The sequence below is a fragment of the Lynx rufus genome, unplaced genomic scaffold (genome assembly GCF_022079265.1).
Source record: "Lynx rufus isolate CCGP_SWC_20201006 ecotype Redwood Valley unplaced genomic scaffold, mLynRuf1.p SCAF_3, whole genome shotgun sequence".
NCBI lineage: Eukaryota > Metazoa > Chordata > Mammalia > Carnivora > Felidae > Lynx > Lynx rufus.
This window is the reverse complement of record NW_025814845.1, coordinates 126,435,245-126,579,423: the sequence shown is the minus strand read 5'-3', so window position 1 is coordinate 126,579,423 and position 144,179 is coordinate 126,435,245. Positions and strand designations below refer to the sequence as shown.

The window sequence follows — 144,179 nt, the reverse complement described above, 5'->3', positions numbered from 1 at the left end:
AGGGAGACACAGAATCTCAAACAGGCTCCAGGCTCTGAGCTGTCAGCACAGAGCCTTACGCGGGGCTCGAACTCACGGACCGTGAGATCATGACCTGAGCTGAAGTCGGACGCTTAACCGACTGAGCCACCCAGGTGCCCCTGTTGTTTTTTTTATGAAATTTATTGTCAAACTGGTTTCCACACAACACCAGAGCACTAGCACTATATGTAAGTGATGAATCACTGATTTCTGCTCCTGAAAACAATATTACACTATATGTTAATTAACTAGAATTCAAATAAAAATTTGAAGAAGAAAAAAAAAAGAATAAAGAGGATGGTTCCACCTTGTGGAACCCGCCCTCTCTCCCATCTTGAGAGTGTACTTTTGCTTTAACAAATTGCTCTTGCAAAACAAACAAACTTGCAAAAACAAACAAACAAACAAACAAAGAATAAAGGTAGAATACATATAAATTCTCAAAAACCTTAGCTTCCATGCATGCTTTCTCAAGAAGTTAAGGGAGGGAGGACATGTTAAATCAAAAAAAGAAAGTGTAAACAAAGAAAGAAGAAGGTATGGATTATAGGAAAAGAATATCCACGTAAGGAAATAGGTAAAGTGAGACTTCAAGATGGGGGTGTATTAGCTTATATACCAGATATAGAGAACAACAAATTGGAGCATTATAACTCAAGAGAGAAGAAGCCTTGAGAGAGGTTATCATTAAGATGTCAACTGCCATTGTACTACTTTTTAAAATCTGAGAATGGAATGCCTAAATGAGCCTGATCCAGGTTGTTATTTGCATTTTCTTTGCCTTATCCATGTTTTGATGGAATTTCTGTTCTCCTGCCCACCTATCCCTCTACCCCACCATGACCTACCACCCAGATAAGCTGAGGAACCCATTAAACCCCACAGAAGTTTTCTGCTTTGACCTACTCCAGAACTGGGATGACCTTTGGTGAACTTAGAGGCAAAAAATAAAGAGCAACCCCCTGCCCCATCCCCAACCCCCACCATAGTCTTGCCAGATGTCCTGTACCTAGCCACCTACCAGTAGTCCCAATTTTTATTAAGTTCTATGTTTCCCAGGTCTTGCTCATGACTTTGCCCACTGATTTCTCCAGAAATGCCCTTTATACATTTTATTCAGTTTTATTCAGTTTTCAGTTTTTATTTACTTAAGTAATCTCTACACGCAGAGTGGAGTTTGAACTCACAACCCCAAAATCAAGAGTCACATGCTCCTCCAACTTAGCCAGCCCCTTGCTCAGTTTTTATATTAACCACTTACAGTGGTTGATAAAATATCTGAGAAAAAAAAAGAATGATAGTAGTATTCCTTAAATATTTCAATTACTTCCTCTCCTGGGATTTTGGAGATGATATTCTGAAGATCAAGCCAATGAGTAGTAGATCGAAGTGGAAAGGGTCTGTGTCATAGAAAAGCAGCCTAAATGGGCCATGAGCCGCCTGATAAAATATCCATCTCCTTTGCTTTTTTTTTTTTTAATCTTTATTTTTGAGAGGGAAACAGAGTGTGAGCAGGGGTGGAGCAGAAAGGGAAAGAGACACAGAATCCGAAGCAGGCTCCAGGCTCCGATCTGTCAGCAGCACAGAGCCCCATGTGAGGCTCGAACTCACAGACCGTGAGATCATGACCTGAGCTGAAGGTGGATGCTCAACCAACTCAGCCACCCAGGCGCCCCTCCATCTTCTTTGCTTTCCTTTCATGCCCCACATCATCTCCATTTGGCTGCCAAAATCTTCACTTTCAAATCTTCACCTGCTGTCAGCACCTAGACCCTTTCCAGAAAAACAAACCGCCTATGTGGTAGGAGCAGTGCTGCACAGGGACTAAGGACATGATAAGAAGAGGGAGCCGAGTCCAAAAGACTGGCCCTTCTCAATCTTCCTCCTGGCTACCAGGTCTCTCTGATGCTTAAAATCTTTCTAGGGATCCCTATTGCCCCAGCAATGGATCCCTCAGCATGGCATATAAAGGCTCTTTTTAATTTCACCTCTCCCTACCTTGTCATGTTCACCTGTGGCTCCTACAGCCTTTTGTCTCTTACCCACAGTAATATTCAACTACGTATAATTCCCTGAATACTGTGTTTACACCTCTCTCTTTTGATCATGCCTGGAAGTTTCTTCTTACACTTTCCCCTCTTCCTTATCTGGTTAATATCTGCTTATTTTCAAGGCTCAGTTCGGGGGTAACTTCCTGCAGTAAGACTTCCCTGCCCTAGCCACCTCTCCTCTGGACTGGGTGAGATGTGCTTCCTCTGTGCATATCTATGCATGTCACCTTGTATTGAAAAGTATCTCTTTGTCTCTCTGTGCCTTTCATTAGATTTAAATCCCTTGAAGACAGGGACAAGGTCTTCCCTGTAAATAACTCCAGCGCCCAGCACTGTGCCTAGTACAAAGTAAGCATTCAATAACTATCGGTTGAATGTAATTCTTTTTTTTTTTTTTTAAGTTTATGTATTTATTTTGGGAGAGAGAGGGAGAACAGAGGAGGGGCAGAGAGAGGGGGAGAGAGAAACTCCCAAGCAGGTTCCGTGCTGCCAGCTCAAAGACCAATGTGAGGCTCCATCTCACAAACCATGAAATCATGACCTGAGCCCAAATCAAGAGTCAGATGCTTAACTGACTCTCCAAGTGCCCTGGCTGAATGTAATTCTTAAAAAGCCTATCATATATTGAAATATCATTATGTTCACATTATTATTTTATTTTTTATTTAAAAAATAATTAATAGACTTAATTATTTTAGAGAACTTTAGGTTTACAGGAAAATCAGACAGGAAGTACAAAGTTCCCATATACCCCCTCATTCCCCAACCTAGTTTTTCGTATAATTAACATCTTGCATTAATGTGGTACTTTTGTTAAAAGTGATGAACCAAAATTGATAGATTATTATTAGATAAATTCCACAGTACACTAGGGTTCACATTTTGTGTTATACACCCCGTAGGTTTTGACAATGGATTACATTTGTATCATATGTAATAAATTCACTGTCTTAAAAATCCACTATTCTCCATCCAATTATCTTCCCTCCCTGCCTCTCTGGAACCCCTCTCTGGAAGTGATCTTTTTACTGTATCCACAATTTTGTCCTTTCTAGAATGTCATACAGTTGGAATCATAGAGTATACAGCCTTCTCAGATTGGCTACTTTTGCTTAGCCATATGCACTTAAGTTTCCTTCGTGTCTTTTTGTGGCACATTATCATTTTTACTCTTCAAAATAATCCTGCAAGGTATGATTTTTAGTAGATGAACACCTGAGACTTGGAGAGTAAAGGTGACAGTGCAAAAATAGCTGGGATGTCAACAATGCCATACTATCAACCCATGAAGTAGACATTCACCAGGCTCCTGCTTTGTATCAGACACAATGTTTGCTTGATTCCAAGAGCAATAAGAAGATAATGTCCTAGTCCTTGAGGAACTAATGGCTTAGTGTATAAGACAGGTACATTTAAAAAACTCATCATGTCACAATACAGAAAGAACTACTGAAAGGATAGGTTTCCTACTGATATAAAAATCAGGGGCGCCTGGGTGGCGCAGTCGGTTAAGCGTCCGACTTCAGCCAGGTCACGATCTCGCGGTCCCAGAGTTCGAGCCCCGCGTCGGGCTCTGGGCTGATGGCTCAGAGCCTGGAGCCTGTTTCCCATTCTGTGTCTCCGTCTCTCTCTGCCCCTCCCCTGTTCATGCTGTCTCTCTCTGTCCCCAAAAATAAATAAAAAACGTTGAAAAAAAAATTTAAAAATTAATTCAAGGGGCTCAGTCAGTTAAGCATCTGACTCTTGATTTCAGCTCAGGTCATGATCTCATTGTTCATGGGTTTAAGCCCAGTGTCAGGCTCCATGTTGACATTCTCTCTCCCTCTCTCTCTCTCTGCCCCTCCGCTGCTCATGCACATGTGCATGCTCTCTCTCTCTCTTTCAAAATAAATATACATTTTTAAAAAATTAATTCAAATAATATAGGCACTTGGCACAATAATGCCACATAAGGTGTTCATTAACTGTTAATTAATATTACTGTTATTTCACTTAGTTCTTATAACAGCCTTAACCCCTCTATATTGTTATTTCTTATTTTTCTGATCAATAAATAGTTCAGAGTAGTTAATGAACTTGCTCAAAATCACAGAATGAAAAAATGAATCAAGGTTTGCCCAAAGCCCATGTTCTTTCTACCCTTTTGCTTTCTAAGTAGTCTGGGCAGAAGTAACAGCATGTCTCCTGAGGTAGAAACATAAACAAGAAGGGTATGTTGGGGACAGTGACAAACTGAGAGTGACTGGAAGTGCAGAGGGTGGGATGGGGTCAGTGGGCAGTAAACACTAGTCACAGTTAGGTATGTAGGGTTTCCAAGTACTGAATTTCATAAAATATGTCAGTCCCACTAATTTGCTTATGATATTTAGCTCTAAGAACTGCTGAAGTGGAACATTCCCTTTGGAGGGAACAAAATAAGACAAGCTCTGTGTAAGACATTTTTGGTCTTGCTGAGGTCAACGTGGTGGGTGAGGAAGAGTTCTGACAATTGCTATGGAGATGCAACATAAGCAAAGAAAAGCAAAAATGTTTGTCTTCCAAAAGCAGAATTAGAGGGAAGCACAGTAACTCAAGATTCCACACATAACATGTTTGCAAATAAACACCAATTTGAAGAGAAACTTTAGGAATGAAATTGACTGAGTCCAAGACTTTACAGAAGACCCATCTGCTTTCTTCTCTAGATGGTTGGAATGCTTACATGTAGTGGCATTACTTTTTTTTGTTGTTGTGTGGCTTCTTTACTTGAGAAGTAGAAATTTAAAAATTTACCTTTGATTTCTATTGTATTATTGAAATCATCACATACGTTAAACTGAATGCTGAATGCTGAATGCTGAGGGCTGAATGCTATTTGTACTTTTCTGGGGGGAGAAAAGCACAAAATACTATTTGTACTTTTCAGCTATCCCATATCAGACACTTGTCGAACTATTAAAAAAGAAAATTAACTTCTACCTAATTATTTTAATAATATATATTTAGCATTGATTTTAATATAGCAGAAGAAATAGCATTGAATTCAATTCAGAACAATTCAAGAACATTACCAATATCTACTAATCTGATATATTTTTATATTTATATTTTTATTTATTTTAGAGAGAGAGAGAGAGAGCAGGGGAGAGGGTCAGAGGGAGAGAGAGAGAGAGAGAGAGAGAGAGTCTTAAGCAGGTTCCAAGCTCAACGTGGACCCTGACTTAGTGCTCAATCCCACAACCCTGGGATCATAACTTGAGCCAAAATCAAGAGTCAGATGCTTAACCAACTGAGCCTCCCAGGTACCCCAAGTCTGATATTTTAAAAAAGGTTTTTTTTTTTAAGCTTATTTATTTTGAGAGAAAGAGAAAGAGCATGGAGTAGGGGAGGGGCAGAGGGAGAGGGAGGGAGAGAATCCCAAGCAGTCTCCACATCATCAGTGCAGAGCTGGACATAGGGCTTGATCTCACGAACCATGAGATCATGACCTGAGCTGAAATCAAGAGTCGGATACTTAACTGACTGAGCCACCCAGGCACCCAATGATATATTTTTAAAATGTAACTTAGATGAAAGAAAGCAGAGGTCATTTTAATACCATATTTTCTTGTTCCCATAAAAAAATTCTATTTTTGGCCAATATTTATTTACTTATTGAACCAAAGTGGTTATCAAAAATGTACTATGTCCCAACTTGGTATCAGGCACTCAGAATGTAGTCATAGGCAAAGCAGACACAGTCTCTGCTCAGGGGGAGTTTGCAGTATAATACCAGAAAACTACAACCAGTTGCATCAAAGGGTTAAAGTTAGCCATTTTTATTACTGTATTGCAAAAAGATTGGGCTTGGGAGTGCATAGAATAGTGCTTTTCAAACTTTGTGTGTGAATCACCTGGGGATCTTATTAAAAAATGGATTCTGATTCAGTAGTCTAGAATGCAACTGATATTCTATATTTAAACATGGTGTCATACAATACTGATGCCACTAGTCCATGGACCACACTTTTTAGCAAGGGCATAGGCTATTAAGATGTAAGATTGTTCAGATGTAATGTTAAGATGTAGGGCATAAAATAATATTAAAACATTTTCTTTTCTTGGGGCACCTGGGTGGCTCAGTCAGTTAAGTATCCAACCCTTGATATCAGCTCAGGTCATGATCTCATCGTTGTGAGATTGAGCCCTGAGCCCCACCATGCTCAGCGCAGAATCTGTTCTCTCTCTCTCTCTCTGATTCTCTCAGTCTGATTCTCTCTTTCCCTCTCTCTCTGTCCCTTCCCCACTTGCACACTTGGGAGCTCTCTGTCTCTCTCAAAATAAATAAATAATCATTAAAAAAAAACATTTCCTTTCTTGGTGTGAAATGTACATTCTTTGGAATCAAATAGTCTGAGTTTCAATCCTGGCTTCACTATTTGCAGGCTGTGATCTTAGGAGGGCTACTTCACCTCTCTGTCTCAGTTTTCTTATCAGCAAAATGAGGATAATGGCAGGGATTATCTCATAAGGTTGCTGTGCTCTGAAGGTTAATGATATAATAATTTATATAATTCATTTAGAATAGTCTAACTGATAAGTACTCAATAAATGTTAGTTATTATTTTTTGTATTAGCATTGCTTTAGAGATCTACTTGGGATTTGATGTACTTCATTAATCTGAAGACTCTTGCTTTTTATTAATTCTGGATAATATTCAGTCCTTATCCTTTCAAAAGTTGCCTTTTGTCAATTGTTTTCTCTTTCCTCTTTTAGAATTCTAGTTGGACATCCATGTACCTTGTGAGGTGGGTTTAGAGCCATTGGCCAAAAAAGAATTATTGAAACATCTTCGATGCAAAAGGTGATTTTATTAAAGAATGGGAACAGTACCTATGGGCAGAAAGAGCTGTCCTGAGGTTGTGACAGGTGACTGATTATGAACTTTCAAGTTGGGAGGGGGTTAGGGATAGTGTAATCCTCTAAGGAATTTTGGAAGCAAGGTTTCCAGGACTTTGAGGAGGCTAGCTGTTAGTAGGAAAAGGTCATTTATTACTGTCTAATAAAACCTTAGTCATGAGGTTCTTCAGATTATATCAGTGGGCCATACACTTGGAGGATGATTACTAACATATATTTGGGGGGGAAGGGTAGAGATGAAGGAAATTTCCAAAGGAAATTTTATATGTTAAGGAAGACTTACAAGATCCTGGAGATTGGGTTAATATAAAGATAAGGTTGCCTTCTAAATGGTCTCACACAAACACAGTAATTACAATAACAATGTAGGATAATGGGGCACCTGGGTGGCTCAGTCAGTTAAGCAGCTGACTTTGGCCCAGGTCACGATCTCACAGTTCCTGAGTTGGAGCCCTGGCATTGGGGTCTGTGCTGAAGCCCAGAGTCTGGAGCCTGCTTCAGATTCTGTGTCACCCTCTCTTTCTGCCCCTCCCTTGCTCATGGTCTCTCTCTCTCTCTCTCTCTCTCTCTCACTCTCTCTCTCTCTCAAAAATAAACATTAAAAAAATGTAGAATGAAAGTAATTATAAAGCTCAAAAAAAAAAAGTAAACAGAATTTCAGATACCTGTGGGACTATTATGAAAGATCTAACATTCAGACCATCACAGAAGCAGAAGAGAAAGAGAATGGGGCTGAAAAAGCATTTAAAGTAATAATGGCTGAAAATTCCCCCAAACTGGCAAAAGATATAAACCTACAGATTCAAGAAATTAAATGATCCCAAATATGATAAATTCAAAGGAATCCACACCAAGATACAGCACAGTCAAATCCCTGAAAATTGAAGCCAAAGAAAATCTTGAAAGGACAGAAAGATCAATAAATTGGTTACCTAGAGAGGGAAACAAGTCTAATGACGGTGGATTTCTCATCAGAAAGCATACATGTCAGAAGGAAGTGGCATAATATTTTTCAGGTGCTAAATGAAAGTAACTACCAACCCAAATTCTATATCCAGCAGAAATATACTTCATGAATGAAGGGAAAACACATGCTTTTTCACAGATGAAGGAAAAGTAATAGAATATGTCACCAACGGACTTACCTTTAGAATGGCTAAAGGAAGTTCTTTAAGCAGAAAGGAGATGAGTTTTGTGGGGTTTTTTTGGAAACATTAAAAAAAAACAGGACTCTTAGATCATCATCAGAAAGAAAGAACAGGAAGAGCAATAATAGAGGTAAATGCAATAGACTTTACTTCGCCTCTTGAGTTTTCCAAATCATGTTTGATGGTTAAATCAGAAGTTTTAACACTAGGGGCACCCAGGCCAACTGCCCAATGACCAGTTGGGCATTTGACTAAGGCTCAGGTCATGATCTCACTGTTCGTGAGTTCGAGCCCCGCATCAGGCCCTGTGCTGACAGCTCAGAGCCAGGAGCCTGCTTCGGATTCTGTGTCTCCCTCTTTCTCTGTTTGCTCCTGCTTGTGCTCTGTCTCTCAGTCTCTCAAAAATAAATAAGATTTAAAAAAAAAGTTTTAACACTATTGTGTTTCTCATGTACCTGGAGAAAATATCTGCAGTGATTACATTATAAGCAGGGAGGGTAAGGGGAGATAAAATATCTACAATTTGAACTGGTAATTAATCAATTAGTAAATGTAATTAGTAAATTAATTAGTAAAATGTAACACCAGTAGACTGACAAATTATGTATATATTATAATGTAATAGTGGGAGCAACCAATGAAATAGCTATACAAAGAGATACACTCACAAACACTAGAGATAAATAAAAATAGAGTTTTAAAAATATGTTCCAGCAAACCACAGAAAAGTGAAAAAAAAAGTCATTTATATAACATTCTTAAAATGATAAAATCATAGAGGAAAAAAAAGATAAGGTTGCTGTCTGCGCTTAGCAAACTATTAACATCAAGGCAGTTGAACTCGTAGAGGAAGGTTGCTCTGCCTGTCTCAAGGACTTGTCAGTGGGCTGTAAGTTGTAAGGAAATTTAATTTTTTTCTTTTGCCTTTGTTTCCCACATCACCATGTATCATGTACCTTATGTCTTCTATAACCTTCATGTGACTTAGCTGCCTTATCTATAAAATGAGGATAAAGGGGCACCTGGTGGCTCAGTTGGTTAAGCATCTGACTTCAGCTCAGGTCATGATCTCACAGTTCATGGGTTCAAGCCCTGCATCAGGCTCTGTACTGACAGCTCAGAGCCTGGAGCCTGCTTTGGATTCTATGTCTCCCTCTCTATCTGCCCCTCTCCCCCCATTCTCTCTCTCTCAAAAATAAACATTAAAAAATTTAAAGATCATATTGACTTTATTCAATGATCCGTGAATCAGGTAGCATCCCATCTAACAAATAAAAAGGAGCTCCAAGGAGCAGTACAAAACAGAAAGCTTTTATAGGCAGAAGGAGAAAGAGAATGGATTATTTCAAGTAAGGTCAACTTCCTTTAGGGGCCAAAAAAGGTCTATCAGGTGGATTACCTCACTAGTACTGACCAGGAAATTCCAGACTGGCTGGTTAAGATTACAGTCTTGGGAGAGGCTCATCAGGTTAGGTATTAAGTCTTGGTTTGCTGACACAGGGTTTAGCACAGTGACTCAATTTGGGGATTGCTGGTCCTTTTTAACAATTACCCCCTTTTTTTTTTAATTTTTTTTTTTCAACGTTTATCCATTTTTGGGACAGAGAGAGACAGAGCATGAACGGGGGAGGGGCAGAGAGAGAGGGAGACACAGAATCGGAAACAGGCTCCAGGCTCTGAGCCATCAGCCCAGAGCCTGACGCGGGGCTCGAACTCCCGGACCACGAGATCGTGACCTGGCTGAAGTCGGACGCTCAACCGACTGCGCCACCCAGGCGCCCCAACAATTACCCCCTTTTGATCAAACTCTCAGCTTAACTGAGAGATGTGATCAAAATTTAAGGGATTAGCACGACTCCTAGCTATCACTCAAAAGTTTTCAGTCTTTGTTGATCCTCTGTGTGGTATTCACAGGTTGCAATGTTTTTGCTGAATCGTTGTGATATTCATAAGCAATGCCTTCTGGTTCACAATTTTTAAAAAAATTTTTTTAATTTAATTTTTTTTTAACGTTTTATTTATTTTTGAGACAGGGAGAGACAGAGCATGAACGGGGGAGGGTCAGAGAGAGAGGGAGACACAGAATCGGAAACAAGCTCCAGACTCTGAGCTGTCAGCACAGAGCCCGACGGGGGGCTCGAACTCACGGACCGCGAGATCATGACCTGAGCCGAAGTCAGCCGCTTAACCGATTGAGCCACCCAGGCGCCACCCCAAAAAAATTTTTTTACATGTATTTATTTTTGAGAGACAGAGAGAGACAGAGAGAGACAGAGCACAAGTGGGGGAGTGCCCGGGCAGAGAGAGAATGAGACACAGAATCCGAAGCAGGTTCCACGTTCCCAGCTATCATCACAGAGCCTGACACGGGGCTCAAACTCACAAACCATGAGATCATGACCTGAGCCGAAGTCGGACGCTCAACCGACTGAGCCACCCAGGTGCCTCTCTGCTTCACAATTTTTAAGTTGGTCATTCTCTTTGTTCCTTTTCTGATGTTCCAGTCTTAGGGAGATCATTTGGTTGGTGGTTAGTGGCTGCAAACAAATTTAGAGCTCTCAAGAGAAAACAATGCATTAGGGAGATTTCTGTGATTATTATAAGCAGGATAATTCCCAATGTCTGGAGTACACTTCAAAGCCACGACCCCAAAAAATCAAAGAAGTCAAAGAAAGAATTCATTGAAGGAAACACTTATTTAAGCCAAGTGGTTTGCTCAGTGACCTTATGTAATTGAGTTTCAACATCCTCAGAAGTGTTAATCCAGGTGTTGGCAGGTGATGTTGGCTATAGCACAGATACTTCTTTGCTCAACCTAAAGATAATTAAGGCTTATCCTATTATCAAGAATAGCTTTGGCCAGAGAGTCAAAGGATTTTTTGCTGGGCAACTACTGTTCTAGCAGCAGATTCTGCAATATTTTTGAGAGTTAAGGAGAAATTCCTGATCATAGCCTCATTTGTACTCACTACTAACCAGAGAAGTGGGCCCTGACAAAGGAAGCAAATCTTGAATCGTGAATGCCTCCTTTGAGTCAGGCCTGGAAAGGTGACAGTCATGGAGGCCAATAAAATTTTAAGGGTCTATAGACCACACAGGCAGTTTTATTCTGGTTGCTATGTGTCCCTTTCTTTGCCTAGAACCTGGACACAAGTTTCCCTGGGTTTAGGGTTCTTAACCAGAGACAAGGAAATGTATGAGGGAATCACTAGCATCATGGACAGATTGGAATTCTTGATGACAAATCCAATAGTCTGAAAGATGTGGCCTGGGGGAATCAGATGATGGTGTTATCTTTCCAGGCCAGTGCCAGAGTAAAAGAAAGAAAGGGAAGAAGAAAGGGTTTCATGTTTAGTTAAAATATGAAGTCTTAATCGAGTTTCTTGGGCAGAATGAACACCAATGATAGCTACTTCTTTTCTTCTAAAAAATTTTTTTTAATGTTTATTTATTTTTGAGAGAAAGAGAGAGAGAGACAGAGTGAGAGTTGGGGAGGGGCAGACAGAGAGGAAGACATAGAATCCAAAGCAGGTTGCAAGTTCTGAGCTGTCAGCACAGAGCCCAACTAGGGGCTCGAACTCATGAACTGTGAGATCATGACCTGAGCCAAAGTCAGACACTTAACTGACTGAGCCACCCAGGCACTGCCTACACAAATTCTTCATAGTTGACTTGTCCATCTCCATCAATATCTTCTTCCCTGATCATTTCACCTGCTTCTTCATCTGTTAGTTTTTCTCCTAAGTTTGTCATGACATGACATAGTTCTGCCGCACTGATGTGACCATTGATATCCTTGTCAAAGACTCAGAATGCCTTCCGAATTTCTTCTTTACTATCTGATTCTTTCATTTTTCTAGCTGTCATAGTCAAAAACTCTGGGAACTCAATGGTGCCAACATTGTCCACATCTACCTTGTTGATCATATCCTGCAATTCGTCTTCTGTTGGGTTCTGACCCAGTGACCTCACGACAGTTCCAAATTTCCTTGTTGTGACAGCGCCACCACCATCTTTGTCAAATAGGGAGAAAGCTTCCTTGAGCTCAGCAATCTGTTCTTCTGTCAGCTGATCAACCATGGTGCAGGTGAAGGGAGGAAGAACAGAGGTAATGAGGGTGACTGCACCAGCGCAGGGGCTGTGATGGTGGGGGTGGCTCTACTGCTGCTGATGCTGCTGCTTCTGCCAAGGCACAGTGTGCTTAGGGCTGTGCGGCCACCAGACTGCAAGTGTCGTCCCCACACCTGCCGAGCTCCCAGCACCACGGCCTCATAGAAGCACTTTTTACCTTTTTATTATTTTTAAAGTTAATTTATTTCTTTATTTATTTGGTGTGTGTGTGTGTGAGAGAGAGAGAGAGAGAAAGAGAGAGAGAGAAACCCAAGCAGGCTCCACACTGCCAAGGCAGAACCCTACTCAGGGCTTGAACCCATGAACTGTGAGATCATGACCTTAGCTGAAGCCAAGTTAGAGGCTTAACTGACTGAGCCACCCAGGTGCCCCTATGAGCACTTTTTAAGTCTGCTTTGTTGGAACTTTGTAAGCAGGGCACCGGGTCTATTTTTCCAAGGGGTTTTATTGGCTCTGTAAAGTCAGCTTTAGTTCCTTAAATCTGTCTGGCCACATCTGAATCTATGCACATCTATCTCAAATATGACATTCCAATTAAAGCTTAGGAAATATAGCTAATATTTCCAATTGTGTTCCTTTATAAGGACAATAAATTCTTATCAAATTTATGTAAATAAATAATAATTTTGCCACAAAAATAATACTGAAGAGTTTCTGAATTCAGGAGGGATCAGATATAGAGAAAAAAATAAATGTTTCATCTTTGTTTACAATAGTACACTTTACCAAATTGCTGTCAGGGATAACTTAAAGTTTCCTCAAATCTGGAAAAACAAAACATTTAAAGAAACAGAGCTCTTTCAAACAATAAGTCATAAAAACTATAGTCATACTCCTCAGTTCACTCAATTCCACATTATTTATTCTTGTTCTGCTTGAATCCAGTGTTTTGTTTTGTTTTGTTATTAGTTCTGGAAATTCTTATTCAGTTCAGCTTTATGATGGTAAAGTTATCAGAAATCTGTGTTTGCCAGAGTCCTTTCCATGAATCTTCTTGAAGACAAAGCACTTGGTACTTTTGCAAAATATCAGAGTAAAACAATAATTCTCTGTAAAAGACAAAAGACTTTAAAATATCCATTATTGAATATCTGATGAGAGTTCATTATAACGGAGTTGACAAGGAAATTTGCTTATTTTTGTAACACATAATATTTTATAATAATAACTGGAACTATGATCAATAACATATTACTAGGACATATCAGATTTCCAGGAGTTTCATGCAATTTTTGGAACACTTACACCTGTTCTAAATAATAGTAATTCACAATAGACGTACTTCTGGTTTCATGGTGGAAGACTTTATTAATTATAAGGGAAAGAGAACATATGGAATTAAACAATTATAGTAAACATAAAGAGGGAGAGAAGTAGAGAGAAGAACAAAGAGGGCTTAATACATCAAATTAGGTTCTTACAACATGCAACCTTCTGGCTGTGGAAACCCCACGGTGAACAGCCTGGTTGGAGTCCCGATTGAGGGTCCTTGTGGAGTGTCCTCCCCTCAGGTGAGACTTCCAGCTAGCTATTCTTCTGAGGGCAATATATATACTACCTGGGTGTGATTTATGGTGAGTCATTGAGTCATTAAGTTTGTGCAGTTCCAAGAAAGTTGTTTTTTCCGTTTCTCTTACCGTATCTCACAATCTTAGGAGCCTGGGTATCTGTATATTCCTCTTCCCTCCCTGGTCCATTCCAGGGGGCCAGCCTGATCTGGATAAAGTCCGTGAAGCACATTAATCCCTCTTGGCATCAGGAATAAAAGGGCCAGTTCTATCCTGAGACCAGAAACAGACTACAAGCCAACTAAGGCCCCCATGATTGTATACGTGCAACTCTGGGCAGAAATGCATGACAAGTCACACAAACAATTTCTATACAGAACAGTACTATAGACCTATATAAATACAACAAAAAGAATGCTTAGTATTACTTCTTTTTTTTTTTTTTCAACGTTTATTTATTTTGGGGACAGAGAGAGACAGAGCATGAACAGGGGAGGGTCAGAGAGAGAGGGAGACACAGAATGGGAAACAGGCTCCAGGCTCTGAGCCATCAGCCCAGAGCCCGATGCGGGGCTCGAACTCTGAGACCGCGAGATCATGACCTGGCTGAAGTCGGACGCTTAACCGACTGCGCCACCCAGGCGCCCCTGCTTAGTAGTACTTCTTATTTGACAATGGTTCCCACATAAGTTAACATGTGAAATATGTCTAAATAGTTTAACATCTTCCTTTTTATAAGGGGAGAGAGCAAATCATTTTAGATGTTCCAGGTATCCACTAAAAAACTCCAAAGTTAGTTCAAAGTCAAAATGATTTCATTTAGAACTTGATGTTGGGAAGATTGTCAAAAATATCAAAAAGTTCAAATAGGATCATAGGTCAGTGTTAAACAATATTTATTACCCATTTAACCATTTTGACAATTAAAGACTTCATTGGCAAATACAGAAGGTCAAATAGTTGCGTAATTTCTTATTAAGAGCAGACAAATAATCTAAGAAAACTTGTTCTTTTAGCAGATGAAAGAATATGAAGATTTAGTTTTATGGAAGTACACTATTGCTATTATAACTTATTTTTAAAATCCTTGTAACAAACTATGCAATCTTTTCCAGCTTGGCCACACATGAAATTCTGTTCTCAAAATTCTTTTTTCCATGAACTTTGTAAAATTTTGTCCTATGTTTTCTTCTTTCCCATTCTGAAATAACCAGCCTCTCTTTAGGACAAAATTATTTTCTTTTCTCTCAACAAAAATGCATTTCCATACCTTATACTTTCTTTTACTGAAACACACATCCTACTTTCCTTGCATACAGAGAGATTTCCCTTATTTCTAGTGGTTTTAGTCACCCATATTAGAATTATTAATCCTTAAAAACCTTAATTTCTAGGGGCACCTGGGTGGCTCAGTCGGTTAAGCGGCTGACTTCAGTTCAGGTCATGATCTCGTGGTCCCTGAGTTCGAGCCCCACGTCGGGCTCTGTGCTGACAGCTCAGAGCCTGGAGCCTGTTTCAGATTCTGTGTCTCCCTCTCTCTCTGACCCTCCCCCGTTCACGCTCTGTCTCTCCCTGTCTCCAAAATAAATAAACGTTAAAAAAAAATTAAAAGAAAAAAAACACCTTAATTTCTAGTGAAAATAAAGAAGTAAACAATTGTGAATTTTCTTTCATGTTAACATTCTGTGGCTTTGCAAATCTGTTATTTATTTATTTATGTATTTATTTATTTTTGGCCTTAATTTATAAACACCTTTTATAATTTCTAGGAACATATAGTTTTTCATAGTAAATTTTTTGGTGGAGCACAATACATGTTTACTAATAGACACAAATATCTTCAGTTCTTCTGTGAAAGGAAGCAAAAAATAGATAAACTGATGTTCACTAATAAATGCTTTAGTATTTTATCATATTTGGAAATACATACAATGATCTAGATATTCATAAATTTAACTTAATTCATCATTTAACTTAACTTAGCAAAACTTAAGGTTTCAAGTTACCAAAAAAATTTGGGAAAACTATTTTAAAAGTTCACTTAAAAACTCTTTATCCTACTAAAAACTTAATGAGACATTAGACAATATCATTTACCATCCCAAGCTGTTTTTCTTATTGACAAATTTTATAGGAGATAACCTGAACTCATTTGACCTTTAGCAAGCATAGGTAGAATAAAAGTTGTATGTCTGCATTATTTTTAATGTTGATAACTCTGAAGACATGTCTGTTTTAATGAAATCAATAAACTTTAAGTTAGCTTTAATATTGAATATTTCCCCAGATCACATGAACTTGAAATTCACTTGGGTTAGTTTCTATTCTATTCTATTCTATTCTATTCTATTCTATTCTATTCTATTCTAAATTCTGAGAATTTAATCTATATAAGCACTTACCTTTAAGCCAACTAAATAGAGCTCTTTTATAAATTAATTTTGGTAATACCATCCAGAGGTAGAAAATTACCATACATCTACAGTATATATGTATAGATAGATAGATAGATAGATAGATACATGTATATATAGATAGATACATATAGATAGATAGATAGATAGATAGATAGATAGATAGACACACACACATATAGTTTCTGATTATGAGCTTCTGACTACAGAGCTACATCATTCAAGTTATGTTGAAGAATTTGTGTAAGACTCTTTGAGACTTTTCCCCCAGTGTCCCAGTTGATTGCAAATGAAGCACTGACCCTTAGGCCATCATTTTGATGGTAGACCCTTAGATGTGTGCAATGAGGGGGACCCAAGTGTTTTTAGGTGGATGGTTTTGGGTCTGTTCTATCTGTAAGGCCAATAGCTTAGTGGACTTTGGCCTACAGTCTTGTTCCAAAGTCCTTTCAAAGTGCTCAGCTGTGTCATGAGTTCACTCAAACTGGTAGCCTCCCATCCTATTTTCTGCTTTTTTATCAATCCACTAATCTCAGGAGATAATCCATTTACACACAGAACAGCTAGAGCAGATTGGGTGACCTCATTTATTGCATGGAACCTGCAATGCCACAGGAGGAGAGCTTCCAGATGGGTTTTAAAGTCTGCCACAGATTCATCTTCTTTTGTTTGCATGTTTAAATAATAGACAGATCAATGTGGGCAGGGAAGACTCTAGGAATGACTTTTAAAGATTGGTTCTTATTTTACGAGCTTCTTCGAGCTTCTTCTGGTCCGTTAGGAGACTGTCTTGAAGGTCAAGGATCTCAGATATCATCCTTGGGTTTACACCATCCTGCTTCCCACATCCATTTCTTGGCTCCCCCAGGTCCTACTAGCATATACAGAAGCTAATAAAGATCAGGAAGCCCAGTTTCATAGGCCCTAATAATGACTCTAAATTCCTCAGAAAACATTTGGAGATCCTCCCCGGGCTTAGGAAATTTTTTAACTATGGCCCTTAGTTTGGTATTTGACCAAGGAATAAAAGATATCTGAGGAGGATCTCCTATAACCTTGAGTAGTTTTATTATTAAAGGTAGCTGTTTAATAGTCTCTTCAGAGTGGAAAGTCAATTCAGACAAAGAGTTAATAAAGCATGAGTACTCAGGTAAAGAAGGATAAAGGAATGCAGTAGGAATCACGTAGGTCTTATTATTGTTTTAGGTACCTCTCGTGTTTTTAATTTTTCATTAGCCTTTTGTAACAAATCTTTTAATGAAGCTATTTTGGAATTCTGAAGCCTTTTAGAAGCTTCTGTATACTGATTAAAATTGGTATTCCATTCTCTTTGTTTAATTTGGGAACACATGCTTTCAACTGAACTTCCTTTTTTTTTTTTAATGTTGATTTTGAGAGAGAGAGAAAGAGAGAGAGCATGTGCATGCACAGGCATGAGTGGGGAAGGGCAGAAAGAGAGAGAGAAAGAGAGAATCCCAAGTAGCCTCCACACTTCAGTGCAGAGTCGATACAGAGCTCAATTTCACAAACTATGAGATCAACTGAGCAACCCAGGCACCCTCAACTGCATTTCTTAAATGAATGATCTTGTCTAACTAGAACATCCCCCATAATGGGCATTGCAATCTGTACTGTTTTTAATAAGATTTTGCCATTTTTGTAGATATTTATAGCTTTTGGGACTATATAGTTCTTAGACAAAATAAGCAGGTATGCTGGAAGGTGGTATACTTGATTCTTTGGACTTTAAGGATCTATCTATCTATCTATCTATGCCTTTGGCTCTCTTGGATATAACACCTAATAAGGTTAAGGCACTGGGCTAGAAACTGTGTGATGTTTTACAATGTACCTCATTGTATGTAAATTTTCTTGAGGCTAGTGGATAATCCAGTGTCAACCTAAGGCATTCCGTGACCAATTTAGAGTCTTCCAGTTAGGTGGCAAGTACTCTCACAGCTTTTAAGTACTTGATCTGTGCCTGCCAATATTGTGACTGCTTCCAAGATTCCCACTAGCAATAGCCTTTATCTACACAAAACAAGACAAACATGTGCACCTTAATATGTTGGTAATAACCAAGAGATGTTAATGCATTCTTGCTGACAGAAGGACCTTCCCACCTTGGAAGTTAAAACAGAGGAAGGATTGAACGAGCATACCTCAACAAATGGGCGCTGTGGATGGGGGGCTCCACATAAATGGGTAACCATGAACTCCTACCAGCAGTTCCCACCTGGATCTTAGGAGAGAATCAAGGGCTGAGGGTTTCCATCAATTACATGATAATTGCACCCTGAACTACCAGCAGCTCCCAATGTGGAACTGACCAGAAAGCCAATTAGATCAGTATCTTGATGCAAAAACAATAGAGCTCAGAACTGAGAGGAACTTACTCATGGCCATCAGAAATGGAGAGAAAGACAGAACTCAGAAGGATCTGTAGTACCATTCCTGTGTTTCTCATAGTCTCTGCTCTGAATCACTTTGGATTTCATCTCTACCACCAAATCTGTTTTAAAAAAATTCAATTGTATGAATTTAAAGATTTGACTGACCTATTTCAATGATTCATTGATTCATGAATTGGGCAACATTCCATGTAGCAAATAGAAAGGAGCTCCAAGGAGCTTTACAAAATGGGAGGCTTTTATACACAGAAGGAGAAAAAGAGTAGATTATTTCAGGCAAGGTCACATGATATTTCATTGTAGTTTTGATTTGTATTTCCCTGATGATGAGTGGTGTTGAGATCTTTTTATGTATCTGTTAGTCATCTGGATATCATCTTTGGAAAAATGCCTATTCATGTCTTCTGCCCATTTCTTAACTGGATTATTTGTTTTTTGGGTGTTGAGTTTGCTAAATTCTTTATAGATTTTTGGATACTAACCCTTTATCAGATATGAAATATGACCTTTTTTTGTGCAGAACACTTTCTTTCCCCCATACCTCCTCTCATGACTGTTTAAGACAAAGGTTAATATCTGTAATGTATTGAATTATATTAACTGTGTGCCAGAAAATCCAAAATAATCTTAGCATTAAAAAGTAGAAGTTGGGGCACCTGGATGGCTCAGTTGGTTGAGTATCCAACTTTAGCTCAGGTCATGATCTCAGGGTTCACGAATTCAAGTCCCACATTGGGCTCTCTGCAGTCAGTGTGGAGCCTGCGTCAGATCCTCTGTCTCCCTCTACCTCTGCCCCTTCCCTGTTCATGAGCTCTCTCTCTCTCTCTCTCAAAAAATAAACATTTTTTTAAGTAGAAGGTTATTTCTCACATAAATGAATTCTAGATATTTGAGGTCTAATAGGTATGCCTTCTCTGTAATTACCAGGGGTTCAGGCTCCCAGTTTGTTAATATTTGGCGTCCATCTTGTGGTTAAAGATGGCTGCTCCAGTTTCAGCCATTATACTCAAATTCTAACCCACAGAAGAAAGAGGTGAAGAATGGTGTGCCTCTTTTCTTTAAAACATTTCTCTGACTTGGCACACACCATTTCCCATTGGCCAGAATTTAGTCACATGGCCATGCCTGGTGTCATGGAACACTGGACAACATAGTCTTTATTGTTCATGACCAAACACTAAGGAGATAACAGATATTGGAGGAAACAAGCAGTTCCTGCCACTGTGCTTCTCCTCTGTTCTCTCTTATATCATATATCCTCCTATCTTGCCCACTTCCAGGGTAAATGACTTGGCCTGATTTGCCCTGGACTTTGCTAATATTTGCACTGAAAGTTCTAGGTCCCAGGAACCACCTATCACTCCCCAGTCCACAGCCATGTATAAACAAACTGGGATGATAGTCACCCTATGTCATCTCTGCCTTGGATCTTAGTAAATCACAAGCTCCTTGAGGAATAGACCAGTGTCTGCTTTACTGTCACATTCTCAGTACCCAGCACAGTGCTCCACACATAGTATGCACTCAATAAATAGCAAATATTTACATTGTGCCTTTTATGTTCCAGAACTGTTCTAAGTTCTTTACATGTGTATCATGAGTTGAATTGTGTCACTCACCTCCACCTAATTCCTGTGTTAAAGTCCCACTACCTCCAGAATGTGACCTTATTTGCTCACAGAGTAGCTACAGATATAATTATTTAAGATGAGGTCATACTGGTATAGGGTGAGCCTCTAATCCAATAAGACTGGTGTCCTTATAAAAAGGTGAAGTTCAGGGGCGCCTGGGTGGCTCAGTCGGTTAAGCATCTGACTTCAGCTCAGGTCATGACCTTGCGGTTTGTGAGTTCAAGCCCTGCGTCAGGCTCTGTGCTGACAAGTTGGAGCCTGGAGCCTGCTTCGGATTCTATGTCTCCCTTTTTCTCTCTGCCCCTCCCTTGCTCATGCTCTGTCTCTCTCTCTCTCTGTGTCTCTCTCTCCCTCAAAAATAAATAAATAAACTTAAAAAAAAAGGTGAAAATTGGACACAGAGATATGTGTCCAATGTACACAGGGAGATCACCATGTAAAGACTGGAGTCACACAGCCACAAGCCAAGGAACTACATGAAGCATGGGGAGATGCCTGAAATAGATAGTTCCCTAGAACCTTCAGACAGGGTTCAGCCCTCCCGACACATTCATCTTGGACTTCTAGACTCCAGAACAGTGAGACAATAAATTTCTGTTGTCTAAGCCACTCAGTTTATGGTAGTTTATTATGGCAGCCTCAGCAAACTAATATATTAACTCACTTTAATCCTCACAAGTCTCTTGTGAGATAGCCATTATTATTGTCCCTATTTTACAGAGGAGGAAACTGAGGCACACAACAATTAAGAAAACCAAAGAAATTGCCAAGGAAAAATAAAGTGAAAGATATGGACAAACTGAAAGAAAGGAGGGAGGAAGGAAAGAAGAAATTTTTGAGAAGTTAAAATGTAGACAGGAATAAAGACAATGAAGTGGTGAAGGGAAAGGATTACAATTTCACTTGGCCGAAGGCTGTTAGAAGCTCTAGGTCACTGTATATAAACCACTAACATTTCTCTTTTTCAGATGTGTCAAGGATTTGAATAAAAATGTCCTTCTGTCAGGAAATGAACTCTCATTTTTGACACTTTCATGTATTTTATTATGTTTTGAACCTGAAGCTACAGCTCCTGAGAGCCCTGGTCTTGATTTTGCAATATAGGCTTCATTTTTATTTGAAGAGAGGGACTAATAATAATCGCTTGTTCCATGAATGTGACTTTGAGAGATTTGGATTTTATGCCCACATGCTTTATGGATTTGTTTTTGATGGATGCAATAGTACTTTTTTTAAAAAGCTATTATATATTACACTTCTTACTCTAGTTTCATACATACTTACACACACACATATGTATATGTATGTGTGTATATATACATGTATGCATGTGTGTATATATGTATATATATGTATGCATGTGTGTATGTACGTATAGAGGTATATGTACATGTATTCCCGTGAAGAAAGCCATAGCTGAAGTGCAAAGTTGGAGGCTGTACCCTATGAAGAGGGGGATTAACCCATAAAAATGCAGTATACACATTATATCAGAGATCTTTCTTTTGGTGGTGCTATGTCTCCAATCAGAAGAATATGTGGGTCTGGAAATGAGGGGGTGGGAACAGGAGCGGCCTCACTTACCATCACTCCCAATAATCTACTGAGTTATGCTTCTTGGGCTCTATAGGATTAGAGGTACTTGTTGTCATTAGAGGCATGCTTTCACCAGAGGCTACTACAAGGGTCCAATTGAATTAAAAACTATGACTATCATCTGGGCACTTTGAGCCCCTTGTGGCCAGAGGCCAGCAGGTGAGAATAGTGCCCACTGTGGCAGGGAGAATTAACTCCGATCAACAGCAGGAGGTAAGGCTGAATTTACATAATGGGAACAGAGAGGCTTATGTTCGGAACTCAGATGACCCACTTGGTCATCTTCTTGGTTCTCCTTTGGTCAACTGTAATTGTGAACAGACAAGTGAAACAACCGCAGACTGAGAAGGATATGATTCCTAGGGGCTAAGACAACCTGATCATGAAAGGTTGGTAAGTCACCAAGACCAGCAGAGGTGGTAGCCGAGGGAAAGAGGGATCTAGAATGGATAGTGGAGAAGAGAGGCTAGGACAGCTAGTGCAGGCCCTAAGACCAAGGGCAGTGACGGTGGTTAACCTGAGCTACTCCTGCATGTGGATGGAGAAGTAGATTTGCATGGGACAAGGATTGAACCATGGCAGACACAGAGAGGTGCTGCTCCCTTCCAGAAAGCTCTTGCTGCCCACGTATGAAGAAGTGGTAAGCTGACAGCCTCTGGTTGGTAGCTTCTTCAGTGTCTGCCTCAGCTTCCAAGCAGCCTTAGCTAGTGACTGAGCAAGGGCCTATTCATTTACATGCCTGGACCAGCAGAGGCTTTGTCAGGTCTGTGTAGTGGTTCCCCTTGTTCAGTATTTCTGTCTCCCTTCTCCTTTTCACAGATGTTCCTCTCAAATAAATTTCTTGCACCTCTAATTCTATTTCAGTGACTGATTGCAGAGGATCCCAAACCAGCACATGCTGCATGACAAACCACCACCAAACCTCAGCAACGTGAAACATTAAGCATGTCTTACTGCTTATGAGGTTACAGGCCAGCCGGGCAAGTTTTGGTCTGAGGTCACTTATGTGTCTGCAGTCAGCTGGTGCACAGATAGGCAGCTCTGCCAGTTGCAACTGGCTTCTGTCTCAGCTTTGGGGGTTGTTGGCTATGGGCTGGTCGAGGTGGCTTCCACTGGGACAACTGGTCTTTCCCTCACATAGCATCTCGTTCCCTGGTCCTCTCACCTCGGCTTGCTCACATGGTGGTAAAAGGCTCTCGAGAGAGCAAGCTGAAGCAAGCAGGGCCTCTTGAGGACGTGGAAGTCACACACTGTCATTTTTGCCATATTCTTTTGGCCAGAGCATATCTGAAAGCCGGCCCAACTTCATTGGGTAGGAAACCACATCTTGCTGAAGGGGATACAAAGTCACATTGTAAAGTATAGGAAGAGGGACACATAAAGAAATGGGGCCATTTCCACAAGCTATCTATCACTAGGAGAATGCACTAGAAAACAGAAACTATAGCTACCGCAGTTTACTACACTTTGCTTTTTGCTTTTTAATTCTTTTAATATAATGAAAAGCAGACAGAAAATGTGGAGAATACGGTTAACGCTCACTAAAATTTTTCTTTTTTAACGTTTATTTATTTTTGAGACAGAGACAGACAGAGCATGAATGGGGAGGGTCAGAGAGAGGGAGACACAGAATCTGAAACAGGCTCCAGGCTCTGAGCTGTCAGCACAGAGCCCGACATGGGGCTTGAACTCAGGGACCGTGAGATCATGAGTCGTTTGCTCAACCGACTGAGCCACCCAGGTGCCCCTGGTTAACACTCATTAAATCACCATCCTACTTTAATGAATCTTAAAATTCTGTCATAGTTGGTTCGGATATTTTAAGAAACAAACTTTGAAGATACTATATACCTCTGTCCATCCTTGCTTTTTCTTTTTTGAGGTCTTCCGCTATAAATTTTAAATTCCAAATACTTTTTATTTAAGTTAAAGGCCTTGAGACTCATGCCTTCTGGTGATTCAGCAGGAGAAATGAATTATGAAAAGGAATTCTATTCATTCAGTCATTAAACAAATATTTATTATGTCTTCTATTGGCCAAGCACTGTGCTACATATGTATTGATATAGTATATTCTTACTTTTTGGTAGCATTCTATTCAATACACTGTTTTGTTACAGGCTATATATCTAAAGTGAGAAGGAAAGAACATTTCCTTTATAATCAGGGCTCTTTTTCAATACCTTTTACCAAAAAAAAAAAAAATTTAATACCTTGAAGCTTTGATGGTGAATCGTGTTCTCTTAAGTCTGTAAATTTGCATTCCAAGTTTCTTAACATTTTCCCTCTATGGGTTTGGCTCTTGTGTCACTTGGGTGAGTAGAATGTTTCGGCATGTTTATTTAGTTGCTAGCTGGCCACACCTTTGGTTTTCTTTTATATGATTAAATTGTTATTACTTGTAACTCCCATCTGGTTTCTCTACTTTAAAATGATGACTTCAGAGTGCAGTGCTCTCACTGGTCCTTATTTTCTGTGCTTTTATGGTGATATATATATATTTATATTTATACATAGACATTTAAATAACAGCCTTATTGACATAAAATTTACATATCATAAAATTTATCCCTTAGTACATTCACAGAGTTGTGCAACCATTGCCACTATCTGATTTTATGGTATTATCCTGACCTCAAAAAGAAATCCTGTACCTATTAGCTGCAACTCCCCTTTCTCCTCTGCCCTTGCAGCTCTGATCTACTTTCTGTCTCTATGGCTTAACCTACTGTGGACATTTCATGTAAACAGAATAATACATCACAGCAGTCTTTTGTCTCTGTCTTCTTTAACCTAGCACAATGTTTTCGAGGTTCATCCATGTTGTAGCATGTAGCAGTACTTCATTCATTTTTATGGCTAAATAATATTGCATTGTATGGGTATTCCACAGTTTCTTTGTCCATTCACTAATTGATGAACATTTATTTGTATTCACTTTTGGGCTATTATGAAGAACGCCACTATGAGCATTCATGAACAATATTTTGTATGGATGTGTTTTCATTTCTTTGGGGCATATACCTACAAGTAGAATTGCTGCATTAAGTGGTAGCCCTAGGGGCACCTGGGCGGCTCAGTCGGTTAAGCATCTGATTTAGGCTCAGGTCATAATCTCGTGGTTTGTGAGTTCAAGCTCCACATTGGGCTGTCTGCTGTGGGCACAGAGCCTCTGTCTCCCTTTCTCTGCTCCTCCCTCACATGCACGAGCGCACACACATTTTCTCTCTCTCTCTCTCTCAAAGGTAAATAAACATTTAAAAAAAAGGTAACTCTATGTTTAACTTTTTGAGGAACTGCCAATTCGTTTTTGAAAGTGACTGCACCATTTTACATTCCTGCCACCTATGTATGAGGGTTGTAATATCTCCACATTCTTATCAACACTTATTATTATCTATATTTTTATCTTAGCCATCCTAGGAGGTGTGAAGTAATGTTTCATCAAGATTTTGACTTACAATTCCCTAATTACTATTGACGTTGAACATCTTTCATGTTCTTATTGGCCATTTGTGTATCTTCTTTGGAGTATATCCATCTTTAAATTGAGCTAATTTTTAAAAAATGTTTGAGTTGTAAGTTCTTTATATATTCTTTTTTTTTAAATGTTTATTTATTTTTGAGAGAGAGAGAGAGAGGGAGGGAGGTGTGAATGGGGGAGGGGCAGAGAGAGGGAGACACAGAATCGAAGCAGGCTCCAGGCTCTGAGCTGTCAGCACAGAGCCTGATGCAGGGCTTGAACCCATGAACCCCAAGATCATGACCTGAGCTGAAGTCAGTTGCTTAACTGACTGAGCTACCTAGGTACCCCTAGTTCTTTATATATTCTGAATATAAGAATATATTTCCTTTCCGTTGTAATATAATTCTTTTGTGTTGAATTACCTTGGCACCCTTATCTCAGGTCATATCTTTACTATAGAATTTACCAAATTTTGCCTTGTTTTGTAGTCAACTAGATGAATCTTTATCTGTCATTGGGGAATAGGGAATATGTTTTGTTCATTTAAAATGAGAAAACCGGGGTGCTTGGCTGGCTCAGTTGGTGGAGCATGTGATTTCTCCATCTCAGGGTCATGAGTTTGGCCCCATGTTGAGCATGGAGCCTATTCTAAAAAAAATGGTTAAGGGGTACCTGGGTGGCTCAGTCGGTTGGGTGGCCGACTTCCGGCTCAGGTCATGATCTCGCAGCTTGTGAGTTCTAGCCCCGCATGGGGCTCTGTGCTGATGGCTCAGCGCCTGGAGCCTGCTTCAGATTCTGTGTCTCCCTCTCTCTCTGCCCCTCCCCCATGCACACTCTGTCTCTCTCAAAAATAAATAAACATTAAAAAAAATGGTTAAGAGAGTAAATTTTATGTTAAAAAATAAAAATAAATAAAATGACAACACCTGTATGAAAAAAACTTACCATAGGGCCTGAAAGTAAATATTTCTTTCCCTCTTTTGAGTCTCCCCAGAGCACTTAGTGTGGTATTTGGCACACGCTGGCTCTCACAAATGTTTGCTGGATGTCAAGTGCACTCTGAAAGAAGGATGTGGGTTCCTGAGGCTCTGATTGGATGGGAGATCCAGAACACATTCAGGCCTTTTCAAACTAAGAATCTGAGTCACATCAGAGACTGACTCCCAACAGCTTAGTGAAGCTGTATTGTTGTCAGAGTAGGGGCCTCCAAGTGATTCTTAATCCTTGAAGGTAAGTGAGAAGCAGGCTTTCACTCAAAGTGAACCCAAACACTGACAACAACCCGACAGGCCCAGAAATTTTTTTTTCCTAGTTTAATTTCAAATTCTCAAGGTGTCTACTTATTTAACTGCTTATGCAATAATAAAATTTTTACTTGTGGATTTGACCTCAATTCCACGAAATCGATTGTGGTTCTTATCAGCCTAAAAGCAGAAAGATTTTCTCAGGCAGCAACAACTACTATTGAAAAGGCAAAGAGACAGTGCACAGCTATGGCAAGCAATTCTATTTTCAGTGACCCTTTTCTCCCTTTCTTTTCTCTCTCACATGCTGAACATCACAAACTCTCACAATCTCTCAGAAATAGAGCAAGAGGCTGGAGATAAAGCCCTGTTTATTCCACCAGGGAGTTTCCTACCAGTTCATGTCGAGGCAACGTACCTGCTTGTCGCTTGGGTTTCTTTTTCTGAGATTCCAGGATCTGCCCCTCTCTTTGAAAATGTGTGTACGTGCAAGTCCTGAACCTAAGATGTGTACTATACAGAGATACACACAACACGTTTCTTACACAGTTCTTTTCATCTTTGAAAAACGTTCACAGGGGTAGGTCTGGCAGCTAAGTGCTTCAAATTAGTTTCTGACTCCAGCACCAGTGCTCCTGACACCTCACCAAATCACCTCCCAACAAATAATCAGGTACATGGCTCTTAAAGCCATTTTCTTCCAGGGATTGTGGTCACTTCCCAACTCTAAGATAACTAGAATCCAGTGAGGCTGGGATTAAAAAAAAAAAATCTCTTTTTAAATTAGGCTCTATATTTTAGAGCAGTTTTCGGTTTACAGCAAAATTGAGCTGAAGACTGAGATTTCACTCCCCTAGGCACAGCCTCCCTCATCATCAACATCCCCAGAGAGAGATCCATTTGTTACAATTGAGGAACCTATACTGACACATCATAATCACCCAAAGCCCACGGTTTACATCGGGATTCACTGGGTGTTGCACACGTATGAGTTTGGACAAATATATTGATATGTATTCACCATTACAATATCATACAGAATCATTTCACTGCCCTAAAAATCCTCTGTGTTCTGGAGAGGCTCCATTTAAAAAGGTGAAAAGAGAGGAAAAGAAAAAAGCGTGCAGCTCATAGGCTTGAGCAAACTCTCAAGTTTGTTCCCAAGTTCAGGGCTCCCAGCAGACCGGTCTCTCCACGTCCAGCCCCGGGAAGGTTGTTCTTCCTTTCTTCTTCTTCTTCTTCTTCTTCTTCTTCTTCTTCTTCTTCTTCTTCTTCTTCTTCTTCTTCTTCTTCCTCCTCCTCCTCCTCCTCCTCCTCCTCCTCCTCCTCCCCCTCCTTCTTCCCCTCCCCCTCCCCCTCCCCTCCTCCTCCCCCTCCTCCTCCTCCTCCTTTATTTAAGTGTCTAGCAAATGCGTTTCCTGTTGACACCGGGTTGTTGTGAAAGGGCAGGAAGAGGCCACGCCACCTCCTCTTTTCCCCTTCCTATCCCATTTATGTATTTTGTACACGTTTGTTTTGGTCGAGCAGGCGGTTCCAGCGTGTGGCTATGGGGCGGTCCCAGAGGCGGTAACCCCTCCCCGAGGAGGCGAGGCCCGGCCACAACCCGCCCCATCCCGGCTCCAACTCTGCGGGGCGGGGAAGGGAAGGAGGAAGGGGGAAGAGAGTGGGAGAGAGAAAGCTGGGAGAAGGAGGCCGCCGGTGCGCCGCGAGGAGGCGGGGAAACCGGTCCGAGCTCGGCCGCTCCCCCGCGGGCTGCAGGTGGAGTCCGCAGAGGTGGTAGCCGCCGCCGCCGCCTCCCCCGGGGCCCGCGGGCGCTGGCGTGCAGCGGCGGGTGCTCGCGGACCCAGCACCAAGGCCCACGGCTCGCTCGCCGTTCCGGGGCTGCGTCTCCGCGCCTCGTCCATGGCTGAGGGCCGGCGGCGGGAGGACGAGGAGGAAGAGCTGCGCGAGCGCCGCGAGCTCGGGGGCCCGCGCCGCGCCCGGGGCCGTGCGCTGTCCGGCCACTCGGCCGCAGGTGAGGGGCGCGGGGAGCGTGAGGGGGCGCGGAGTAGGGGGGGACGGGCGCCCCGGGGCCGCGCGGGTCCTGCCCGGGACTGCGGCGGCTCCCTCACCCGCCCGGTTGGGGCGGGCTCCTTTAACTGCGCGGCGAGACGCAGGGAGAGTAGAGTGGCTTTTCCATCCTCATCCTCACTTGCGGGCCGAGCCCGAGGAAATTCCAACTGGTCTCTACCTGCTAGTGGTCCCGGAGCCGAAACTACAGGTGTTTCGTACGCAGTAAATCCAGGAGCTCCTGATTTGGGCCCGGGTGATTACTTATCTCTAGATGAGTCAGAAGCCGGCGAAGAATTCTCTGGGTCTGGCAGTCTCGGGGGACGACACCCCTCCCGTCGGGTTTGCCTGCGCTGCGGCTACCTGGTCGAACCACGTGCTGATAGTCAGGGCTGGTTTCCTGTCTCCTGAACTTCGGACCTTTGATTATTCCCTACCCCCCACCGCCCGAGCTCACTATTATCTCTATAGCACTTGCTTTGCGCTCACCATTATCTCTATAGCACTTGCTTTTGAGTTTTTAGGTGAACCCCCAACCAGTCCAGGAGGTAGCCTGCCAAAAGGCAGTTCATTTGGACTGAGACTCATTGCTGAGTCTGTAGTTACTTTTGTGGGTTTTTAAAATGTTTTTTTTGGGTGCACGAAGGCGGCTCGGATCAATAGTTTGGAACTTAAGAGGAGGAGTGAATAAGTGTGGATCCACACCCCTTCCCTCTTCCTGGGGCAGTTTTTCAGTCAAACATAGTGGAGAGGAAGTTCTTTGGCCTTTGGTTTCAACTGGATAAGCCCTGTATCTACAAACTAGAGTGACAACAATCCTAGGGAGCTGACAACAAGAGGGAGATAGAGAAGTGAGAAGGATTCAGATGAGAACGATTCATTAAAGCCTCTTTGGAAATTGGAACATAGTAAACATTCCACCAAGTCATGGGGAAGCTTTTCTGTGTGGCTCCCTTAGCCTGAAAGTTGGAGAATTAGAAGACAACAGGTCTGTGAGGAAACAATGAGGGATAGAAGGGGTGAAAGAGAATTTGATGGAACATAAATTGTCAATTTCATGCTCTTGGTAGGAGCTTGGAACCTTAAAAATAATTCTTTATGCCCATCACTAGGATTTTCCATCAAAATAAGGCATTTGATTTTATGCATGAATACCAGTTGTTTTGAAAATAATTGATAGTTTTGTTTAGTATAATCCAGACTAATGAAATAATGGGTAATTGCTGGATATGAATTAATATTTCTTGCGAGAATACAATGAAAAAACTTTACAAAGATGTACCTCTGTTGAATTGCTGATTTAAACAGCATAGGCTGCCTTCGATTCCTACTACTTCCTTCACCAAAACGCTTCACTTTGTCTCAAAATGGACTGTATTGTGAAGAGCTGTAAAGGATGTTGGAGGTCAGACTAGATATGCTCCAGATATGTCTTCATCATTTAGTTGCAATATGCGTATTTATTCCAAGGCTGGCAGAAGCTTTTCTAGATTCTGTGGTAATACTTTGCTACGCTTTCACTCAGAAATTGGTGTTTGCAGTTTCTAACCATGTAATATGCCTTGACTCCATTAAGGGGTGAAGGACAGATTATAGAGTGGGCAGAGGGTTAAACTTGCAACATTTGGTCTTCTTTTTTCCGGATACAGTATTTAGTAGTTCACATTTCTTTAGAGGCTGTCCTCCTCTTTCCCCTCATTAGTTAACTGTGTTTTTCAGACACCATCGCATTCCTTACCAAGCTTGGGCATTTGTTAGTTACAGTTGTGCTAGATGTTGTTCTCTATCCAAGTGAGAGTGTGAACTGACCCAGAAGTTTAATGTTTCTTCTGCTTAACGTCTGTCTTTCTAATCTTTCACCTCTCCAGTTCTCAGACTTCCTCCCTCCCCCACCATTTTACAATCTAGATTTTTTCTTTGATCTCACATAACTTGACACCATACATTTGGGGTTTATGGACTTAAGGGAGTCTGTGAACTCCTTCTTTCCCTGCTAAACTTAGGTGTGGTTGTGAAGGTGTGTTTATTTACTTTTGCAATGTACATTCAGAAGAGCATATAAAACCTGTAAATTATAAAGTGAAACTCCTGTAACCTGTGCCCAAGTCAAGAAATAGAATATTGTCAGTTCCTTAGAAGCAGATCTGATCCCTCCTGGTTCTGGTCCCTTCCTTCCCCTTGAGGGAATGAACTTAAATTTTGACTTTTGCGATTATTGTTTCCTTGCTTTTCTGTATGGTCTTACCTGTATGCATATACATACACATATGTGTTTCTATACAATGTTGGTTTACTTATTTTAAAACTTCATATGACTAATGGGGCGCCTGGGTGGCTCCGACTTCCGCTCAGGTCATGATTTCCTGGGTTTGTGAGTTCAAGCCCCAGGTCAGGCTCTGTGCTGACAGCTCAGAGCCTGGAGCCTGCTTTGGATTCTGTGTCTCCCTCTTTCTCTGCCCCTTCCCCGCTTGTGCTCTGTCTCTCTCAAAAAATAAACAAACATTGAAAAAAAAAAACCTGCATATGAGTGGAACCATCTGATATGTATTCTTTAGTGTTACACTCTTTTCACTCAATACTGTTTGTGAGATTTATTCATATTGTTATGTGCACTTGTAGTTTGTTTTCACTGCATAAATATATCCTGGTTTTTGTCTGTCATTTTTATTGATTTGTTGGAGTTCTGACTCAGGAATCTCAACTTTTGTTTGTTGCATGTGTTGCAAATGTCTTCTTCCACTCTGCAGCTAATTTGTAAAGTTTTCATTATACTTTCTTTTGATGTGGAAATTCTTAATTTTAATGCAGATGTATTTATGAATCTTTCTCTTAACTGTTAGTGGCCTTCTTCCCTTTCTGTCACCCTTGGTTAAGAATGCTTTCTCTACCCCAAGGTCATGAAGATATTCTCCTAATCTCCTGTATTTCCTAAAAGTCTTAAAGCTTTCTTCAGACTCTCAAATGGGTCTGAGACCCTCCGGCTGACCTCCAGCATTTTTATATTGTTTCTCAAAAGGGCAGAGAATGCAAAATTTGTTGACCTCCCCTAATCACCAGGAAGAGTGGTAGGAATTTAGTAGGGTTTAATAAATACTAAATATATTTATTCTTTCCGTATGTTGATGTCTTTATGGTAAACTCTGGCAGGATTGGGGCATCTGGGTGACTCAGTTAAGCCTCCCGCTTTGGCTTAGGTCATGATCCCAAAGTTCGTGAGTTCAAGCCCCAAGTCGGGCTTGCTACTGTCAGCACAGAGCCCACTTGGGATCCTCTGTCTCCTTCTCTCTCTGCCTCTCCCTCACTCACTCTTGCTGTCTCTCTCAAAAAAAAAAAAATAAATAAAAAACCTTAAAAAAAAAAAAAAAAGGAAACTGGGGCACCTCAGTGGCTCAGTTGGTTAAGCCTCTGACTTCAGGTCAGGTCATGATCTCGAAGTTCGTGAGTTCGAGCCCTGGGTTGGGCTCTGTGCTGACAGCTGGGAGCATGGAGCCTGCTTCAGATTCTGTGTCTCCCCCCATCTCTCTACCCTGCTCCTGCTCTCTCTCTCTCTCAAGAATAAATATTAAAAAAGAAAATTAAAAAAATTTATTTTAAGTCCCACGGAAACGGGCTACATTTACATGTTGTTTAAAAATTCTGCATTCACGGGGTGCCTGGGTGGCTCAGTCTGTTGAGCATAGGACTCTTGATTTTGGCTCAGGTCTTGATCCCAGGGTTGTGGGATCAAGCCCCGCATTGGGCTCCACACTGAACGTGCACCCTGCTTTAGATTCTTTCAAAAAAAAAAAAAAGATTCTTTCTGTTTCCCTCTGCCCCTCTCCCCGGCTCACGTGCATGCTTTCTCTCTCTCTCTCTCTCTCTCTCAAAAAATTAAACAAAAAAAAATCCTGTATTCACCAAGTTCTTTGAGAAGACCTGTGTAGTTATCACCATCAGTATAATATGTGCAAAACGGTGTAGAAAATACATGGAATACAAACATATTTATAAAATAGGCTCCCTGCTTTAAAAGGACATGTCATAGAATTGGGGAAGGTAAAGCTGATACTTTATTTTTTGAAAATTTCAGCATAATTAATGTAGTGTTATATTAGTTTCAGGGGTACAATATAGTGATTCAGCAATTCTATACATTACTCCATGCTCATCAAGATAAGTGTACTCTTAATCCCCTTCGCCTGTTTCACCACCCTCCACCCATCTCCCCTGTGGTAACCACCAATTTGTTCTCTTTATTTTGTTCTCTATATTTAAGAGTCTGTTTTGTTTGTCTCTTCTTTGTTCCTGTGTTTTGTTTCTTAAATTCCACACATGAGTGAAATCATAGGTATATGTCTTTCTTTGACTTATATCCCTTAGCATTATAGCCTCTAGATCTACCCATCTTGTTGCAAATGGCAAGATTTCTTTCTTTTTTTATGACACAAAATTCTATTGTGTTTATATACCACATCTTCTTATCCATTCGTCTATCAATGGGCACTTGATGGTTGCTTCCATAATTTGGCTTTTGTAACTAATGCTGTAATAAACATAGGGGTGCATTTATCTTTCAAATTAGTGTTTTGATATTCTTTGGGTAAATACCCTGTAGTGGAATTACTGAATATTATGGTTGTTCAATTTTTAATTTTTTAAGGAACTTCCAGACTGTTTTCCACAGTGACTCCGCCAGTTTGCATTCCCACCAACAGTGCAAGAGGGTTCCTTTTTCTTCACATCCTCACCAACACAACAATCTTGTGCTGTTGATTTTAGTCATTCTGACAGGTGTGAGGTGATCGCTCATTGTGGTTTAGATTTGCATTTCCCTGGTATTTAGTGATGTTGAGCATCTTTTCAAATGTCTGTTGGTATGTCTTCTTTGGAGAATGTCTGGTTCATGTCTTCTGCCCATTTTTAATTGGGTTATTTGTGTTTTTGGTGTTGAGTTGTATAAATTCTTTATATATTTTGAATCCTAACCCTTTGTCAGATGTGTCATTTGCAAATATCTTCTTCCATTCAGTGGGTTGCCTTTTAATTTTGTTGTTTCTTCTGCTGTGCAGAAACTTTTTATTTTGTTGTAGTTCCAGTAGTTTTGGGGTTTGTTTTTTTGTGTTTTATTTTTTTTGCTTTTCTTTCCCTTATTTAGGAGGCATATCTAAAAAAATGATGCTGTAGCCAATGTTGGAGAAATTACTGCCTGTGCTCTCTTCTAGGATTTTTATGATTTCAGATCTCACATTTAGGTCTTTAATACATTTTGAGTTAATTTTTGTGTATTGGAAAGTGGTCTAGTTTCACTCTTTTGCATATAGCTGTGCAGTTTTCCCAAGACCATTTGTTGAACAGACTGCATATTCTTCCCTCTTTTGTTGTAGATTAATTGACCATATAATCATGGATTTATACTTGAGCTCTCTATTCTGTTCCATTGAGCCATGTGTCTTTTTTTGTGCCAGTACCATACTGTTTTGATTACTATAGCTTTGGTGTGTATCTTGAAATCTGGGATTGTGGTACCTCCAGTTTTGTTTTCCTTTTCTTTTTCTTTTCCTTTTTAAGTTTATGTATTTATTTTGAGAGAGAAAGAGTACAAGTGGGGAAGGGACAGAGAGAGAAGAAGAGAAAATCCTAAGCGGGCTCGATGTGGGGCTCGATCTCATGAAGTGTGAGATCATGACCTGAACCGATACCAAAAGTCAGACCCTTAACTGACTGAGACACCCAGGTGCACCTCATTTTTCTTTTTCCAGATTACTTTGGTTATTTGGGTTTTTGGTGCATCCATACAAATTTTAGGATTATTTGTTTTAGTTCTGTGAAAAATGCTCTTGGTATTTTGACAGGGATTGCATTAAAATTCTGTAGATTGCTTTGGGTGCTATGGAAATTTTAACAATGTTTGTTCTTCCAGTCTGTGAGCATGGAATAACTTTCCATTTGTTTGTGTCATCTTCAATTTCTTTCATCAGTGTTTTATAGTTTTTAGAGTACAGGTTCTTCACCTCTTTCGTTTAAGTTTACTCCTATTTTATTATTTTTGGTGTAATTGTTAATAGGAATGTTTTCTTAATTTCTCTTTCTTCTGTTTCATTATTAGTGTGCAGAAATGCAACAGATTCCTGTATATTGATTTTTTTTTTAACGTTCATTTTTTGAGAGAGAGCTTGCATGTGCACATGAGTGATGGAGGGGCAGAGAGAGAGGGAAACACACAATTGAAGCAGGCTCCAGGCTGTGAGCTATCAGGACAGAGCCGGATGCGGGGCTCAAGCTCAGGAATCGAACCAGGAGATCATGACCTGAGCCGAAGTCGGACACTTAACAGACTGAGCACCACCAGGTGCCCTTTCTGTATATTGATTTTGTAACTTGCAACCTTACTGAATTCATTTATCAGTTCTAGTTGTTTTTGGGTGGAGTCTTTAGGGTTTTCTATATGTATAGCATTATGTCATTTGCAAATAGTTTTACTTCTTCCTTACCAATTTGGAAGCCTTATTTCTTCTTGTCTGATTGCTGTGGCTTGGACTTCTAGCACTATGTTGAATAAAAGTGGAGAGTGGACATCCTTATCTTGTTCCCGATACTAAGGAAAAAGCTCTGTTTTTCCCCATTGAGTATGATGTTAGCTGCGGATTTTTCATAATATGGGCTTTATTTTTTTTTTTTTAATTTTTTTTTTTTCAACGTTTATTTATTTTTGGGACAGAGAGAGACAGAGCATGAACGGGGGAGGGGCAGAGAGAGAGGGAGACACAGAATCGGAAACAGGCTCCAGGCTCTGAGCCATCAGCCCAGAGCCTGACGCGGGGCTCGAACTCACGGACCGCGAGATCGTGACCTGGCTGAAGTCGGACGCTTAACCGACTGCGCCACCCAGGCGCCCCAATATGGGCTTTATTATGTTGAGGTATATTCCCTCTATCCCTACTTGGTTGAGGGTTTTTATCAAGGATGGATGTTGTACTTTGTCAAATGTTTTTTCTGCATCTATTGAAATAATATGATTAAAAAAATTTTTTTTAATGTTTTATTTATTTTTGAGACAGAAAGAGACAGAGCATGAACGGGGGAGGGTCAGAGAGAGGGAGACACAGAATCTGGAACAGGCTCCAGGCTCTGAGCTGTCAGCACAGAGCCCGACGCGGGGCTGGAACTCATGGACCGCGAGATCATGCCCTGAGCCGAAGTCAGCCGCTTAACCGACTGAGCCACCCAGGCACGCCAATGATTATGTGATTTTTATCTTTTCTCTTGTTGATGTATCATATTGATTGATTTGTGAATATTGAACCACCCTTGCATCCCAGGAATAAATCCCACCTGATCATGGTGAATGATATTTTTTAATTTATTGTTAGATTTGGTTTGCTGATATTTTGTTGAGGATTTTTATATCTATGTTCATTAGAGATATTGGCTTGTAGTTCTTTTTCTTCTTTTTTTTTTTTTTTTGTAGTGTCTTTGTCTGATTTTGGTATCAGGGTAATGCTGGTCTCACAGAATGAATCTGGAGGTTTTCCTTCTTCTTCTGTTTTTTGGGATAGTTTGAGAAGAATAGGTGTTAACTCCTCTTTAAATGTTTGGTAGAATTCTCTTGGGAAGCCATCTGGTCCTGGACTTTTGTTTGTTGGGAGTTTTTTGATTACTGATTTAATTTCATTGCTAGTAATCAGTCTATTCAAATTTTCTGTTTGAATTTCTATTTCTTCCTTCAGTTTTGGGAAGTTTTAGGTTTCTAGGAATTTATCCATGTCTTCTAGGCTAATACACTTTAATGAAGATAAATAAGAACATAAAGTAGTGCATGGTGACTACCAAGTGAAGTTTAGCAAAAGAACTAAACTGTTATGGTTAATTTTTTAGTTTACCTCTCACTGTGACCTTGGACAAGTTACCTAACCTCTCTGTGCTTTCATTCTTTATTTGTAAATTGGGAATATTAATAAAACCTATTGCATAGGGTTTGAGGATTAAATGAGTTACCATAGATAATACCCTTAAAACGTGGGTACACACATAGTAAATACCTATAAAGTTATTAGCGTTATTTATGTATACTTTTGTTATTACTGGTAAAATACTGACACATAGCTGTGTCCGCATTTTTCTTTATTTGGGAGAAGTTACGGGGTTTCGGGCTGGTGGAGAAAAGGGAGGTAAATCTGCATCTTCACCATTTCATAACCTAATGATTATGTTGCTTTGCTTTGGGGTTCATTCATCTTTTAGAAATATACCAATTTTACAAGATTGAGCCTAGTTCCTCATTTGGCTTTCCTTGCCCCATACAGACTTATTTTAACATGGCTTGTAGTGACTTTTACACAGTGATTTCAGCAAATCAGAGGTAAGTTGGTGATCTTATATGCTTTTTTTTCTTCTTCATTTTTTTTTTAATGTTTATTTTTCAGAGAGAGAGAGAGAGAGAGAGACAGCACAAGCAGGGGAGGGGCAGAGAGAGAGAGGGAGGGAGAGATACAGGCAGAGAGACACAGAATCTGAAATAGGTCCAGATTGTGAGCTATGAGCAAAGAGCCTGATTCGGGGTTCCAACTCACTAACCGTGAGATCATGACCTGAGCCGAAGTTAGACGCTTAACCGGTTGAGCCGCCCAGGCGCCCTATCCTATTTTTAATCAGGGTGCATCTCTTTATTTATTTATTTTTTCAGTTTTGACACTATTCATCCAGTGCTTCTAATTTCATTGGCACATTATATTTTGGGGGCAACATACTGTTTTCCCTTAGATCATTTCTGCTTTGCATTCAATGGTACTTTGAAACTAATCCTCTGAATACTTGGGTTTTAATCAAGTCTCTCTCGATTAGCTTTAGCCTCTAGCAGTTTATAGCGTCTCTCTGGGCCTTGGTTTTTGCTTTATTAATTGAAAGGATGAGGTTCCCACTTTTAACATTTTATGATTTTAGGAGATGAGAAGAAAAAATAGCTTCTGACTTGGTGTATAGAAGTTTGCCGATGTGCAAGATAAGATCTTGTGGAGGTTTCTCTGGGTTCCTTGTGAACTGCTCTTTTGATGAGGGAGGAGCCAAAAATGCAAAGCTCAAAACATTGCCTCACTTGGGGAGAGCAGTTATAGTAGTTTAAATTGTCCTGCCGGCTCAAGATAGGAGCTCCACTGTTAAAATGATGATGTTCTACTTCATCAGTGGAAGGGAAGACATGAGATATGTTCTAGGGAATTTATAGTACTGAACATAGGTATGATGGGAATGTTATCAATTAAGTACCAGATGAAAATACATGTTTAGTAGTTTCAGAGCATAGAGAGGAATTAAGGTTGGAGAGGAAGTGGAGATAGCCTGATACAAGTCAGGAAGGAGGCCTGTCTTCTTGTTTACAAGGAGGTGGAAACCAGTTCCTATCCCTCATTAACTGTAGACCTCATCTTTAGGAGCTTTAAGCTTGCCTTTGGGGTGGGAATGGGTATATGGAGGAGACTGGGGAAGGGTACAGGCTGTAGACCATCTTATCTTTTTTTTCATATATTTTGTGTTTTAGAATAGTTTTAGATTTATTGAAAAATTGTGAAGATAGTACAGAGTTCCCATACACCCACATCCAGTTTCCCCTATTAACATCTCACTTCTTAACCAATGTTGATACATTATTAACTAGGATCCATATTTTATTCAGATTCCCTTAGTGTTTACCTAATTCCTTCTTGTTTTACAGGATCCCATCTAAAATGCCATATTACATGTGGTTGTTGTAACTCTTCAGGCTCCCTCGGGCTCTGATAGTTTCAAAGATTTTCTTTGTTTTTGATGGCCTTGACAGTGTTCAGGAGTACTGGTCACATATTTTGGAGGATATCCCTCTTACAATTTGTCTGATGTTTTCCTCATGTTTAGACTGGAGTTACGGATGTTTGGGAGGTATGAGTGTTTGCCACATTTTTATCACATATTAAGTGTACATAATATTAGCATCATTTATCACTGTTGATGTTGACCTTGATCATTTAGCTGAGTTTGTATTTGCCAGGTTTCTCTACTTCAGGGTTACTCAACCCACCCCCACCCTTTCCATACTGTAAGAAGTGAAGGAAATGACTATGCACAGCCCGCACATAGGAGGAAGGAGTTATGCTCCACCTTCTAGAGAGCAGAATACTACATAATTTTTTTGGAATTCCTCTGCGTGGGAGATACCATTCCTGTTGTAATGTCTCCTTCGTTTCTTGAGGCTCTGTAAATATCTGCATTGGGATTGTCTTTAGACCCTGCCTTTGGGGGGAATATAAGCTCAATTCCTATTCCCTAATTCTGTCCAGAATATCTGGTGTATGCTGATGTCAAGCACGTAATTTCATTTCATAATAAGAAAGGAAAGGCAAATGGGGCCCCTGGGTGACTCAGTCGGTTGAGTGTCCGACTCTTGATTTTGGCTCAGGTTATGATCCCATGGTTGTGGGATTGAGCCCGTTTTGGGCTCCGTGCTGAGCATGGAGCCTGCTTGAAGTTCATATTCTCTCTCTCTCTCTCTCTCTCTCTCTCTCTCTCTCTCTGTATTCCCCTCTGCCCCCTCCCCCTCCCTGGTGCTCTTTCTTTCTCTCAAAAAATTAAATAAAATAAAAAAATTTTTAAAAACACATGTCTAGGGGAGCTTGGGTGGCTCAGTCGGTTGAGTGTCTGACTTTGGCTCAAGTCATGATCTCACCATTTGTGAGTTCGAGCCGTATGTCAGGCTCTGTGCTGACAGTGCAGAACCTGCTTCAGATTCTGTCTTTCTGCCCCTCCTCCTGCTTGTGCTCTGTCTCTCTCAAAAATAAATAAACATTAAAAAAAAAAAAAGACCTATATCTAGGGTACCTGCTGGCTCAGTCAGCTAAGCATCTAACTTTGGCTGAGGTCATGATCTCGCAGTTCATGAATTTGAGCCCCGCATCAGGCTCTGTGCTGACAGCTCAGAGCCTGGAGCCTGCTTCAGATTCTGTGTCTCCCTCTCTCTCTGCCCCTCCCCCACTCACACTCTGTCTCTCTCTCTCAAAAATGAATAAACTTAAAAAAAATTTTTTTAAATACGTATGTCTGATTGAGGTGTCCTATAAAACTCATTTATACTAGAGTATCAGCAGGCACATAGGACTAATAGGAATTGTGTTCCAATTTTGGAAATTGAGAGGAAGTTAGAGTAGGAGAGGAATTTGGAAAAGCACTGGACTAGGATAATTAGATAATAGTTAATATTTATTGTGCAGCGGGTACCAGGTAGTATTGTAATTGTTCTACATTTAGTCCTTGTGTCAGTCCTATGAGGTAGGTGTGACGATTTCCATCATTTTTAAACATGAGGAACATGAGACCTAGAAGGGGTAAATAATCTACTCAAGGTCACACAGCTAGGAAATGGCGGAGACTCCTAGTTGCCTACCCAGTATTCATCCCTTTCTTCCTTAGTCATTGGAACCCTGTATTGCCAAATGTGGCAATGTGCCCACCTAGGAAACTTCTCCCAGCCTACTAATGAAATGCAAGTAAAAGTCTATTGGGGTTTCTAGGAAAGTGCTTTCAAGGGGACTTGGCTGTACAGAATATCCTTTTTTGCCCTTCCTTCCCTCTCCTACCAGGAATAAGGAGGTGTAGCTCACAGCAGCCATCCCAGGCCATGAGGTTACCTTGAGGATGGAAGTCATGCACTGAGAATGGTGGAGCAGAAAAATCAATGGAATCTTAGTTCTTGGTGATAACAGAGTCATCATATGTGCTTTTTGATCGCCTGCCTCCTCCTTTATTTGAGAAAACATAAATTGTCTGGTTAAAGCCACTATTATCTTAGGCCTGTACAACTAGTAGCTGAATGCAATTCCTGACCGATGAAAATTCTAACTTGATTTTATTTTCTCTTCTTACCACGAGGCTTAATGCATTTTAATAATAGGAAGTTACCTTAGGGTACCTAGATTCTTGTTGCTGTTTTGTTCTTTATTATAATGTGACCTTGGCTAGATCACTTAGAGCCACCCCCCTCCTTTTGCATCTTTTGAATGGGAATTATTCATTCTCTATAAGTTTATTATAGGGAACGTGTTTGTGAACTTCCAAGTTGTCTGGTGTGATGTATAGTTCTTAAAGAGGGTCATGGTCTTCCTAGGACATTCTATAGGAAACCTATAGAATCTGAAAGCAATTTTCTAATGTTATCATTTTGCTTATTGCCAGGTTTGAATATTTCTCAGGGAATAAATAAATGGAAGCTGTGAAGGGAGGTGATTTTGTCCCTACTCTGATACCTATGAGTAGCTTAACAATTGCATTACTGATGAGCCCTATATTTTGTGCCAGGGCTGCCGCTTAGGATGCAGAGTTCATTTGTGTTTGATATGGCTGCTTTTATTGTACTGGAGCATTGTTTCCTGAAGATGCATTAATCAAGGAATCAGTATACTGGAAGGTAACTAAATGCTTTTGCTCTGAGAGCTAGCCAAGAACAAGGGGCACAGAAGGAAATGTTTGCATAACATGGGGAGAATTTTTCTAGCAATAAAAATCATCATTTCCAGATAGTTCTTTGAAACTATTACAGGGGTGTTCACAAAAAACTGGAAGGCCTCCAGCATGGGGCCACCCATGTAAACGATCCCTTTTTTTGTCACTACACCCCTTGTTTCTTTATTTCCCCACAAGAACTCCCCGCACCCCACAGAGTGGAGATAACTGGAGCTATCTGGGATTGTAAAGTACATTTGTGTTACTCAGTTGAAGTATAACTATTGCCAGTGGAGGGTGTGGTTTGGAAGTAGAATTCATTTGGAATAAGAATTGCATTTGAATATTACTCTTAATTAGATGCTTAATAACGTGAAATGCCTAGTATCAGAAACATTTCACCTCCTGTACTGTTCTATTCCTGTTTCTTCTTAGAAAATTTCTTGAGATATTCAACTTTGTAACATGGTATGGAGTATTTTTCACATTTCGGTAGCAATGGTGCTTCTCAAACTTTAATATACCATATGCCTACAAGTCACCTGGAGATCTTAACAAATGTGATGCCTAATTTAATAGGTTTGGGATGGAGCCTGAGATTTCTGCATTTCTAACAAGCTCCAGGTGATGCTGCTGCTGCTATTGGTCCCTGGACCACATTTTGAGTAACAATGCCCACAGTTACCTCTGCACCTCAGTGCTGGGGCTCTTAACACTGTCTGGGCATCAGAATCAGGTGGAGAGCTTTAAAAAAGACATATGCACCTGACCCCATTGTCAGATTTCCTGATTAATTCCTTCTGGAATAGTTGGGAGTTTTGAAGGTGAGACTCACTGGCTTAGTGTCCTATTAAAGAATGTGATGTTGAGTGGTTTCAGTGTGATTTCTTGTAACTTGAATTGTTACATGTTTTCCTCATACGTAATTCATGTTGTGATGACTTGTAGTCAAACAGAATCCACCATGCATTTTATATAGGGATTTTATTTAATCCTGTGTTATCTTGTAGAATAACGAGGCTGTACATAAAGAATGTTGTAAGACACTATCGTTGAAGTAACGGGAAAGCAATATATGTGATAGTTATGTTTCTTAGAGTGCAAGAAATAGAGGTCTGTTTGGCTAAACACAGCTGATGACGGCTTATTATAAGGATACATAGGTAAGTTAGTTGGAAGACCAAGGAAATAGCTTCAGCAGTCCTTTGTGAATTAAGAGTAGCTCTGGGAAACGGATAGTAAACAGCTACTCCAGAGAACATTTCTTTGTGAGTTGGGATAACTGTTACTCGTATGTCAGTGACACCACCATTTTTGTGACATAGTTTACTTCTGTCTACTTCCATGGTTTCTGAAGTTACTGAATAACTGGCTCTCTCTTGTTTTTCTTACAGTCAGCCTCTCCAAGAAAGAGGCTTTAAGTAAGTTGGCCAGCCACTGTCCTGCACCCTTGTGGGCAGGGTTCTCAGGCCACATTACTTCAGAGGCGCAGGGCAAACTATAGATAGCTACCTTTTTGGACCCATCCCCGATCCCTTATCCTAGGAACTTGAGGGGTATATACGGTAGGGCCTGGAGTACCTGCAGAGGAGAGTTGAGAATCACCTGCAGCTGCTTCTATCAGGCCTTTGGATCTGGGGGATGTTAAGAGGTTTATTAGAATGAAGAGGGTAAAATTGGCAGACTCCATGTATGACCTGAATGCTCTGACTTCTAGTAATGAGTTCCACGAGGGGAGAGACTTAACGTTTTTTCATTGTTATGGCCTCATAACTCAGAACAGTGACTGGCACATATATTCAATACGTAGCTGCAAAATAGAATAGAATTGAACTCTTAGGAAATGATTTAATGCATTTATTATTTAATTACATTTCATTTTGAGCAAATCCTTTTATACACAATGATGGAAAGTAGATTCCTACTCTGTCCATGGCCTACCCTATTGAGAAGAGACCGTAGGCCCTGACGCTAAAGATCTTCACGTTTTCCTGTTTCCTTTCTGGTTTAAGAGCTTTGGTATCATCAGTAAGGCTGGTACCAGGCTTTGGGCTGAAAAGGAAGCAAATGGATGTCAAGTCCAGAGCTGGGAGTCCTTCCGAATGGCCTCCCTTCTGGGTCTCCTAGGCCTCCGAGGGGTCTTGAACCCTCGGGCACGGTGGGTGGGCGTGGCAGGGCCTCCGCAGGGGGTTGTGGGTTCTCTGGCCAAGCGGCTGCTTCCGGCAGACGGCGCCGCCATCTTGGGTCCCGATTGAACGCGCTGTTAAAGTTCAAACATAGATTTGGGTACTTGACCAAGAAAAGGAGGCTAATTTTCAGGTAAGGAGGGCAACACTGGGAAGATCGGGGTCGCTGTTACTTGCAGCAGCTGCCGCTTCTTAAGTTCCAAACCCCGTGTACGTAGGGAATGCTGTGGAGGATGGATGTGGAGGATGTTAAAGATCTTTGAGGAAGGATTGACCGACCAGGCAACAGACAAATGGGATGTAGGGCATCAAAGCAAGCGTCAAGTCCAGCGTTGCGAACGTTCCCCAACTTGTGAAAAGGAGGTAGCGATTTGACAACCTCTCTAGGAGAGGGGCAGTGATAATGAACCTTTAGTACTAAGCCTTCATGAGAGCATTTTGCTGTTAGTGTTAAATAGAATGATGAGTACTTAACGTAGTGCTTGGAACAAACTTTTCCGTAGCTCCTTGAGCACAAGGGTTCTGTAAACTTCGGTTCACCAACAAGAGAGGAAGCGCTGAAATAAAACAAAAGAGTTTATTTGGGGTTTAAGAATTGCAGTTCAGGGAGCACAGGTTCCGATAGCAACCCAAAGTAAGAGGAGTGAAAGCCAGGGGTCTTTATTACCAATTTGTGGAAATGTTGGGAAACTTAACACAAATTGTTTTCCAAAAATTATTATTGGAAGGTATAATTACATTTTACAATTAGTTTTCTGGGCACATAGCAGTTAATTAATATTCTGAGTACAGTTATTAGGAAAATATTTTCTGCAGTGCCTTTTTTTTTTTTTTTTTTTATCAAGAGTATAGGGGCGCCTGGGTGGCGCAGTCGGTTAAGCGTCCGACTTCAGCCAGGTCACGATCTCGCGGTCCCAGAGTTCGAGCCCCGCGTCGGGCTCTGGGCTGATGGCTCAGAGCCTGGAGCCTGTTTCCGATTCTGTGTCTCCCTCTCTCTCTGCCCCTCCCCCGTTCATGCTCTGTCTCTCTCTGTCCCCAAAATAAATAAACGTTGAAAAAAAAAAATTTAAGAGTTCTTCATATATTTTGTATTCATATCTTTTGTTGGATATGAAATTTGAAAATATTTCTCCTAGTCTGCAGCTTTTCTTTTTCCATTCTATTAACAGTGTCTTTAGCTCTGTGAATGTATTGAAAATAGCTGATTTGAAGTGTTGGTCTAGGAAGTTCAGTGTCTGTGCTTCTACAAGAACCATTTATATTGATTGCTTTTTTCCCCAGTGTGTGGGCCATGCTTTCTTGTTTCTTTGCATCCCTTGTAATTTTTTGTTGAAAATTGGACATTTTTATTTATTTAAAAAATTTTTTTAAAGCATTTATTCGCTTTTGAAAGAGAGAGAGAGACAGAGTGCAAGCTGGAGAGGGACAGAAAGGGAGACACAGAATCTGAAGCAGGCTCCAGCCTCTGAGCTGTCAGCACAGAGCCCAACGTGGAGCTCAAACCCACGGACAGCAAGATCCTGACCTGAGCCGAAGTCGGACACACAACCCACTGAGCCAACCAGGCGCCCTGAAAATTGGACATTTTGAATATTGCAGTGTAGCAACTCTGGAAATCAGATTCTTTTCCCACCCCAGTGTTTATTATTGATGCTTATTTCGGATGTTGTTTGTTTACTGACTTTTCTGAACTAATTTTGTGAAGTATATATTCTTTGTGATGTGTGGCACTGAAGTCTCAGTTTCATTACCTTATTGGTCACTGATTAGATAGTTTCGTTAAATGTCTAGATCCCTCCTCTCCCCCACATCTCCCAGTCCTTTCCATGGGCTCTTTGTGTGTATGACAGCACATTTTCAACACTCAGCCATGCAGTTAGTGTACAACTTTGTTTAGCTTTCACTTCCTGCATGTGCAGAGCTGGGGATCAGCCAGAGAGAAGAGTTTAGGGCCTTCTCACATCTTTTCTGAGCATGCGCCCACCCTGGGAATGCACATGGCCTTCTAGGTCCCCAGGAGTACGCAGGATCTTTTCAAAGCCCTCATTCCCCAAAGCATTTAATTCTCTGGGCTTTCCTCCCAACATCTTTGGTTAGTATGTTGTTTCCCCAACTGTTATCAGTAGTCTCATGCAGCCGCAACTAATGTATGTATTTACCTGTAAATATTTAAAACAAATTCCTCCAGCTAGCCACTTTTTAGCACTTTGAAGAGAGTTCTGAGTTAAGCAAGGTAAAGGCAAGTCTTTTGTGCAAGTCTTCAAAGGCAGTCACCCAACATGTCAAAACAAATTGCAGTTGACCCTTGAGCAACACAGGTGTGGTTCTACTTGTACACAGATTTTTTTCTGATCAGTATAGTACTATAAAAGTATTTTCTCTATTTTCTTAATAACATTTTCTTTAGCTTACTTCATTATAAGAATACAGTATAGAGGCACCTGGGTGGCTCAGTCAGTTAAAAGTCTGACTTGATTTCTGTTCAGGTCATGGTCTCCCAGTTAGTGAGTTTGAGCCTCATGTCTGGCTCTGCGCAGACAGGGTGGAGCTGCTTGGGATTCTGTCTTCCTCTTCTCTGCCCCTCTCCCACTTGCTCTCTCTCAAAAATAAACATAAAAAAAAAAAAAGAATACAGTATATAATACAATATATGTTAATAGACTGTTTATGTCATAAGGCTTCTGGTCAACAGTAGGCTTTTAGTAGTTAAGTTTCAGGGGAGTCAAAAGTTCTTTGTGGATTTTTTTTTTTTAATGTGTATTTATTTTTGAGAGGCAGGGAGGGTCTGAAAGAGAGAGGCACACAGAATCTGTAGCAGGATCCAGGCTCAACTGTCAGTGCAGAGCCTGATGTGCGGCTCAAAATCACGGACTGAGATCATGACCTGACCTGAAGTCAGATGCTTTGCTGAGCTCCCCAGGCGCCCCCATGTAGATTTTTGACTGCGTGGGGGTCGGCATCCTTAGCCCCCACATTGTTGAAGGGTCAACTGTATTACATCTCTTTGCTGAATGAAGTCTGTTCTACTCCTTTTTTTTTTCCTCCCCTGGTACTAGGAAGGCAAGCTATTATTTTCAAGGCTACCACTAAGCTGGAGAATGGGGGTAGGGTGACAGTAGATTAAAATGCTACAAAGCTTATTACTGTAACTAAAATTCAGCTAGTTTTTAAGTGTTTCATTGGACTTAAGTGCAATAAGAGGTTACTGCAAGCTTTTGGTTGGTTTCCAGAAGGGTTGGTTCTGCTAGTTTCTGCCAGTTTTTTATTGATTTTACAGAGGACAGACTTTTGGAGGGAGGTCTTGACTCTGCCATTTTCATTGATGTTACTCAAATTTGGATTTAAACAAAATCTGAGATTGTCAGTGTTTTTATGAGCAAGTTAGCCCAAGTTTTCCCACTAAATACCAAATTAGAAGGTACGGATATTCTTACTCATTTTGAAGTGTCTATATATCCTACTGTAGCATTATCAAAGTATTTCAGGAGCCTCATTTATTTGGTTACAGTAATGGGGGGTCACAACCCTCTATTTAATTTTTTTAAATGTTTATTTATTTTGAGAGAGAAAGAGCAGGGCAGGGGAATCCCAAGCAGGCTCCTGTGCTGTTCGCATAGCACCTGATGCCAAGCTTGACCCCACAAACCATGAGATCATGACCTGAACTGAAATCAAGAGTCAGATGCTTAACTGACTGAGCCATGCTGGTGGCCCCAAGATCCTCCATTTTAAACCTTGCATAGGTAGCATGCTTTTCCAGGCCATAGACAACCTTTAATCTCTCTGTTGCTTTTTAAACCATGATTTCTAAAGGATATTTGGCCAGGGGAACTCCATATTCTCTTTGTTGTTAAAAGGGAAAGTAGTTGGGGCGCCTGGGTGGCTCAGTCGGTTACGCATCCAACTTCAGCTCAGGTCACGATCTCCCAGTTTGTGAGTTCGAGCCCCACATCGGGCTCTGTGCTGTGCTCAGAGCCTGGAGCCTGCTTTGGATTCTGTGTCTCCTTCTCTCTCTGCCCATCCCATGCTCATGCTGTCTCTCTCTGTCTCTCAATAATAAATAAATGTTAAAAAATTTTCTTAAAAAAATGGGAAAGTAGCTTTATTGCAGTGTCATGATTGCTATAAATCAGTCATGTGTTAATATTCTGGGGAGTGGAATTGAGGAGGGCATAGAGTGTGTCACTTTATATATTTCTGTATTGTTTGAGTTTCTTCCAGTGAGTATTACTTTAAGAAATTAAATTTAAAATACGACGTGAAATCATTGTCTGCCAGTCTAGTGTATTTGTTGTTCCTATTACACTTAGAAAAATAGCCTTAAAATGAGTTACTGCAATAATCATATAGCAAATGCTGTCCTGTTGATGAAATGATTGATAAAGTGAGAACATGATAGCAGGAAGGAGGTACATAATTGTGTTTCCTGTGAAGATAATTTTTCAAACACTGGCTAATTCATCATTTGTTCACCTATTCAATCTTAGAATTTTCATTTTTTTTTTTATGAAAGCCATAATCACTTGAAAAGCAAATCCTTATTTATAACCAAACTGTTGAAAGCTATTTGATATAATCAAAACCTACCCTAAGCTGACTTATATTTTCCTGTGTGTCTCATCTCCATCTTGTGACCCAAAAGAACCTTTTCTAGAGGACTAGACTCGTGAGATCTACATTCTGATGCTCAACTTGCCACTAACCAGTTGTACGACCTTGATTTAATTTTCTGGGTCTCAAATTTCTCATTGATAATAGGAAGGAATTAGTCCAGTGATCTTGAAACTATGCTCCTGTGAAGCAAATCTGACTCACTGTTTTTGTAAATAAAGTTTTATTGTAACACAGCCATGCTCATTCATTTACATATTGTCTGTGCCTGCTTTTGTTCTGTATCTATGGAATTGAATAGTTGTAACAGTCAGTGTGGCCCTTGAGCCTAAAATATTTGCTGTCTAGTCCTTTATGGAAAAAGTTTGCTGCAACAGACTATCACATTTCCTTCCCGTTTAAAAGATTTTTTTTGTTTTTTTGTTTTTTTAGCCATCAGATTGCTTCTTAGCAGATCACCAGAAAACTTCAACTGGAAAAGGGAAAACAAACAGATCATACATTGTTATTTGTTAGACACCTATATCTGTCATAAATCTGTCATGTTTTGTTTTTAATTTTGGGGTTACAAACAACCTCTAGAGCTCAATATCTTATATAAGTTATATTCAGCTGGTGAGCTGTAGCCCAGCCTTACTTGTCTTCTTCATTCTGGGATTCTGGCTGAAGGAGCAATCTCTTAACTGGGAAAAAGAACAATGGACAAATCATGTGCCACCTTTTAAAACTTCTATTCAGAAGTAGCTTATATTACTTCTACTCACATTTCTTTGGCCAACAGTGTTAGTGGGCAGGGAAGTGAAGTCTTTCTGCAGGAGGCCCTGCAAGTCACCTGGTACCTTGAGTGGGTGGATAATCCCTCAGGGAGAGCAGTGAGTCATTGGCAACATCGTCTACCACAGCCTTCTTAAAAGGTTCGCTAGTGTGAACAAATTGGAACTATGGCAAAAACTTGGTTTTAAGATTCTTTGTGTGTTATTTTTCATGAACTTTTGTAACTAGAAATTGGCGCATTGAGCTTTTGGAATATATTGTAATTCAATTTGCTTATTAAATAAATGCTCACTGTAAGAATGTAATGTGTCTGGTTTTTTTCTTTCTTCTTCTTTTTTTTTTTTTTTTGCAGACTCTTGAGGTCTTTAACCTATATTTCTTCCCCTGAAACCTGAATAAAGTTCTCAACCTCCTCCCTTACTGTGATTACTTATATGTAATTAGTTACCAAATTTTATTAAATATGTTTTCTATGTAGCACTTGATCCTGTTCCCCATCCTCATTGCCACCATCCTAGTCCAGATGTCTCTTACCATTCACAACAGCCTTGCATGTAGCCTTTCTACCTCCAGATTTGCTTTTCTGTAATGCGTTCTCTGCACATCTTTCAAAGTGATTTTTCTAAAATGCAAACTGATCATGTTATTCTCCTGCGTTTAAATCTCTCAATGTCATGTGCATTGTATCCTTCCCTTAAAGCTCAAATTTCTTAATGTGGCCTTGTACTTTTTTTTCCTGGGAATTCCCAGACCTATCCTGTTATGCTTAGCTTATTGTCGTGGCTGGAAAAATACAGTCTTTCTTCTGGAGAGATTTTTCTAGAGCCTATTTTATGAATACACACAGTTTTTGGTAGATGTTTTTCCACTTGTAGAGATACAAACACTTAAAAAATATTGTGCAAAGCTGACTATGTCCAGTTTTGAGCATGATCCAACAGCAGGGTGCTCCTATCCTGATGCTTAATGGGTTGTTCCTTCTTGGAGGAGCTTGGTTAGGCCTGATGAGCTTCAAAGAAAGGTAGGCTGACATTGGTTTTATATTGCTTTTTCTGTAACCTGCTTTTAGAAGTTTAAAATGTGCCCATTTGGAACTAGTCACTTATTGGACCTCGTTTAGTGAGCTAACATATTTTTCCTTGTGATACCAACTCAGCAGCTTCTGGACAAAAAGAATGTGAAAAAAAAGGCAGTTTTAAAAATACTTTCTACTTGAGGTCTTTCATGTTAGGTCTGTGTTTCAGAAATAAAAATAGCTTCATTGAACTCATAAGGGAATAGGAGATTTCTCCTAACATCCAGATACTCGCCTTTGAAGATGATCCACTCATTTTAGTTTTTAAGGCCAAATGTTTTCATTATTTAAAAAATTCATTGACACAAAATTTCTTTGATCAACCATTACCCTTCTTTTTACCTAGCCTAGTTATATGGAATTATTAATAAAATAAATCAATGTCTCTCAACTCTGACACTTTGCAGATGTAACCATAGCTTTCTCTTATAAGCTAATTTTAAAAAGCAGGCTTGATTTTTTTTTTTTTAAAGGCAAGGTTAAAGAAAACACAACTGTACATCTGTATAAACAGTTAAAAAGGAGTCAGAGGCATCTTGACCACATCCTTAAGCATGAGGAGCGTAGAAGCTGGTAGTGATGAACACAGTAGTTACATAGGGGTTTGAACTTTCTATGTTAGATATTTCTGTAACATTTTTACTTTTTTTAATAAGTGGAACTGGGAAAAATTTTTAAGATTTTTAAAATAAAAACGTTTACTTATATTTGAGAGGGAGAAAGTGAGCATGAGCAGGGGAGGGACAGAGAGAGATGGAGACACAGAATATAAAGCAGACTACAGGCTCTGAGCTGTCAGCCTAGAGCCCAACATGAGGCTTGAGCTCACGAGCCATGAGATCATGACCTGACCTGAAGTTGGATGTTCAACTGACTGAGCCACCCAGGTGCCCCTAATATATTTTTTTTAAATGAAGTTACTTGGGGCGCCTGGGTGGCTCAGTCGGATAAGCGGCCGACTTTGGCTCAGGTCATGATCTCGTGGTCCGTGAGTTCGAGCTCTGCGTTGGGCTCTGTGCTGACAGCTCAGAGCCTGGAGCCTGTTTCGGATTCTGTGTCTCCCTCTCTCTGACCCTCCCCTGTTCATGCTCTGTCTCTCCCTGTCTCAAAAATAAATAAAACGTTAAAAAAATTTTTTTTAATTAAAAATAAAAAAAAATAAATGAAGTTACTTGATTTCCTCCTCCTTAGCGGGGGAACAGTCTTATCAGGGTTAGGATATGCTGCCTTGTGGTTACTTACAATATTCAGTAGGTTCTATGAATGAATATAGGGATCCATGAATGTCTTGAAATTATATGAAAAAATATGTGTGTGCATGGGCGCTTTCTTTGGGGTGCAGGATTAGAGTGCTGTGGGCAAGAAAGAGGTCCATAATACTTCAAACAGATTCTTGTGAATTTATTTCTCTAGACTTGCCCTCTCTGAGCTCCAGACTGCCTGCTCAGCATCTTTACTTACTTGGGTATCTAATAGGCATCTCAAATCTAATGTGAATGTGTTCTGCTGTAACAAATTTGTATGACTTCAGTGGCTTCAAACAACAGCAATCTATTGTCCCACAGTTCTGGAGGTCAGAAGTCTGAAATCCGTTTCAGTGGGCTCAAATCAAGGTGTCAGTAGGGCTGCGTTCTATCTGCAGGCTCAAGGGGAGAATTGTATCTTTGCCTTTTTTAACTTGTAGAGGCTGACTGTATTCCTTGGCTCGTAGTCCTTTGCTCAATCCTCAAATCCAGCAGCCAGCATCTCTGCTCCTCTCTCTCTTCTGGTTCAGCCCTTGTGTCTTCTGCATAGTCAGTAAGTACCTCAGACTCTGACTTTCCTGCATTCCTTTACAGTAAGATTTGTGATTATATTGGTCTCACCCAGATAATCTAGGATAATCTCTCCATCACAAGATGTTTAACTTAATTATGTAGGCAGAGTGTCTTTTACCAGATAAGGTAACAGTAGTCACAGGTTCTGGGGATTACAACATTGACATCCTTGGAGGAGTTCAGTCTACCACTGGATTAGATAGCTCTGAAATCTGTTCTTCCTCCAGCCATCCTCGTTTCTTTTAATAGTATGACTATTCTGAGGCCAGTAACCTAGGAGTCATTCTTGATTTCTCTTTTCAAATCCTTATCTTTCCCATCCTTCTATCCCAGTTACCATTCTCTCATTCTTACCATCTACATCCAATCTATCATATCATATCCAAATCCAGTCTAAGTATTATTTCACTTCTACTCAACTGCATCTAGAATCTGTCCTCTTCTCACTAGTTTGCACTAAAATCAGAAGCTTTTAGCATTTTGGAGCCCTAGGCCCTCATCCTATCTTACTCTTTTCACTCCTGGGTGTTCATAGTTAATTATGGTAGAAGGTAGTGTGGGCTAGGTGTCATGAGAGTGGCAAACGTGCTACAGGACTAGACTCCAGTCACTTTATTCCAACCACATGGAGAGGGGAAGCGAATGCTTACATAGAAAAGGCCATGGAGAGAATTTGGGTCAGAGAATTTGGTGATTATTTATCGTGAAAGCCAATTGTAACTTCCAATTAAATATTTTAATCTTTTTTATTCTTAGGATAGTGAACACTTTCTCTTAACTGTTGGTAGTAGGGAATATAATTAATCTCTTGTTATTTTGAGTGACTCCTTCCCCGTCCTCCCCTTCCTGAAGGAGGAATATGGTTTTTTTAATTATTATTTTTTTACCTTTGGGAGAGAGAGAACAGGGGAGACGGGCAGAAGGAGGGAGGGAGAGAGAATTTCTCAAATAGGCTGTATGCTCAGCACAGAGACTAATGTAGGGCTTGATCCCACAACTGTGGGAACATGATCTAAGCAGAAATCAAGAGTTGGATGCTTAACTGATTGAGCCACCCAAGGACCCCTTGAAAAAATATGTCTTGTTTAAAAATTTTTTAATGTTTATTTTTGAGAGAGAAAGAGAGACAGAGTGCGAGTGGGGAAGGGGCAGAGAGAAGGAGACACAGAATCCAAAGCAGGCTTCAGGCTCTGAGCTGTCAGCACAGAGTCTGACGCAGAGCTCGAACTCATGAACTACGAGATCCTGACCTGCTCCAAAGTTGGACACTGAACCGACTGAGCCACCCAGGCAACCCAGAATATGTTTAATAAAATTCTCAAGTAGCTGGTTTCTAGGATGTAAATAAACTATACATGGTCACACATGGTGGGGAGGATATTATAGCTTCAGAATGAAGTCAAGTATCTGAAAAGATAAAATAACCACTGTTGAAATAACATCAAAATACAACTTGCACATTTTATTATTTTGAATTCTTTTTCCATAATGTCCCCATATTTTGTGGGTGACTTTACAATTTAGTGAAATATAGAAAAACGTGTGATTACTTGAAGAAGTTCATTTGTTAACATTAGTAGAAGATCTGGGAAATAACTATATAACTTCCCCCCCACTGTTAGGGAACAAAATTGTGGATTGGATTTTTAGCAGCCTCAGTGTACTGCTTTATTTGTTAAATGTGACCTTAGCAAATCCCACCTTAGTTAAATTCCTTAAGATGTGAAAGTGAAAGTTGGAGCATATTAAATCAGATATTCCAAGGAATAAAGTATTCTAGAAATTAAAATCGATTTTAAAGCAGAAATGCTGCTGAGCCCCCCTCTAAAACAAGGTGTAAAGATGTCCCTATTTACTTTTGACCCACTGGGTCATTTGTGGTATCATTGACTAAATTTGTTAACAGTAAGTACTTGACATTTTAGTTCTGTGAATACAAATGTTTATTGATTTTTTTTTTCCTTCAGTAATGTGTACCAGGTGCTATGTGATATATTGGGTTAAACTTTACATTTTGTGTTTTAGCATTTTTAAAAAAAAATTTTAAGTTCTTTATTTTGAGGGAGAGAGAGAGAGCACAAGTGGGGGAACAGAGAGAGAGGGGGAGAAAGAGAGAGAGAGAGAGAGAGAGAATGAATCCCAAGCAGGATCCACACTGTCAGCACAGAGCCTGATGAAAGGAATCCATGAACTGTGAGATCGTGACCTGAGCTGAAATCAAGAGTTGGATGCTTAACCGACTGAGCCACCCAGGCACCCTGTGCTTTAAAAGCATTTGGAACAAAATGTATGTAGTTAGTTTGAGCCTTTTTTTGAAATACAGTCATAAGAATTATTTACAATATCTTAAAGAGTCCTAAATACATTACAGACTTTCTGTTTAAAAGGAGAACAATTTCCTGTCGATTAACAAAAAAATTTTTTTTGATACTTATTCATTTTTTTCAAGAGACAGAGTACTAGCAGGGGAGGGATAGACACACACACACACACACACACACTCACACACTCACACTCACAGATCTGAAGCAGGCTTCAGGCTCTGAGTTGTCAGCACAGAGTCTGATGGGGGCTTGAACTCACGAGCCATGAGGTCATGACCTAAGCCAAAGTCGGATGCTTAACTGACTGAGCCACCCAAGGGCCCCTCCCTGTCCATTTTTTAAAAATAGCTTTAATGAGATATGATTCACGCACCATATAGCCCCCCCCCATTTCCTATTAATTTTTAAAACCACTTATTAGGGTCCTTTCCATACCTCCTTTTTTTTTTTTTTTTTAATGTTTATTTATCTTTAGAGAGAGAGCACATGAGCAGGAGAGGACAGACTAGGCCACCCAGGTGCCCCACTACCTCCTTTTCTTAATGAATGGACAGAAATAAGTGGATTAAGGTTTATGAAAGAAGGGTATTCCAGGTATAGAGGACAGGTAAGATAAGGCCTTGAGGTAGAAGTGGGATGAAGTATTGAGAAGAACAGTGGTCTGGGTAAGAAGGAAAAAAAAATAATAGGAAGTTAAGTAGGTGTCTTAATGATGAATTATAAAGTAGATGGTAAGAAACTCAGGATTGTGTTTTTCTTAACCTTGGTTGGTGGGGCTCTGTTGAAAGGGTAATGCAGATAGAGAATAGGGATAACCCACAGCCTTAAGGGAATCAAACCTTCTTCACTGATGTTCCAGGGTACTGTATGCAAGCCCTCTAGTGTTTTGCTCATTAGTACATTGCTATCAGATTCTCATTCTCTCTGCTTCTTGTCTAACTCTGCAACCACCTGACTACCCTCTCTACCATTGTAGCCCCCTCATGGTTTCTGTATACTCCCATGAGCTGTGGTATGGGATTTTCTATTCTTTCATCATTCCCCTGCTCTTAGCCCTCCAGTCCCTTCTCACTGCACTGAGAATAAAACTCGGAGTCCTTACTGGGGCCTTCCAGGCTCTGTAGGACTTGCCCTCAGCACACTCTCTGGTCTCAGTTCATATTCTTCTCGCTCTTTGCTCACAGTGTTCCAGCGGTGACCTCTATGTTCTTCCTCACACACATCTAGCATACTTCCAGCTCCAAACCTTTGTACCTGCCATTTACTCTACCTGGAATGTTCTTTCTCAGGTTGTTGTTGTTTTTTCTGTCCTCCTTTATGCAGGCCTCTGTGTAATGTCAACTTTTTAGATTTCCCTGGCCCCCTATCTAAAGTGAAATCCACCCCCAACAGATTCCTTCTCCTGGTTAGTCTGAATATGCATCAGCTAGGATGTCAGCATGCACTCAGCAGTATTAAGTGCCCACTGGGTTCTAGGCACTGAGGATACTGCAGTACATTCAACACACCGAGCCTGCCTTCAAGGAGCTTACGTTCCACTGGGGGAGAGGGACAATAACCAAATGCAAAATAAATGTTTATTATAATGTCACATATAGGAAAGTCTGATAAAAATAAAAGAGAAGCAGATAGAGGTCATATGGTCGTCTTCTTTCAGTATCCCTTTCTTTCCCCTTGGATGGGCTGATCCCTCTAAAAGTTTGAAGTTTTACTTCCTGGTTCCTGAGAAAAATTGTGCCAAATCCCATGCTGTAGAACAGGTGCTTCCTGAGGCTCTGGAGAAATGATTAGGAAGTAGTATTTTGGCTTTCTTGACCTTCTTTATGTCCTTTTGCTGTGTTGTCTTGGCTCATACATTGTGTGCTTTCTCTTCATGTTTTGATTTTAGTCTGTCCTTTCTCCTGTTTTCCTTTCTTGCCCCTTCTTTTTCTCTTCTACTTTTTTCTCAGTTGCCATTTTGCTTTGCCCTCTGTGTCATTCCAGAGGTTGTCTCACTTAAATTCTTGCCTCCAGAAACCTTTCAATTTACCTCTTTTACATGCTCTTTTCTCTCCTTTGTTTGTTATGGGTGAAGAGATGTGAGAAAGAGAACGAGGCTGAAACATTCTTTCCTTCATTCTTTAATATTTGAAAATCTGCTTTGTGTAAGACATTGTGTCAGGTTCTGGGCTACCTCCATAAACAAAATACCCAGGTTCTCAGCTGGGGAAACAAAGAGGTTGGTGATTATTATTCATTCATTCATTTATTCAATAAATATTTATTGATACTAGGATACAGTGGTTGCCAGAAACAAAAATTCTTATGTTTTGGTAAGACACACATTAAGAAGACAGTTACACAAATAATAAATTATAGCTGTGTTGAGCCCTATGAAGGAGGGTTCCATAATGCTATGAGAATATGTAATGGGTTTGTTCTGGTCAGGAGAGATGGGGACAGCTTCCTTGAGTAAAGGTTGAATTGAGATCTGAGGCATAGTAAGAATCAGCTAGGCAAAGACAATAGGGTAGAAGGATTAGCAGATGCAGAAGTCCAGGGCTAAGGTGGGGTTTGGAGCATTTGAAAAATTGAAAGGATGGAGAGCAGGGTGGAGCACTGCTGAAGAAGCAGTCTGGGTTTAGAACCTGCAGAGCTTTTGTAAGCCCTCTTAAGGGTGTCGTCTTTATTCTGTGAGCAATAAGTTGTTTTTGAAAAAGTGCTATAAGCACGGGAAAGGGGGGAGAGGAGTATTTAAAAATCTTTATTTTTTACACTGGTCTGAATGCTGTGGAGAATAAATGGGAGTTGAGCAAGGGTGTAAGTGAGAGAAAGGACGTGGGAGTGCCAGTTAGGAGCCATAGTGGCAGTCTAGAAGAGAGATGGGGTTAAGGGCTAGCAAAGATTTTAAGTGTCCAAAGCTACCCTCATTTCCTATTAAAGGTACTTATTTCTCTAAAATACTTTGTTTTGTTTTTTCAAAAAATTGTTTTTGAAAGTTGATTCACCATGAAAGACACAGATGCAGTAAAACTTAAGTTCATTCAAAGGAGAAATGAAGGATGTTATTTAAATAAGGGATGTGAATGGAATTATCCTACATAATCTAGGATAAAGGTGACTACTGAAATTGAGTGTGTAACTTAGCTCCGGGCTCCTGGAAGCCTAGGCAAAGAAGGAAATGGGATGGTTTAGCAAAAAGAAGCATGCTAGTTCAACAAGAGATGTAATCCTGCCCTTATGAAGCATGTAAAGTACTTTATTGTTGAAATAACATTAAACAACCTGGACAGGGTGCAAATTATTGAAACCTAAGACCTCGGCTCTTGAGATCATGGCATTAATCCATTTTTTTGGTAGTAGGTCACATTGGTATTTCCAAAAGTAAAACTCAGAAAAATACAGAGCTGATTTACATATGCACATTTTTTATTCCATCCTTTGCTACATAAGCAAAGTATAGAATAGTAGAGGAAGCGAGGAGTATAGACAAGGTAAGAAGCCCATAATGCCAACCAGGGGCACAAAGTAAACTCTTAATATATTTCCTTGAGGACTTTCCCTTTTGCCTTCACAGATACTTTTTCTCTTGCCTGCTTCTCCACTAGCCATTTTGTGTTCATAATTACTTATTTATAGAAGGTATCTTTCTTGCCTTGCAAGATTCATAGGGACAAAGAATGCCATGTACAGAAGTGGCAGCCTTGTTTCTCAGCTATTCGACCTCTAAAACATACTTCCAGAGTAAAGAACCTCAAAAACAAAATAATTTCAAATTATTTTAATGAAGTAATCAAGAGTTCCCAGTGACTCTCCTGTGAGTTTTCTGCTCCTGGGGCTTAGTCTGTATGTATTCCCACCCTAGCCCTGTACTTAGAGGCTTTAGCTACACTGTCTACTCTCCTGGTAAAATGTTAGGCGCAAAGGCACAGAAGGGTCCCAGGAGAGCTAGAGAGAGCAGTACAATAAGGAACAGGAGGTCAGATCAGCCCAAATCGTTGGCATCCACGACCTCAGCTCTTGGGATAGTGGTCTTAATAATTTTTGATAGTAGATCACACTGGTGTAGACTCCAGGGAGAGATGTAGCACAGCCCGTTCCCCAGCTTACCAATCCTATCTGGATCCATACACCATTAATATGACATCACAGAGGCCCTCCAGAATCACCCTAAGGAAAGATAAAGTTCATGAGTGTAGTGAAAAAGGACCTTGAAGAGGAGAGTGGTCACAAGACGTGGAGAGTTCCTTAGAATGGGGCAGTGGAACCCATGGAGCTGGAGAACTCTGGAAGGAGCTAGACTTGTTACTGTATCAGGGAAAGATCATGGAGGGAATTCTAAAATCATGGAATTTGAGATTGGCAAAGACCTTAGCTAAATTATAGCCATAGTTTCAAAATACTCATCTGTGATATAAAAGAGAAATTAATGTGATGAATTTTTTCCCTTAAGGTAAATTTACTTCATTTGAATGAACTGTCCTTATTATTCTATTCTTAGGTTCTTATTGCCTTTTTTTTTTTTAGTGTTAAAGTGATCCTTTCTTATATAAAATGATAGTGATAGTAGGTGATGGTATGTCTCTCAATCTTGCTGTCTCTTTTCTAACAGCTTTATTGCAATATAATTCATATACTATACAGTTCACCCATTTAAAGTATACAATTCAGTATTTTTTAGTACATTCAAATGTTGTTCACCCATCACCACAACCCATTTTGGAACATTTTCATCACCTCCAAGAGACCCCATACCCATTAATAGTCACCCTCATTTCCTCCCAGCCCTAGGCCAACTGGTAATCTTTCTGCCTCTGTGGATATGCAATTTCTGGACATACTGTATAAATGGAACCTTATAATATATGATGTTTTGTGTCTGTCTTCTTTCATTTAACATATTCATTTCAAGGTTCATCCTTGTTGTAGCAGATATCAATGCTCCATTCCTTTTTATGGCTTGAATAATATTCCATTATATGGATATCCCACATTTTGTTTATCTAGTCATCAGTTGATAGGTATTTGGATCATTTTTTCTTTGTGGCTATTATGAATAATGCTGCAGTGAACATTCATGCAAAATTTTTTCTGTGGACATATGTTTTTATTTCTCTTGGGTGTCTACCCAGAGTGGAATTCCTGGGTAATATGGTAATTCTATATTTAACCTTTTGAAGAACTGCTAGACAATATTCCAAGGTGTATGAAGGTTCTAATTTATCCACATCCTCATCAACTCTTGGTTATTATCTACCTTGATTATAGTTATCCTGGTGGGTGTGAAACCATACACGTTCCATTGTTGTTTGATTTGAAGGTAGTGAATATACAGATAGGATATCAAGAGATACAGATATCTGTTGGCAGAGATACAGAAAAATGTGTGTGTGAGGAGAAAGAGAGGAAGAGAGAGGGAAAGGAAATGAAACCAAATGGTCATTCTAGGACTAAAAAATAAAATATCTGAAAGAAAAATTTCACTGGATGAACTTAACACTAAATTGTAGATGATAGGAAGAAGAGGCAATGATCTTGAATATAGATTAATTTAAAAAAGTATCCAATTTGAAGAGCAGAACTAGGTAAAAATAAAACAGTATCAGAGACTCTATGTGAAAATATCAAAAGGTGTTACTTACATTTTTCTATTTCAACCAGAAGAGGAAAAGAGAGAAATGAAGCCAAATATTTGAAGAAATTGCGAATGAAAAATTCTCAAGTTTTGATGAAAGCAAAAACCAAAAAATCAGTGAATCCTAAATAGGATAAATACAAAGAAAATCATACCTAGCACATCACAAACTTCTGATAATCAAATATGAAGGTAATTTTATTGAAAAGAGCCATAGCAAAACAACACAATGCATTCATTAAGTGGAGGAAGACACAAATGATGCATGATTTCCCATTGGACACTTACGATCAGGAGACAGTGGAATGACATCTTTTAAGTGTAGAGTGAAATGTTCTTACTCGAAAAAAAAATTAAGTTGGCAATTCTGTGTCAGCCTGCTAATATATTTATAAAAATATACATGTCTGTGGAAACCCAGTAACCAATGGTTTGCGTTTGTCTAGATCAAAACTTGAAGAGATTAAATCAATCGGTAAAGGTTAAGTGACTTGTTCAGCATAACACAAGAATTATTGTCAGACCCTTTGTCTTCTAATTCCCAATCTACTGTTGTCTACAGGAAAACTTGGATCTAAATTAAGGCCTCCTTAAAAAAACAAAAAGAGTGAACCCTAACCTTGCAGCTATCCTTCTTGTTAGTTGAATGACCAACACATATCTCATCTTCTTTGATGACTTGGTCTAACTCTGGCAACATGGAGCCAGTTGGGTTGTAGAGTTCACAGGCCTGACAGGCAAAGATGGTTATTTTTGCTTCCTGGAATGTGGAAGGATAATCACTATCTGTAAAGACAGACAGGAATGAAAGGAAAAGCAATCTGGAAAGTGGCAAGGACAACATTCAGTTGTGATTTGTGGAAATCCCTGAATGGGAATCCAAAAGCAGAATACAATCATTTTCTTTTTTTCTTTTTAAAAATTTTTAACATTTATTTTTGAAGGGGGCCAGGCAGAAAGAGAGGGAGACACAGAATCAGAAGCAGGCTCCAGGTTCTGAGCTGTCATCACAGCCCAACGCGGGGATCCACCTCCCAAACAGCGAGATCATGACCTGAGCCGAAGTCGGACATTCAGCCAATTGAGTCTCCCAGGTGCCCCCTCACTTTCTAATCATATTTATTAGTGGAAGATTTTTTTTTTTTTTTGGTAAAGCTAATCTAGAACAATGAATGATTCAAAATTATTTCCATTTGTTTTAATGTTTTTCTAATATGCCAATGTGGGGTATTCCTGGTGTTCTAAATAAAGAGAAATTCTGATACAGTTTGATTAAGTAAAGATGTGAGTATTTGAAGTACTCTAAAACTTCTTGCTTTCCCATTCGTCTGCTCCCAGATCACTTCTTGTCTTCACTGGGAAAGAGTTGACACAACACTTTAAAAACAGATTTTCACAAACACTAGACTCTCCAAACTTAGATCAGGTTTGTTAACCTTTGTTTCAAAGAGGTAATTATGTGTTCAAATTGTTAGTATCTGTTCTTGCAGCTATAGCTAGACTCTAGGCAGGATATAAGAGTAAATTAAGTAAGCATATGTGAAAAAAGACATTTGAAGACTTATATATAGTATCAATAAGTTGGGGTTTATTAAAAAAAATAACTTGAAATAGTAATGGTATGCCTAAAATGCAGATGTTCTGAAGTGGGTACAAGAGGATGGTGGATAAAACCCCTTTCTCTACCCATTCTCACCTTCACTTTCCATAACCTTTTGCCATCCAGTCACCCAGCAAGAGCCTGGAAGTGTCAACCGCTTTGTAATGTGGGGCAAGCAGGTGGGCAGGATGAAAGAAGTAAAAGGTGACTCTAGAGACCAGTTTCTTTTTTTTTTTTTTTTTTTTTTTAGAGACCAGTTTCAACAAGGTGATGTCTGTAGTTATATGTTGAAATTGGGGATGGATAATAATTTTGAATACATGATGCTTCACACTTTGGTTTGAGTGGTGTGAATTGATCCCAGCCATACCATATATAACAAAAGAATCCAGCTCCTAAGGGGAAGAGAAAGGGAGAATAAAAGTGAAGCATGCTTAGGTGCTACAGCTGGTTGAGAACAAGCTGCCTATGTGTAGCGCAAAGTCTCTAGGTGAGAAAGGATGGTAAGAGACCCTAGAATTAACCAGGCTACTTCCAGCTTGTACCAGGGCTGGTTTGTTGCTTTTCTCCTTTCCTGTCTTCCTAACTATTCTTTCTTTTGTTGTCTCCTGTCTCTTGTGGTCTCCTCATATGTTTATGGCTAGAGTTTGATCCTGCATTTTCTCCCATTTTGGGGGGTTGGGGATTCTGTTCTGTGTTGTATCCCCTTTTTTCTGTATTCCATGTTTTCCTATTTTTCTCTCCTTTATTTTGATGAAGCACATTTTCCTAGGGCTTTCTGAGAAGGTGTGCATGAGAAGTAACTTTTTTTTTTTGAGAGGTAACATTTTTGCTGCTTTGTAGATTTGAAAATATCTTGTTTCTGTCCCACACTTGATCAGTACTCTGCATATGGGCCGAATTCTGGGTTGGAAATAATTTTCTTTCAGCATTTTGAAGTTATTGCTGTATTTCCTTTGAGCTTTCAGTATTGTCATTGAAAAGCCCTGCTGTTTTGATTTCTAAATATATAAGCTATCTGTTGTTGCATAACAAGTTACCATAAAGCCTAGAGGCTTAAAAAACCAAACATTTATCTCACTGTTTCTGTGGGTCATGAATCAGGTGTGAGCCTCTGGCTTAAGATTTCTCACAAGACTCTAATCAGGGTGGGCTGCCATCATCTCAAGACTCGATTTCAGGAGGATCTGTTTCCAAACTCCCTTATGTTGGCAGGCTTCAGGTCTTCACTAGCTATTGGCTGGAGTTGTTAGTTTCACACAGGCCTCTCCCTGCTGCTACTCACTGCGTGGCATCTTGCTTCTCTTACAGCAGTGGCTCTGAGAGACCGCTCAGATTGTGTTTGTGACCCAGAAAAACTTAAGATTCCCTGGCTGATGTTGAGGAAGTGATCTGGCACAAAGTAAGAGAAGTTTTTTTTTTTTTTTTAATTTTTTTTTCAACGTTTTTTATTTATTTTGGGACAGAGAGAGACAGAGCATGAACGGGGGAGGGGCAGAGAGAGAGGGAGACACAGAATCGGAAACAAGCTCCAGGCTCCGAGCCATCAGCCCAGAGCCTGACGCGGGGCTCGAACTCACGGACCGCGAGATCGTGACCTGGCTGAAGTCGGACGCTTAACCGACTGCGCCACCCAGGCGCCCCAGAGAAGTTTTTAATATAGTGCCTTTCTCCATCATTTCTTTCTCTACCTTTACATCCTATCCCTAGTCCAAGGTGATGTTGGATTTCCTTGTGCCTACCCCTCTTACCACTTCCATATGTCTGTTGGTTCATTCATACAGTCATTCAAGTATAGTATTTGTTGAGAACCTATCTGTGTGCTAGCCACCAGCTAGGACTCACATTTTTATGCAGTGTGCTGCTGTCAGTGTCCACTGTCACCGATGAGAGACCCTCCACAGACATGGGCCTGGTGCAAGTGCACAGTGACTGGCCAATGCCCTGCAACAGCGTCATGGCCACCCACGACACGGCCTGAGTATACGGGTCATCCACACACTAGAAAAAGAAGAGAGAGGCAAGTGTGGCACACTGGGTGTCTTGTTCCTCTGGTCCTCATCTTCTCATCATCCTCAAACTCCCATCCATTCCTGGGACCCAGGTCCTCCCAGCCTCCATCCTCCATCCCGTCCCAGTTTCAAACTCAGCAGTCTAATAAGAGACCACTCATCTGACGGCAGGTCTTTCTTTTTGGGAGAAGAGCATGGGCAAGACCCTAAGAAAGACAGCATATCTTTAATATATAATAATGCATCTTATGTCTGGATTCACTGAGAGGAGAGGCTTTCCACATATTTAAGTATGTGGGATACTGAAATATTTCTCAGATTTGTGTTAAAGGCCAAATTTTTAGAAACTTTTTATAAATGTCTGCCCATTAGTGTGAATCTTGAAAATTACACACTGTCTTCTTTTAGCAGCATACATGAAACATAACTTGACTTTTACTGAAGATTCAAGGTTGTCATCAGGAATATCAAGTATATTAGTTTGCAAACACAATGATGCCTTCAGATGCTTTTGAGGATTAGGAACTGTTTTCTTTAACTGAATTGGCATTTTGCAGTGTTACCCTTTTGCTGCTTTCAGCCTACCTTGCCTTTATTTTTATTTATTTATTTGAGAAAGAGAGAGAGGAAATCTCAAGCAGGCTTTATGCCCAGCCCAACACGGGACTCTATCTCACTACTGTGAGATCATGATCTGAGCTGAAATCAAGAGATGGATGCTTAAGCGACTGAGCCACCCAGGTGCCCCGGCCTACCCTGCTTTTAAATCACTGTGGGCCAGAATAATAAGTTAACAAGCTTATTCCTGAAATCACTGACCTGCGTTTATACTTCCAGTTCCCTCTGCTTGAAATGCTCTTTTCCTAGATCCTTGTAGCTAAGTCACTCACCTCCTGCAGGGCTTTGCTCAAATGACTCCTTGGTGAAATTTCCTTGACTACCCTGTTGAAAATTACAGCACACCTCCTGCCCCTGCACTCCGGATGCCCCTTTCCTTTCATAACCTTTATGACTGTCTAACCTGCTTTAAAATTTACATATTTAAATTTTACATTACATATTATTTAATAAGTGAATTGATTATAAGCTCCATGAAGGTAAGGATCTTTATTTTGTTTACTGCTTCACATACAGTATCCCCTCAGCACTTCCTCAGGACACACTGTTCATAAGTAATATCCCAAGGGTGAAGTGACATATTATTCTATATGATAACTTGTTGAACCAAAAACCTCTGCCTCTCCCCTCCCATGCCACCCACCCCAGAGGCTCACCCAGCAGAAGAGACAGTAGGAAGGCACTGCCAGCAGGGCCCATGTCTCTCTCGGTCCTCAGAATCAGAACTTCTTGTTTTCTGAACTCAGGCTCCCAAGGAGAGGCCAGCTGGGGAGCAGCCAGGGAAGGGTGACAGGACCAGCTTCACCTCCTAGATGAATTCCTCTGGTTCACCCCCTCCTGTCCTTTGGTTTTCACCTGGTGCCAGGCACTGAAGGGGCCAGACTTCAGAAATGCAGCCACAGACCCAGAGGGAGGAGCCTGGGCAAGGGGCTGGGGGGGGGGGGTGCTGAGGCGCCTCCTGTGTCCAGGGAGAGCAGGAGGTCTGTGGTTCCTGCTTGTGGGTTGGAGGATAGGAGCGGGGGAAGGATATAGTAGCTATCTGCACAGGGCAGGTTGGAGGGGATTGGAAGGAACAGGACCCTTTCTCTAGCAAGGGAATAGAAGATGGACAGGATTCTTTAAAAGCAAGAAATGGGAAAGAGGAAATTAACCCAGTACCTGGATAATTTTTCCTAATTTTGTTTTCATCTTTGTCAACAGTGTTAACCATAGAATATAGAGTAAATCATACCTTCTGGGAAATAGACTAAGAGATTTGTGTGCCGGGAGTTTATTGGAGACTGGTTTCAGGATGAACACCTTGTTGTGGGGTGGGGGTGGGGGATGGAAACAGGATTGGGCAGATAGAGAGTTAGTTGTAATTCACTTGCATATAGGCCACAGCCAATCCCACAAGTTGCTCTGGAGCTGGGATGGCTCTTCAGAGGTGTCTTGAATGGAGACAAGAAGGTTGGGCCTTTGGACTTATGCATGATTGGATGTAGACTGCCTGCAAGGAATGGGAATTACCTCAGGTGAAGTGCCTCTGTTGGCATTTCTTGGGATAGGACTTAGCTGTGAACTAGGAGCAGTCAACCTTCCTGGTTGCTAGGAGAATGCATACTTTAGTTCTGAAAGGTGATCTGGGTGGGAGGGAACAGCACCTTCTACAGAATTCTCTGTGCCCTTTTATGTTTTTGGTACCAGTTGTTTGTAGGGTACTAGGTCTGTGGAGGTGGAATTCAACAAACTATTGAAGCATGTTATTGCTTTCTTATAGCTCAGACTATTTGGGAGGATTGAAAGAAACACATGAATAATTAAATAATAGAAGACCAGAAAATGTAGCTATTTTGGTAAGGTTTATTCAGTTACAACCAACAAGACTCACTTAAACTAGCTTAAGCAAAGAGGAGATTACTTTAAACATATTGTTATTGGCTGAAATGTGTATTCCCCCAAATCATGCATTGAAGCCCTATCCCCTGGTACCTCAGAATGTGACCATTGAAGATGGTGTCTTTAAAGAGGTAATTAAGGAAATGAGGTCATTAGGGTAGCTTTAATCCAAGATGACTGGTGTCCTTATATAAAGAGGAAATTTGGACACAGACATATACAAAGAGAAAAATGGCTGTCTACAAGGAAGCTTGGAATAGATCCTTCCCTCTTGTCTTTTAGGAGGATCCAACCCTGTTGACACCTTGAACCCTGAGAAAACAAATTTGTTTTTTAAGCCCCCCACTCTGTGGTACTTTGGTATGGCAGCCCTCACAAACAGACATCTGTGGAACAATAAGGAGGAGACTAACAAGGACATCTGGACAGACCTGGAGACCAGAGCAGGAAGGGAGCTCTGGATTCATGATAGCTCAAGAGCTCATAACGAGAGTTCAGGGTCTTTACTTCTTTTCCTATGCCATTAGTATGGCCCAAGCACAGTCCATGCCTTTTCTTTCTATCCACTGAAAGCAGCCCAAGTTTTCCCTTATTTTCAGCCCAGATTCCCAAGGACTTGAACACATTATCTTGTCTTACTGGGACGTAGTTTCATGGCTAATTGTCTTTGGAGTCAGTGCCCTTATACATGTAGTGGGGAAGATGAGGATGCAGAAATGTGACCAGCTAAGCAGCAGAGACTGTTGTGGTGGGACACATGCCAGACTCACTGTATCTCAGGGTATTCCAATTTACTTTATGGTGTTTACAGGACATTTTTATTTAGTCAGCCTATTTAAGTATAGCTTTTTACAAAGTCGGATCTCAGTTTGAGGTTTGCCTTTAAGTCATGTTTGGAATAAAGGTGGTCATTTTGCAAAGACATCAAAGCTCTGGACACATCTTTCTGTTGATTTATCAAAGGAACAAGAATTTGACCAGATACTCCTTTTCCACTGAGAGTCTTGTGCTTGCCCTATATCTTTGGACTTTTATGTCCCTGGATAAATCTGAAGTCACTGGTTAATACTCTTCAGAATTAGTTGGATTGCTTACAGATCTCTTCTTTTTCCTTTTGTTTAAGTGTTTCATTAAAAAAAAAGTTTTATTTTGATTCTTGTTTAGTTAGAAATAAGCTTTATTGATAGTAACTAAGACACCAACCCTTTCCTCTGAAAATTGAAAGTAAAAAGAAAGAAGTAGTTATCTGCTTTTCCTGTCCAGATGGTAGTTTAGAATACAAAAATGGGCCTAGTTGATAAGAGGGAGGAATTCCAGCTCATAAGCGTTCTTGGACTGATGGAATTTGAATACCACCACTTGCAGCCCCAATTATCATGAGATAATTGATTCAGGGGATGATCATCAGTAGTTGAAAGTTTTGGATGAGAGGTTGATGGAGTACTCAAGCTGTTACCATTTTAATCATTTGAATCAATCTTCGCATCATAAAAGTAGGAAAAGGCTGACATGAATCTCTTGATGTGACAAAGTACGAAGCAATATCCAATGAAGTATTCATATCAAAAAAAGGGAAACCTGAGTTTCTAAAGTTACTTCCACTTATAACACATACAGAGGATAAGAAAATAAGTTTAATTATAACACAAGTTTATAGTCAAGTGCAGAATGTGGGACATTTTATAAAACTGATGTGTTTTCTATAGTAAGCCAATGGTATAGAGGGTAAAAAGGGATGGAAATTCCTCTAGATGAAAATAAACTTAAGAGACATAAACATGTGTAGCCCTTGTTTGGTTTGTAACAAACCAACTCTAAAAAGATATCTTGATGCAATCAAGGCCATTTGATAATCAACTGGGTAATTAGATGGTATCAAGGAATTATTACTAATCTTGATAGATGTGATAATGGCATTGAGTTATTTAAGAAAATGACCTCGGGGCGCCTGGGTGGCTCAGTCGTTGAGCGTCCGACTTCGGCTCAGGTCACGATCTCACGGTTTGTGAGTTCGAGCCCCGCGTCAGGCTCTGGGCTGATGGCTCAGAACCTGGAGCCTGCTTCCGATTCTGTGTCTCCCTCTCTCTCTGCCCCTCCCCCATTCATGCTCTGTCTCTCTCTGTCTCAAAAATAAATAAACATTAAAAAAATTAAAAAAAAAAGAAAATGACCTCTTTTTCACTTTTTCTCTTTGTTCCTATTTATATTAATTGAGGTATAATTGACCTACAATATTATATTAGTTTCAAGTGTACAACATAGCGATGTGACATTTCTACACATTGCAGAATGGTCACCACAGTAAGTCTAGTTGCCATCTGTCACCTTATGAAATTAACACAATATTATTAACTGTATTTTCTGTGCTTTATGTTACATCCTCATGACTTATTTATTTTACAACTGGAAGTTTATACTTCTTAATCTTTTTCACTCATTCTGCTCCCTTCCCATCCAAACTCTCCTCCTCTCTGGCTACTGCCAATCAGTTTTCTGTATCTATGAGTCTGAGTTTAGTTTAGTTTTGTTTGTGTGTTTGTGGTCTTTTTTTAATTTAAAAATTTTTTTAAATGTTTATTTTTGAGAGAGAGAGAGAGACAGAGAATGTGAGTGGGGAAGGGGCAGAGAGAGAGGCAGACACAGAATCCGAAGCAGGCTCCAGTCTCTGAGCTGTCAGCACAGAGCCTGATTTGGTGCTCGAACTCACAAACCATGAGTTCATGGCCTGAACCGAAGTCTGATGCTCGACCAACTGAGCCACCCAGGCGCCCCTTGTGTGTTTGTTTTTTAGATTCCACATATAAATGAAATCATGTGGTATTTGTCTTTTTCTTTGTCTGACTTTTATCGATTAGCATAATACCTTAAAAGTTTATCCATGTTGTCATAAATGGCAGGATTTCTTTTTTTTTTTATGGCTGAGTAGTATTCCATTATGTATATACAGATACCATATCTTCTTTATCCATTTATCCATCAATGAACACTTAGGTTGTTTCCATATCTTGGCTGTTGTACCTAATGCTGCAGTGGACATAGGGATGCATGTGTCTTTTCAAATTAGTGTTTTTGTTTTCTTCATATAGATACCCAGTAGCAGAATTGCTGGATCATATGGTAATTCTATTTTTAATTTTTTAAGGAACCTCCATAGTGTTTTCCATAGTGACTGTACCAGTTTACATTCCCACTAGCAGTGCACAACAGTTCCCTTTTGTTCACATCCTCATCATCACTTGTTATTTTTTCTCTTTTTGATTCTAGTCATTCTTAGAGGCAGGAGGTGATACCTCATTGTGGTTGTGATTTGATGGTGAGTGATGTTGAGCATCTTTTCATGTGCCCTTTGACTGTATGTTTTCTTTGGTAAAATGTTCAGGTCCTCTGACAATTTTTAAATTGAATTGTTTGGGTTTTTGTTGTTGTTAATTATTGAGTTTTTAAAGTTCTTTATATATTTTGTATATTGACCCCTTATCAGATACATGATTTGCAAATATCTCCTCCCATTCAGTAGGTTGCTTTTTTGCTTTGTTGATGGTTTCCTTTGCTGTGGAGAAGCTTTTTACTTTGATGTAGTGTTGTTTTCTTTTTGTTTCCCTTGCTTTTGAAGTGAGATCCAAAAAAATACTGCTAAGACTGATGTCAAGGAACCTACCATCTGTGTTTTCTTCTAGGAGTTTTATGATTTCAGGTCCTACATTTGAGTCTCTGATCCAGTTTTGGATATGGTGTAAGAGTTGTTATGGAGTTAATTTTTGGTTATGATATAAGATACTGGTTCAGTTTCATTCTTTTGCATACAGTTGTCCAGTTTTCCCAGCATTGTGTATTGAAGAGATTGTTCTTTTCTCATTATATATTCATGCTTCCTTTGTTGTAAATGACCATATATTCATGGGTTTATTTCTGGGTTCTCTGTTCTGTTGATCTGTGTGTCTGTTTTTATACCAATACCATACTGTTCTGATTACCATAGCTTTGTAGTATAGTTTGAAATCAGAGTGTGTGGTACCTCTGGCTTTGTTTTTCTTTTTCAAGATTGTTCTGGTTATTTGGGGGTCTTTTGTGGTTCCATACCCATTTTAGAAGTTATTCTATTTTTGCAAAAAATGCCATTGGAATTTTGATAGGGATTGCATTGAATCTATAGATTGCTTTGAGTGGTGTGAACATTTTAATAACGTCAATTCTTTTAATCCATGATCACAGAATACTGTTTGATTCATTTGTCTTCAGTTTCTTTCATCAGTGTCTTACGGTTTTTCAGTTTATAGGTCTTTCACCTACTTGGTTCAATTTATTCATAGGTATTTTATACTTTCTGATGGCATTACAAATGGGATTTTCTTGATTTCTGTTTATGATAGTTTGTTACTAGTGTATAAAAAAGCAACAGAGTTTTGGTATCAAAATTGTATCCTCCAACTTTACTGAATTCATTTATTCTAGTAGGTTTTTGGTGGAATCTTTAGGGTTTTTTGTGTATAGTATCATGTCATCTACAAATAGTGGATGTTTTGCTCCTTTACTAATTTGGATACCTTTTATTTCTTGTCTGATGTCTGTGGCTAGGACTTCCAATACTATGTTGAATAAAAGTGGGGAGAGTGGACAATTTCTCCCTATAGGTCTGTTAATAATTTGCTTTATGTATTTTAGTGCTCCTGGATTGGGTGTGTGTGTGTGTGTGTGTGTGTGTGTGTGTATTTATAAATACTGTATCTTTTTGCTTGGTATCATTATGTAGTGCTCCTATTTGTCTTGTTGTAACAAGTTTTTGTTTTCAGGTCTGCTTTTGGGGGCACTTAGCTGGCTCAGGTGGTTAAGTGTGACTCTTAATTTCAGCTCGGGTAATGATATCACAGTTTGTGGGTTTGAGACCCGTGTCGGGCCCTCACTGACAGTATTGAGCCTACTTGGGATTCTCTCTCTCTGCCCCTCCTTTGCTCATGCACTCACTCTAATATAAGTATATATTAAAATAAATATACTTTAAAAATATTAAATTCTGCTTTGTCTGAAATGAGTATAGCTATACCAGCTTTCCCTTGGTTTCCATTTACATTGAACATCTTTTTTATCCCTTTGCTTTCAGTCTGTGTGTGACCTAACTTTTGAAGTGAGTCACTTGTAGTCAGTAAATGAATATGTCTTGGTTTTTTTTTTTTTTTTCTCCATTCTGTCTTTTGATTGAAGATTTTAGTCCATTTTCTTTTCTTTTTTTTAATTTTAATTTTATTTCTTTATTATGTTTATTTTTGAGAGGCAGAGAGACAGCATGAATGGGTGAGGGGCAGAGAGAGAGGGATACAGAGAATCCGAAGCAGGCTCCACGCAACTAGTTGTCTGCACAGAGCCTGATGTGGGGCTCAAACATGTGAACTGCGAGATCATGACCTGAGCTGAAGTTGGACACTCAACTGACTGAGCCACCCAGGTGCCCCCTTTTCTTAAAATTAAAAAATAAAATTATTTATTTATTTTGAGAGAGAGAGAGCGAGAGAGCCAGAGAGTGCACACTTGTGCATGCAGATGAGCAGGGAGGGGGCAGAGAGAGGGAGAGACAGAATCCTAGGCAGACTGCACAGTGCTGGCATGGAGCCCGACACTGTGCTCAAACTCATGAACTGTGAGATCATGACCTGAGGCAAAACAGAGTTGGATGCTCAGCCGACTGAGCCACCTGGGTACCCCAGTGTATTTTCATTTAAAGTAATTATTGATAGGTATGTACTTACTGCCATTTTGTTAACTGTTTTCTGGCTATTTTTGTAGTTTCTCTCTGTTTCTTTATTCTCTTTCTGTCTTTCCTGTGATTGGATTACTTTATTTAATGTTATATTTAGATTCCTTTACTGTAAGTTTTTGCTTTTTGGGTACTGTGAGCTTCACATATATAATCCTATGTGTGTAACAGTCTATTTTAAATTGATAGTAACTTAAATTTGAATACATTCCAAAACTACATTTTTACTCCCCATACCCCTGCATTTTATGTTGTTGTTGTTTTAAGATTTTAAAGTAATCTCTACACCCAACATGGGGCTCGAACTCACAACCCTGACATCAAGAGTCATATGCCCTACTGTCTGAGCCAGCCAAGTGCCTCCTTGCATTTTATGTTTTTGATGTCTCTTTTTACATCTTTTAATTTTATGTATTTCTTAGTTAATTATTGTAGTTTCAGTTAATTTTACTACTTTGGCCTTTAATCTTATTAGTAGCTTTGTAAGTGATCAATCTGCTACCTTTACTATATATTTACCTTTCCAGTCAGATTTTTACTTTTGTGTATTTTTTGTTATTAGTGCCTTCTCTTTTCAGCTTAAATTCCTTTAATATTTCTTGTAAGGCTGGTTTAGTGGTATAGTAGTTATCAACTACGTTAGCTTGTGCTCATCTGGAGAATTCTTTCTCTCTCCTTCAAATCTGAGTGTGTTTTGGTTTCGTTCTCTTTGGGGTCATCTTTTTTTTTTTATTTTTATAAATTATTTATTTATTTATTTATTTATTTATTTATTTATTTATTTATTTTTGAGACAGGGAGAGATAGAGCATGAACAGGGGAGGGTCAGAGAGAGGGAGACACAGAATTTGAAACAGGCTCCAGGCTCTGAGCAGTCAGCACAGAGCCCGACGCGGGGCTTGAACTCACGGACCGCGAGATCATGACCTGAGTGAAGTCGGCCGCTTAACCGACTGAGCCACCCAGGTGCCCCTCTTTGGGTTCATCTTATTTGTAACTCTGGGCTTCCTCGACCTATGTGTCTGTTTCTTTCCCCAGGAAAGTTTTCAGCCATTTTCTTCAAATAAGTTTGCTGTCCCTTTCTCTCTCTGTTTTCCATTGTGAGACCCTTATGATGTGGATGTTATTCTGCTTGACATTGTCCCCGAAGTCCCTTAAGTTATCTTCATTTGAAAATATTTTTTTCTTTTGCTGCTCTGAGTGAGGTGCATTGTTTGACCTTCTAGTTTGTTATCTGTTCTTCTACTTCATCCAGTCTGCTATTGAACCCCTTTAGTATATTTTTCAGTTCAGTTATTGTATTCTTTAGCTCTATGACTTCAGCTTGGTACTTTTTTAATGTTTTCTGTTTCTTTGTTCAAGTTCTCACTGTGTTTATCCATTCTTCTCCTGAGTTAGGTGAGCATCTTTATGACCATTACATTAAATTCTTTTATCAGGTAGGTTACTTATCTCCATTTCATTAAGGTCTTTTTCAGATGTGTTGTTCTTGTTCTCTCATCTGGAACATATTTCTCTGTTTCCTCATTTTGTTTGACTGTGTGTTTGTTTCTATAAGGCAAAATAGCTACCGCTCTCAGTCTTGAAGGAATGGCCTTATGTGGCTGTGATCTTTCTCATTCAAACTTGCTTTGGCTATTAGTTGTCTCTTGAACCTTTGAGATTGTCTAAGCTGCCTGAATTATTTTTGATATTCTCCAATTGTTGAGGGTGTACCAAGACTTGTCAGTGATCCAAGGGAAAGAATGTCAGTTAGCATGTAGTTTTAGGTTGATTGGAATCCAGACTTTCAGGCAGCAGCTTTTAAAGTAGGCAAATATATATAGTCCTATGGGGCCACAGTGGTAACCCCTGCTGTCTTTAGACCAGTGGATTTGGCGGGATCCCCTGGGTGACGATTGCAAAAACTGTGGCTCCACATGAGTGTATAAGTTCCTTCCTGGGAAGTCTCATTGACTAGTGCGCAAGGATGGTGTCTCACTGCTTACGTTCCCTGGGACCACCTCCTCAGCCTCTGTGTGTGTGGGAAACCTGAAGCCTATCCTTTAGGCTGAAGCTCCAGACTAAGTGAATAGTTTTTGTTTGTCTGTTTTGTTTTGGTTTTTAATCACAGGAAGGCTGAATTTGTGTTTCTGTCTGCTGTGTAGTGCCCTGGAGGTCAGAGCCTGCCAAGAACTGCCTTTCCAGTTGTTATAGTTCCATGGAGCTTTGGAACACCAGTCCTCTTGGTCACCAGGGCCAGGCAATCAAGAGGTGTCCCCTGTGTGGATTGCATGCACCTGTTAGCTTTAGAGAGTCAGTTGGAGAGTGTAAGGGGCAGGGCATACTCACTGGCTTCAGAAAGGCAGTGGGAAAATGTCTTGACTGCATGCACCTGTGGGATTGAGGTGTTCAGTGATTCAGTGGGAGTACCTTTTCTGTTTGCATGCTTTGGTTTTAGGCTTGGAACGGCAGAATGCCATGACTGTTCACAGTCAACAGCCCCAGTCAGGGGATGGGGAAATGTTGCAGTTGCCCACACTCACAAACTATAGAGAGCAGGGGGGTCTATGCTACCTATCATCTTGCCTGCCTCAGACAGGGAACGAGGGAGGGTTGCTACTGCCCTCACTCCCCAGCCTCAGCAAGTGCTGTGACTTCTTGCCCCCACCTGTCCCAGCAAAGCAGCAGGAGGGTACTGCATCCAAACTTGCCTGCTTGTGCTAGCAGGTTACGTGGAGAGTGTGACAGTGGTGTCCAGCAGTGCCTCCCTCTCTGGTAAGCATCTCACCTGTCTCCTGCTCCTCAGCCAGTGCCCCCAGGTTAGCAAATGAATCTCTGTCGCGTATAGCGTAGGCACTTCTCAGACTGTTTTTCTCTTGGGTCTCAGGGTCAACGAGGCTACATGTGAACCCTCCAAGAGGGGGAATCTCCGTTTCCTGTAATGCTTTGGGAACCCCAGATATCAGCCTCCTTGGTTTTCCAACCCAGATGTTTTGGAGGCTCCTGTCTCCCATGCAGATACCAGGGGTTGGGTTGCCCAGTGTGGGGGACCAGCCTCTCCCTCCCCCTGCGAGAAGTGCCTTTTTGCTGAGATTCCTCTCTATTATCTGTCACCAAGCCAGGGGTGGGTTTTTTTGTGAGACCATATCTTTGCCTCTCCTACACATCTTGATGTGCTCATTTTATTCTTTGTTGTGGAGAGCAGTTAATCAGATATTTTTCAGTGGGAAATGATTCATATGTGGTAGCTATAGATTTGGGGTATCTATGGAAGGAGGTGAGTTTAGGATCTTTCAATGCTTACCATCTTGGACCTCCTCCAGAAAATACCCTTCCTTCCTTCCCTCCCCTCCTCTCCCTTCCTTCTTTCCATATATGTGTGTATGTATGTATGTATGTATGTATGTATGTATGTATATGTGTGTGTGTGTGTGTGTGTGTGTGTGTGTATGTATGTATTTGAGAGAGCACACATGAGCGGGGGAGAGGGGCAGAGGGAGAGGGAGAAAGAGAATCTTAAGCAGATCCTACATTCAGTGCAGAGCCTGATGTGGGCTTGATCCCACAACCCTGGGGTCATGACCTGAGCCAAAATTAAGAGATGGACACTCAACCGACTGAACCACTCATTTTTAAATGTAAGGTAATATTTTTTTTTACCATATTGGAGAAAACTCCTCTGGTTTTCTACCCACAGTACTATCCTGTTGTTTTCATGGGGATGGCCGTATGATCTTGAGCAAGTCACCTACGGCCTGCGTTTTCCTGTTCCATGAAGGCATTGGAATCACTTAATCTCAAATTCTTTACAGATGTAACGTTGAATTATGCATTGCTTATTTGTTTATCTTTATTTACCTTTGTCAATCTGCCCAGTTATCCCTCTACAAATATTTTCTTATTTAGGGTTTAGCAATCAAGAAACATGTTGTTCTGCCATTTTACTGTTCCCATTTCTTCTCCTAAGATAAGGAAGTGACAGGGAGTTAGAAGCAAGAGAGTAGGTGCCAGTGGCACTCCAGAGACTTTTCTGAAGACAGCGCTTTTAGTTTTCTGCCTTTCTCATCATGCTGTGTCTCTAGCTCTTTGATTCTGTGTTCCCAGGTCATTACCCTATTAATAACATTAAAGATATCTTTAAGTGCCTCTGCTATACACAATAATTGTTGGTTTGGAAAGTAGCAATGTGATGGTGGTGGTAGGAGCTTTATTACTTGCCATGTGGCTGTGGCCAACTTACAACTTTTCCATCTTTGCAAAAGGAGAATAATAATATTCCACAAGATTTTTGTAAAAACTAAATGAGATGTAGTGCTTAGCTTGGGTTTGGCCTATTTAAGAATGCAATAATAAATAGTAGCTGCTGTTTTTATTGTTACTGAGCTAGTATCTCCATTTTAAGTATTAGCTTAATTCTGGACAAACAGGTCATCTTGGTGATGGCTTAGATTAATGTTGATGGTGCCTTTAGATAAGAATTTCTCAGCATTGGCACTATTGGCATTATGGGCCAGATGATTCTTTATTGTGGGGTGCTATCCTATGTATTGTTGGATGTTAAGCAGCATTTCTGGCCTTCATTTACTGAATGTCAGGAGTACTATCCACCTCCAGTTGTAACAAACACAGTTGTCTCCAGACATTGCCAAATGTCGCCTGTGGGGCAGAATCACCATCAGTTGAGAACCAGTGTTATAGAGCAAGGGTGCCACTTCAGGGATGCAGTCTCTCTTAAGCACCCTGGGAATAAAACTGAGACAGCAGTAGATTTGCAAGTTTTGGAGTTTTTTGTCTGTATTTCCAGGAAGGGCAAATGGATTCCATTGTCTCTTTTCTAATTCAACCCATCAGATTGATGTACTATATTGGAAAATTAATAAATCCCTTTGTAAAACAATCTTTTAAAGAATAATTGATTACTCTGGCACTTTGCCTTTTCTGTCACCTTGCAACAATAGACCCGAGGCTGATTAAAAGATCCAGCCTGGTCTTAGTTCTTGAACTTGTACAAGACATTTTTAGTCCAGCTTTAATTCCACTAACCAGTATGTGCTAGAACTGGTTTGTATCCTTGGCATTCATTATGTCAGGGCCAAGCCCTGGACAACCTTCTCCAGGTACCCTTTTCCTCTTCCCAGCTCTTTGCCTTATTGGCCAATCTATAGTTTCCCTCTCCTGCACTCACCTTCTCCAGAGGGACTGATCCTGCTTTGAGCTCCATCCTGCTTGCCCAGAGCCCTGCTGCCTGCCTTTCAACCAGTCCCCCTTTGCAAGAGTTGGTCTTGTCCTTTTGATCACCAAAAGAGAAAATATTTCCCTTTTTATATTTGTTTGCTTGTACTCATACTAAGGGAATTCTTCCAATGTTGTTGACGACTGGCTTTCTATAGTCTATGGCTCTTCATTTTATTTTCAGAAAATAAGATTTGATGCTTTCTGTCTTGCAGATCACTATGTTAGACGCTGCTAGGAGGTCAAGAAGATGAATAGGATAGTCGTTTCTTTTCTCAAGACCGTTCTTATCTGTGTAGAAGGAGAAATACAACTGTGTGCACCCGAATAATTACAAATGGAGCTAGGAGTATAATAAGTACAAATAACTAGAACCAAAGGGAAATGTTATTTTGGCATAATATAAAGAACCTTTAGTAGAGCCTTCTAAAAGTGAATGGCGCTGTTAGTGAATGGTAATTTTGTGTAGTGGAAAGAGCCAGATCTTTTGAGTCAAACAGTCCTGGATAAATCTATTTAATCAAATATTAGCTGTGTAATCTTAGGCAAGTTACTTAACCTCTCTAAGCCTCAGTTGTGTTTTTTGTGTGTGTGTGTGTGTTTTCATTTGTGAAAACAGGATAAATAATCTCCTCTTTAATTGTTAGAACGGAAGATAATGTTGGAAATAGCATACTATTTCAATATAGAGGAGACATAAAGTAAATATAAATTTCTGCTACAGAGATGAGCTAAAGATGTCCTATCACCCAGAGAGTCCACTTTGGCAGGTCTTTCGCAGGCAACATGACTTGATACAAATCCTCTCAATTTAGGTTCTGGGCCCTTAGCTTTTTGGCTTCTGAAATTTAAGGTTTGTCAGAGCACCTAGAATACATCAAACTCAAGAGACTGACTCATTAAATTTTAAGAGGCCTGTGTATGAGCCAGAATGTTTATTTGCAGTGAAGCTATTCATTTCCATTATTTGGGATTTTCATTTTTCCTAACCAGGGCACATCTTCTTTATGAGTAGGGGTGAACTAGTAAGTGGGTGGTGGTTTGAAGAGACTTAGGATCTGATCAAATGGAAGTGGTTAATCTCCACAAGCATTTCACTTAGTAGGATGATCTATCCCTTATTTATGGAAACTAGGTGAAAGAGCACTTCTCCATAACAGAACGTATTTTTGTAAATAAATGTGAAGTTTATATTCATCAGGCTTAGAGTCTCTTTCCTTGGGTCTGATGAACATGTAAGTTATCTGGCTTTTGTTGCCTTGGATTCCATGCTGACCCTTCCCCCTTCTAAATACTCGGTCCCTTTAGTCAGTGCCTGATGCTATTGATTACATTTAAGCTTCTCAGTTCTGATTTCATGCCTGTTATGTTGTTTCAAGATTGTACTTAGATCTCCAAGTTTAGCTTATTCATAAAACACATAAGGCATGTATTTGTTGAAATTTGGGGGGTTCTTTTTACAGATAATTATCTCATTCCATTTCATGTATTATGTGTAAGTATTTTCTTGTTAAGTTTCAGTTTTAGAGGATTCTGGTGGGAAAGGGGTGCAACAATATTGTGTAGTGAAAATAGTTCCCATTCTCCGATTCCAAGTAGTGACTTACTTAATTTTCCAATGTTGCTGTGTTAAGAAGTGTAAGGAGGGGCGCCTGGGTGGCGCAGTCGGTTAAGCGTCCGACTTCAAACAGGTCACGATCTCGCGGTCCGTGAGTTCGAGCCCCGCGTCTGGCTGATGGCTCAGAGCCTGGAGCCTGTTTCCGATTCTGTGTCTCCCTCTCTCTCTGCCCCTCCCCCGTTCATGCTCTGTCTCTCTCTGTCCCCAAAAAAAATAAATAAACGTTGAAAAAAAAAAATTAAAAAAAAAAAAAGAAGTGTAAGGATCATCCACTGGGTCTGTTTAAATAAGCAAACTTGAGTTTGCTTGAGTTAAGAGTTGTATCCGATAACTTGTAAGGTGCCTTTCAACTATTTTATTTTATGATTCTAAAACCTCTTATCTCCTTGTTGGATTTCTTGGCTTTAGTATCTAGATCCATCATCTTTTCTTATACTTCTTTTTTACTTATTTAGAATCTCACATGTTTAGTAAGTTTTATCTTTTCTTTTGTTAATTATGTTAATTATTTTGCCTTCCAATTCTTTAGTGTTGTCACGTAAAAAAAAATCCTGAGAACTTGTACATGAATAGTGTCCCTTTGAAAATAAATCATAATCATTCTTTGAATCCTGCTTATATTTTGTATCATTTTTACATTTAGAGAATTAATTTTTTTCAAAGTTCTTACTATTTTCATATGTATGGAAAGCTTTTTAATGGCCCAAATTTAATTTACTTATTTTTATGTAATGACCTTTGCAGTTATTAATGAATATCTCCCTTTTAAAACAGTGATTTTAGGGGCGCCTGTGTGGCTTAGTCAGTTAAGCGTCTGACTTCGGCTCAGGTCGTGATCTCTCTGTGAGTTTGAGCCCCACATCGGACTCTGTGCTGATAGCTCACAGCTTGCAACCTGCTTCAGATTCTGTGTTTTCCTTTCTATCCCTCCCTGACTAGTGCTCTGTCTCTCAAAAATAATAAATGTAAAAAACAAAATTAAAAAAAATAAAACAGTGATTTTATTGGTATTTAATGAAATTTGAGCAAGGGATATCCATTTTGTTTGTCGTTAATTCTGTCTTGCCAAAACTTCTATCAATTATTTTTAGCTATTATTTGCCTAGTAATACAGAGAATCCTGTTACTATTTTAATCAGCTTCTTATGAAACCCATTAATTAACTCAGCATTGGCCAGTGTCACATCCCATGTTCTTAACCACTCTTTGTATACCAGAGGCCCAGAAAAGAGACAGGGATAAAGCAGCCATATATTTCTTACATGAGATATATTCTTAGACCACTCTTTAGTTAGGATATTGCAAGCTGGAAACTCTCTAATAAACACCTTCCCTAACCCCAGTACACCTAAGAGCACAAACATGAAGTGCTTTCCGTAGGTGGACTTAGGGGAGGGAGAGGCATTCTCCCCCAGATATCTCTATTTAAACTCCCCATCCCTCCATTTGATCTCAACTACTAAACACTGGTCAATCTTAGCTTCCTAGCTTCTAGTCCACACCCCTTCCTTACTCTACCTATAGAAGGCAGCCTATAAGATCCAAGGCTGTAGTTTTCCTTGCCTCCTGATATTCACACGTTGTTGACTCACTATTTTATTGTTTATTTTTCTTTTTAAAAAGTTTATTTATTTATTTTGAGAGAGAGAGAGCATGCATAAGTAGGGGAGGGGCAGAGAGTGAATCCCAGGCTCTGTGTGCTGTCAGTGCAGAGCCCGATACGGGGCTCGAACCCACTAACCATAAGACCATGACCTGAGCTAAAGTTGGATGCTCAATTAACTGAGCCACCCAGGTGTCTCGACTCAACTATTTGAAAGAACAGAATACAACAGAAGTAATGAGAAATCAGTTTTGAGATTAGGTTATGAAAAGACTGTGGTGCTGGGTGCTCTCTTTTACTTTGTTTTGCTCTCAGGGAAGCCAGCTGCCATGAGGCAGTGCTCTGGAGATGCCTGTGTAAGTGAGCTTAGAAGAAGCAGATCCTCTGGAGCCTGCCACAGACATATGAATGAGCTTGACAGCAGCTCCTTTTCTAGTTGAGCTTTGAGATGGCTGCAGCTGGTACAGCAGCAGCCTCTTTTTTTTTTTTTTTCTCTTAATATTTATTTATTTTGAGAGAGAGAGGGAGAGAGACAATCCCAAGCAGGCTCCATGCTGTCACCACAGAGCCTGATGCAGGGTTCAGTCTTCCAAACGGTGAGATCATGACCTGAGCTGAAATCAAGAGTCAGACACTTAAGTGACTGAGCCACCCAGATGGCCCAGTAGCAGCCTCTTGAAAGACCTTGAGCCAGAACTGCTTAGCTAAGCCCTCCCTGATTACTGACCCACAGTAACTGTGAGATAATCAATGTTTGAATTTTTCAGCTGTTAAGTTTTGGGATGATTTGTTATACAGGAATAACTAATGCACTGCCCTCAGCTCCTCTTGCCTGGTGTTCTTCAACTGAAAGCTAATCTTTCGAGTCCCTGCTTTTTTCTTCAGAACCCATTGTAGGCCCAGATTGGATGATTTTCATTTCGAGTTCAGCAAGGGTAAACAAACCTCTCTGAACTCCAGTTTCTTCATCTGTAGAATGTGAGATTGGTTGAGCCAGGTGGTTTCCAGATCCTTTTCAGCCCTAAAGTTCTGTGCTTCTGGATTTCCCCAGGCCCTATCTCCAGTTTCATCAAAAAAAAAAAAAAAAAAAAAAAAAAAAGAATATAAGAAATAACCGTTGGAATCAGCCAGACTTTATTAACACTGACGATCTTGCTTTTCAGGTTGACCTGGGGATAAAAGGCAACAAACAGATAAGGGTTATGGTGACTATAGCTAGAAGTAGCATAACTGCATCTGTCTTGCTAAATCTTCAAACTCTCTCATCAAAGCCATCAACTTCTAGAATATCCCCCCTTTTTTTCTCATTCTTTATTGTCACTTACATGACCATGCTAACCTCAGCCAGTTAGGGTAGCACCAGGAAAATGAGAGGCAGAAGCATTACAAGGAGGAACCCAGAGAGGTCCAGAGTGAGGATGGCAGAAAAGTCAGTATGTGAAATGGCTGACTTCTCAATCCAAGATTTGTAGAAACTGATGTTTGTATATATTCCAGGCTCGTTGGTTTGAAGGCAGTTTGATCCCCAGCTGACCACTCCTGTGAGGACCCAGGAGTCTTCCACTCTACATGTCAGGGGGTCTCCTCTACTACCCTGGGGAGAGAAGAAAGATAACTAGGCCACGCACAAGGCAAAGGGAGAAGAAATTCTCCCAGTAGTGTAGCTAAGATCTATGGAGTTTGGGCCTGTCCACACACTGCTGGATTCACCCAGGGATGCTGAAGATGTGAGGCATTCCATGGAAGCATTCCCTGGAAGGCATTCCCTCTGAGGCATTCCATGGAGGCATTCCCTGGAAGCACACTGGGAAAGGGGAGGGCTCTGGAAGGTGCCTATGGGATGGATTCTTACTATACACTGATCCATCCGTTCCACTGGGAGCTTAGAGCAGATCATGGCTTCACTGATGATGGGCTTGATTCCACGCGAGTTTGCTTTCTGGTAGTGGTCCCTGCATGTCTGGAGATCAATAAGGGGCACTTTTAGCTCCTTCAGTGTATAGGATGGCTTCATGTCTGTAAGATCAAAAGGAATCAGAGCTATCTTAAAATATTAGGAAGCAACTTGCAGCTAATGATACAGATTTCATGCCTCTGATTTTCAAGTATATCTCTGATTTTAAATATTCTGCCTCCATATCAGATGGCACTTTGATTTCCAGTTTGGGAAATAGCCTGAAGGCTGAGTTCCCTTGGTCTAAACAAGACCGAAGTCATTTGCTCCCACCCAGATGCCACAAATAACAAAAAAATCATATGATTCAGGAAAACCCAAAACAATGAATGATGCAAAATCAACTTTTTTGGCCTTGGAATATATCGTCCTGTTCCATAGAATAGAGGTAGAGATAACATACTCTGAAGAATGAAGACTGTTGATACAGAAATGAAGCTCTACTTTCCTAGTCTGACTCGAGACTTGCTGAGCAGTCTTACTTTATCTTGAATACATCTTCATGCCTGCTTCCCCTCTGTGTACCTTAACCACGCACACTACCCAGGTGCAGAAGGAGAGCTAGCTTCTCCCTAAGCTCATTGTCTTGTCCTTCTCACTTTTAAGGTCCCAGCACTATTGCTAATAAGAGCAAAAGCAGATATAAATAAGCAAAAGAGATTACAGCAGAAGAAAGCAAAAGAGGGAGGTATAGGGTCAAGGAGAATTTGAAGTCTGCGACATCTCAGATCAACTGCCTGGAGAGTGCAATATATCTGGTGCTGGGCTGGGATAGAGAGTACGGGGAGAGACTGTCAGTTGAGGAAATGGAGCTCAGAAAATCTACTTATCCTCACATCGGTATGTTCCAGAATAGCCCCATCCGGTCACCCAGCAGGAAGTTGACTTCTTCAGCTGGACTGCAGATGAGGGGAGGCAGATGGGCAGGACAACAGGGGTAAAAGAAACTGGGTAGGCCAATTCTGCCACAGCGATGGTACTAGATGTATTTCCCTGGAAGTCATGGTAGGGGATAATCCTGGACACAGCTATTATCGTTGCTTTGGAGCCTGGGCGACCAGAGACCTGAAGTGACCCCACCAATACACTGTATTTTCTGATGTCTTTAGACCTGAGAAGAGAAGCAGAATGGGAACCATGAATTTCTTATGACTGTCATGAAGTGTCACAGCAGAGCCCATCGTTCTGGAGGTTGCATTTTTCTTCTGGCTCTCAAGCATTTGTTCCTTAACTAAGTATTAAGCGTTTCCTGAGAATATAAATGAGACTTAGGCATGATCTGCCTCTCATAGGGCTTTTGGATTTATTGTGTATGTGTATGCGTGCGTATATATGTAAGAGAGTGTGTATAAAAGAGAGGGGAGGAAGGAAGTGAGGGAAATGAGGCAGAGATAAGCAACAGTTTAACAAGTAAAACATTTTAAACTATGATAAACACTATGGAGAAAACAAACAGGATTTCAAGTTAGTAAAGGAGTAGGGGAAGAGACTTAGGATTGGGTGATCACAAAAGGTATCATTGAAGAGATAAGTTCTCAACTGAGTCCCAAAAGATAAGAGTTAGCCTTGAGAAGAGCTATCAGGAAAAGCATTTCAGACAGAGGGAATAGAGTATGCAAAGGCCTTGAGGGTAAGTGAAAAAGAGATTGGCAGTTTCTAGGAGTTGAAATAAACTTGGAGTAGAATGAGATGAGGTTGGAAAAATGAGCAGATATCTGGCAGTCTACAGCCATTTTTGGCCACAGTGAGGCATCTGGGTTTTATTCTAGTTGCCTGAGCAGCCACTGGAGGATTTGAAGGAGGGAGTGACCTGACCTTGCTTCTGACTTAAAAAAAAAAAAATCACTTTGTTGTGTATATGAAGGTAGCAAAACCTATTATACTATTGCAGTGGTCTGGGGACAGCTATCCTGGAGTCAAAGTATATTTTGGAAGTAAAATTGACAGAATTTGTGTATGCAGTAGTTATGGAAGGTGAGGGAGAGTAGGGCTTTATATTTCTGAGTACGGCTTGAGCAACTAGTTATGTTGTTGAATGAGAGAGGGAAGACAAAAGTAGGCTTAGGGATAGTGGTGGTGGTGAAATTGTAGCTCTGTTTTGATCATGTTCCCTTTGAGATACCAGTGAGATATCCAAATGGAAATGCATCAGAACCACAGGTTGGAGTTAGTGATGTAAATGTGTGTGTTATCAGCAAATATACAGCATTTTAAACCACAGAAATGGATGAGGTCACTGGGGAGAGTAAAGAGGGCTTAAGATTGTTTATCCAGAGTAGTAAGAAGATGTGGGCATGCTGTAAAGGGAGGGTCCCTTCCTGGGGAATGTCTTTTTGGGTAGAGACTTGGTTGGGGGGGACAGGAGGTAACTGTTTTTAGGTGTTCGTTTCAATCAAGATGATTGTCAAAGTGAAGATGCCTGTAATCCTAAGAGTAGTTGAATTGAACTGAGAGGGTAGGAAACATTTGGACCCACTTCTAAGGCACAGTGTACTATATTGGGCAGTGCAAGATAAACTCCTGTCTGACCTTAGTTCAGAAGCTCTAGTCACCTGAATCCCCTAGTGGGTCCCCCGGAAGCAAGGCCAACACTCACCGGAAGCAGCTTGCCACTGTCAACACCCACTGCTCTGAGATGAGGGTGGCTGCACAGATGTGAAGCGGGCCCTCGCGGATGCTGACCTGCCAGGGCCACTGCCCCACCTTGGCCTCCCTGCCTGAGGCAATGCCAGAGGAGACTGCAGGCCGCCCACAGACTGCAGACAAAAAGGAAAAAGATATGGGAGATCTGGCTGGAAACTGATGCCTTTTCTCCCACCCCTTCGTGCCATTTCCCAAACTGGGGTTCTCTCTCCAGCTCAGCACAGATTCCCTTCCCTTGGTCCACCCAGGCATGCTGCCCTGGCTAAGGCCTCTTACTTGACTTCAGGAGATTCTCTGGTTCTTCCTCATGGGTGCCTAGAGAGAGAAAAGAGGTATGTGGGAGACACCCATGATGAATTTTTATTGCCGTGGGAGGCCCACACCCCATGCTCTGTGCAGCTTCTCCTGGAGCCCTTACCCTCACCTAGGACTCTTCTCACCCTCCCCCCCCCCCCCCCGCCCCGAACACACCTGAAATGCCCAGCAGAAGGGGCAGCAAGAAGATACAGCCAGCAGGGCCCATGTCTTTGTCCTCAGATTCAGCACTTCCTTCTCCCAGGGAGAGGCCACCTGAAGAGCAGCCAGAGAAAGGGGTAGGACCAGCTTCTCCTGATGGATACCTCTGCTTCACCCCCTCCTGTCCTTTGATTTTCACCCCACACACCAGGGTGGGGACTGAAGGGACCAGACTTTGAAAGTACAGCTGCAGGACCCAGGGGGAAGAGCTGGGGCCTCAGGCGCCCCCTGCTGTCTAGGAGAGCAGGTTGTTTGGGGTTCTGCCAATGGGAAGAGGGGCAAGTTGGGGGTGGGCTCACTCAGTGCAGTGACTCTGGTGTGAGGCAAGGCCAGGTTCACAGCACTCCCTCTGTCTAATCTGCCACATCTCAGGGACTTGCCCTAGGTGCTCACATGTAATTACCCCCTATCCAAAGGTGAACCAACCTAGGGCAGATCCCTGAGCTTGGATCATAGAGGTCTGTGCCCTAAGTCCTTGGCCTCTTAAATGGTTACAGAACTGACAAGAGAAAATAAAGAAGAGGAAATAAGCCAGTCAGTTGACCAGTATTTTCTGCTTTCTCTTTCCTTTGTTGCATCAATCTCTACCTGTTGTAATTTGTCCTTTGTCTTCCTAAGTCAGCAAGTATTTATTAGATCTTTGTTGTGTACAAGGTATTGTGCTAAATGTGGAGCAGAATCTATAAAGAAGCATGAATTACGGGTGTTGCCTGCCTTCAAAGTGTTGGCAGTCTAGTTGGAGAGAAGTGGAATAAGGAAATAACTTAGGAGGTTTTTATTAATAATTGATCTCCTGTTTATTAAAAAAAGGGAGCAGAGGGCTCTGAAATGTGAATGAACTTAGATAAGGCATATAACCAAAGTGCTGAGCAAATGTTGGTTGCCAGTTTTAAAAACATGATGATGACTGGAGTGCCTGGGTGGCGTAGTTGGTTAAGCTCAGGTCATGATCTCACAGTTCATAAGATTGAGCCCTGTGTTGGGCTCTGTGTTGGACATGGAGACTGTTTAGGATTCTCTCTCCCTTTCCCTCTGCCCCTCTCCTGCTCATGTGCTCACTCGCTCTCGCTCTCTCGCTCTCGCTCTCCCAAAAATAAATAAATAAGTAAATAAGTAAAAAATTAAAAAAAAATTAAAAGATGATGATGATGATGATGATGATGATGATGATGACGACGACAGTGACACAGTTAAGACTCTTTAATTCCAGAGCTGGTGCTTGGCATGAGAAGGTACTGTGGTGTGGGTACAATAAAAGTGAGTGGCATTAAAAGATTTGTAGAAATCAGAGGGAGATTATACTTCTAAAAATCAAGAATGGGATTATTAAAATAGAGATTTAATTTAACTTGAAACTTTGTAGAGGCCAAAGTAGGAAAGAAAAAAAGAATGAGCTCATGTCATCTGAAACGTATCAATAAGCATAATAAACAAACTCTTCAGTCAGGAGGTAACTTTTTCCCCCTTGGCAGTGACTTTAGTGAGTTTGTTATGATATGATAAGAGTACAGGGGTTAATGTAACAAACAGTTTTCTAGAGGACTAAGAACTATACCTCAGTTTTTATATTCTCTCAATAGATGCTAATGCCATCATTTTGAATTACGATTAAGGCATTTCTGTGAAGAACTAAACTAACTGAAATGGAGTATTTATATTTCTTGTTATGTAACTTGAAACAAAAGTAGAATTTAGAGAAGATGCCTCTTTCAAATACCAGTTTTTCCAGCTGTGCTTTGGTGAGGTCTGTATTTTCTAGACAAATGTCTTGACATTTTATTTTCTGGACTAAGGAACCTGGCTTGAATTTCTGCCTCTCTGAGAACCCATCTTAGCTTTGCTTGGTCATGGGCTGCAGAAAGGCCGGTGGGGAGGACAATTCCAGAGCCAAATGAAAGTACCAAAGATCTCAAGATATGACCTCTGATCTCCCTTATTTAGAACGGAATGGGTAAGGTCTGCCCCTCCCCACCCCACAGGCAGGAACCTCATACCTCTCGCTCTCCCTGGACAGCAGGGGGCGCCCCAGGCCCCGCTCCCTCCCCCTGGGTCCTTTAGCCGCACTTTCTTGGAGGCTGGTCCCTTGAGTGCCTGGCCCTGGGCGAAATGGATTCTAAATAGATACTAGTATTAGGATATTAATGTGTACAATTAATAATGTAGACAAATTACACACTGTAAAGAGAGGACAGTTTAAAATCTTTGTTATAATTCAAGTTGTCCTAGTTTACAAAGGGAATAAACTATTGTCTAGAAATGTTAAATTGATTCTAAATAGTTTAACATGTGCTCAGTTACAGAAGCTTGACAGTATTTTACATTTACATAACATTTTCCTCCATACAGTAACTCTGTGAGGGTTTTCATTTCTGTTTTATAGATAAGGAAACTGAGGATCTTAAAGGTTAAATGACTTAACTAATTGTAATTATGCTATGCACGAGCAAAGCTGGGACTTGTCTAGTATAGTAGTCCCCCTCCTTACCTATGGGGGATGTGTTCTGAGACTCTCTTTAGTGGAGTCCTGAAACTACAGATAGTACCAAATGCTTTATTGTTTTTTCCTATACATGCATTTCTATGATAAAGTTTACTTTATAAGTTAGGCACAGTAAGAGGTTACCAACAATACTTAATAATAAATAGAACAGTTATGATACTATGCTGTAATAAAAGTTAAGTGAATGTGGCCTCTCTCTCTCTTTCAATACCTTATTGTATGTACTTAACTTCTTGTGATGCCGTGAGATGATAAAATGCTTATGTGATTAGGTAAATGACGTAGGCATTGTGACCTGGTGTGTTAGGCTAGTATTGACCTTCTGATGATAAGTGAGAGAAGGATCATCTGCTTCTGGACCACGGTTGACTGGTAGTAACTGAAACTGTGGAAAGCGAAACTGCAGATAAGGGGGGGGACTACTATAATCAGATTCAAATCCAGATCTCCTGATTCATTGCCTAGTTATCTTTCCCTCCATGCTACAGCAGCCTCCCAAGTCCCAGAGACATCACTTATTTATTCAGTAATCGTTTTTTCAGTGGAGGAATGACAACATAGAAAAAGCCTCTGTCCTCATGGAGCTTATATTCTAGTTTTAGATCATGACGAGTGCTTTGGAGAAAAATTAAACAGGAAAAGGATACTGGGGTGAGACATGACTTTTAAAAATCTTTTTTTTTTTTTAAGTTTATTTATTTATTTAGAGAGAGACAGAGAGAGTGGGGGAGAGGGGAGGGCAGAGGAGGGAGGGAGAGACAGAATCCCAAGCAGGCTCCACACTGTCAGCGCTAAACCTGATGTGGGGTTCGAACTCACAAACTGTGAGGTCATGACCTCAGCCGAAATCAAGAGTTGGACACTTAACTGATTGAGCCATCCAGGCACCTCAAGTGTGACTTTTAAATAGAGTGGTCAGGGATGGCATCACTGAGGTAATTTCTGAGCAGGTATTGGAGGAAAGAGAGGCATTGAGCTAGTGGTTAACTGGGGGAAGAGAGGTTGAAGCACAAACGATAGCAGTACAGAGCCCCCGAGGCAAGGGTGTATTGGGGACATTTGAGAAACACTAAAGCTAGAACAGAGTTGGTGAGGGGCTCCAGCAATAGGAAATGAGGTCAGACAGGGAATGAGTCAGACCATGTAGATCCTTATGAGCTATTGTGAGAGCTTTGACTTTTATTCTTAGTCGATCTGACTTAAAAGTTTTAAATGGATCACAGTGGCTGTTGGGTTGAGAATGGTCAGGGTAGAAGCAGGGAAACCAGTTAGAAAACTACTGCAATAATTTGGGTAGGAGATGATGATGGCTTTGGACCAAGGCTGTGGGGGCAAAAGTGGTAAGAGGTGGTAGATTCTGGTTGCATTTTGAAGGTAGAGCTAATGGGACTTGCTGATAAATTGGGTGAGGGTATGAGAGAAAGAGAGGAGTCAAATGTTTTTTGGCCCAGGCCCCTGGAAGTATGGAATAACCATATACTAAGATGGAGCACACTAGGTGGTGCAGAGTTCTGGGGGATAGACAAGAAATTCATTTATAGGCATGTTTAAGATGCTTGATAAATGTCCAACCAGAAAGTAGTAGGCAGTTGCATATATGAATGTGGAATCAGGAGATTGCCACAAATTGAAGTGCTAGATTAGGGTGTCACCAGCATATTAAAGTATTTAAAGCCATGAAATGAGATAAGGTCACCTAGCGAGTAAGTATAAATAAAGCCTACTGTGAGTTTTAAGGATTGACCGACGTTTAGATGAGATAAGCAGGAACCAAGAAGAGACTTGAGAGGATAGGAGTGAGTTAGGCAGAGGACTGATAGTAGTCTTCTGGAAGCCAAGTGAAGAAAGGAGGAAGAAATGATTGGCTGCCAAATCCTGCAGACAATGAAGAACTGACCATTGAATTTAGCATCATGGAATGGATTCTGTTGAAGGAGATGATCAAGTGGACATGCTGTCCATTGACCATGAGCTGTACCTGGGCATTCAGAAGCTCCTTACCCCCTCCTTTGTCCTTGGAATGGGGTTTCTATTTGCCTTCCATACTCCTAGAGGCATTTCAACGACATATCCTTGAGATAGTGATGTGGTGTTGAGACCATGAGGACAGTATACATGACTAGCCCAGTTAAGGCCTCTATATAAACTTCTATGATTTGGCAAGTGGGCATAGAGATATACTTGTCTTGCTGGCCACCCAGGACAAGCCTCATGTAAATTCCCTTCCTACCCTGCCACCTACCAATCTAGAGTGGCCTGCTTCTTTCTTTGGTCTCTCCCTACCCTCTGTTTCAAGTTATATCTGGGAGGCTCCCAAGATGGCTGTGAACCAACAGATTCAAGAGGGAAAGGGGAATTATTGGAGACAGCAAATAAGGCAATTTTGTAAAGTAGTTTTTTGCTGTTCAGGGAAATTGAGAAACAGCTGGCAGAAGAGCCTGGGTGGTGCAGTCTTTTGTTCTTGTTTTAAGATGGGAGAAATGATTTCATGTTTGTGTGCTAATGGAATTATCTAGTAAAGAGGGAGAAATTGATGTAGGACAGAAAACAAGAGAATTGCCGAAGTGCCCTTAAGCAGACAGGAGGGCACTGAACCTAGTGCATCAGTTGGGGTGTGAAGATGCTTAGATCAGAGCACAGATGCGTCTTTCATACAGCAAGAATAAAAGTAAGTATGTGGACATAGATAGATGCTAGTTGGTAGGAGAGGTGGTGGTAGAAGTTCTCTGCTGACTGTTTCCATTTCTTCAGTGGAATAGAAGTCATCTTTTGAGAGCGAGGATGAGAAGGGAAGTGTTGAGAACTCAGAGAGTGAACTAGTCATATACTAGGGTGGGAGATGAACAGACCAGAGAAATTATAGTGTGTCTGCTGGGCCCCAGAAAGCATCCACTTGAATTTGAAGTGAAGTTGGCAGAGTTGTATTGTTCATAGGCAGTGTTCAGCAACATAGGTGGAGGCATAGAGAGGGCAGAGGTTGGCTATACCAGGTTGAGGTTTTCTGAAGTAGGTATGGTGAAAGGGGGTGGGTGAGCAAGGGAGTGATTATAATGATAAATCATGAACTTAAGCTGGAAAGGAGGGAAGTAAAGAATTGAAGTGACTGTAGAGAGTAAAGCAAGGCAAAAATCAGTGGATTATAAATCCTAATGGGATTGAAAATGATTGGAATTGGCATTCTTGCTATAAGGAGTGCAGGAAAGATACTTAAGTGTGCTGAGTAAGTGAGACGCTTGAAGTTGAGGTCACAGAGAAGGCACAGTTATTGGTGATAACAAGGCCAGGGAAGATCATGGTGGTAGGTAGCATCTGAAGTCGGGTGATAGATCATTTAGTCCTAATGGTGGAATATGGTGGAGAGGCTGTGGATGTTGGGGGGACTTAATCAGGAGCATGCAGAGGCCGTGGCTCTCCTTTCTTTCACCTTGTCCTGAGTCTTTTGTAGTATGGATTTGAACACCAGGACCCGGGCTGGAAGGGCCACTGAAACTTCAGGCTGGAATGCATCCCTCAGTCAGCCATCTTTGTTGACCGATCTTTAGCTGGCAATTTAGCTAAACTGCTGTTTTTTTTCAGCCACAGTTTTCCATTTGGTTCACAAAACCATCATGGGAGACTTAGTGTTAGATCTAGTGCACCTGTGACCAGAGCAGAATGCCCTTTCTCTCCAGGCAGGCAGATGGAAAGAAATCTAGAGTTAATCGTTATTACTAAAATACTCCTAGCTCCAGCTCCCTCCTTCTGCTGCATGCTAGGTATAATATATATATATATATATATATATATATATACATATACATATATATATATATGTATATGTATATATATGTATATATGTGTGTATATACATACATATATATGTATATACGTATATATTTTACTATTATTGAAAAAATTTAAATAGAGAAATGAAGATACAAAGTAAAGTAAAATAAGTTTCTCTCCCCATATATATATGTAATGTGTATATGTGTGTGTATATATATATATTTTACAATTATTGAAAAAATTTAAACAGTAGAGAAATGAAGATACAAAGTAAAATAAGTTTCTCTCCCCATCCTCTTTACTTCTAGCACCTCCTGGGTGGTTTTTTGAGCATCATTCCAGATGTCTCCCTGTCTTTCATTCTTTTTCTGACTATATGTGTCTATTTGTGTGGGCCCTGTATATGCACAGAAAAAGTGGAAGCATTCCCTATGTTCTTTTCTATGTTCTTCTCTCGAGTCCTTCCTTCCAAGCCAATATATACTGAGCTGAAGACTTTTCTTTAGTACAGGTATATAAATTACACAATAATAGAAGTGTAGTGTAACTTTAAAATCATGCCTGTGTTAATGGAAACTTAGTTTTTATTTTCTGTTATTATAAATTATGCTGGTGGAATATGCTAAAGAATATATTCTATAGATATTGTTACCACTATTCTTATGTATTTCTTTTTTTTCTCCTTTCAAACCATCCTTTATTTTTATTTTTTTAAATTAGTTTATTTTTTAATTTACATCCAAGTTAATTAGCATATAGTGCAACAATGATTTCAGGAGCAGATTCCTTAATGCCCCTTACTCATTTAGCCCATCCCCCCTCCCACAACCCATGCAGCAACCCTCTGTTTGTTCTCTATATTTAACAGTCTCTTATGTTTTGTCCCCCTCCCTGTTTTTATATTATTTTTGCTTCCCTTCCCTTATGTTCATCTGTTTAGTATCTTAAATTCCTCATATGAGTGAAGCCGTATAATATTTGTCTTTCTCTGACTAATTTTGCTTAGCATAATACCTTCCAGTTCCATCCACGTAGTTGCAAATGGCAAGATTTCATTCTTTTTTGATTGCCGAGTAATACTCCATTGTATATATATACCACATCTTTATGCATTCATCCATTGATGGACATTTGGGCTCTTTCCATACTTTGACTATTGTTGATAGTGCTGCTATAAACATGGGGGTGCATGTGCCCCTTCGAAACAGCATACCAGTATCCCTTGGATAGATACCTAGTAGTACAATTACCAGTTGTAGGGTAGTTCTAGTTTTAATTTTTTGAGGAACCTCCATATTGTTTTCCAGAGTGGCTGCACCAGTTTGCAGTCCCGCCAGCAGTGCAAAGGAGATCCTCTCTCTCCGCATCCTTGCCAACATGTTGTTGCCTAGGTTGTTAATGTTAGCCTTTTTCACAGGTGTGAGGTGGTATCTCATTGTGGTTTTGATTTGTATTTCCCTGATGATGAGTGATGTTGAGCAATTTGTCATGTGTCAGTTGGCCATCTGGATGTCTTCTTTGGAGAAGTGTCTATTCATGTCTTTTGCCCATTTCTTCACTGGATTCTTTGTTTTTTTGGGTGTTGAGTTTGATAAGTTCTCTATAGATTTTGGGTACTAACCCTTTATCTGATATGTCATTTGCAAATAAATATCTTCTTCCATTCCGTTGGTTGCTTTTTTGTTTTGCTGATTGTTTCCTACCTGTGCAGAAGCTTTTTATTTTGATGAGGTCTATTCTTATGTACTTTTTCCCTTGCTTTGACGTCAGTTGTTCTGACATAGTATGACTAAAGAAAATACTTAGTTTTAGAGTCTGATCTCTGTTGCCCAATTGTTCTCCACGAAGATGGTACCAATTTATAGTGATTGAGAGCATCCCTTTTCCCATCTCCTTATTCATACTCATTATTTATCTCTTCAACCCCTCCATACTAGCCGAGCTGATAGGACTATTAGGAGAAAACATTTTCGTCAAACAATACTAATTTGGAGGGAATAACTGAGATTGGGGGATAAGAAAAATAGGAAGATATTTCATTCTTATTCCTTATGCAGGGGATGGAATATTAACACTTCTCCAAATTCTAAGATTTAGCTAAAACAGAGAAGACCTTAACTAAATCTTTAAAGAGTTTGGAAGTGATCAGAGGCAAGGTTGGAAAGTAATGGAAGCCATCATAAATAAAAGAGTAGATTGATTTCTCTTTTGTTCCTGAAATTGTTGTTTTCAAATCTATTCTTTTACATGTTTGTAAAAATTTCGAGTTCTCTGGTAAACGCTTATAAATCATTGATTCCAGATTTTATCTGAGTTTAATTCTGAGTTTGTGGTGACTGAATTGGAAAGAAATTTTATATGAAGTTTTTTTAATTTATTCTACTTGATGATTAAGTTTGGAGATCTTTAAATTTTGGCCTTTTTTGGAGGGAGACACCTATAATAGTACATATTTAACATGTAACACTATAGATTTAGTACTGCTTTTTCATTTTTTCATGCTTATTCTATATAGAATTTTATATTATTATCTCCAGTTAAAAGTCATATTTATTATTGATGTCTTGATAACTGATAATTTTTTCAGACAAACATTTAAAAACAAGTTTTAGATATTAGAAGAGTGAAGTAAAATTCTTTTTCTTTGATTTTGCTAAGAAAATATTATTAAATGTTATGGATCTTAAAAGTATAAGCCTAGGACAAAGTATATGTACAGACTGAAAATATGCATGATTATATATATGCTTTGGATAACTTTATTGTGAATTCATACTTGTCAGCACAACAATTATATACCCTTGAGTGCTGTATAGTTGAGCTTTCACGTAAGTACACATCTGTTTAAAACTCAAAACAATCTTGTAATACCCACTTAAATGTTTTTGAGGCTCACTTTATGTTTTTGAGGAGAACTTGATACAAAAGTAACAGATGGCCAACAAGGATATTAAGTTGACAGGAAGCAACTTAATTGAGTTTCTTTAGTTCCTGAGTTAAAGATGTATTTATATATACTTATCAGTGTAAATTCACTTAAAAAAAATCTTGGGACTATGTTTCCACTGAAGTCTTTTGTTTGTGATTTGTCTTCTTTTGTTCTGTTTTGCAAAGCTTGAAAGGGGGAGAAAGAGGGAAGAGAAGAGGATGGATTATCATTGGAAGAAATTCACCATGCTCGAAGCAATTTTTCCTAATCTTAGATCTAAATATGCTACTGATAGGATTATGCATGTTTGAACATGCAAAAAGATTTTCTTGTTAAATAAAGTTTAATCTTATACTTAATGTTCCTTATTATATGGGGAGAACTTTGAAGCAAGGATCAAAAATCAAATGACACTAATGCTTCCTAATGAGAGAAATCTCTATTCAATGCTAATTAAAAGTATATTGGCTGGAGTCTAGTCAGCTGGGCTTAATTCTCAGCATTAAAGTCGTGAACATTATGGGAAAAGCACTTTGTCGAATTGAGAAATAGCAAGATTTTTTCCAGACTTTCATTAGGAAAAATTAAAAAGTGAAATTAAGAAAAAGAAAATCACTTAAAACTATCCTAAAGGTAGAAAATATGAAGTAAAGAATCATGGCAGTTTCTGATGTGTCTGGAGGCAGGGTGATTATTGTGATCATATTTTAGTATTTGCATCCTACTTCTTGCTGCCATTGGGGCATTTAAGAATACATATTTATGGAAGCCTCAGTACTGAACATAGGAAACTGAGAACAATTATACTGTTTGTTTCTTTCCATAGATACCAAGTAACATTAATGAGCTATAAGAAAATTATACCACTTTTACATAGCACCACATTAATTTCTTAGAAGTAAATAATTTGATATAATATAGTCACTTTATATGCAATATATCTAAGATTTGGCTCTGTTTATTTAATCCATATAAAATGAATGCATCTGTTCATATATGCATTAAGGTTATAGATTTAGGCAATTAAAACAAATTGGAGGGGCTGGAGATGGCAGCAGGGATTGATTCCAAATGGGCATAAGGGATCTTTTCAGGGTGATGGTAACATTCTAAAATGATTGTGATGATGATTGCACAAATCTGCGAATTTACTAAAAATCATTGTACACTGCAAACAGGTAAATTTTATGGCATGTAAATAGTATTTCAATAAAGCTATTAAGCTTTTTTAAAAAATGAAATGGAAAATATGTGACCATAGCTGACTCCAAAAGACATAGAAAATCCAAAGAACAGTTATAATTGATGAAATACAGAAAGTTGTTAAAGAGCTACCCTCCTTTTTTTTTTTTTTTTTAATGTTTGTTTATAGAGAGAGAGGCAGCATGAGCAGGAAGAGAGAGAGGGTGACACAGAATCTGAAGCAGGCTCCAGGCTCTGAGCTGTCAACACAGGGCCCGACACAGGACCGACCCATGATCTCACGTGTCAGGACCTGAGCCGAGGTTAGACGCTTAACCAGCTGAGCCACCCAGGCACTCCTTGACCACACCTTTAAGAACCACATCATCCCAGTGCTATTTTCAACTGTTTCAGAGCATAGAAAATGAAGGAAAGTTTCAGAATTCATTTTTTATGAAGGGAAAATAACATTGATACTGAGACAAGGAAGCAATATTTTTCCTGAAAGAAAACCAGAGATCAGTTTTGGGTGTGAATATTGGAGCAAAAATCTTTGCAAGAAAAATTTATAATACAGTATCACCTTTGGAAAGTAACACACACAGGACACTCAAGGGACTCAGTTGGTTAAACAGGCGGCTCTTGATTTTGGCTGGGGTCATGATCTCACAGTTCATGAGACTGAGCCATGCATCAGGCTCCACTCTTACAGCATGGAGCCTGCTTGGGGTTCTCTCTCCTCCTCCTCCTCCTCCTCCTCCTCCTCTCCTGATTGTGCTCTCTCTGTCTCTCTCTCTCTCTTAAAATAAATAAATAGTTGGGGCGCCTGGGTGGCGCAGTCGGTTAAGCATCCGACTTCAGCCAGGTCACGATCTCACGGTCTGGGAGTTCGAGCCCCGCGTCAGGCTCTGGGCTGATGGCTCAGAGCCTGGAGCCTGTTTCCAATTCTGTGTCTCCCTCTCTCTCTGCCCCTCCCCCGTTCATGCTCTGTCTCTCTCTGTCCCAAAAATAAATAAACGTTGAAAAAAAAATTATTAAAATAAATAAATAGAACTTAAAAGAAAAGTGACACATACAACAGCAATTTAGTATAGTGCTGAATAGTTTGGGCTCTGGAGCTGGACTGGTTTGGAATCCCAGTACCACCACTTCCTAGTCCCATGACCTTTGTAAAGTAACTGAACTCTTTCTTTCTCATGAGTAAATAAGAGAACTTTCTTCATTGAGTTCATGTGAAGGCCAAGTGACAATAAATGTTGAATATTATAATAACTACATAGTTTATTAAAAATTGGAAATGTCAAGAGTTATTTGGTCATTTCTCTATTGTTGACTGTTTGGATTTGCTATTGTAAAGGTTAGTGCAATAAATACCTTCTTATGGAAATTTCCCTCACATATCTATTCCTGAAGATAGATTTTTAGAGGTAAAATTTTGAAGAAAAAGCTATGAACTTTAAAGGCCCAAATTGCTCTCCAGAAAGGTCATACACATTGCTACCATTGATAGGTAAGAGTGTCTATTTACATTACTTACACCAGTGTTGAACATCATCGTTGCAAAGAAAATCTTAGGTGATTTGGTAAGCCCAAAATAGAATGTAATCACTTTATAGCCTTCAAATACTGACAGCACAGAACAAAACCTTAATTCTTAATGGGCAGGGGCAACTCAGCTCAGGTCTTGATCTGAGGGTTTTGAGTTCAAGTCCTGAGTTGGGCTCTGTGCCGAGTGTGAAGCCTACTTCAAGGAAAAATATTATCACAAAATACTTGGAACTCTAAGAAATAGGAATATTGTCAGTGCTCCTAAGATGTTTACCTGGAGTTGGGGTTTCCTTTTCACATTCAAATTTTACATGATGTTAGGATATCTGCCTTTTGTAACTTTGCCTAAAGCTATTTGATCTGATGGAGGAATTTTCCAAAAAACATCAGTTAAAGAATAATCTAAGGGCACCTGGGTGGCCATGTCGGTTAAGAGTCCTGACTTCATCTCAGGTCATGACCTCACGGTTCACGAGTTTGGGCCCCGCATTGGGCTCTGTGCCGACAGCTCGGGAGCCTTCTTTGAATTCTGTCACCCCCTCTCTCTCTGCACCTGCCGCATTTGTGTGCTCTCTCTCAAAAATAAATAAACATTAAAAAATTAAAAGAAAATAATCTACCCAAAGCAAATGCCACCAGGGAAAATCTTTATATTTTCAGCCTTTTACTTATTTATTTTTAATTTTTTAAAATTAAATCGAGATGGTTATAAAGTCATGTATCTTTCTAGTCCTTCTCTTTATTGTTCCTTTTCTAGTTAAATTTCATCCTAGTCTTTAAATTCTTTGGGAAGCGAAAATGGGTCAAGTCCCAGTGAAAGACTCATAAGCCTACATTGGGCCAATGCAAATCTATCCAATTGAATTTGAATTTAGATGACTTTTCATCTACAACAAACTGGGAACTTTCATGATCTGTGGCAGAGAATGGGTCTGTCTGCCTCAGCATCTATAAGTGCTCAGGTTGCAGTCACCACTAAAAGCTGGGAAAGTGGAAATGACCCATCTCTGTCTTGATTTGTTTTCCTCTGAAGACGTGACCTTGCTAAGAGAGGATTCCCTTTTCCTGTATTAAAGTATTCACCTAAAATCTTGCCAAATAGTGATATCTCCTTACATTTCCCCTAAAAAAACAAATTAATAGGGTGTCGTGTCTTGTTACACTATGTATTTAAGACTTGAACAAATTAATATTAACATACTAGTGAGTTTAAAGATAGGTCAGCAGTGTTAAAAGTGCTTAGCAATTCAATTATTCTCACATACATTTGGATTCTATACAATAGAGATTGCTCCTGTTAAACCTATCGGTTTTGCTATGGCTACATTTTAGAAATAGCCACACCTGTTGACACGTGTGGCTAACATTTCAATTCAGCATCAAAGACACGTTTTCTGTACAGGTTAATTATTTTAAATTGGATGGCACAACTCAGAGACTACCACAGTTCTGATGTCCATTTGCATCTTCTACTTTCCCAGAATGTACATTTCACTTGACATGTGTATCTCATGGTCTCTGACTGTAATATAGTCTCATTAGGCCATTCAAAAATAAAACATCAGATTTATGTTTAAATCTAAGTTTTAATCTTATTGTGTTTTTTTTAAAGACAATTCTGAGAAAAAGCCATTCCTGTGATCCTCAGATATAGAAAGAAACAATGTAGAATCAGGTATTAGGCATGTTCCTTTCCTGACTTTGTTGAAAATTGTTTTCCTTAGGTTAACATGGATATTGAGCTTTCCTTCTACGTGCTATCAAGGTTCCAGCCAGTTTCTCTAAAATCTAAAGGTGTAGTTCCCCCAAACTCATGTATTAGGGTGTCTTTGAACCGAAGAAAACCAATCAGCAGTTTTGTTTTTCAGAGATGTGAAAAGATTCTGTGGGTGTTAACAGTAAGATATCTGTGTCTTGTTTACTATAGACTCTTCTTGAAGGTTGAATCACCTTTTGTTTCCTTGTTATTCTACTCAGGAGCCCATAGCTATTTCATTAACCCACAGAAATCACTTACCCTGTTTACCAGTCAACACCAGGTACTTCCTTTGAGAAATGTATGTAACACTTTGGAAATTCAGTTCCAAAATGAGTCTTGAAAATCCATTGAGTTTTTCACTTTTTGCAGAGGACATATCTGGAGATAAACTCCCTGTTCTGTTCTTGCTCTAGCAAGGATTTGAAAATCTATTTATGGTTTGTCTCCTTTTTAGCTTCTATTCTCAAACCACATCATTCAGTCTTCCCTGAGCTTATATCAAAGAATAGCAGTTTTCCTCAATGCTTAGGAAAAGAATAACAAATTAAGAATTTTTGATTGTTGAGCTTTTCTCCAACAGTTGTTCTGTATTGACTTAGGAAATAGCCTTGGAAACATATGGGATAGATCTGATGTCTCATGCTTTGTTTCAGTCTTTCAAGATAATAACACGAATGATTATCATTTGTTAATCTCTTGTCCTTTTATGACTTAATTTCTACCGGGAGGTAACAAATATGAATGCCTAAAACAGTTAAAAACTTACTGTTGTCAGTGACATCCTTACTAGAGACAGGAGTCACTTTATTTACTCCCATGTTTGTTTTGAGAATCTGTGACATCAGTTTATACAGTTTGGCTCCCACATCTTAATGGTATTTATGGAGGGAACTAGAAATGAGACATTCCTTTTCCTTTTATCCTTTTTCCAATTTATTTTTTCCTTTTATAGTATAAAAGCTTACCTTTTTATTTGATATTTATTATAATTTTTAATTTGATCATAACAGTATTTCTTAACTTAGTTGTTAAATGATATTTCTTACAAATATTTGAACACAGATTACTCAGGAAGTATACAAATTCTTGACTGCAAGTTTGTTTGTTCTTAGGTGATTAGCATCATAAAGATTGAGGAGAGATAACCAGTGAGAGTTCTTTACTTTTTACAATGCTGTTTCTGGAGAAATGGAAGAGAAGTTTGGGAGTGTTCTGTTCTCTGAATCTTTTTACAGTTTGTCCAGTAATCAGGAGTATTCCTAGAATTATCAGTGTGTCTGTTACTTGGAATTATTATTGGGAAATTTCTTCTGCTTATTCTCTTTCTCCTCTAGATTCCTGCAGCTGGTAGTTTTACTATCAATGCCATATCTATGTTCAACTTCTTATCTTCACCTGAGAGACTTTGTTACAGCTTTTTATTGAAAGATCATTTATCTTTTCTATTTCCCACAGAGCGTGTTTAGGGATTAAGAGTCTTACAGTCCTAGTTAAATACAACCCCCTTTATTATTGAAGCCCTCATACCAGAGGCTTTATGTCTTAGAATATTGTCATTAATTTCCCAATCAGCTGTCACTCAATGGTATAAAGAACCATATAAAGACATATAAAACCTATCCTTCTAAATACACCTTTTCCTTTCTATTCCATTGCACTTTTTCCTTTTTACAAGCAAAACCCTGACTTGTTAGTAGAGATGTGCTGTTTTTACTTTCTTTCACTGTTTATTTAATAAGGGACATCAGGAACATGCTGTTGTGAAAAGCTGTCTTGAGCATGGGATTGTAGTCAGACCGAGCTGAGTTCCAGTCCCAGGCCCAGAGCGGCCCTTGTTTGTCAGGTGACCCTGGCTGGGCCAGTTACTTACCCTCTTAGAACTTCAGTCTCCACATTTTAAACTGGGAATAATTGCAGGGCTCTGAGGGTTAGTTGATGCACAAGGCACACAGAATGGAAATGAAGCTTCAATTTTTACCATTACTTTTCTTTTTTTTTTTTTTACGTTTATTTTTTTTGAGAGAGTGTAAGTGGGGGAGAGGCGGAGAGGGGGACAGAGGATCTAAAGCGGGCTCTGTGCTGACAATAGTGACAATAGTGAGCCCGACGTGGGACTGATGAGCCATGAAGTCATGACCTGAGCCGAAGTCGGACGGTCAACTGACTGAGCCACCCAGGTGTCCCCCATTACTTTTCAGTTGGCATAGATCAGGTTGTCAGGCCAGTGTGTGAAATTAATAAGTATTTTTCTTAACCAGAGATCCACTTCTAGAATGTATTTAATTGGAAGTCTGAACTTTTAAAATTTGAATATCATACCAAATAATATCAATTGAGAGAATATTTATTTCCGAGTTCCAATTCATAGCAGTCTTATACTAACTTCAATAATAATAGTAAAACGAAAACCTCAGCCATTCAGTCATTTAATCAGGGCTGTTATTCTTAGCTGCTTTTTTCTTATTAGTTGTAATTCACATATCCTATAATCTACCCATGTAGAATGTACACTTTAGGAGCACCTGGGTGGCTCAGTTGGTTAAGTGCCAACTTCAGCTCATGTCACAATCTCACAGTTTGTGAGTTCAAGCCCCATGTCGGGCTCTTTGCTGACAGCGTGGAGCCTGGCACCTGCTTCGGATTGTGTGTCTCCCTCTCTCTGTCCCTCCCCTGCTTGCGCTCTGTGTGTCTTTCTCTCTCAAAAAATAAACATTAAAAAAAATAGAATGTACAATTTAGTCATCTTCAGGATATTCACAGAGTTGTGCAGCCGTCACCATAATCAATTTTGGAACATTTTCATCAGGCCAAGAAGAAATTCTGAGCTCATCTCTCATCTACCCCCACCCCAACCCCCCAGCTCTAGGCAACCACAAATCTACTTTCTGTGTTTCCATGAATTTACCTAATTCTGGACATTCTACATAAAATGGAATCATCAATATGTTGTCTCTTATGACTGGATTCTCTTACTTAATGTTTTCAAGGTTCATCCATGTGGTATGTGTCAGTACTTTATTCCTTTTTATTGCTGAATTATGTTCCCTTGTGTGACTATATCACACTTTACTTATCCATTTACCAGTTGATGGATTTCTGGATTGTTTTCCATTTTTGGATAATATAAATAATGCTGTTATGAACATTTGTGTACAAGTTTTTGTGTGGACATATATTTCCATTTTTCTTGGGTATACACCTAGGAGTGGAATTTCTAGGTCATATGGTAAACTTTATGTTTAACCTTTAGAAGAATGGCTGAGCTGTTATCCAAAGCCACTGCACCATTTTGCATTCCCACCACCAGTGTATGAGGGTTCCATTTGTTCCACATTCTTTCCCACACTTGTTATTATTATTATTTTTATTATTGTTTTTTTTTATTATAGCCATCCTAGTGGGTATCAAGTGATATTTCATTGTGGCTTCTTAGCCACTTCTTAAAGTTGACTATATAAAAATCATATTGCTCGTGCTTTGGTAATCTCTGCTCAATATTGAGAATGAGAAGTTAAGCCTCATGTTGCAGAATCTTCTACTTATTGAGTACCTAGTGAACAGAGCTTTTCTGGACTTTTCATTTATTTGCACGATCTCTATTCATTTTCTCCTGATTTGCAGTTTTCTGTATCCATTGCTTCTCTTGGGCTTATCAGCCATCCTCCAGCAAACCCTCTCTAAAAATATTACAACAAAGTGAACAGATCTGTAACATCTTTCCTTTTTGTCTTTACTTTGTTCGCCCTTCCCAAGAGACTTTTTCCTAACAATTTTAGACCGTATTCCCGAAATAAAACTCTTTTTGGACATGTATATGTTAAGTTCTAAGGGTAGATTATTTCTTTATAACTTTTCATTGGTCATTTCTTGAGCATCTTTTCCCCTTTATTATCTCTATTCTCTTCTCCTGAAATGCTAACTTTAGGAATGATGTAGACCTCCTGAATCTATTCTCCATTGCTCTTAATTTTTTTATCTTCCATCTCTGTGTTTTTGACTTGTGTTCTTTAGAATTTTGTTGACCTGTTTAAAAAAATTTTTTTAACGTTTATTTATTTTTGAGAGAGAGACAGAGCACGAGTGGGTAAGGGGCAGAGAGAGAGGGAGACATGGAATCCAAAGTAGGCTTTAGGCTCCAAGCTGTCAGCCCAGAACCCGATGTGGGGCTTGAACTCACAAAGTGCGAGATCATGATCTGAACTGAAGTTGGACGCTCAACTGACTGAGCCACTCAGGTGCCCCTGTCAACCTGTTTTTTAGATTGCAAATTCAGTTTTCTGCAGTGTCTATTCTGTTATTCAGCCTACCTGTTTAATCTTCTATATTCATAATCATAAATTTAATTTCTAAGAACTGTTTCTTATTCTGTGGTTGTTTCTTTTCCATGACAAACTAATCTCTCTCTCCTTTTCTCTCTCTCTCTCTTTAATAGATATAACCTGCTTTTTCATCTTTGAGGATACCACTTAGAATATTTTGAACATTCTCTTCTATTCCCTAAATGTTTCTTTTTGATCCATAATTGCTCATTCATTTTGCTCTTTCCCTTTTAAACCATTGATTTTTTCCTTAGATGTTTGATTAGCATTGGTCATAGGTACATGTTGATGAATAAAAGGCTAGATTGGCTGATACATACATAGTGGTTTCATTTTCCAGGAATGCTTTCCTCTGAATGACATAACTGAAGTGTGTCAATGGTGTCTTAATGGGGTATGCTAGCAAGTGGATTTTTCTGTAAAGGAGTTGGAAGGCAAGGTCAGACCCTTAAAATTGCCAAAGTAAGGAAGTTACTATTCTATGGGTGAGATGTATCTAGAAATGGAGTGGTTTACTGTATTACACCTGTGGAACCTGTCTTTTCTCTCTGTCTCCCAACAATTTCTGGGTCTGAAGTTATTTTAAATCCTAACTTACCCTAAACTATACCCCCCCCCACCAGTTCCCCAGTCCCCTCCTGGGCCTCTTCTAGGCAGATCCCCAACTTTGTCAGGATAGCAGTACCAGATGTAATTGGTTGTCGAACAGGCTGACCAGTGCTGAGCAGCTGGATCTGGTGATCTGAGTACAGCTCTAAGTAACTATCCTCATGGTTGTCTAAGGGCCCAGCTTTTATTCTTTGACTCAGAAGGAGCTCCCTAGAGAGAATTCATGTTTAACCTCTGATGTCTTTGACCTTGGTTTCTTAGGATGTCTCATCCATTGATGACTCCCATTCTTGTTTTGTTTTTGTTTTAGTGTTGTTATGGTTTGACTCATATTTTTATTTTTTTATTTTATTGTCAATTTAGTTTAGAGGCAGTGGGGTGGATGCAATTACTTCTTCCACCATCTTGAATGAGTCAAGTAAACATTTCTGTATGTTTTTTTCACTTAGAAGCCTCAAACCTTTATCCATACTCTGTTGAACTCATAAATGTTAGTAGTATAAGATTATTGATAGCACTAGGTAGTGAATATCATCCTAAACATAATATATTCCTACCCATTCTCTTCTTTTGCTTTGTTTCTAACCTCAGTTAATGGTAGTATATACCATGCACCATATCATGACTCCTGCTTCCTCCCTCAACACATATTGTCCATTTCTAATCCTGTTTGTTTCTACTCAACCCTCCTACTTTCATTTCCTCCTACCCTTTTCTCACAAGATTTTCTTGTTTATACTGTTTTTAGTGGTCTCTCTTTCATTCTCCACCCCTCCACCCCAGTGCATTCCACCACGCTACTCTTTCTACTTTGCCTACAGAAAAGTACAAATGCTAACATATAACATTCATGAAGTACTCCAAAAGATCCTGAATTAATTTTGTAATATCATTTCCCAATATATTTTCCTCACACACTAAAATATACCTACAACTGGATTACTCAGTACTTTCCCTCAGTTATTTGTGCTTTCACTACTATTGTATAGTATATAGTTCTCCTAAACTCAGATGGTTTTCATCCCATATTTACTTCTCAAATTTTGCCAACTTAAAGTTATGCTCAAACCAAATGCCATCTATTCTAGCCTTGAAGATTTCTTAGCCACAGCTAAACCGTCCCTTATAATTGATGTTTTAGTAGCTCCTGGGCATTCATTGATTTAATATTCACCATTTGATTATTCACTAGAAACCCTGTAAGTTCAAGTAATTTTCGTGTCAGCTGAGATAGGAATTTTTTATTCCTGTTGTAAGTCAAGTATACCAGTACAAATGATTGATAAAACTGTAGTGAAAGTTGAAAATGCAGTTAACTCATGCTATGAAGATATGCACAGGAAATACATGGATTTTGGTGAAATTGTTATTTGAGAGAGGTCTGGGAATTGGACAAATATCTTTGTTAAGGTTTTGTAGATTCTTACAATTCTCATGACATTATAGTTAAGAATGTTAAGGTTTTTCTGCACTTTCTGTACTCGAAGTATGCATTAGAAATGGTTTGCTATTGTGTCTCAACATGTATTATAAGTTTGTTGAACTGAGCTTTTCCAGTTCCAATTGTATTCCACAGTCTCTTATTCTCTTAAGGCAGTCAGCATTATCACTGATTCTTCTTGCTCTAGGCCAGAACTGGGTACATCAGAGAGGTCTATTCCTGATCAAACTGAGCCTGAGGGTGGCTAAGATTGATCTCACTTACCTGCTTCTGCAGGTGTTTCATTCATGGCTCTGTGGGGAGAAAAGATGTACTACCTTACTCAGGTTTCTGATAAAGTAGAATTGGATCTTTATTTAATGTCTTTATTGCTGGATCCACTGACCAAATGGAAGTGTCCACTTTCTCAGACCTATTTTTTAATCACTTGTGGTGCATGGGTTAACCCAGGAATGATGCAAACAAACATATTTCAAATGTGTCTGAGTCTGGGTGTGGAGTAGTGTGGAAATCTTAGATACTGATGACAGGCAAACCCAAGATATCTGAAAGTCTGGTTTACATAAATGACACATTAGCTGCCCCAGAGCCAATTTCTGATATGTGGCTAATATAGCTTATATTTCTTCCTTCTCACTGCTCAGTGTTTGTGTTAACTATCATTAAAAGTGGATTTTGTGTTGCAATTAAAAGGTGGCGGCTAATTGTATTTGGAAAGAAAATCACCAGCACCCAGATTGGTGTTGTATAAAAATTTAATAATTGAAATTATAGAAATTATATGAAATTATATCCATAGAAATGGAGCTATTCTCCCAGTGTAGGTATCTTGTCATAAGACAAGACACCCAAGTGCAAACTCTTCCATATTCTTAGGAATTTATGAGAGGGTGTTTTGTTTTGTGGAGCTGAAGAAAACTGCAGAGACAGTTGGAAGGAATTTGAGGCCCTGTGTTCAGTCTCAACAACACACTATCTGATACTGAAATATAGGTGTGGCTTGTGGTGAACAGCATTTATCAAACGAATTGGGACCTCCAACCCTGTGTTACAGAGGGACTTGGGATTCTTCAGATCCAGGTTTGAAAATTTATACTCCCTCTTTATTTAACTAGCTTCTCTGAGACTTTGCTTCTTATCAGTAAAGTGGAAAAGACTTACATCATGGGAGTTCCATGAAGATTAAATGAGAATATATTAAAATGCCTCTAACATAGTAAAGACTCAGTGAATAATAGCTGTCATTGTTGTCATTGTTGTTATGCTGATAGCTAATTCTTGTATTTATCTCAGCTGTGTTTTGTGACCTGGAAGATGAATCCCCTTGTGTAGCTTCCTGTATTTCTTTGTAATAATTGCGTTGCTCTTTTCCTCCCCTTAAACAGCGCATTTTTCATTACATGAATATAGTGTTTGCTAATACTACAACTCTGAAGCCACACTTCAAAATGCTTTTATTTCAAATCAAAATTATGTGAAGCCTTTGCATGGTAATGCACAGTCTTCTGCATGAATTAATAACACACCCCACCCTTCTGCTCCCTCAGCCCCCAAAAGAAACACCAGACAATATAGTGGCATTTTAGCTCCGCTGATTTCCTATTTGCACAGCTGTTGGAGATAACTCATACCAGTATATTCAGTGACAGATAGGTTGTACCTACTGTGTGTAAGGTGCTCTGCTGGCCATTACAAGGAATATAAAGACCCTATCTTGAAGGAACTTATAAAGTGAAAGCAATAGGATACAGATAAAGGCAATTATAAAGTGATTCAAAATGTGCTGAGTGCCAACAGGTGCTAGGCACTGTGTGGTGGTGGGGGTGGGGAAGCATTATTTCTGCCTGTGGGGAATCAAATAAGGCTTCAAAGTCGACATGGCAGATGTCTCTCAGGTCTCCTCTTAAAGATCCTGTGTCTTGGGCATCTGGGTGGTTCAGTCGGTTGGGAGTGCAATTTGTGATCTCGGCTCAGGTCATGATCTCACGGTTCACAGGATCAAGCCCCATGTTGGGCTCTGCGCTGGCAGTGCGGAGCCTGCTTGGGATTCTCTCTCCCTCTGGTGCGCGTTCTCTCTCTCTCTCTCTCTCTCTCCCCTTCTCAAAATAAATTTTTTTTTTAAAGGTTTCTGTGTTTTTTTTAGAACTGTGAAAAATCAGAACTGGGCACTTATTTTAGAGGCATTCTGCAGTTAAAGAGTATAATGAGACAATTGGGCATTCTCCTTGCTTGTGTCCCAGTAGCCTTTTGAAGGTGTTTGTGTGGATGGAAGTTTGTTAATAAAGTGGAGAGGAAGGAGACAGGTGGCCTTGAATTTGCAAGCAATGTGGTGTACAGAGAATACATTCTCAATTCCTAGGTAAGGTAATGTGGCAAGGCCTGAATGTGGCTTTACCTTTTCTCAATTGAAAGGAAAAAAATTCATCATTCTACAGTAGAGACCAAGAGTGCCCCACTGTGGATAAAAATTGGTTTGAGGACTCAATCAGAAAAATCCTTTATCTGTATAGGACAAATTTGCACAGGCAAATGATCTTACATCAGAGTGAGACGTACCGTATTTGGAATACTGCGATCTTCCCTTTGTTTCCTGCTCCCCTGTAAATAAAGGAGTCTCTTGGTTAGAGTGGTTTCTGATATTTGCTCATTTTGCAGAGACAGGTGTAAAAAGGTAAAACTTTGTTGTAGCATCTGCGAATTAATCAAAACTAAAGGAAGAACAGAATGTAAGAATGGGCCTTTTGTCCTTTAAAGAAAAAATAATAATCTTTATTTTTACCCTAACAGCTGAAAAAGCAACCTGTGATTAAAGATGTTATCTATCCTTTGACACCTGAAATAACAATTTTAATCCTTGTTTTCTGGATTCTTATAAAAGAAATTCATACTATCCTAAGATATAGATGCCATTTGCTCTAATTTTATAAACATATATAAATATTTATAATATATTACAAATATATAAATATTTTACCTATTTAGGTTATTTCTTTACATCACTCATTAATCCTACAGAGGAAATTTATTTTAAAGTTCTTGGGGCTCAGAAAATGATTGTGAGGGCTAATTCTGACAGGATGGACTGGACTTCAAGGTATAGGAGGGACGGTGATCCTTAGTTGGCACAGTTTGCATTCTGAAGGAACTGCCTCTGTCTGCCTTTGAGTTCTCTTTCTCCTTTCTGCTGCTTACTTTTAGGGCTTATTTATCACTTCTGTCAGAAGCTGCAATGGGAAAATGAAGAAAAGTGAAAGTGCAGATTTATTAATTTTTTATAGTTAGCCCTTGGTTCAGAAGGGTAAGAGGCTGGAGCAATTAGGTAAGGGAGGGTTTGGAAATTATTTATTAGTACAGTCCTGTCCTCTTGACCAGTAATAAGCAAGAAAAAAATTCTACAGAATTAAAAAATCCATACTGGACACAGGGTAATTAACCTTTTTAGATAATTCTCCTCACAGTATTATGAACTCTGAGTATTATTTCCCTGATATTATCATCATGATAGTAGACATTTATTGAGCGCCTTTCTTAGTCAGCAATCTTACTATGCTTTTTTTATTATTAATTTTCTTCTTTTTTTTTTCTTAAATGTTTATTTTTTTTGAGAGAAAGAGAAAGTGCATACATGAGCAGGGGAAGGGGAGAGAGGGAGAATCCCAAGTAGGCTCCATGATGCCAGCACAGAGCTGACGTGGGGCTTGATCCCACAGAATGCGAGATCATAACCGGAGCCGAGATCAAGACTCAGACACTTAACCAACTGAGCCACCCAGGGACCCCTTCTTTTTCTTCTTCACTTTTTTTTTTAAGTTTTTTAATTTATTTTGAGAGAGAGAGATGGGGGAAGAGTAGAGAGAGAGATGCCCAAGTAGGCTCAATGCTGCCAATGCAGAGTCCAATGCGGGGCTCACACTCATAGAACCTAAGCAGTTCTATGACTTAAGTAGAAACCAAGAGTGGGACGCCTACCCAGCTGAGCCACCCAGGCTCCTTTGTACTATCCTTTATATGCATTTATTTACTCATTCAATTTAATGAGATCGGTAGTACTCTTACTCCCTTTTAGAGATGTAGATACTGAGGCTTACATATCTTGCTAAAGCTTACGTATCTTCTTGCTGAAGCTTACATGTCTTGCTAAAGTCATTCAGGTAATAAATGGTGAAGCAAAAAACTCAAAACAAGGCTTGTCTGACATGGAGTGCCTGCACTTAATCTTTGGGTTGTCATACTGAAATATGTATTGATTTCCCTTTACAGGCATGACCCAGTAATAGATACCTGGAGGCACTAAGTATACTCCCCTTTGTGGAACAGTGTAATTCTAAGATGCACAAATGAACCTAAACAATGGCAAAATCAAAGATAAATAAGTGAAATGATTATAGAAAGGACATATTTAATATAATCTTAAAAGATCAGAGCTTGACCTGATTGGATTGGAATGGAGATTCCTACACTTTTTTGTTTTTGGATCTGGCCCTACACCAGTAGGAGTTGAGTTCAGTAGAAAAGTGCCATCTACATGTCAGGCGTGGTGCTGGCCGTGGAGATCCAAACCCAAGCTCTGTGTGAGGGACTTTGATTTTCCAGGGGAGTGGATGGTGATGGTAAGATAACACTGTGTGCCAATGGACCAGATATGAAGTCTGATTTTGTAAGAAACATTTCATCCTCAAAATAGTTTGGGAAATGTGTTAAAGTTAAACAAATTTTTTTAATTGCAAGATTTCTCAGAGCCTTTAAGATACTAATATGCTTTGTGACTACCAAGAGGTTATTATAACTTGGGAAACACTGAAAGAAATGCCTGTTATTAGGTCACTCTCTCAAGTTACCTTTCTTGTGGCATCTTAACTCAAGGTAAAATTTATGACTCCGTTAGAAAAACCCTTAGAAATGACCTAGTATCTTGAATATGGGTCTAATATTTTTAATTTGGTAGTTGAGAGAATAGAAATTTATATTTAACTAAAAGGTCTTTTTATCCCTTCTTGAATCACAAGTTTCACTTGCTGAAAAGGTGTGATATGATAACAAAGAGAGGTCTGAAAGTAATTATTAAGACAATCATGAGGGAGCCTGAGGTGGGAACAGCAAGGAGAGTTGATGCCACCCTGTTACTAAGCCTGATTCCATATCTGCTCACTCGTCACCTTGCTCCCAGGACCTGAGTGGCACTGAATAAAATGTCCATCTTCCTAAAGTTTCTACCAAATGCACCTTGGGATGAAAAGGGGCAGTGGCTCTGATTTTTCATCTCTGAAACTACTCACTTAAAAAGCCTGATTCAATAGTGAGTCAAACTCAATAATCATAATGATTCAGTTGGACCATTTTTAATGTTTACTTTTTTTTTTTTTTAATTTATTTAATGTTTATTTATTTTTGAGACAGGGAGAGACAGAGCATGAACGGGGGAGGGTCAGAGAGAGAGGGAGACACAGAATCGGAAACAGTCTCCAGGCTCTAAGCTGTCAGCCCAGAGCCCGACGCGGGGCTCGAACTCACGGACCTCGAGATCATGACCTGAGCCGAAGTCGGACGCTTAACCCACTGAGCCACCCAGGCGCCCCTGTTTACTTGTTTTTGAAAGAGAGAGCATGAGCAGGGGAGGGGCAGAGAGAGAGGGAGACACAGAATCAAGCAGGCTCCAGGCCCTGAGCTGTCAGCACAGAGCCCGACACAGGGCTCAAACCCATGAACTGTGAAATCATGACCTGAGCTAAAGTTGGACACTTAACCAACTGAGCCACCTCGGCATCCCTCAGTTGAACCATTAAAAAAAATAACTTGTAAAGTAGCAGTCTGTTGCTAAATAGATGATTCTCCTTCAAGTTGAAATGTGATTTCTTCTCCTATGTGTGGTTTGGTTTGGTGAGAGCTACATTGAGACCAGAGTAGACCAAATGTGGCTCATTATAGGGCAGAGGGGATTCTTAGATCACTACCATGTTTATAAAAAGTAAAAAAATGTATGGGAATATTTAGGTAGACACATTTTTTACCAGTAAAGATAGCCCAAAGAACAGGGCATCATTGGACATTATCATTATCAACAAACATTCACAGAGGGCTGACTGAAACAGAGTTTAAGAGATTAGAGTCCTTAAGGGGCACTAAGGAATCTACTCCTGAAATTATTGTTGCACTATATGCTAACTAATTTGGATGTAAATTTTAAAAAATAAAAAATAAAATTAAAAAAAAAGAGATTAGAGTCCTGTTAGGGTTGTCTGGCTGATACAGTCAGTAGAGCATGCTACTCTTGATGTTGGGGTCAAGAGTATCCACTGGGTGTAGGGCTTACTTAAAAAAAAAAAAAAAAAAGACAGTTTTATAGTCTTGCCTTCATCAGACATGCTGATTAGATAAGGGGATAGACCCATGCCTAAAACCTTAAATAATAAGACACACTATCGTGGTAAGTGTCAATTTAGATAGTATGAGAATTCACGTAGGATGTGGTAGGCAGAATAATGTTGCCCCTTCAAAGATGTCCATGTCTTAAACCCTGGAACCTGTGAGGTTGTTATATTGTGCGGCAAAGAGGAGTTAAGGTTGCTAATCAACTGACCTTGAGACGAACAGATAATTTTGGATGATCCTGGTGAGCCCAGTATAATCCTTCGTGTCCTTTAAAGTGGAAAATGGAGGCAGAAGAGGTCCGAGTGAGAGAGAGAGAGAGACTTAAAGATGCTGCATGGTTGGAGGAAGGGGCCACAACCCAAAGAATGCAGGTGATCTTAGGAAGTTAGAAAAGGCAAGGAAACAGATTCTCAGTTTGAGCCCTCAGAAGGAATGTGGCCCTACAAACACCTTGACTTTTAGCCTAATGAGACCTATTTTGACTTCTGGCCACTAGAACTACATATAAGATAGTAAATTTTTGTTGTTTTAAGCCACTAAGTTTGTGGTAATTTGTTACAGCAGCAATAGGAAACTAATACAAGGATGCTGAAAAGAAGTAGGAGTCAGGGACATTTTCATGAAGAAGGTGGTTTTTGAGCTAGGCATTAAAGATAGGAAGAATAGTAGTAAGAGAGTCATACAGTTTATCTTCCAGGTACTAAGTTCTTTATACCCTTTATACCCTTTAGCTCATTTATCCTCACAAAAGCCATCAGGATAACATTCTGCCCCATTGTGTAGATGAGAAAAACAATGTTTAGAGACTAACTTAATGTAGTCACTACAAGGCAGTAGCAGTCACTACCACTAGTAAATAGTTGCCCTTTTAACAACATGATGACAGTTGACATTTATTGAGTGCTTACTTTGCCCAGGCAGTGCTAAGGATGTCACTGTCATTATCTCATGTAATCCTCTTAGACTCTGTGCATGTAGTAATTCATAATTTTTCTGAGGCATGGATTTGTCTGGCCAGTAACATGGCTGAAATGGAGGAAAAGAGACTAGAACCAGAAAATCCAGTCAAGACACATCAGTCTGACAAGTGCTGATCAGAATGTAAAATATAGGTAAAGACAGTAGGCATGGGAAAGAGAAAGCAGATTCCACAGACAATCTGCTTCTTTGTTGAAACATAACTCCTTATTGAAAAAAACTTCCCTTCCATCTCTTAATTTCTCCTTCCCTGTGTGGTTAAGGTGCTACATTTTAATGAGTTTAGGCATTTTACAATGAAAATTAATGAAAGGTGTCAGTATTGACAGTGCTGTAGACCAAACTTTTCCACTTACCCACAAAAGCGTGGGTAGCAGTGACATAAACTTCTCTATAATATGCCTCATTTCTCTCCCACAGTGGTAACTCACCAAGATGGTCTTTAATTTCTTGGTGTAGTAGTAACTTTAAGTTCAACGACAGCAAATGTGTATTTATTGAAAATGTACCATTTAAAAGAACAATATACTATTTACTATGGGAGTCTCAAAAGTGACTGAAAATGAGTTTGGAAACATACCTGAACAAGGGTGGTGAAATGGAATCCAAAGGAGGAGATGAATAAGTATTACGGTCAGTAATTTTGTAGATTGAACCCTGGCTTCTTTTCAAGTAGACATATATTTGTAGTTTTCTTTGCCTAAATAAAAGAACTATGTAAAGACTTTAGTAAAGTGTCTGAAACTCTGATCTCATATATGTACAATTCCATCCATGGTCTATTTGAGTGGAACTACTTTCACAATCTTTTAAAGAGTCACCAAAGTAAGCTTCATGAACCATAAATATCTTCTAATGGATGGATCCATTGTTTTATTTATTCTAATAAATAAAGGGGTAATGATAGTATTGCTCCAAGAGTTCTTTTTCAGAATGTGTTGATCCTTTAGTTAATACTGATTGGCACACAGCATTTTTGTAGCTTTGATTGATTTAAAAAAATAATATAGCGATGTCTGGGGTGGCTCAGTCGGTTAAGTGTCCCAACTTTGGCTCAGGTCATGATTTCGTGGTTCATGAGTTTGAGCCCTGTGTCTGGCTCAGTGCTGACAGCTCAGAGCCTGGACCCTGCTTCGGATTCTGTGTCTCCCTCTTTCTCTGCCCCTCCCCTGCTTGTGCTCTCTCTCTCTCTCTCTCTCTCTCTCTCTCTCTCTCTCTCAAAAATAAATAAATGTTAGAAAATAATAATAACATACTATATACTCTCAAGCTGGAACTTGACAATAATACTTGGGAGTATGGTTCAGAATCCTTTCATAGATAATACTAATTTTAAAGATAATATTCATTTTAATACTCCAGTATGAGGTACAAGACAGATTGCATTATACCACTTCTTACTTATATTGTGAGCATGTCTGTGTGTATTCATTCATGTAGTTTGAGTCTTCCCAGTAATTTCAAAGAACGATTTAGGACTTTTCACTGCCAACTTGAGTTAGTAGTCTGAGTTCCCTACCCAATGGGGTTTGATTTTTCTATCCAGCTAAGTGATCAAAGCCAAATCCTCAAAGCCTGAGTGTCTTACCATGGATTCTAATAAGTTCTAAGTTAGCCATTCTTCATGGTTTTAATCAAAGCAAAAGATGACATTTGCATTTTTGTCATCTTCATTTCAAAGTGTTTGTCCTATTATTAGATTCAGAATCATCCTGGATGGGTTACACATCAGTAGACTCTGCCTACCCATTCCCCAAAAACTGTCCCTGCCAGAACAGGAGCCCATTTCTACGTAAGTGGAATATGACCTAAATATGTAAACTTTGAATCCATGTATGTCCATATTACTTAGAATCAGAAGTCATCATGGCAGGAAAATTTGGGTAATCTGGAGTTCTCATACTGAGTCGACGACCCATGATAGCTTCCTACCACTCCCCTGATCTCTGTCCCTTTGATGTGTCATGGGTTCCCGCATTGCCTCCTTTACATCTGCCAACAGCATTTACACACATACAGCCATCAGCACCCTTTGCACTAGTTCTGCCTCATTTTCTGCCTCTTTCTGTTTGCGGGGTATTCTTCCATTTCCTCAATTAGCTTTATTTACCAGGAGACATGGATGAGTAGGAATAGGGAACGCAAGCATGTTTTCTCTTTCTCCCTCCCCACCCTGTGTGTGTGTGTGTGTGTGTGTGTGTGAGTGACATATACCTACAAAACCAAGAGACTTTTACATAACAATCCCGCCATGCTGACTTTCACATTGAGAGTGTATTGGTGAACTTTAAGTGACCTAAATCCTCATGCTCTGCATGGTGGGCCCCTGGAGTGAGTGCATTACCCACAGCAAATGTGCAGCATTTGGCAACTAAATTTTAGAGCATTCTTATTTTTAATAACTCCTTTTTTTCATATAAATGGTAAGACTTTGGTCTCGTAAGTTATTTGTATGATTTCTAAGTATATAAAAGTTCAGGAATCCTTTGCAAGTATATTCTTTCCTAATTATTTAAAAATTAGAAACTCTGGAAAAAATCGGGGATGTATGCCAAAGAGTATTTGATCTGAAATAAATAAAATCCATATGCTTAAAGCACTATATATACTCAAGATGAAATTTCCATATTTGCTATGAATTTGTTTTCATTTTTCTTAAGGGAACTTTATCCGAATGTTTTGTTATTGTTGGCAAGATCCAGATCCTGAATCTCCCTCAGTGCTTTGTTTTGTTCAGTCTTGGATTTTGGACGAAAATAATAGCCGTTTATTAATTTGCCAAAAATTCAGCATCACCACTAATGTTATTTCTTGATGATTACACAATTGTCTTGGCTGTCATAAAAATTACTTTGCTTCAAAGTAAGTGTATACAAATTTGTATAGACACACAAATACACAATAGACACATACTACATATATGTATGTTCAAGCAAAAAGATAACTTATGTGGGCACCTGAGTGGCTCAGTAGGTTAAGCATCTGACTCTTGATTTCAGCTCAGGTTATGATCTCACGGTTTGTGATTTCGAACCCTGTGTCGGGCTCTGTGCTGATAGCTCAGGGCCTGCTTGGGATTCTCTCTCTCTCCTTCTCTCTCTGCCCCTCCCCTGCTCTCTCTCTCTCTCAAAATAAATAAACATTAAAAAAATGTTTTAATAAATAAAAGATGGCTATGATAAAATGTGAAATCCAATTATTAGCACACTTTGAGAAAAAATAAAAAGACAAAACATGTGTTTTAATTTGTTTTCCATTGTCAAGAGCTGGGGAATGGGGAATATTGTGAGTAATGGATAATTTACCCTTACCCTCAAACTCTGAAATATATGGGTTTAGGAGTAGCATGTTATAGTCACTGTGTATGTATATTTCCATAGGAATATAACACTGAGTGAATTTGGGAGGGAATGTTTAAAATGTCTTCCAAAAGATTATCAACTAGTTCAGTAGAGGTACTGTGGGGAGGCATTTGTATCTTCTTAGAGCACAAAGTATAAAATGACTGTAGACTTTACTGTTTTAACCAAGAACGAAGGAGAGCTATGAACCATTCACTTCCTGAGTGGACATGTTCCAGCTGTGCAGATTGGTCATAGCACATCTGCCAATCAGAACAGGCCCTGGAGGGAAGCCCTCGGGTGCCGAGTCTTGTTTACTTGCATTGTGACTCTGTTTCTCCCCTCCTGTGTTGTACCAGTAGGGAGTCTTGTAGGGGGGAATTTGCTATTACATGCCTAAATAAACTCTATGAAACTAGGATCACAGCCACATCAAATGGTATTACGGGCAGACTTTTAGCTCATCTTTAGCCACAGGTAAGAGTTGTTGCTTTTTTATATGAGGAAAGCTGATCTGCGTCCAGTTTATAGCTTTGCTTTGAGATATTTTACTTTTGTTAGCAGAACTAGCAGCCTATTACTGAAGAGGAACGATTGAAAACAATAATGATTAAATTGTGCGCTTTGTTGCTAGGACTTTAAATCTTTAGTGCTCAACAAATGAAAAACCATGGTATTTTTATTTGAGGGGGTGTAAAACTAAGGTAAATTAAAACGAAAGTTTTAAAAGCGGCAGTAACACTAGGTCACTGTGTAGAGAAACTGGAACCAGAAGCATATTAACGTTGTGCATTTTGGAGAGCATTATATCTAAACAAACATGTTTTATTGTGAATCTTCCTACTTGTTAGTCTTTCAGAAAACATACTTCTTGTGTACTAACACCTTGGTTTGAAAAAAATTTCGTTTTCATTATGAACCTATTCAGAAAGAATTGATACATATATTTAACTATGTGAATCCTATACGTTTTCCTCCATAATTCTCTCTAGAAGTTTTATAGTATGTTTTTATTATAAATCTTTATGCTGCTCCACGAGCATAGGGGGAAATAAAAGAGTTCCTGTCTAATCTTTGTTTTGCCATTAAATTCTATATTGTTAGTATTAATTCAGAAGATACTTTGGAAAACTATATTTTGATAACATTGCATGAGATTTTTAAAAAGTCATTGCATAGGGTTTTATTGTGGCTTATACATTGCTTTCTGTTGTTAGTTTTTCCTTAACACTGAGACCTTTTCCCTTTGTTTATTTTTAAACATGTACTGAAAAAAAAAATTGTTACTTGGAGTAAAAAAAAAAAAAAGACAACCTGTGGATTTTGTAGTTCTCTCTCTTGTATATAATAGTCTTCAGTGGATTAACAACATTTTACAGAGTCCCAAGAGACACTTTTGAAAACTTCAAGCAGCCATGCTCTTGTCAATTACCTTACAGCAAAGTGTCTCACCCTCAGGACTATTGACATTTTGGGTGAGATAATTCTTTGCTGTAGGGTGCATTGTAGGATGTTTAACCGCATCCTTGGTTTCTCTATCCACTAGATACCAGTAGCTCCCTCTTACTCAGTTGTGACAACCAAAAATGTCTCCAGGCATTGTCAAGTGTCCCGTGGGGGAGGAGGAGTGAAATTGCCCCTAGTTGAGAGTCACTGCCCTCTATAGCACATTAGACCTAATTATCAGTGAGACCTTGAAATCCAATTTCTGAACAGTTTTGGGCAATAGAGAGTTAAGAATGAGGCTGTATGGGTCTCAGTATGTTTGCAGATGTTGCTGTAGCTGACTGCTCATTTTTTTTCCCCTCCCCATCCTGTTGGAAGCTTTTGCCAACCATGATTCATGGAATGATTTTTTTGAGCTGAGTAATCTGTGGCTTTTCAGTTTCCTTACTTTCTTTCCTTAGCTAAATTTGTTTGGGTTTTAGCAAAGTGTTTAAAACAGCAAAGATCTTTGTTTTGGGTTTTTTTTTCTTTCACAGCAAAGATCTTTGGAAATGAAATAATACATGTAATGATATACTTTCCAAGTAGATGATTTTAACCAACCATAAAAATTTTACATGCCTGTCTTTGTATCCTTTGTACCTCTTCTGTAAGATCCTCTCAACTCTGATGAAGAGCCTTATACAGGGGAAGACACAGCAACCTTTGAACAGTGCTTTGTGAAATCTAATGGTGTAGCAGCTGGTATTTAAGAACTTTTTTTCCAGGGCTTCTGAAGAGCATTTTGACATGTAACTGTCTTCTTTCTTTACAGATTGCAACGAACGAAATAAACCAGAGCATCGTTCTTCAAGGTATGAGTTTATACTATTTAATAATTCTGTATAACACTTCTCATTTGGAAAATATTTGGAGGTAGTACAAGTATTCCTTATAGAGTTCTTGTATATTTGAATCTGTGGCATTCAGAGAAGCTTCACAAGGGAAACATTTCTTTTTATTCCCTGAACATATTCTTTATATTTCATGAACAAAAATTCTTTATGAAATTATTGATTATACCTGAAAGACATACTTAATTTTGAGTATTCCTATCAGTGACAGGTAAATCTTTATAAAAAAAAATTATTTTATCTCTATTTCCTTCCTTTGGTGGTTTTCTTTGACCGATATTTTTATAAGTGTGCATTTCTTTTTTCCTAATTATAAAACTAACATGGGCTCACTGTAGAAATATTAAAAAAATTTTTTTAAATACAAAGTATTAAAAAACAAAGCAAAACAAAACAGCTTGTCTTCCATTAGCTACAGATGGCTGGTTACTGCTAAAAAACTTGTGCAGTTCTTCTAGTTTTTGTCAGTATATATGTATTCCAGTTGAATTCTTTAAGTTCCTGTTACATAGTTTCAAAGGGCGGGAAGCCTGTTTCACTAAGCCCCTCACTCACACTGAGAGTGTATTTCAAACAAGACCTTCACCAGCACTGAAGAGTATTCTTAAAAATCCTTGTCAAACTTATAGGTAGAAAATTCTGTACCTTCTACTCCTACACCAGAATGACAGGCCTGTGTTCAATTTTTTTTTTCCCTTTAGCCTAGTTCTGTGAAGGATTATAATTTCTTTAATACCATTTTTACCTTATTCCACAGTACATCACTTTTTCTTTGCATTTTGTGTTGTGGGAACTGATAATATGGTAATAATGCGTTTACTGGGTTGACTGTTCTGATAAACCAAATACTGATGCTTTTTCAAGGTATCAAACCCAGAATGCACTGACCTCAAATGAATAAAAATACAAAATCTATGAAAACTCCATTAGTTGCTCTTCCATCTTTCAGAGATGGTCAGTCAGAACAGGTTAGTGAGACCTAATCTAGGAGGAAAATACAACAGAGTATTTGGAATATAAGGCTGATTTTTTTTTCCAGGTATAATTCACATATGTAAAAGTTCACTCTTCTTGGTGTATGATTCTAGGAGTGTTGACAAATACATACAGTTATATAACCACCACCACAATTGTAGAAAAGTCTGTAAGACTGGTTTTTTTTTTAATACTTAAAAAATCATAGAAAAAGGCAATGTAAGAGAGAAGACTTTGACAGCATGTTTAACTGTGAATGGCATGAAGTTGGAATGGTAAAAAAAAAACAAAAAACACTTCGTCTGATAAAATCAGGATCCGTAAGACTCTTGGCATACTGAACATTTGACTAAATCAAACCATGTAAGTTTTAATTGGAACAAATATAAATCCTTACACTTAGGTGTGAAAGACCAATGGAACATAAGGAGATAACGGGGTTATAACTATGTTTGGAAAAAAAGTCTTGAAGATTTAGTTCTTCATAAATTTGTCATAAGTCAATAATTTTATGTCATTGCCTACACCTCACTCAAAAATGTCAGCATTGATTTAATTGTACTGAAAGAATTATAATGTCCAATATAAGAAAAGTCATAGCTCTAGACCATAGTTTATGACACTATATCCAATTTTGGATCCACAAGGCCTTGAAAAAGTGAAGTATGCAGTGACTGTCTATATCGATATCACTTGAGGAACTTAAAATCAAAAACAGAGTCCCATACTCTACTCCAGAGATTCCTATTCAGTAAATATGGAATGAGTGGATCCTGGGAATCTGTCTAGTAAAGAAATCCGTCAGTGATTCTGATGTATAGGCAGGTTGGGTACCACCAGCATTGAAGAAAGCAGCTGAGTTGGGACAGGGAATATGAAAGAGAAGAGTAGGGTAGAAATCAAAGTTAAGTCACAAGAAGACTTGTGTAAGGAGTTTGGTGAATTTAGCCTAGGTGTGCAAGTTAGGGGAGGTATATGGGACAGAAGTAACTGACTTTGAGCACCTCTGAGCAACTGGCTGGTATGTAGAAGACACTAGCAGACTTGTTCCTCCTAAATGCCTGTCCCCACTACCAGGAACCAGGTATCCTTGGAGGAATGGCTGATACCAGGTCTGGGGAGGGAGAAGTACAGGTGAGCCTGGACTCATGGTGTGATGGGAAGAGGAAATGTTCAGCTAATGGGTCATGTCAAAAGGCCTTACAGGGTGCCTAGGGGTGGTTCAGTTTGTTAAGTAACTGATTCTTGATTTCAGCTCAGGTCATGATCTCGAGATTTGTTAGTTTGAGCCCCATGTCAGGCTCTGTGCTGACAGTGTGGAGCCTACTTGGGATTCTCTCTTTTCTTCTCTCTCTGCTCCTCCCCCATTCGTGTACTCTCCCTCCCTCCCTCTGTCTCTCTCTCTCTCTCTCAAAATAAATAAAGTTAAAAAGATGAGGAAAATGTATTTTTAAAAAAAGCATAGGAGGCGGTTTCAGGAGCCTCCCACTGGCCAAATCTGGGACAATTGGGGTATCAAAAAATTTTTAAATGATAATGGATTCTAACACATTGGATTTTTAAAAAACCATGCAGGAAAGATCATAGAATCAGAAAATCATCATTTTATAATTCTTAGTGTAATAGTTGATTCAGGCAAGGATTATCAGTGGCTCCTAAAAGTTGGGTAAAAAATAGTTGGAGGGACATACATTTACACTGCCTTAAAATTATTTTAAGCTTCCAGTTACAAAGGGGAAATGTACCTTTTCAAAGAATAGATCTAGGGATCTCATTCTTAATCAGGCAGTCAACTTATATCATTACTAGTGAGACATCCTGAGAGTATGTGCCTCCACATGGTGCATTAGCAATACACATAGATATCACTTACAGGCTAGTAATCCTGGTAAAACCAGATCATGTAATGAAAAATACTAAAAGGCTAAAAAAAAATATATAGATTAAAAAAGACTGAATTTTTCTTTAAATTGTAATTTTAAAATCCAGATTTTTATAAACACTTTGGGAATAATTAGAAAAATTTAAATATGAATTTTACTTTAGATAATATTTTATTAATAAAACTTAGGTATATAATAGGAATGCTGTTTTGTGGGAGAATGTCCTTATTCTTAATAGATGTACAAGAAAGTAATAGAGGTGGTGTAGTCTTATGTTTACAAAATAAATTTCAAGTGATTTATGAGAAGAAAGAAATGAACAAGAGGTAAAACAGTAAATATGGGAAAATAGTAATTGGTGAAAAGATGAAAGATATGTGGGGTTAATTGTACTGTTCCTTCAACTTTTTCAGTAGACTTGAAATTTGCAAATTAAAAAGTAGCAGTGGAGGGAACTGTTCTGTGTTCCATAGAGTCCCAGAGGGCAGAATGTGCCTCCATGGGTAGAAGTTGAGGGGGGTTATTTCTGCACAATGTGAGAAGGATTTCCTAACAGCTGGTCAAAGATGGAATGGGTCACTCTGTAAGGGAGCATTGTGAAAAGCTAGACGAACTAGTGCTGGGCATAAGAGAAAAGGTTCACACATTGCAGAATTATTATTCTAGGTGGTTCCAGTTTCTTGCTCATTCAGTAGCCAATAGGTATTTGTTGAGAGGCCCTAATCTGGGCTCAGGGTACCATAGAAAATAAGAAAAAGTCTGAGCACAGAGCACCCATTGTTTTGGATTTACACTCCCAATCTCAGGGATCTAGTCTTCCTAATTTCTGCTTCAGAAAATGCTTGTGGTACTCATCAGGATATTCGGAAAAGACTCAGATTCTCAAGGACTATGCTACTAGTCCTGGTAAGCTTAAGTATTTAGTACAGTGCCCGGTCCATGATAAGCACTTAATAAGTAAATGTTTGTTGAATAAATGACAGTTGTAGTTCAAAGAGAGAAGGGAAAATGCCACTATTTTTCCCTTGCAAATTGGGAAGAATCTGACTCTGGAAAGCTCACCCATAACTGTTATTGACTATGTTTGTTACAAGTACAATAAGAAGTAATAAGAAAGGAGAGATGTTTTTCCAGGAAAGGCCATTGTTTTCTGTCCAGAGGTCTGCTGAGACTGGCAGTGACCTGTTCTTTTCCTGCCATTGTCAGACGAGCAGGACTACCCCACCAGGCCTGCAGTGTCGGGCAGAATACCTGCTGCATCAATAGAGCAGAAAGGGGGGCTCCTGGGTGGCTCAGTCGGTTGAGCGTCCGACTTCGGCTCAGGTCATGATCTCATGGTCCGAGAGTTCGAGCCCCGCGTCGGGCTCTGTGCTGACAGCTCAGAGCCTGGAGCCTGCTTCGGATTCTTGTCTCCCTCTCTCTCTGACCCTCCCCCATTCATGCTCTGTCTCTCTCTCTCTCAAAAATAAATAAACATTAAAAAAAAATTAAAAAAAAATACAGCAGAAAGTAGAGAATATAAACAAAAGTCACTTCATTTTGGTATGTTTGTTGGTTCTCCTCAGGCCACTCATTCAGTAGCAAGAATGATGGGCTGAACGCCAGCAAGGATGAGATGTGTTTCTTTTGTTTGTATTTTTATAAGGCCAAACACTCCTATAGCTTTCCCAGTGAGAAGTGAATAAATCTGGATGTCTGCCTTTCATTTCAGTGCTGAAGGAAGGAAAGCATTACTCTTATCAAGTTAAAAGAAGAGGCCAACACTAAGACCTCAAGCTAAAAATACTGCTTAAGCATCTCTAAGTGGCTTGCTGGATGCTTTTTGATGAGTTTTTGATGTTGGTGTTTAAAAATTTTGCTTATTGCTGATTGAGCTTTGTTGAAGTCAGAAATATTTGGCTCCTTCTTATCTTTTCCTTATTAGTTTAAATACACCATTTACCAAATTGATATCCCATGGAATATTCTTATGTAGGATATTAAGCAGTTTACGAGAAATAAATACTCATGCACAAAAAAGTCCGTGAAAAGGTGAGTTAAAACAAAATTAGACAGGGGCTCCTGGGTGGCTCAATTGGTTAAGTGTCTGACTTTGGCTCAGGTCATGATCTTGCGGTTTGTGGGTTTGAGCCCTGGGTCAGGTTCTGTATGGACAGCTCGGAGCCTGGAGCCTGCTTCGGATTCTGTGTCTCGCTCTCTCTCTGCCTCTCTCCTGCTCATGCTCTGTCTCTCCCTGTCAAAAAAAAAAAATAATAAAACATTTTAAAAAATTTTTTAAAAAGCAAACAAAAGAAAACAAAACAAAATTAGACTTTTTTTTTTTTTTTTTTTTTGCTGTGATTCTAGTAAGAGTCTTTGAAATGCTAAAGTACATTATAGAACTCCCAAGTGAAAGATTTACTATGCAGGACTTTAAAATTTTGTTTGAATTTGTAACTTCCTTTCCCAGACACAACTATTAATAACATATAGGAAAATGTGCTATGAAATGACAGTTTGGGAAACTAATTGAGAGAGAAGTAGGAGCTAAAGATAATAAAGAAAGTTAAGCCCCTGTGGCAAGCAGTGTCAGGAATGGAAAGTTACGAGCTCTTTTTACTACCATACCAGCTCTGAATAATAGATCCCAATGACTTATGGGGGCTGAAATCAGCTACTTTGTCTTAAATGTTTTACCTACTACAAGGAAATAATTTACAGCAGCAAAACAAAACAAAACAAAAAACCCACAAGAAGGCATTGAAATGAGAACCCTAAATCTACTACTCAAGCATTATCATTTGAATCTGTCTTCCAAACACCTTCTTAAAACCACCTTTAAGAAGTTACAATCCCCTTTGACATCTATTTGTAAAATTCAGTGAAATTTCAGAAAAATCACACAAAAAATGTTTGAACTCAACAAAATGAAATTTTAAGGAATAGGAAGAAATACCAAGGCATTTTTGAAGTTCCTAAGAGGGAGGTGGACTCCTGCAAGTAATTAAGACAGTGTTTTGTCAACAAACAGAAGGACAGGTCAAGGGAACAAAATAGAGTCCACAACAGACATAGATGGATACACATAGTTCTGTGTCTTATGCTGTAATAGGGGCGGTATTCAGATTAAAGGGGGAAATGGACATGTCAGCAAATGATGCAGGAAAAATTGATTATCCATATTTTTAAAAATTCAGATGGAATTTGTTTTATATAAGGTAGAATCTAAATACATAAAAGTCCAAAAATGAAACTAAAACATTTTGAAGAAATAAATGAGACTATCTTTATGACTTTGGGGTAAGGAATGTGTTCTTAAACAAGGCTTAACAAGTACAGACCACAAAGAAGAGGATTAGTAAATTTATGTGAAAATTTAAACCTTAAGTACATAGGGGTGCCTGGGTGGCTCAGACAGTTAAGCATCTGGCTCTTGATTTTTGCTCAAGTCATGATCTAATGGTTTGTGAGATCAAGCCTCGTGTCAGGTGTGGAGCCTGCTTGGGATTCTTTCTCCCTCTCTCTTTCCCCCTCTCCCCACTTGCACACACGTACCACTCTCTTTCTCTCCCTCAAGATAAATAAATACACATTAAAAAAAAAACCTTATGTGTATGAAGACCTCAAAAGCATGTGAAAAGCATGGGTATGCAATGCACACAGGCAGCAAAGGTCAGTGTCTATAAATAAATGTGTCCATAAATAAGAAACTACATATCAGAATGAAAAAAGACAGGGAATGGGGCGCCTGGGTGGCGCAGTCGGTTGGGCGTCCGACTTCAGCCAGGTCACGATCTCGCGGTCCGTGAGTTCGAGCCCCGCGTCAGGCTCTGGGCTGATGGCTCAGAGCCTGGAGCCTGTTTCCGATTCTGTGTCTCCCTCTCTCTCTGACCCTCCCCCGTTCATGCTCTGTCTCTCTCTGTCCCCAAAATAAATAAACGTTGAAAAAAAAATTAAAAAATAAAAAATAAAAAAATAAAAAAAAGAAAAAAGACAGGGAACTATGGCTAGGGAACTCACAAAAGATGAAAGCTAAGTAGCCAACTAATATTTGAAAACCTTATTTATCTTGCTACTATTAAGATATACCAGTGACATGATAACGTGATACTATTTCACTTCTTTCAAGTAGGCACAGAAATCTCAAAAGTTGATGATAACAAGAATGTATGAAAAAATTTGGTGTATCCTATTTAGAGAGCAACTGAGCAATATCTGATGAAGCTGAAAATGCCCATAGCCTACAACCCAGCAGGTATTATATGCCCTCAGGAAATTGTTTCACATGTGCCAGAGAGGAACCACATACAAGAATGTTGGGAGTAGCACTGTTTGGATTAAGGGAATTTACTATATATAGCAGCGTAGGTTAATCTCAGAAACATAATTTGGGCTGATAAAAGGCAAGTTGTAGAAAGATAGGTAAAGAATGATACTATTTGTATGAAGTGGAGGTCCGCAAATGGGCCAAATCTGGCCTGCCACCTGTTTTTATAGGAACTCATTCATGCTCGTTTGTTTGCATATTCTCTATGGCTGATTTTGCATTTAAACAGCAGAGTTGACTACTTACAACGAAAACCATATGGCCTTCAAACCCAGTGTGGTCTCTGCGCTGATAGCAGAGAGCCCAGTGTAGGGCTCGATCTTACAAACCATGAAATCATGAGCTGAAGTTGGGATGCTCAGCTGACTGAGCCACCCAGGCGCCCCTTGCTTTGCAGATTTCTATTTCATTTTCTCACTTAAGAGTTATACAAGTAGCGACACCTGGGTGCCTCAGTCGGTTAAGCATCTGACTTTGGCTCAGGTCATGATCTCATGGTTTGTGGGTTTGAGTCCTGTGTCGGGCTCTGTGCTGACCGCTCAGAGCCTGGAGCCTGCTTCCGATTCCGTGTCTCCCTCTCTCTCTGTTCCTCCCCTACTCGTGCTCTCTCACTCTCTTTCTCTCTCTCTCTCTCTCTCTCTCTCTCTCTCAAAAATAAACATTAAAAAAAAAGTTATACAAGTAATACATGAAAACATTTTTTAGTAGTACAGAAACATGGTGTCTGCCTTTATTCCATAGGCAACTATTTTTAACAGTATAGTGGTTCAGTGTCTATCCTAGTCTACTTTCTATGCATATATATAGTGTATATTCAAGTTATATTTACAATAGCAGGGATGAGTGTGTGTAGTATATATGTATATATGTGTGTGTATATATATGTTTGTATATATTTATGCAAACTTGCCCTTTTCATTTAGATTTTAGAAAGTTTGACCATGTCACTTTCTCCTTCATTATTTTTTTAAACTGCTACATAGAATTTTCTCATGTAATTATTATTTACTTAACTAGCCCTTTATTAATAGCATTTGGGTTGTTTATCAATAGCAGCAGAAATGCTGCTGCAGTAAACATCTTTATGTTTGTATCGTGTGCATACATATGTGAGAAAGCCTCTGTTGTTTCTTTTAAGTTAGATTTTTTTCCCCAAGGTTCTATTGAACTCTTACTCTCATTCATAATTATCTTAAGTTTTGAAATGTTATATACCTTACATTTGTACTCTCTTCCCTACTCTCAGGTCGCTTCATGATAGTTTTGTGTCACTGCAGGTTCAGTAGGGTCCATTTCAACCCCCCTCCACATAGTATAGCCTGAAATGTCACCCTGCACAGGGAGACATTCAAACTCAACATGCAGTATATTTGTAGCACATTGGTCAGTACACTCAGATTTAATAATTGATGATGTTAAAATTCAGCAACCACTTTGTTATTAAGAATTTGAAAGAGTCTTGGTTTTCTGCATTGGTATCCTGTTGTTGGTCTTACAGAGATGTTAAGGATTTTATTTGACACTTTAGCATCATCACGTTATGACTTAAATAGATTAGCTAAAAGCAAAAGATTTAACTTGTTTTTGATCTTCTCTTTTCTAAATACGTTTGTTAAAATGTGCTCTGCTGGGCTTAGTTTAACTGCTGTAATTCTGTAGCATCTCCCTGCCCATATGTTTTGATTCCTGTACGTCTATAAACTATAGCTTGTGTGTAATTACTTTCTCGCATTATGTTTTCTAAGCTATAAGAGAAACATTACTTTTGCTGTAGCATCTGTAATGCTATAAAAGAGGTAAAAAATTAAAGTGTATGCAGGTTTTGGGGGGGAAAATCCTTTTGCACTGGGAGATGTGAAAGGATTATTAACATTTCATGTCATTCTACAGACAATGTATATTTATTATGTTGTTTTATTGTGGTTTTAAGAAATGTGACGTTAGCATCCCCCCCAACCCCCGCTGTGTGATGAGAATGAAAATGAAGCATTTATATGGTTTATCGGTTGGGTAATTGAAAAGTTTTATCAGCTGGCCTACCACTGCCATAGTACTTGGTGTGGGGGCTTCTCTGAGGTTTTTTCAAATTAAACTATCAGCTGGCAGTTAACTTTGGAAAAGCTGCTGGTCCTGTATTTATTACTTTTTCTCAGAATGGGCATGCATGGCCACCCATTTCTTAGCAGTCCAAGGAGCATATGAAGTGCCTGGCCGGCCCTTAAATTTTTTCATCCTAATTCTTTCCTCTCTTTCCCTTGGCTCAGTTATATTTTATATTAGTTCTTTATTTTTCTGCAGTATAATTTAGAAGCAGTTATTTATATAGTTCTACAGAACCTATAATAAATATCCTGTAGTGGAATGAACTTTGTATACATCTTTGTGGATCTCAGTCTGTTCCTAGGTTATGGTTTTACCTCAGCTAATAAATATCTGCATACAGCTGGACTTCTTTGTTTTCTTTAAATGTTGTCTCTTAGTGGCACAACATATATCACATTCTTCAAGAGCACTGATTAGGACTATAAGCCACACAATTATTCTAATTCCTGGAAGAATCTTAGCGTGCCCAAAATTGCTAAACAACTACTTAGTAGCCCACTTACCTCCTGTGTCATTAATAGTAAACTGCCGTTCATCAAAATTCATTCTTATCCTTATACATAAAACCCTTCTCAAAACCAGAAATCATGCCTGGTCCCAAAAATACAATTTCAAGGTTGAAGGCTTAGGCCCTTTTGGTTGTTTGCTCCTCCAGATAATAAGTCAAATTTTTGTCACTTCTGATCTTGTTCCAGTTGTAGAGGAGCTCTGCAGAGATGCAGAGTGAGCTTGCCCACGCTTATGCCACACTTCTAAATGCAGCAAAATAAGGCAAGCATGCCCAAGGACTCATGTGTGTGTCCCTCTCCTTTTGGAAAGGAGGTTTGAGAAGCAGTACCCTTTGGAAATTAAGGAGATAAAAGAATAAAAGGAGAGTGTTTGTTGTCTAATTGTCTGAATGCTTCAGAGTAACATTGTGTCTAAAATACAAACATCCCCTCAATTGTAAACTGGTTTCCTGTAGATAATACTGTCTCTGGTACACTGCCTTGTTCCAGGCAGTCAGTTCAGGGATGCTACCTCGGGATGACAAGCAGGACTTAAAGTTTATCCCCATCTATTGCCCAGTAGTTTCTCTTTGGTTACAGATTCTCTTTTTTTTTTTTTTTTTTTCCTCCAGGTTTATTTATTTTGACAGAAAAGAGCGTGCACTCATGAGAGCATAGGTGAGGGCCACAGAGAGAATCCCAAGCACACCCTGTGCTGCTGTTGTCAGCACACAGCCCAACATGGGGCTCAGTCCCACAAATTGTGAGATCACAACCTGAGCTGAAACCAAGTGTTGGACACTTAACCATCTGAGCCACCCAGGTGCCCCTGGTTACAGACTCTTAAGTTCCAAGTAGAAAAAATCTTTATCAGCTCAACTCCATTCTTCAGAATTTTTCCATATGGTTAATTCCTATCTTTAACTCCATTGCTTTTTATTTTTTATTTTTTATTTTTTTTAATTTTTTTTTTCAACGTTTGTTTTTATTTTTGGGACAGAGAGAGACAGAGCATGAACGGGGGAGGAGCAGAGAGAGAGGGAGACACAGAATCGGAAACAGGCTCCAGGCTCTGAGCCATCAGCCCAGAGCCTGACGCGGGGCTCGAACTCCCGGACTGCGAGATCGTGACCTGGCTGAAGTCGGACGCTTAACCGACTGCGCCACCCAGGCGCCCCACTTTTTTTTTTTTTTTAAATGAAGTTACATTTATTTATTCTGATTATAAAGTGGAATATGTTCTTGGGCACCTGGGTGGCTTGGTCAGTTAAGCATCTGACTTCAGCTCAGGTTATTATCTCACAGTTCATGAGTTTGAGCCCTGCTTTTGACTCTCTGCTGTCAGCATAGATCCTGCTTCGGATTCTCTATTTCCCTCTCTCTCTGCCCCTCCACCACTTGTATGCTCTCTCTCTCTTTCTCAAAAATAAATATTAAAAAAAAATTTAATAAAATTAAAAAACAAAGCAAAATATGTTCATGATAGAAAACTTGGGGAAAGGGACCCCTGGGTGGCTCAGTCGGTTAAGCGTCCAACTTCGGGTCAGGTCATGATCTCGCGGTTTGTGAGTTTGAGCCCATTGTTGGGCTCTGTGCTGACAGCTCAGAGCCTGGAGCCTGCTTCAGATTCTGTGTCTCCCTCTCTCTGCCCCTCCCCTGCTCATGGTCTGTCTGTCTCTCTCAATAATAAATAAGCGTTTAAAAAAAAATTAAAAAAAAAGAAAATTTGGGGAAAAATAAGCATATAAAAGAAAAAAATCATCCATAATTCCATCTCTTTATAATTAATCACTATCACATTTTGGTATATCTTTTTAAACAGATACTATAATTTTAACATAGGGGCTTATGAATATACTGTTGAAAATTATTTTTAACATTATAACATGAACATTTTCCCCTTTCACTAAGCTTATAAATTACGATTAAAACTTGGACTACAAAGTAATGTATTTTTATTATAGAAAGTTTATCTTGGGGCGCCTGGGTGGCTCAGTCAAACGGCCGACTTTGGCTCAAGTCATGATCTCGTGGTCCGTGAGTTCGAGCCCCGCGTCGGGCTCTGTGCTGACAGTTCAGAGCCTGGAGCCTGTTTCAGATTCTGTGTCTCCCTCTCTCTGACCCTCCCCCGTTCATGCTCTGTCTCTCTCTGTCTTAAAAATAAATAAACGTTAAAAAAAATAAAAAATAATAAATTAGGAATTTTATTAAAAAAAAAGAAAGTTTATCTTAAGAAAGAAAAAAATTAAAATTACTCATAGTCCAACCACTGAATTATAACTTAGTATACTGGTGGTTCAGTCTTTTTTCTGTGCATATGTGTTTTTTTTTTAATATATAATTGGGATAATACTGTACATAGTGTTTTCCACAATACAGTAGTTTATAAAATTTTTCCTAGGATATGATTTTTAGTGATATTCCATCAGATAGACATATCCTATTCAGACATTTCATTTATTTCTAATTTTTTTACTATTATTAACAGTGTTGTGATAAGATTACTAAACCTGCATTTTTATGGACCATCAGTGATTAACCCCTCTCTTGTGATAAATTTTTAGCAGTGGAGTTAGTAGATCAAAAATAAATGGATCAAAAAAAACATTTTAAGATTTTTATATATACTAATGAATTGCCTCAGTAATAGGTTGCATTCTCACCAGTGTTGAAGATCTTCTCTTGCCATGCATTGTTGTGATGAATCAGAAAAAAAAAATAACGAATAAGAATTTTGTTTCTTTCAATTTAACTCATTTTTATGTTAGGATACCCAGATTTGTTAGCCATGACCCATTTTTTTTTTTTTTTTTTTTTGGTAAGCTTTATTTTAGGCCCAAAACAATGCTTTCCAAAGGAGTGTCGTACAAATTCACAGCCTCTGAAGATCCTCTTACCCAGAGGCTTTCAGAGACCCATCCAAGGGTATTCAGGACTCAGATTACCTGGATTTGAGGCATCAACATCAGCGTGTGTCCCTTGAGCCTGTATTTGAAATTGGGACTGTCTGGGCTCAAGTTTGGGGAACTCTTTAGGGTAATTCAAAATGAATTTTTAAAAATACTTTTTTTTAGCTGTTTAGGCTCTGCTCACTCATGCTGGCAGAATCATTCAGAAAGACTGTGGAATAGAAGATAATGTGTTTGGGTTCAAACATCAGTCCTGCCTGAATTGGAATCCAGCTTCCCCATCTAGTAGCTGGGTTCCCTTGGGCAGTTTCTTATTTTCCTGTACATTAGTTTCCTCATCTATTCATGAGCCTAATAATAATAATACCTGTTTTCTAGGGTTATTATAATGATTATTTGGTTGCTATATCAGTTAGCATTCAATCAAAGAAACAGAACCAATAGGAGATGTATATTAAGAGATTTGTTGCAGATAATTGACTTGTGTGATTGTGGAGGCTGGCTAGGCAAGTCAGAAATCCATAGAGTAGATCACCCTGAAGGGCAGGCTGGAACTTGAGGTACATAGACTGAAGTTGCTATCCTCAGGCAGGAGTTTTTCTTCAGAGAAGCCTTAGTTTTGCTCTTAAGGTGTCTCAACTGAATCAGGCCCACTCAGATTATCTAGGGTAATTTCCCATACTTAAAGTTACCTGATGATGAGCTTTAACCACATTGTACACAATACCTACACAGCAGCATGTAAATTAGTGTTCAAATAGCTGGGGACTGTATAGCCTAGTCTAGCTGACACATAAAACTGGCCATCACAGTTGGTTTGGACCTCAGTTAAGCAGAAGAAGCCCACTTGGATATGAGGTTCATTGTGTTTTCTGCTTTTCAAGTTCAGCACTCTTCAAGTGTATAGCATAACCCAGAAGTTCTTTCTGATCTGTTTGACATGTTTGGTCTGTTTTGTCGTAAGTAACTGTGCAGTTGCATTATTCATGATCCTAAAGGATTCTTTCTCCTAGAGCCAGGGTGCCTGGTCATGGCAGGATTCTACACAGGAACGTAAACTGACATCTGATCTGTCTGGTATCTGCTCTTAACACAGTAGGGTGATAATGCAGTACTACTGAGTCTTCTGTGGTTGCAGTGCAGGGTGCCCTTGCCCGCCTCTCTGAGAACTGCCTCCCAGATCAAGGATAGACACCTGTGACCATGTTTCCACATGGCCTTGCTCCATTTGGCCATAGCTGATAGACTTCTAACCTATATGCTGTGATAATCAAGTTGTTTCTCTTGAAATTTTAAACCAGAGACAGAGGTGAGAGACAGGATTTCTGGACCTTGAAAATAACTTAGATTTGGGCTTGGTGGGACATACGTACTGATGAATACTGGAATGTATGGTGATGTGTCCAACTCTACCAGGAGATTTGAAGAGTGAAGCAGAGGTGGTGTGGTCTCGAGAGAAAGTAAAGGCAAAATGAGAGCTTGTGCAAGAAGCTACCTTGTTTCCAGTGTTGTGTGAAGTCCAGCTCTACTTCCTATTTGTGGGAATTCCCAAGGTAACCTTATGTCCTCATAGTTAAAACCCCTTATTTGAGTTTAAAGGAGTTCAGTTGCTTTTAACCTCACAAGATAACATGATACCATTAGTAAAAAAATGAGGGTGGCTCAATTGGTTAAGCATCTGATTCTCGGTTTTGGCTCAGGTCATGATCTCACGGTTCGTGAATTCAAGCCCCGCATTGGGCTCTGTGCTGACAGTGTGAAGCCAGCTTGGGATTCTCTCTCTCCCATCTCTTTCTCTGCCCCTGCCCTGCTTGCTTTGTCTTTGAAATTAAATACATAAACTTTTAAAAATTTAGAAAAAAATCTTAACAATATTGTAACTTAGAAGGTAAAATTACAGGGGGGCCTGGGAGCTCAGTTGGTTAAGTATCTGACTCTTGATTTCAGCTTAGGTCATGATCTCACGGTATGTAAGCTTGAGCCCTGCATCACATGGTCAGTGTGGAGCCCACTTGGGATTCTCTCTCTCTTTCTCCCTCTCTCTCTCTGCCCCTTCCTCACTCGCACTCTCTTAAAATAAATAAACTTAAAAAAAAAAAAGAAAGAAATGAAAACTACATAGTTAACATACATTGGCTTTGGGACTATAGCCTTGATTCTAGGATTTATTTCCACATAGGTTAGGGTACCATGAATATATTTAAAAAACAGAGCAGAGTAGAACTTTAGAGTATGTATAAACCAAATCCCATATAATATATTATGTGAAGAGGGAAATGTATTGCTAGTCTTATGAACACTGACACCAGATCTGTGCCTTAGTGAATAGAAGCCTCTATTGTTTTTGTCTTGTTCCACCCGCAAAAGGAAGAACAAAAACAAAAAATTCTTTACTATGGGATCTCCTAAAACAACACAAAATACATCCAGGCCCATGAATTTCCAAAAATTTATTTGCATATACTCCTTGATATATTATATATTAATAAATCCCAGGAGTGATGAAAGTCTTAAATCATTTTCTAATACTTTTGAATTCAAGACACCTTTCCCCTTCCCCCACTATTGCTTCTGATTTAATCTTCCAGCCATGGGATATTCAATGAAAAAAGGCAGGTTTTCAAGGGTCCTTGGTAACTAATTCACAATTCTTACGTAAGTGTTTTTGTGTGTTTTATTTCAACATGTGCCTGTAGGTGACCTTTGTGTGAGACAGTGAAGCATAGTAGCTAAGAACTCAGGCTCTGGAGCCAGACTGTCCGAATTCAAATCAAATCTTGGCTTCATCATTCACAAGTTGTGAGACCTTGGTCATTTAAATGACATAAACCTTTTTTCCATCTGTAAATTTGTGATATAATAGTACCTTCTTTTAGCCTTGGATATGTGGATCAAGTGAGTTGAAAGATGTGAGGTATTAGAACAGTGCTCATTCAGGTTGGCTGTTGTTACTATCAGAGTGGATCTGTTATCAAGTCCAGCTCATCTTACTACAGTTGGATTAAGTGATTGGTTTTTATTAAGTAGAATTTGAATTGGGATCTTGGAGTTTTTTGTTTGATATTTAAGAAATTTTAGGGTAGTGAGTAAAATAGAGATCATTCAACCCAATAATATAGATGTGGAAACTGGCATCAAGTGATGTGATTATGCTCACAAGTGAGTAGTGGCAGGGCTGAGACCCAACGTGCCTCAGACCTCCAAACTCTTCACACAGTTCACTCACTGTGTCTGACCCCTATCAAATGGATCCTTGGTCCTGAGCCCTTCATTCTTCACAAATTTACTTGTAGCCTCAATGTAACAGATGCTTTCTGTACAAGGGTAGGTCACCTCTTCCCTCTTCTCTTTGGCCCTCTACTCACATAAAGAGACTTGATCTCAGTGTTTTGTTTTGTTTTATGCTATTCATTAAAAAAAATTTTTTGGGGGGCGCCTGGGTGGCGCAGTCGGTTGAGCGTCCGACTTCAGCCAGGTCACGATCTCGCGGTCCGTGAGTTCGAGCCCCGCGTCGGGCTCTGGGCTGATGGCTCGGAGCCTGGAGCCTGTTTCCGATTCTGTGTCTCCCTCTCTCTCTGTCCCTCCCCCGTTCATGCTCTGTCTCTCTCTGTCCCAAAAATAAATAAAAAACGTTGAAAAAAAAATTAAAAAAAAATTTTTTTAAATGTTTGTTTGTTTTTGAGAGAGACAGAGCACAAGCAGGGGAGAGGCAAAAAAAGAGGAAAACACAGAATCTGAAGCAGGATCTAGGCTTTAGCTGTCAGCACAGAGACTGACAAGGGGCTTGAACCCACAAACCATGAGACCATGACCTGACCTGAAATCAGACGCTCAACCAACTGAGCCACCCAGGCGCCCCTTATTTTATTTTATTGAGAGACAGAGAGAGAGAGAGAGAGAGAGAGAGAGAGAGAGAGAGAGAGAGAATCTTAAGCAGGATCCATGCTCAGTGTGGAGCCCGATGCAGAACTTGATCCCTCAACCCTTAGTTCATGACCTGGCCCTAAATCAAGAGTTGGATGCTCAACCTATTGAGCCACCCCGTGCCCCCTTGATCTCAGTATTTAAATAAAATACTACCCTTTATGATTTTTAAATAGTAATTGCTGAGAATATAGCCTTCAGATCTCCCATAGATTTGTTCTGCTTAAGCCTGAGGGGAAACCACAACTTGGATTTCTGTTAGGTCTGATGTTGGAAGAATTGTGACTTAAATAACATCTCCATGAAATACTGATGAATGCAAATTTGATGCTAAACAGATTTTTGGGGTTTCTGTACAATGACATACTTGAAAGTGGGATTCACTTATATTCAACAAATAGTTGTGTGTGATAAGCACTTTACTAGGCACTGAAGTAGTTTATGCTAAATCAAAGGAATTGGAACTGTGTAAAATAAATCTACAGAAATTTCACCCCATCCTAATTTACTTTAAACTCAATTAAGGATAGCAGTCTTCATGTCTCCTGAATTTTTCTTCCTTTTACTAGTAAATTCTGTTTTTTGTAAAACACCACCCCAAATATTCTGCCTTTATATGGAGATCTAGTCAAAGTGGTCAGCTCCGTGAATAGGCCTGCTTGACCTTACCTCAGTTTGGACATGACTTCACCTTGAGAAGAAATATTTGGGTTTTGACAGTGTTTTTATTGTTCTGGGGAACAATGCTGTCACTCAGTGTTTATAGTTCAATGTTCCACCAATTCCTGTGGGGGATCTTTTCTAGTACCTTCTATAATCTGTTACAAATAAAACATGGAAAAGTAGAGTTTACATGACCAGAATGTTTAAAAACACATACATAATTGTGACAAACGTAACATATTGATTTAAGATGTGAACAATAGGGGTATAAGGAAACTCAACATTTCCATAAATCTAAAACTATTACAAGATTTTACAATTTAAAAAAGACCCTCTTGCAAAAAACAAAATTACCATGACAAAGTAAGTTGCAGCAATTCAATATTTGCAAAGCGACCAGCTTTCCTTTTGCTTCATCAGATAGTATAAGATAAAATAATCAAGCCTGAATTACTTCAGTAAGAGAAAGGTCATTGTTCCTATAGAAAGTCTCAACTTGAAAACAAACTCTTATGAAATGTTAGAATTAAAAGGGAGTATAGTACAATCTTTCTGTTAAACTTCTAAATTGGGACCAAAGTTACTATTTGAAACACTTTGATATCACAGAGATAAAATGAACAAACTGAAGATTCCTTCCTAATTACTTTAGCATAATTCTTGCCGGGGCACAGATCATCTAGTATTATAGTTTATAGTGATATGTTTCCAAGTCCAGGTCCCCACCTGGAAGTGGTTGTTCATCTTCGTGTCTCCAGGTTTGATACAGAACAGATGATGAATCAATATTTCCTGATTTGAGAGGAGAACTAGAAACATCTACAAATCTGATGAACTCTGAAATGTATTCCTTTTTTTTTTTTTTTTGAAATCCTTTTTGAGGCTACTTGTGAGCTAGAGAAAACTTTACTGATTTGTATTTGTGTGTTGGTTATCTTCACACACTTGTCTTCTCAGGCTGCTGAAATCATCTGGTAGACCTGTTACCCCACTTGCCAGGATTGTTCCACATCAGCTGACTTGTTCCACATTGCTGGTGGTGATGATGGGGGAACAGTTGCTGCTATTGTTGACTGTCCTTTCATGGGAATTCCACCCAGTGTTTCTTAGACTCTTGGTGTCAGGGTTGTGGCTTGTGGGAATGAGAATGAATTTGGAGTAGAGATTGGAATCATGTCTTAGATTCTAACCCTACCACCAAAAGCTACATTTCTCTCTACTCTTGTCTCCATCTTCTCTTTCTTCTTCTTTCCAAATTCCACAAAAAATCCCAACTATCATCTGACTGGATTCAACTCAGCCTGAAAGAGCTGTATACTCTCCTGGGAAAATTGTAGCCCCACTTTTAACAGGGTATTTGTTTGGAAGCAAAATGTGTACCTTTATTACACCAGCTTCAATTGTTTAGAAGGGTGTTCATCTCTCTCACACTCCATCAACAAAATAAAATGAATATTTGCTACCTAGATAGATAGGTGGGAGTACAGAGAGTACAAGTTACTAAATTATGTATCTTCTCTTTTGAAAGAAGGCTGTTATGAAAAAAGTTTATCCATCTTATTCATCTGCCTGTCTGTCTGTCCACCTGCCTACCTGCCCATCCACCTATCCATATACACATTCATTTCGGTTGATTTCCATTATTGGGAATTCTTATAACAGGAAGGGCCATTGCCCAGAAACAACTTGCATATCTTATTGACATTCTTAAGGTGACAGCCATTAGTCAATAGGTGTAAGCAGGATGATCTTGAGTGCCACCAGAAGTTTGATTGAGGACTGTAACATCATGCCAAGCCAGTTCTAAAAATGCCAACACCAGACTAGCTAGGCGTTTGAGGAGTGACTCTGGCTTTGGGTGCTGCAAGCAGGTAAATGTTACTATTCATATCTGTGCAGTCTTGCCACTGAGAATCTATTTTATTATTTTTTTAAATTTGATTATATTTTACTCTCAGTTGTATTTCATTTGCATTGATGTTCGTGATTAGTTCTAGATCTGTGATAATATGTTTTAAAGATTCCAGATATCCTTGGGTATCTTTCCACATTTCCTAATTTGTATTAAAATTTTACACTTAAAAACAAATTGCCTGTTTACTTTCCTGTCTTCTCCACTTAACTGGAAGCTCTCAGAATGCAGGGACTCATCTTTTTTACTCTTGTTCCCCAGCACCTAGGAGAACCCCTGGAACACAGGATACACAAAGAAAATAATAGTTACATGAATGATTTTTAAATTCTAAATGTTTATGTTCACTTAATTTGGTTATTAACTCCTTGTTTTTTTATTTTATGCAGGAACACTAGAGATTTGTGAAATATATAGCTTTGCTTTTGTTTTGAAGTTATGTGCCAGTTACTATTTGCTCTAGGACTCTGGGGAATCACATCTCTATATAATGTTTTCACTACAGACATAATAGGCATAAATAATCTCAAGAGCATAAATAATAGTAACATGTGGTAAAATAACTAGGAAATAAGCTTTAAGTATTTATTACCTTTGTTTTTATGTGATTTATTAATCGTAAGTTTATATAATATTTCTAAGGGTTTTTTTAAGTAATCTTTAGTAATTTTTTTTTTTTTTTAGTTTAGTAATTTTTTTTAAAGTAATCTCTACAGCCATCATGGGGCTTGAACTCACAACTGAGTCGTGTGCTTTGCCAACCGAGCCAGCCTGGTGCCCCAGTTTATACAATTTTTTTAAGTTTATTTATTTATTTTTAGGGAGAAAGAGACACAGCACACATGCAAGTGGGAAAGGGCCAGAGAGAGAGGGAGAAAGAATCCCAAGCAGGCTCCATGCTGTCATTGCCCAACGTGGGGCTTGATCTCACAAACCATGAGATGACCTGAGCTGAAATCAAAAGTCAGACACCCAACCAACTGAGCCACCCAGGCGCTCCTGTAATTTTTAATACTGCTATGTCTAACAACTGGCCTGCAAAATTTCTGAAAATTTGTCAGCTCTCATAAGCCGGTATGAGCTGGCTCCAGCACACCACTGGGTAGATATGTTCTCATTTTTCTTATATAAATATAAAAATATATGTATTGATATATATAGTATATACTTGTATGTGTATATATGTGTGTGCCTATATATGTAGGTATTTGTATATATATGCACATATATATGGTCTTCTAAGTAAGATTTTAAAAATAAGGCATTTTTAAATCTTTTTTTAGAATAATGGGTTCATACTAAATATTTGGTTTGGGGACCCATTTATCTACTTTATGGAAGTAAATTCTAGTATCAGTTGGTCATGCTCTGTGGCTTTGCCACAGACTGCAAAGTCATTTCATAGTCGTAAGAGGGAATTGGGGAGAACAGTTGAATAAAATGCCTCTCCAGTGTGAGCGAAGAGGAGAGAATGAATGGGGAGAGGGGCAGCATAAATCTCCTGTTTAGCAGGTCATTTATTTCAAAGTGTGGTGCCAGTATAGGCTTCATTATTACTCAGGCAGAGTCTTTACCTGGAGAGTGTTTAGAGACCTTGTTTTACTCATCCACAATAGTACTCCATCCCTTGTTCATTTGGACCCCATACCTGCTGTTCTGTCCTACATCCTCTTCTGTATGTTCCTGCTTCCCTCCCTTCTGCCTCCTTCTGATGCTTATAGGAGGTAGATTTTACTGTCTGTGAATCTTTTTTGCATCCTATAAATAAAGAACTACTTGTTTGAGGGCATTTGGACTCAGTGCCTACAGTCTTAATGAAGTCATACCCTTAAGTGAAAGTATCCTCAAATACATGATATGAATCCAAACTCTGCTTTTCTGAACCCTAGTCTACACCTGTCTATCACTGTACCTGTTGGGTGATTTTATAAACTATTGAGAGTCATAATTTTAAATGACTTTAATAAAGTCCTTTAGCTAATAAATCTATTATTGCTATCCAGTGGTAAAGGATTTCAGTGGCTTTGCAAAATATAGATACTAACTGATGTGCACACTGTTTGCACTCCTTATATAATGGAGAAATTGTTGAATATTTGCAATAAAAGCTTTCATGCCTACCCACTGTTGAAGTTTCTGTTCCAATTCCCAGAGGAGAACAAATCCATGTGTTGTTAGAATGAACTCATCTGCTTCTGTGTTCTGTTTTACATTATTGGTCACAGCTTTTGGCTTTAACAGAAATTCTTTAATAACTGTTTTTGAAGGACTCAGTTAAATGAATTTTTAAAAATTTGTTTCTATTTAAGGGGTTAAAAAAACTTTTTTTAATGTTTGTTTATTTTTGAGAGAGACACAGGCAAGTGGTGAAGGGGAAGAAAGAAAGGGAGACAGAATCTGAAGCAGGCTCCAGGCTCTGAGTTGTCAGCACAGAACCCGACACAGGGCTGTAACTCATGAACCACGAGATCATGACCTGAGCCAAAGTTGGATATTCAACTGACTGAGCAACCTAGGCGCCTTATTTAAAGAGTTTTTTGAGCCCTGAGTCGGGCTCTGGGCTCACAACTCACAGCCTGGAGCCTGTTTCAGATTCTGTGTCTCCCTCTGTATCTACCCCTCCCCTGTTCACGCCTCTGTCTCTCCCTTTCAAAAATAAAACAAACATTAAAAAAAATGTTTAAGAGTTTTTAGAGCCCCAAATCTCGTGCCTTCTTCAGCTCCATAGATCACTGCCATGTCTATTCTTACCCCAAAGTCTGGTGTTTTATTCTTTGGAAGGGTCCCTGAACTGCAGGATACCAAGCACAAACCATAACCCTAATCCTGCCCGTAGTCCTAACCGCTCACCCCTAACCCTAAACCTAACTCTGGAGTCTTCTCTGAACTGCAAAATACAAAGCACATACCCTCACCCTTGTCTTATCCTAACCCTAATCGTAACTCTAGCCCTAGCCCTAATGCTAACCCTAGATCTGAGAAAACAAAAAGAAGATGTGGTGTATATATATGTGATGGAATATTACTCGGCCATTAAAAAATGAAATCTTGGGGCGCCTGGGTGGCGCAGTCGGTTAAGCGTCCGACTTCAGCCAGGTCACGATCTCGCGGTCCGGGAGTTCGAGCCCCGCGTCAGGCTCTGGGCGAATGGCTCAGAGCCTGGAGCCTGTTTCCGATTCTGTGTCTCCCTCTCTCTCTGCCCCTCCCCCGTTCATGCTCTGTCTCTCTCTGTCCCAAAAATAAATAAAAACGTTGAAAAAAAAATTAAAAAAAAAATGAAATCTTTCCATTTGCAATTAAATGGATAGAGCTAAAGAGTATTCCACTAAGTGCAATAAGTCAGTCATAGAGAGGCAAATAGCATATGATTTCATTCATATGTAGAATTTAAGAAACAAAACAAACTATCAAAGAGGAAAAAAAACAAAGAGAGGCAAATTAAGAAACGGCCTCTTAACTATAGAGAACAAACTGATGGCTACCAGAAGGGAAGTGGGTGGAGAATGGGTGAAATAGGTGATAGAGATTAAGGACTGCACTTGTTCTGATGAGTAACTGTTGTTGTGTGGAAGTGTGAATCACTGTATTCTATGCCTCAAACTAACATAACACTGTATATTAACTAACTGGAATTTAAATAAAAACTTCAAAAATTATTTGTTTTTATTAGTAAAATAAAGGCCCTTTTAAGGCCTTTAATACATGGAATTACATTGATTAGGTTTTGCTGTTTTCTGTGCTTTTTGCTTCATTGTTATTTCCTCCACCATTGATTAAGTCTATTCTGCTTTAGATATTAGTAAGATTTGGTGAAAAGATAGAAATGTAATGCATGAGGTGCCTGGGTGGCTCAGTCACTTAGGCATCTATCTGACTTTAGCTCAGGTCATGATCTCATGGTTTGTGGGTTTGAGCCCTGCCTCAGGCTCTCTGCTATCAGTGCAGAGCTCACTTTGAATCCTCTATCCCCCTTTCTCTGCTCCTTACCTGCTGGTTCTCTCTCTCTCAAAAAAAAATAATGCATTTTACAAAGGGCAAAAGGAAGGGCTTAGCCAATGTAATACTCTTGATTGAGAAATTACAAAGGTAAGAAATGAGTGACTATGGCAGCCTCCTTTAAAAGATATTTAAAAAAATTATTAGTGTAGAAAAATCTTGTAGTGTCCTGTGAAAACATAAATGATTATGTTTATTAATAATATTTAAACCTAGCTTTTTAAAACTATCTGCCTCAGTATTTCAAATAAAAAAATGGAGCTAACATTTTAAAAGTAATACCTTTTTTAGATTTTAAATCAGAATTTCAAACTGACCTTTCTTTCTTTCAGTTTATTTTTTTAATGTTTATTTATTTATTTATTTTGAGAGAGAGAGAGAGAGAGAGAGAGTCCATGCGTGCATCCGGGAGGGACAGGGAGAAGGGGAGATTGAAATGCTAAGCATGCTCTACACTGTCAGCACAGAGCCAGACGAGGGACTCAATCCCAAAAACTGTGAGATCATGACCTGAGCCGAAATCAAGAGTTGGACGCTTAATCAACTGGACCACCAAGGAGTCCCTGACCTAATTTCTTTCTAACTTTTTGGAAGCCTCTCTTAATTAATATTTTGATCAGTTTCAGATGCTCAAAATGTGTATTTGCTTTTGTAATGAAAGACAGCACACTACCAGCCCCTGAGGCAGTGCTGTTTCAATCCCATAAAGAATGAAGAAACACAAAATCATGTTTCTCACCTTTATTTCCCTGTTGCCTCCTACTAAACCCACTGATTTTTCATGTTTTTATTAATAGTAAGGTTTTATTTTTTACAAGAGAATATTATACTGGTTAATTAAGATGAATATGGTCTCATTGAAATGCTCAGGTTAAGACATCTTCCCAAATATTCATATGCATGCACACACCCCTCTGTAACATATTTTGTTGCTAGCCCATCTCCAAATAGTCAGCTGCTTCTGGAACTTTTGAGTTTTGGTGCTGATTTTGATTGCTACATCATCCAGAAATACCAGGCACATGTGCTATGCAGTTAGGTCTTCAGGTTTCAATACTGAATGATTGAAAATGAGTTAGGAGTGATGTCAAAACAAAAGCCGAAAATATTGGTTCGTATTAATAGGACTTCCACTAAATAATTAATCCCCCCACTTAAAAAAAAATTTTTTTTTACGTTTATTTATTTTTGAGACAGAGGGAGACAGAGCATGAACGGGGGAGGGTCAGAGAGAGAGGGAGACAGAATCTGAAACAGGCTTCAGGCTCTGAACTGTCAGCACAGAGCCCGATGCGGGGCTCGAACGCACAGACTGCGAGATCATGACCTGAGCCGAAGTCGGACGCCCAACTGAGCCACCCAGGCGCCCCTAATCCCCCCACTTTTACAGTGATAGATTAATCAGGTTGTATATGGAATCTAATTCTACTTTTCCTCTTTCCATCCTTCCTACTCTGTCCTGTATCCTTTATAAAACCTAAAATTAAAATTTTATACATACATATATATATATATATATATATATATATATATATATATATATATATATATAAAATAAATCTTATGCTACTTTTAAAGTGCTCTAGGGGCACCTGGGTGGCTTAGTCAGTTAAGTGTCCGACCAGCTCAAGTCATGATCTCACAATTCGTAAGTTCGAGCTCCACATCGGGCTCTGTGCTGACAGCTCAGAGCCTGGAGCCTGCTTCGGATTCTGTGTCTCCCTCTATCTCTGCCTCCCCTGCTCATGCTCTGCCTCTCTTGCTCTCAAAAATAAATAAACATAAAACAAAAAATTTTTTTAAAAGGTACTCTTTTTACTTCCTTAATGTATGAACAAATCAAATAGAGAACTAAAAACTATAACCAGAAATGTTAGAATTAAGAGCTCTTCTCCATAACTCTGACATTGAGAGTGTTACCAGGTATGCCTCTGAGTTTACAGCAGCAAATGTGGGAGGTGATATCATTGCCACTTTGTACATCCCACTATTTTCTGTCCTTTTGTAATAATAAAACCAAGGGAAGACAAAAATAGACTATATGTTTTGTTGAGAATATTTCTTTTCATATTGGAATATTTTGTGTTGGAATACTTGTATATATTTAGTATATATTTTAGTATATATCTAGTAAAAAACAAACACCATAAAGCAGATTTTTCCAGGTAGGTGATAAACTAGTATGTTATGAGAAACTTTTCCCCCTCTTTTGTCCTTGAGTATTCTTTCATCTTTGGATGGAGGGCTTTTTTATTTGATGTTTGTTTCTTATTCATATAGGTGATAGGACTCCATACATGAACTGTGATGTAGGAAATATCTGCTTTGAATTTTTCCCTCTGTAGTATGATCAAGTGACTCCTTGGGTTTCTATCAAACCTCCCATGTTCTAATTTCTCCTGCCAGGTAGTGTTCCATGCCAGTTTCATGTCTGTTACAGAAGTTTATGCCAGGTTTTCCTTGAATGTCTAAGGAAGTGTCCAAAGGGATGTGTCAACCTTTTTAGGTAGAAGCTCTAATGCATGTAGTTTTGGAAACCAGGATGACAGGTTTTAAAGAGGGTGTGGGTTTTCTATTCTTTTTTTTTTTTTTTTAACGACTTTCTCTTTACATTCTTTAAAAGTCATTGTTAAATAGGGTCTAATTGGATGAGTCATTTGTTTTTAAAAGATTTGTTCTTTACATATGACCTAAAATATTTTATGGCATGGAATCCGAACATGTCAAGACTTTAAAAATTGCTATAATTTTAAAAATTTGTCATAATTGTTTTTTTTTAATTTAAGGATTAACATCATTCCAATACATGCATTGCCTTAGAAGGAGTTTATAGTCTAATAGAGGAAATAATACACCAGATTACTTCTAATACAAGGTAAAAAAGTATATGACCATCCTAATTTTAAGAAAAACAGAAACACACACAAGTGTAAGCTCTTCTCTTGTCCATAGGCTTCTGACTAAACTATGACCATCTTTTTTTTTATTATTTAATTTATTTTTTAAATTTACATCCAAGTTAGTTAGCATATAGTGCAACAATGATTTCAGGAGTAGATTCCTTAATGCCCCTTACCCATTTAGCCCATCCCTCCTCCCACAACCCCTCAGTAACCCTCTGTTTGTTCTCCATATTTAAGAG

At 39.3% G+C, this 144,179-nt stretch overlaps 1 protein-coding gene and 1 pseudogene across 1 annotated transcript; both read right to left on the bottom strand.

Annotated features, from left to right (window-relative positions):
* Positions 1 to 11,747: 11,747 nt before the first annotated feature.
* On the bottom strand, positions 11,748 to 12,179 carry LOC124520967 (calmodulin-like; annotated as a pseudogene).
* A 45,472-nt stretch (positions 12,180 to 57,651) lies between these two features.
* PRSS48 (serine protease 48) lies at positions 57,652 to 127,691 on the bottom strand. The gene is given in 12 exon segments (XM_047092288.1): positions 57,652 to 57,797; positions 57,800 to 57,926; positions 60,011 to 60,177; positions 61,088 to 61,199; positions 61,246 to 61,337; positions 61,340 to 61,386; positions 62,823 to 62,992; positions 81,536 to 81,699; positions 82,474 to 82,748; positions 84,234 to 84,393; positions 84,752 to 84,850; positions 127,649 to 127,691. Coding segments are annotated over 12 exon segments (1,602 nt in total).
* Between the last annotated feature and the right edge of the window lie 16,488 nt (positions 127,692 to 144,179).